Source organism: Rattus norvegicus, chromosome 4 (assembly GCF_021556685.1).
Source record: "Rattus norvegicus strain SHRSP/BbbUtx chromosome 4, alternate assembly SHRSP_T2T, whole genome shotgun sequence".
Taxonomy (NCBI): Eukaryota; Metazoa; Chordata; class Mammalia; order Rodentia; family Muridae; genus Rattus; species Rattus norvegicus.
In genome coordinates this window covers 147,540,664-147,662,559 of record NC_141537.1, presented here as the reverse complement: position 1 = coordinate 147,662,559, position 121,896 = coordinate 147,540,664, and the positions used below count along the sequence as shown (strand labels likewise).

The 121,896-nt window shown below is 47.5% G+C and overlaps 5 protein-coding genes and 1 long non-coding RNA gene across 49 annotated transcripts in view; 1 reads left to right on the top strand and 5 right to left on the bottom strand.

The window, feature by feature from the left end:
- The first annotated feature begins 3,416 nt into the window (after window positions 1-3,416).
- Window positions 3,417-13,779, top strand: Camk1 (calcium/calmodulin-dependent protein kinase I). Of its 8 annotated transcripts, none has more exons than XM_087655805.1 (13): window positions 3,417-3,492; window positions 4,642-4,847; window positions 5,451-5,565; window positions 7,192-7,323; window positions 8,299-8,373; window positions 8,450-8,588; window positions 9,588-9,714; window positions 9,808-9,883; window positions 10,748-10,860; window positions 11,379-11,457; window positions 11,547-11,634; window positions 13,275-13,392; window positions 13,498-13,774. In XM_087655805.1, the coding sequence occupies exons 2-13, from the start codon at window positions 4,787-4,789 to the stop codon at window positions 13,590-13,592; spliced, it is 1,218 nt and encodes a 405-aa protein (XP_087511931.1). In that variant the 5' UTR covers window positions 3,417-3,492; window positions 4,642-4,786; the 3' UTR covers window positions 13,593-13,774. The 8 variants fall into 8 exon arrangements, with proteins under 8 accessions (XP_087511931.1, XP_087511929.1, XP_087511930.1 ...); XM_087655803.1 differs by having other exon boundaries at window positions 13,471-13,774; XM_087655804.1 differs by having other exon boundaries at window positions 3,417-3,565.
- Ogg1 (8-oxoguanine DNA glycosylase) lies at window positions 13,712-20,247 on the bottom strand. Of its 4 annotated transcripts, none has more exons than XM_087659431.1 (7): window positions 19,861-20,247; window positions 19,206-19,475; window positions 18,385-18,564; window positions 15,960-16,141; window positions 14,684-14,834; window positions 14,215-14,264; window positions 13,712-14,040 (listed from the first exon to the last, which is right to left on the bottom strand). In XM_087659431.1, exons 2-7 carry the CDS (start codon window positions 19,459-19,461, stop codon window positions 13,951-13,953), a joined length of 909 nt encoding a protein of 302 aa, XP_087515557.1. In that variant the 5' UTR covers window positions 19,462-19,475; window positions 19,861-20,247; the 3' UTR covers window positions 13,712-13,950. The 4 variants fall into 4 exon arrangements, with proteins under 4 accessions (XP_087515557.1, XP_087515558.1, XP_087515559.1 ...); XM_087659432.1 differs by having other exon boundaries at window positions 19,206-19,287; NM_030870.1 differs by having other exon boundaries at window positions 13,771-14,040; window positions 19,206-19,453; window positions 19,861-20,030.
- Window positions 20,248-22,184: 1,937 nt separating this feature from the next.
- Brpf1 (bromodomain and PHD finger containing, 1) lies at window positions 22,185-38,665 on the bottom strand. 5 transcript variants are annotated; one of them, XM_087659186.1, is made up of 14 exons: window positions 38,256-38,665; window positions 35,776-36,381; window positions 31,453-32,412; window positions 30,257-30,419; window positions 29,760-29,891; window positions 29,254-29,400; window positions 28,271-28,580; window positions 27,634-27,954; window positions 27,045-27,329; window positions 26,418-26,565; window positions 25,199-25,335; window positions 24,978-25,096; window positions 24,426-24,580; window positions 22,185-23,048 (listed from the first exon to the last, which is right to left on the bottom strand). In XM_087659186.1, the coding sequence occupies exons 2-14, from the start codon at window positions 36,369-36,371 to the stop codon at window positions 22,865-22,867; spliced, it is 3,657 nt and encodes a 1,218-aa protein (XP_087515312.1). In that variant the 5' UTR covers window positions 36,372-36,381; window positions 38,256-38,665; the 3' UTR covers window positions 22,185-22,864.
- Window positions 38,666-40,637: 1,972 nt separating this feature from the next.
- Cpne9 (copine family member 9) lies at window positions 40,638-64,157 on the bottom strand. 9 transcript variants are annotated; one of them, NM_001024982.2, is made up of 21 exons: window positions 63,940-64,157; window positions 63,398-63,438; window positions 63,243-63,289; window positions 63,024-63,127; window positions 62,498-62,534; window positions 62,266-62,268; window positions 62,010-62,086; window positions 56,721-56,784; window positions 56,505-56,608; window positions 56,268-56,372; window positions 54,692-54,733; window positions 54,354-54,429; window positions 54,220-54,273; window positions 53,734-53,795; window positions 53,058-53,104; window positions 52,050-52,231; window positions 51,699-51,826; window positions 45,167-45,269; window positions 43,997-44,054; window positions 43,578-43,651; window positions 40,638-41,033 (listed from the first exon to the last, which is right to left on the bottom strand). In NM_001024982.2, the coding sequence occupies exons 1-21, from the start codon at window positions 64,005-64,007 to the stop codon at window positions 40,848-40,850; spliced, it is 1,662 nt and encodes a 553-aa protein (NP_001020153.1). In that variant the 5' UTR covers window positions 64,008-64,157; the 3' UTR covers window positions 40,638-40,847. The 9 variants fall into 9 exon arrangements, 7 of the variants coding, with proteins under 7 accessions (NP_001020153.1, NP_001427030.1, XP_087512971.1 ...); NM_001440101.1 differs by lacking the exon at window positions 62,266-62,268; XR_015685462.1 differs by having other exon boundaries at window positions 53,711-53,795; window positions 62,010-62,534; window positions 63,940-64,138.
- A 786-nt stretch (window positions 64,158-64,943) lies between these two features.
- On the bottom strand, window positions 64,944-107,946 carry Mtmr14 (myotubularin related protein 14). Of its 22 annotated transcripts, none has more exons than XR_015685577.1 (20): window positions 107,675-107,935; window positions 105,256-105,500; window positions 96,535-96,643; window positions 93,013-93,088; window positions 92,653-92,713; window positions 90,974-91,096; window positions 89,687-89,760; window positions 85,260-85,330; window positions 84,679-84,753; window positions 80,504-80,570; window positions 79,955-80,040; window positions 79,632-79,708; window positions 79,355-79,391; window positions 77,246-77,313; window positions 76,355-76,413; window positions 76,043-76,181; window positions 75,229-75,408; window positions 68,610-68,765; window positions 66,156-66,274; window positions 65,121-65,720 (listed from the first exon to the last, which is right to left on the bottom strand). XR_015685577.1 is itself a non-coding variant. In NM_001107880.1 (19 exons), exons 1-19 carry the CDS (start codon window positions 107,828-107,830, stop codon window positions 65,537-65,539), a joined length of 1,947 nt encoding a protein of 648 aa, NP_001101350.1. In that variant the 5' UTR covers window positions 107,831-107,946; the 3' UTR covers window positions 64,944-65,536. The 22 variants fall into 22 exon arrangements, 19 of the variants coding, with proteins under 19 accessions (NP_001101350.1, XP_087513702.1, XP_087513706.1 ...); XR_015685576.1 differs by having other exon boundaries at window positions 105,352-105,500; NM_001107880.1 differs by lacking the exon at window positions 66,156-66,274 and having other exon boundaries at window positions 64,944-65,720; window positions 105,352-105,500; window positions 107,675-107,946.
- Window positions 107,947-116,796: 8,850 nt separating this feature from the next.
- The window catches only part of LOC148006331 (uncharacterized), a 7,960-nt gene continuing 2,860 nt past the window's right edge, over window positions 116,797-121,896 (bottom strand). The window contains exon 2 of the long non-coding RNA XR_015686950.1: window positions 116,797-119,198. This is a non-coding gene — a long non-coding RNA (uncharacterized LOC148006331). The remainder of the gene's footprint in view (window positions 119,199-121,896) is intronic.

The following is a 121,896-nucleotide window of genomic DNA, read 5'->3' as shown; positions in this document are numbered from 1 at the left end:
TAGTATGTCCAAGGCCCTGGGCTCCAACTCCAGGAAAGGAGGGGGGGGGGAAGAAAAGGAAGAAATCAATTGAAAAAGAAAAGTAGAAGAACTGATCTATTTTCCCAGGTTTTAGAAAAAGGAAGAAAATATTATCATATCTTCCTTTTCTGCATGTATTTGGCTTTCCTTGACTGTTCACTGAAAGCAGTTGATTGAGGAATTATGCTTGTTCATGTGCATCCAAGCCACTGGAAGAATAGGTACCAACTCACCTGGTTACCTGTGGTCAACAGCTAAAGACTGAAGTGGCTTCTTTGTTTCTGCCTGCCCAGGACTTTTCCTTTGGCCCAGGTTCTCTTGTGTGTGTGTGGCTGGCTACCCATGGTGCTTTATTCCTCTGACAACATTCTGGAGGTCAAGGATAGCTATATCATTCAATTACTCAGAGAGACTCAGGGAGTCAAGAGTCCTCTGCCAGGTAGAGCATATTATTTTGCATTGGGAAAGAGGTCAACATGGGAAGAGAAATCAAGACAGGAGAGGAGAAGGTGGCTGCTTGAGCTTGGCCTCTCTGGTTCAGTCTCTGAGACCCTGGTTCTTAGAACTGTCCTTTGGTCTGTGCTAGCTGTGGCACATGAAGGTTCAAGGCGGTGACTGTAGCACTAAGAAGGCAGAAGCAGACAGTCAGGAGTTCTGGGGCATCCTCAGACTACAAACCAAGTTTGTACAGGAAATCCTGTCTCAACAGAAAATAAATATTGGGGCTAGAGACATGGCTCAGTGGTGAGAGCACTTGCTGCTCTTTCAGAGTTCTTAGACGCAGTCCCTAGCACCCACACAGAGGCTAGCAATCATCTGCAACTATAGTTCCAAGGTAATGTGATGCTGTCTTCTGGCCTCCAAGTACACTGCACACACCGGGTACACAGACATAGGCAAAGCACACTCATACACATAAAATTAAAATAAATCTATAAAAATAAGTAAAAAAAAATAAAGGTTAGAAAAAGTGAGGGCTGGCAAGATGGATCAAGAGTTAAAGGCACCTGCTATCAAACTTGACAGTCTTAATTTGACCTTTAATCCCTGGAACCCACATGGTAAAAGGAGAGAATCAACTCCTGAAGTTGTCCTCTGACCTGTGCATGTAGACACAGACACACAGACACATGCACAGAGGCACACACAGACAGACACACAGATACACACACACAGACACACAGATACACAGACACAGACACACACACCACACACACACACACACACACACACACCACACACCACACACACACACATACACACTGTCGTTCACTTTTTAAAAGTGAGAACACCTAAATGTCCCCAGAAAAGCTCTTAAGGCAGGCAAAGAGTAAGAACATAAAAGTTGTGCAAGTAGAGACTGGACGGGTGGCTCAGTGGTTAAGAGCACTTGCTGCTTCTGCAGAGGATTCAGGTTTGGTTTTCAGTGTTCACATGGTGGCTCATGATCATTGTAATTCCTGTTCCAGATGGTCAAACACACTCTTCTGGCTTCCAAGGGCTCCTGCGTGAGCATGGCTCACATATACACTGGCAGGGTCACACATAAATAAAAAAAGTAAATAAATCTTTAAAATAGCCGGACTGGTCTTCAGTGGGACACTTCGTCACCCAGTAGTGTTGCCATAGAGATAAACACAGAACTGTACTGACACAACTCCCTGGCTCAATAGTATGTTGGGTGGGCGTTGAGGAGAATAGAGGTGTGGTCCTAGGTCAGAAGTGGGTTAGGGGGTTGGAGAGATGGCTCATCAGTTAGGAGCACTGACTGTTCTTCCAGAGGTCCTGAGTTCAATTCCCAGCAACCACATGGTGACTCACAACCATCTGTAATGAGATCCGATGTCCTCTTCTGGTGTGTTTGAAGACAGCTACAGTGTATTCATATAAATAAAAAAAATAATAATCTTAAAAAAAAAGAAGTATGTTAGGAATCTGAGATACTGAGATTCGAGGGAAGAAAATGTCTCTTAATCTCTGACCCTGGTCAAATCAGGTCTTTCCTTTGAGCCCTGGTTTCTATTGAATCTTATTCTCATGTTTTACTTTGTTTTCTTGTATGTGTGACCTTGCAAGCCTATGGAAGCCAGAGGAAGATGTCAAATGTCTCCGTCTATAGCTCCCTGCTTTACTCCCTTGAGACAGTGTCCCTGTCTGAGCCTGGAGCTAGGCTGGTGGCATGCTCCCCCAAACAGTTCTGGGGGCCACAGGAGCACACACCCCCTATCCAGGTTTTTAATGTGGGTTCTTAGTATTTGAACTCAGGTCTTGTACGTGAGCGGCTTACCCTGAAGGAGAATTTCACCAGCTAGCTTAGGACATCTGACAACACAGCTACCTCTGCTTCTGACGTGCTGAGATTGGGTCAGCCTCCACACCAGCTTGTTTTAAACTAGTGTTCTAAGTGCTGCACACCCATCACCCAGAACCCTCAAGAGGATTCCAAGTTGGTCGTTAATAAGTCCCTATCTCAAGATATGAAGAAACTGAGGCTCAGAAAGGTAGAGCATGATAAGGGTGGTCAGGTGTCAAAACCCTTCTAGCACTCTCAGCTACCTTCTCAGGCCTGACCACTCCAGGACAAAGTATGGACAAACTGGGAGAAATAGAGGTTGAATTCCGGAAAGAGGCTGCCCTAGGTATGCCAGGTTGCCTCCTTTGCCTGGTTCCAGGGCAGACCTACCTCTTAATTCCTGCCAGTTGATTCTCCTCCTAGCCTGAGATCAATTTATTCCCAAAGAGCCTTGCATAAACCAAGCCGGGTCAGGTCCCTTGGCCCCAAGCCTACAGGCCCAGGAACAGATTTGCTCCACCCTCCCCACCCTGGCTCCCAGCCATGGGTCACATGGTACTTTGGTCCTCTTTGGCCTGCTTCCTCAAGGATCCAGATTTAACTCCACCTCCCTCCCCCTTCCCACCTCTCTTTCCTAGTCTTTTTGAGCAGCACCTGAAAGTGTGTGGGATAAAAGCCTTAGCTCTGTTTTGCTGGCGTGGGGCCTCAGTTTATCTGCCTATTAAATGGGCAGTTTTTCATTTCATCAGCCCCTTACTAGTCTCCTGAGCCTTGCATAGGTCCAGCTCCTTTTAACTGGAGGGTGAGGAAAGAAAGGGTAGGAGTCTAAGAACTTTAAGGGAGATCGTAGAACTGTTTTGAAAACAAATCCAGGTTCAAATTGGCCAGCCTCTGGCACTTCTTAAATGTTGGTTCAAAAATCGTCTGCTTCTAGCTAACTGTTGATTTCAAGACCATCTCTGGACCTCACTAGTCTCCTGCTGACGACCAAAGGGCAAGTAAGCATGTTTCAGGGTCTGCAATAGAACAACTGGGCCCCTTTCTTCAGTCAGAGTGCTCATCTCCAGTCCCCAGGTCCTCCGCCGCAGGCTCCTCCTCCATTGACATCAGAGCCGCAGGCGGGCCGAGGGAGCCGAGCCCCAGCCGAGCGCCAGCGACTGAATAGGCAAACTGACCAGGTACGGACGCGGCGGGAGCTCCGCACCAGCCACCTAGGCCCTCGCTGCCAGCCCCGTGGCGGGGCAGCCGCAGGTACAACTGAGGGCCGCCCCGCTCTATGCCGCGGGGAGCTCCGGCCACAGGATACTGAAGCCCAAGGGTGGGAGGGGCGCCTGACCCCTGGACGGAATAGGGCTGGGCCTTTCTTTACCACCTCCGTCCCAGGCCCTTTTAGAAGACCTCCATGGATATTGCCTGGGTATCAGGAAAGGGTGGGGAAGGGTCCGTGTGAGCGTGGTGTACGTCCAAGTGTCCAAGCGCTAGGCCTTACTGTGGAAGGGCGTGGGCATTTGGAAGTGTAGATGGGGGAGGGCACATGAGGGGTTCCCTGGAGCAGGAATGTGCTTCAGTTGTGTACAGGTATCTGGGAATTCATTTTTGTTGTTGCATATAGTGTTAAAGGATACACACACTGGTGTCCGGCTTGCAGGGTAGTAAGTCAGAGTTGGGGAGAGGTTTGCTCTTCCTCTGAGGATGTTTAGTTAGGCAGATTGCTCAAGCTTGGTTTGCTGTGTAGGGCACCGGGCTGAGGAGTTGGAGGGTGTAGACATGACTGAAATTGCCATGTCTGGTATGTGGGAACAGATGCCACCTTGTTCATGTGTGTGTGGAATCAGTACTGTAGTGTAGGGTCTGGGAGGGGTGTTTGGGATGAACAGGTAGGTGTGAGTGGTGTATATGAACATGTGTGTTGATGCCTGGGTATATGTGCACAGTCAGGTGTCATGGTGTGCAGTGTGCTGGGTCTAGCAGGAAGGTGTCTGGGCTCAGGATTCATGGAAGTGCTGATTGCTGATGTGGAGTGTCTGCTGCAGGGTGTGGAACTGTGAGGGTCATTAGTGCTGGTCTCCAGGTGGGTTTGACTATACCTGAATTTACCATTGCCTCCTTTATCAGAAAACTCAGGCCCGGTGGCTGGCCAATGCTCTGGGAACAAGGTCTCACTCAAGGAGTGGACTCTCAGTTCTGGTCAAGGTGCCTTCTCTCCTTCCTTCCCAAAGGAAACAGGAGGTTGCCTTCCCAGAGCTCCAGGGCATGAGGGGCTCTGTTCTGGCTTCAACCTCTAGTTGATTCTGGGATGCTGACTTTCTGAATGATCCCTCGTCTAGTTTTCTACTGGACCAACAGATGACAGCCTCTGTGCTTAGCAAGCTTAGCTGGGAGTCTTTTGGGCAACTCTGGACTCATCCATCCAACCTCAGTTTCTGAGATTTCTCACATGATACATGGGGAGAGAGCCCACCCTCTCGTAAGATGAGACAGAGCTCTCCAGGGGAAGGTCCAAGATGGTCCCCCACCAGGAGGGGACAGACAGGTGAGACCAGTTTTCAGGCTGCTGGGACACAGACAGGGAGTCAGGAAGGCTAGGTCTGGGGAGTTCCAGCTGTGGCTGATGTTGCCTTGGTAACAGTGAGAAGGAGCTATTTAAAAATGTGGCTGAGATATTGCTGGAAGCCCAGGCTGCCGGAAACCTGATTTCTGAGAGGCTAGGGCAGCAAGGAGGAGGAGGGAGAGGACACCCTAGCCCTTCCCTGAATGAGACTGAGGCATCACTGCTTCTGGGCACGGTGTTCCTCTAGGGTGCTATCTATGCTGCTTCTAGGGGCTCCTATGCTATCTTCCTTGAGGGGGTTTCCTTGGGTGTTAAGACTGAGAAAAAGACTGGTGCAAAATAGAGAATGAATTGAAGGAATGCATGAATACTAGAATTTTGTACCCAGGAATGATTTTTTCCCTGGGCATATGAAGTTGCAAACATGCTGAATGAACAAATGGCTGGGGAAGGCTGAACGCCTGTTGTCAATGGACAGATCCAGGAATGAATGAACTCATGCTGGCTGATGGTCATGGGACATGCTGTAGATTCTCAGAGGATTCGCTCTTAGAATCTCTCTCTCTCTCTCCATTTCCTTCCTAGGAGCCCTGGCTGTGGCTGGGGGGCAGTGGGCCATGCCAGGGGCAGTGGAAGGCCCCAGGTGGAAGCAGGCAGAAGACATTAGGGATATTTATGACTTCAGGGATGTTCTGGGCACGTGAGTCTCCGGGTGAGGTGGTGGTGGGGTGACAGAACTGGGAAGGGCTTCCCTCTTGAGCCTGATGGCTAGAGGGGCTGAGTCTGGGGTGATGCTTCCTCTGGTCAGTTGATGAACACTTACTTCCCTTTTCCCACAGACCAGGGCTTGTGGCTGCTTTGCCATGGTGCAGACTAGTCCAGCTTGTTGGTTTTGGCTAACTGTGGGTAGGATGGGGCATCTCTTGTACATTCATGGACTCCTTATGAAGGGAAGGAAGCGCAGGAGAATAGAAGAACCATTTATCTAGATTGCTGCCAAGAGCTGGGTATTCTGTCCTGGGTTTGGAAACTGAGGCTGTGCATGGTTGCTCTTGATGGTGGGAATCCAAATATAACTCAAACCTGGTCTCTTCCCTTTGTAAGTCTGTAGGCAGACAGACAGACACAAAATGACAGGCGGATGCGTATTATATTCTTATTGAGGTTGTAGAGGCCAGAGTAGTCTCCTCTGCCTGGGTAACTCTCCCTGAAGGACATGAGACCTGGGGGCTAAAAGATAAGATGGGTAGGCTTGTGCTTGTCAGAAAGAAGGAAGGTAGTGCCTTAGGTGGAACAGTGTATGTAAAGACTCAGGCTGCCGCAGAGAGGCAGTCTGCTAGAACTCACGGTTAGGGCTGGGGAGAAGTCCAAACAGGAAGGATGGAAAGGGGCAGAGAATTCGAGGCCCTGAGAAGAGGCTAAGATGGCAAGAGCCGGGGTTGAGGATTTAGCTCAGTGGTAGAGCTCTTGCCTAGCAAGCTCAAGGCCCTGGGTTTAGTCCTCAGCTCCAAAAAAAAAAAAAAAAAAAAAAGATGGCAAGAGCCATTTCACAGCACAAAAGAAGACACTTAAGACGGACCATCAGTGCCGGAGATGGCTCAGCAGTTAAGAGCATTGGCTGGCTGGTCCTGCAGAGAACTAGGTTCAGTTCTTAGCACTGATGGTGGTTCACAACCATCTGTAACTCCAGATCCAAGGTATCTGATGACCTTTTCTGACCTTTGTGGGCGCCAGGTATGTATGTGGTTCAGACATAAATGTAGGCAAAACACTCATACACATAAAGTAACAAAAGAAAAAGTAAAAAGGACTAGCCATAACGTGTGGGCAACTGGAGAGCCAAGAATGGCAACCACAGTAATGGTATGATTCTGTGAGGTTCTAAAGGGCATTACATTACCTACAACTCAAACTAATCAATCAACCACACACATAACCAAGTATTACAGGGGTAGTTCAGGCCCAGCTGGCTCGAATGTTATCAGTCTTATCAGGCTTCCTTTGGTGGCTTCAGTTTGGAGCAGGCTCTCCCCAAGTACTGACAAAGATGACTGCCACCCACTCCAGGTTTACATGCCACCAGCTTATTCACTCACTCACAGTGCCAGGAAATGGTCATTTAAGTCACCAGTTACTGAGGTACCGAGGCAGGGGGCAGACAGCCCTGATTGGCCATGTCTGGCTTATGTGACCACCACTGGAGCCAGGGGTGGGGGGTGGATGAGTACTGAAGGACCTAGGTGGTCATGGAGGCTACAGGGAAACGAGGAGAGGGTGAGAGAAGCTGGGGCCCTAGCTCCTCAACTTGCAAACCTCTGACTCACAGGGGTGCCTTCTCAGAAGTGATCCTGGCAGAGGACAAGAGGACTCAGAAACTGGTGGCCATCAAATGCATTGCCAAGAAGGCCCTGGAGGGCAAAGAAGGCAGCATGGAGAATGAGATCGCCGTCTTACACAAGTGTGTGGGCCCTGCACCAACCTGTCCTTACTCCTTTAGATTGCATTAGAAATCGTTTGAATTCTAGCCTCTCAGGGAAAGAACCTGACAGAGTGTGACTGGTATAGAGCTAACCTCCCAGATAAGACCAAGGTGCCAGAGCTTGTTTACAGAGGATGAGTCTGTTCATGGAGCCTCAAGGCTTAACACCCACATAGGTGGTCCCCTAAGATCCTGCCATACAGTAAAACAGACTATTTGCTAACCCCTGATTGAATTAGCAACCAACTGGCAGGAAACCGGCTCATGCTGCAAAACTTACAGCAAGCATTTGCTCCCAGTGCCTCCCATTTCCAAACTATCTGGATAGAGAGGAGATGGTCATTTCATTTCCCTAATTCAGCTGGGTGGGGCAATGAGACCAGCAAGGTTTCACAGAAAGCCTGTGGGAAAGCCATGTCTTCCTTATCCCTAAGATCAGTCACTTTGTTGAGTTCATTTGTTGAGTACTGACTTTTTTCAAGTGCTAAGCACCCTGCTTGTCATGTGATCTTCATATGACTTTTTTGAAAATATACTCTTTTCTAGATGAAGACATTCATACACAGAGAGGTTACATTCCATTCACCAAATACCTTAAGTAACTACCCTGTACCTGGTACTAGAACAGAGCCTAGTTAGATATTCCCTATACATGAGGACATGACCTCTGGTTCAGGGAGGTTAAAAGGGTAAACAAGGAAAACTTAGAAGCCACATTCCCATCAGAGCTGCAAAGTGAGAATACTAGTTCCCAAGTAGTATGTAGCAGAGGCAGCATTTATCTGGGTCCAGGTCTGTTCCATACCAGAGCCCAGTGCTTGCTTGCTAGTCTTTTACCTTCTAGCATCAGCTTTCCCCAGTGGGTTCCAGAACCTTGGTGTCCTGCCCTGGATGCAGGTGACAGGGAATGGGTGAGCCACCCTAAGCTGTGAACCACCTCATCTTTCCTTTTAGGATCAAGCACCCCAACATTGTAGCCCTGGATGACATCTATGAGAGTGGGGGCCACCTCTACCTCATCATGCAGCTGTGAGTGGCCTATCTGCCCACCCTTACTCTTCCTGCTGTCCTAGTCTCTCGGCCACTTTCCGGTCCTTTGCTGCAGGGTTTCAGGTGGAGAGCTGTTTGACCGAATTGTGGAGAAAGGATTCTACACAGAACGGGATGCCAGCCGCCTCATCTTCCAGGTGCTGGATGCTGTCAAGTACCTGCACGACCTGGGCATTGTGCACCGGGATCTCAAGGTGGGATCTGAGGGACCTGGTGAACTATGCACCAGGGGGAGAAGCTCTGCCTGTCCTGCTTTGTCTATCTCTGGTCACCTCCCAGCCCCTCATTGAAGCCTCAGCTTCTCATTTGCAAAATGAACTACTTGTGACCTGCTAACCAGCTCCTCTTATTGCACTTAGACAGGGACACAGGGTAGGCTGGGCTGGCATTCTACCCTAACAGCTTATGTGTCTTTTTTCTGATAATGAAACATCCTACTTACTCTGTAGAGGACAAATGGAACAGCAAAGCTCAGAGAAGCGGATAGGACTTACATTAAAAACATGTTGGTCCAAGCCAGCTCTGGTGCTGCACAGAGGCAGACGCAGAGGCAGGTAGACCTTTGAGTTCAAGGTCAACCTGGTTTACAGAGTGAATTCCAAGACAGCCAGAGCCACACAGAGACACCGCATCTCAAAAAAACCCCAAACAAACAAACAAAAAAAAAAACCCCAAACCAAACCAAACCCACCAACCCACCAACCAACCAACCAACCAACCAACCAAAAACCAACAACAAACTTTCAGTCCAGGCTGGAAGGGCTCTGGGATACAATAGACCTTGGTTTGCAGACTAGCGCCTTGCCATGCCCCAACTGGCTCTTGGGCTAATCACTGCCTCTAAAGGCATTGGTTTCCTCATTGATAAAGTGGGCTTATTAAGTCTGGACATGCTGCCTATGTGGCAGGGGTGAATCAGTCAAGTACTTATCCAAGAACCAGCACAGGAGGTATAAAAAAAATTTTTTTTTGGTAATACTGGGATTTCTGTAAGGTTTCTGAGTTCTATGAAAATTCTTCCTACAACCCCTTTGCTCTGTGTTTGCTCTATGTTCTAGAACTTACATCTAGCAGTAAATGCTAGTTAGCTTCTAATGGATTTAGTGAGATAGCCACTGTGGATTTTAGAGCATATAGTGCTGCTAGCCTCTGGTACCTCTGACTACCCCTTCTCCTCTTTTCTACCCTCCAAGCCAGAGAACCTGCTATACTACAGTCTGGATGAAGACTCCAAAATCATGATCTCTGACTTTGGCCTCTCCAAGATGGAGGACCCAGGCAGTGTGCTCTCCACAGCCTGTGGGACTCCAGGATATGTGGGTGAGGAGGGCCCTGGGTTGGGTCTAGGGATGAGGAAAGAGCCAGGAGCTGCAGGGTAGACTTCTGTCATCACCATGTCCCTTCTCTCCACAGCCCCTGAGGTCCTGGCCCAGAAGCCCTACAGCAAGGCCGTGGACTGCTGGTCCATAGGAGTCATTGCCTATATACTGTAAGTGGGGACATGGTCAAGGTAGCCTGTGGCTAGAGTTGTCTTCCCTGCTTTGCCCACTCCTTCTCTACATCTAAAATACTAACAGGCAAGAGTCTGGAGAGATGGCTTAGATGTTGAGAGCAACTGCTGCTTTTTCAGAGGTCCCAAGTTCAAATCCCAGTACCTACATGGTAGCTCACGACCATCTATCTGTAACTCTAGTTTCAGAGGACCTAATGCCTTCTTTTGGTCTGTGCGGGTACACATGTGCACACACATGGTACACAGATTTAAATACAGGCAAAATACCTATACACATAAAAACAAACAAAAAGTCTAATAGGCTTCAATTAGGAGATACCATGTTTCCAGCACTGTGGGAGCACTGAGGATTTAGCAGAAAACAAAACAACCCAAGGGCCTGCCCTTAAGAGCTGACATGTAGAAAGAATTGGTGAGTAAATCTATAAAAAGATCTCACCTGGTAAAAATTACTGTGAAGAAAAAAATCAAGCAGGAGTAGTCAAGGACTCAGATAGTCAAGGGCTCTTTGTGGTGGTAACATCTGAGTGGTTTTTGAGTGAGTAAACGATCCAATGTCAACACAAAGCTCCTGTGACAGCATGTTCAAAGGACAGAAGGCAGGCCAATACTGCCAGACGGAAGTGAGCAAGACAGAACTTCCTGTGGGTCCCGAGTGACTCTTGCACTGCCCCAAAATGCCATCTCCAAGCCAACAAGTATTCTTTCTTTTTTTCGGAGCTGGGGACCGAACCCAGGGCCTTGCGCTTGCTAGGCAAGCGCTCTACCACTGAGCTAAATCCCCAACCCCGCCAACAAGTATTCTTAAAGCTGACATTAGTTTGGTTTCTTTCTGCCTAGGCTCTGTGGCTACCCGCCGTTCTATGATGAAAATGATGCCAAACTTTTTGAACAGATTTTGAAGGCTGAGTATGAGTTTGACTCTCCTTATTGGGACGACATCTCTGACTCTGGTATTTGGATCTTTGACTTCATGTGGCCCCTGCCTCAGGGCCTTCTTCATCTGCTCCAGGAGTCTCCCCACTGTCTGCCTCTATCATATCTTAGTCCCAGACTAGAAGCAGATGTCTTATGTCTTACCTTAGGTTCCCTAATCTCAGAGCTTAGTCTTCAGTCTAAGTAGGCATTCAGTCTTCCAATACAGTTTACAAAAAAAATTTCCCTTGGAGCCTACTGACTCCCTGAGACCTAAGCAGTATAAATATTTCTATCTTCCATTTTGTGTCTCAGTCAGGGACCAGCTTGTGATGGCTGTACAGTGGTTTACACAGTAGTGTGAGCATACTGAGTGGTTTCTTCTGTAATGATGTTCTCAAAAAAGGAGGGAGCTAGAAAGCTGGGGTGTGTGGAGTAGGGTACAGGCAGACCAGGCTTCTTGTCATGCTTTGTCAGGTGAGATGTGAGGGAATGAGCACTGTCTTGGTGTCCACAGGCATGGTTATGTATCTTTGTTTTTCTCTTGGGGCTTCAGCCAAAGATTTCATACGTCATTTGATGGAGAAAGACCCAGAGAAGAGGTTCACCTGTGAGCAGGCCTTGCAGCACCCCTGGTGAGAGCTCCCACTGTGTTAGGGTGGGACCTGGGGGCCCCACACCTGCTCCATCCTCACAGGCAACTCTGCATATAATCCCATCCTAGGATTGCAGGAGACACAGCTCTGGATAAGAATATCCACCAGTCAGTGAGTGAGCAGATCAAGAAGAACTTTGCCAAGAGCAAGTGGAAGGTCAGCATACACCTTTAATCCTGCGTCTTCCCCAGACTCGACTTGCACAGTGCTCACTGCATACAGGACCTGCCCAGGGAGGTTTTCCAAAGAATCTCTCTTGTTCATTCAACAAAGGCTCCTTGACCCCTAAAGTCCAGAGGTGGTTCCTGAGCTGCATCTTCAGAGACATGATGTAGACCATGGGACCCAAGAAGGGTCAGAAAGGTGGCCACAGATCTATTAGTTGACTAGTAATTAGCCAGGTATAGAGAATATGCCTGAGGTAGAGGGAACAGGAGTACAGAGGCCAGGATAAGAGAATGTGGCCTGCTGGACTAGAGGGGCTGAAGGAACTATGGAAACTGAGTGTTTGAGAGGCCAGGCTGGAGAAGCTAGTAGAAGCTGCCGGGCCATTGAGGTCCTTGACTGCTGTAGTGGGACATCCACCTGCTGTAGAGGAAACTGAGGTCCAGAAAGAATATACAGTCCCCTCCAAAAGGACTAAATATAGGATCTTATCCTGAAGAAAGGGCTTTCTGGATGCAGTGAAGACAAGGAGGGAAGCTGAGAGGCCCAGCAGGATATGTCATAGATGCTAGGGCTTGACTCAGAAGCAGCAAGAGGAACATGGGAGTAGGTGAAAGCAGGAGGGAGACTCAGAAGAAACAAAGATGGGAGGCATACTGAGGTGTGAAATGTCAAAGGCTGTCCCAACCTTCCGGTTAGGGACAAAGTGGACAGAGATACAATAACCATGATTAAGGAACATGGGGCAGAAACAAGTCTCGAGGGGGTTATTGTAACTTGGACATGGTCATCTGGGTGAATATAAGACAATAGAAACAGGTAAACTATGTAACCTTTCTGCACCTCAGTTTCCTCTGAAATTAATGCTATTCCAGAACCTAGGGGAAAGTGAGGCAGGAGGCTCAGGAACTACATGAAACCTTGTCTCAAAACGGGTGGAATCTATAGCTTTGTTGGCAGAATGCTTGCCTAGCATGCATGAAACCCTGGGTCAGCTCACTAGCATCATACAAAACTGGGCATGGTGTGGTATATGTCTATAATTCCAAGACCCAGGAGATAAGAGGTACAACTGGAGGATAGCCAGGCTACATGAGAACCCATGTTAAAAGAAATTAATAATACTAATAGTGCTTGCCAGAGCCAGGTGTAGTGACACACACTTTTAATCCCAGCACTTGGGAGTCAGAGGCAGGCAGATCTTTGTGTGTTCCAGGAAGCCAGTGCTACCTAATGAGACCCTGTCACAAAGAAACAGTGCTTGCTGTCCCTGGTGTGTAGGGGACCATAAGATATATATGCTTGTAATCTCCGCACTCTGGAGGCTGAGGCACAAGACATAGTAAGACTAAAAAGAGAAACAACACAAAAGTGCTGACTCAGAGGATGTGAGGATTTAATGAATGAATGACCATGCACTGTGCTCAGAGCTATGTAGACACATAAATGTTGTTTACATGAATTATAGTTTTATGTTCCTTTGTATGCTTTTATACATGTGCTGCATGTATAACTAAATATAGTTTAGTAGCACCTGACTGAGTCTGGGGAGGACTTGGGGAGACTCCCTTTGCCGACCCTAAGCCCTTAATAAGGCCCCCTTTCAGCAGTCCCCTTCCCTCTTTCCACAGCAAGCTTTCAATGCTACCGCTGTGGTTCGGCACATGAGGAAGCTGCAGCTGGGCACCAGCCAGGAGGGACAGGGACAGACAGCTAGCCACGGAGAGCTGCTGACACCCACAGCTGGGGGTAAGAACCAGGGTCTTGTGGAAGGGCATAGGTGGTCTGTGAAGAAGCACAAGGCTGGAGCTGACGCCCGCTCTGCAGCTGCCCTTGCCCTTTCCTTCCACACAGGGCCAGCAGCTGGCTGCTGCTGTCGAGACTGCTGTGTGGAGCCAGGCTCAGAACTGCCCCCTGCACCACCCCCAAGCTCTAGGGCCATGGACTGAACATCAAGGAGTCAGGGTTTCGTCCGTGAGGGGTTGGAGGCAGCCTGCTTCCTCCTCACCCCAGAACTGGGGAGTTTCTGACCCCATACTTCTTCCCTCCCCTCTCACTCTTCACTGCATTTTCCATACAAATGTTTCTATTTTATTGTTCCTTCTTGTAATAAAGGGAAGATAAAACAAAACAGTTCCATTTTCTCAAATAGCTTCCTTGTCCCCTGTTGTAAAACCTGACTTTGATTTGGGATGTTTGCCTTGGAGGTAGGAATGTTAAGCCTTTCTGACTTGGGTGAGGACAAGGGAGAGAAATGGAGAACAAAGGGGAAAATATCAGTGACATCTTTTGTCCCCTGGGCCCTACCTAGCCTTCTGTCTTCTTAGATCCCTTTTTGCGCTTTGCTGGTGGCTCCCGAGACAGGTTTTGTTGACGAAGGTCAGCACTGAACAGCACCTATGGGAAGGGGCATATGGGGTCTATGGGGAGCAGGGCATACTGAGATCAGGGCTTGGCTCAATAGAGAATACTGGGGGGGGGGGGGTTGGTCATAATAACAGGTGGCTGAAGAGTCCAGGGGTCAGGCAGGGTGAGGGAAAGTCCTTTAGGGTCTGGGCTAGGTATACTTACTGCTTGGGCCCAGCCAGCATAAGGTCCCCACAGATTCCGGAAAAAGTTTCCTAAATTAGAAGTGAGAAGACTATATTAATTGACCCACGTGCCCTCCATGCACAAAGATGGGGATTGTGGGAGAGATGATTAGAACGAGAGATTCGGGCTGGAGAGATGTCTCGGTGGTTAAGGACACTGACTTCTCTTCCAGAGGTCCTGAGTTTAATTCTCAGCAACCACAGGGTGGCTTACAACTGTCTGTAATGGAATCTGATGCCCTCATAAAGAATAAACAAATCTTTTTTAAAAAAAAGAAGGGGTTGGAAATTTAGCTCAGTGGTAGAGTGCTTGCCTAGCAAGTGCAAGGCCCTGGGTTCGGTCCCCAGCTCCGAAAAAAAGAAAAAAAGAAAGAAAAAAAAAAAAAAAAAAAAGAGAGAGAGATATTCTCCAACTTCAGCCCAATGCCCCAGCATCACACTCTTCTTACCCAGTTCTTTGTTGGCCAGAGGGCTCGGGCCCTTAGTCTGCGATGTCTTAGGCTGCCAGCCGTAGTCACGATGGGCAATCTGCCACACATGGATGTCCACAGGCACAGCCTGGGGTTTGTCCAGGGCCATTAAGCAGATGCAGTCAGCCACCTTTGACAAAGAGAGAACTGTTGTGGAGGGATGGCAGGATTTAGCCAGCATCCAAATTTATGTTGCCTCCTTCCTCTAAGGTAGCACTATTCTGCATTCTCAGTCAGCACGCAGTAATTACCTATTATTTCTAAAAATAGCTCCAAGAAGAGTTGTTCCTGAGTGAGCTCTCACATAACCTGGGGAAAAGTATGACCATACTCTTTTCACAGATAAGGAAACTGGGGCTCTAAGTGTCTTGGACAAAACCATGAAGCAGAAACTAGGCAATGCCAAAATGTAATGCCAGTCCATTAAAAATTCTTAAAGGCAATGGGGCTGGAGAGCTGACTCTGCAGTTAAGAACACTGCCTGCTTTTCCAGAAGAGCTGGGTTCCTGTATGGTGACTTACAACCATCTGTAACACCAGAGTACGCATATGCAATGTAGAGACTAGAAGAGGGCATAAGATCCCCTAGAACTGGAGTTAGAGGTGGCTGTTGTAAGCCACCTAACAAGGGGGTGCTAGGAATCAAACTCAGGTCCCCTGGAAGAGCAGCAAGGGATCTTACCCTCTGTTCCATCTAAACAGCTCCTGAAAATTCATTTTAAGTCATAGAGGAGTATAAGATATAAAGATAAGTTATAAATTTATAAATTCTTTTTTTTTTCTTTTCTCTTTTTCGGACCTGGGGACCGAACCCAGGGCCTTGCGCTTGCTAGGCAAGCGCTCTACCACTGAGCTAAATCCCCAACCCCTAGTTATAAATTCTAATAGTCTGATAGATCTATTGACATCAACAAAACATTGTGTAAGCACATGTAATTTCAAGAAAAGAAAAGGAAATGTAAAATAGAAACACCTTTCCCTTTGTCTCCCTAAAGGTAACCAGTATTAACTTTCTGGCTCTCCCCTCTGGAAAGTTCTGCATACAAACATTAGTGCACACAATGCACTGACACAAAGACCCTTTCTAAAGACATATCCAAAGGGCAGCCTCTTATACTCTCTGCTTCTGTCTCTGATGAAACACTTTGTTCTTCCTGTGCTTGCTTCCCTCCAGAATCCACGTCTCCCCTGGATTCTCAGGTGTGCCTTGTTTCTACCTCTCCTACTTTCAGTGTGGGGTCTCTCTGGGCCTCACCTTGGTGCCCACTCCAGGCAGGGTGCAGAGGGCCTTGTGGGCCTCTTCATAAGAGGCCACTCGAAGCTGCTGCAGCCAAGCCGGCCCACCTTGCTCTTCTAGGATGGCTTTAGCACTGGCACATACATAGCGGGCACGGTACCCCAGGCCCAACTTCCTGAGGTGGGTCTCTACTTCTGGACCTGTGGGAATGGAGAGGGAACAGCAGATATCCTCAGTTAGTTCCTGTCCTCAAGCTAGTGTGTAGGATGCCCCACCCCAATGCTTTCCTAGGCACTTCTCTGTCCTCTCAGAGTCAGTGGACAGTTGGATGTGAAAGAAACTGTTAAGGCCTGAGTTCTGCCCCTATAAAACTTCTCTTAGCTGGGCTCTGAAGCGGGTACTAAAAACCCCTGCTCTGGGGGAAATCCTCATTTGAGCACTTTACCTTTATTCAAGAAGTGCTCACACCCCTGGCCTAAAAAAGCTGCAGAAGCCTGGGTGATGGCCCAGCATAAACCCGATTACTTTCATGTAAAAAGCCAGATGAAGAGGTTCACATCTGTAATGCCAGCATTAGTAAGGTGAGATGGGAGGCAGAGATAGAAGGATCGAAGCCCATAGGCCAGTTAGCTTGGATATGTAGCTCAGTGACAGAAACAAGAGACCAAAAAGTTGTTTCCTGATCTTCATATGTGTGCACTTGCACTCCCACACACTCACAAAATAAATGACAGCAGCCAAGGCATGTGTGTCACATGTACACACTGACTGGCAAAGTACATCATGCTTACTTTTCATAAGGATCCTTATGATGGCACTAATGTGTTATACATTTTACAGACAAACAAAGTAAGGGCACAGAAGGGGCTATGCAGGCTGGAGACAAGGCTCAGCAGTTAAGAAAACTTGCTGCCCTTACAGAAGACCAGGCTTCAGTTTGGCATCCACATGCTGCCTCATAGCCATCCATAACTCCAATTCTAGGGGATCTGACACCCTCTGCTGAGCTCTGTAGTACTAGGCATTTGCACATTATGCACATATATACATTCAGGCAAAGGAGTCATACATAGAAAACTTATTAAAAAGCAATTGAGGAAAACACCTGACATTGATCTCTGACTTCCACAAACACAGGTATGTGTGCACTTGAACAGATATATGCACATAATGCCCACATACTACCTACCTACTCACCCACTGTGGTGCTTTAAATATGCTTGGCCCAAGGAAGTGTGGCCTTGTTGGAGTAGATGTGGTCTTGCTGGAGGAAGTGTGTCACTTTGGGGTAGGCCTTGAGACCCTCCCTCTAGCTGGCTGCTTGAGAATGCTGAGTCTTCTCCTGACTGCCTTTGGATCAAGATATAGAACTCTTGGCTCCTTCTCCAGCACTGTGTCTGCCTGCCATGCTTCCTGCCATGATAACAGACTGAAAGTCTGAACCTGTAAGTCAGCCTTAATTAAATGTTTCCCTTCTAAGACTTGCTTTGGTCATGATGTCTCTTCTCAGCAATGGGAACCTAGACACCCATCAACTCTACCCTCCAACACAAAGAGAGGGCACGGTGGAGATAGGACTCTTCACAGGACAGCACCTGTCTTCTTAGACGCATTCCCTTTCAATGACTCTAGTATTCCCATTCTATTAACAAGTTAAGCCAAGCTTAGAGGTAAATGAATTCTTTGAAGACTTATGATTATTAAACTTAGAGCAGATATTCAAGACCTTTCTTAGTATCAAAAAACAGCCCCTGATTGAAAATGAACCAGAGCAGGCTCCTTGCTTTTTTTTTTTTTTTTTTGGTTCTTTTTTTCGGAGCTGGGGATCGAACCCAGGGCCTTGCGCTTCCTAGGCAAGCGCTCTACCAGAGCTAAATCCCCAACCCCGGCTCCTTGCTTTTTAGTCCCTAAGCACTTCACCTAGCTTGGTCCTCATATCTGCTAACCAATATACTTTCCTCACAGAGCAAGAGGACTCACTAAAGTGACAGCAGCTTAAAATTTCCACGTATTTCCTGTTCCAAACACTGCTGGACTCGAGATGTGTTTCCCTTTATTCTGTCCCCATGATTCTGACAGGATATGTACTGTTATTTCCCATTTCACAGATTCAAAACAGAAGCACGCACAAAAGTGTCAGAACCGGGACTCAGATCTAGGCAGTCTGTCTCAGATTATCTGCCTGTCAGTCTAAACTACTGACCACTGTGTATAGACGTTTCTCTAGTGAGGTACTGCATAGACTGGAAAACAGTCAACTAGTGAGGTGCTGATCGACTAGTGAGGTGTTTCAGGGGTCAAATCTGAGGATGAGTTGTATCCAGGACTGACCAGGCAGAGACAGTGTTTGACACAGTGGGAAGCTTTGAGATAGGAGCTCACAGCTTGGGTAGAACTGAACAGATCTTCCTGTCCAAATGCTGAAGGGGATGCACCTACTCACCAGCCAGGGCATGAAGGTTTGGGAAGCCATGATAAGTGACATCATCAAGCTGAACGAGTCGAGGTCCAAAGGCCTGGCACAGCCGTTCCACCATGCCAGTGATGCGAGCAATGTTGTTGTTGGAAGAACAGATGAAAGAGAAAAGGCATTCAGTGGGGTCTTGTCTCAGCAGCCTCACACCTAGAGAGCAGAAAGGCAGGGGCCTGGAGACACCTCAGGGAGACCCAGAATAATAAAAGGACTAAGGGATTGCTCGTGTAGAGAAACCACTAGACCTCTCCTGTCTCGTGGTATCTTGTGAGGTTTGGGTGACCATTCCATTCCACTGAGAACAAAAAAGCCATGATGCAAACACCACATGAACAGGGCTTGGTGTCCATGTTCTCTTTTCCAAAGAGCAAATGCGATTCAGGATATAATGACAGAATGAATGATGTCACCTGCTCCAGGACACAGTCAGGATTAGGCCCTATATCTTTATCACTTTTCCTGTGGTGGTGGTCGTCATCATCATCATCATATTAACAACTATGTGCTAAGTAGTAGTCTAAGCACTTTAAATAAGTAGGTTTTAATTATTTGCTATTCTCCTGTATGTGTGAGTGTGGGCATAAGTGAGCCATGGCTCATGAGTGGAGGTCAGAAGACAACTTCTAGTAGTTGGTTTTCTCCTTCCACTATGGATTATGGGCATTAAACTGTATGACAAGTGCTTTTATCTGATGAAACATCTTGGTGGCCCTGTATCTGCATTTTACAGAGGGCAAACGGAGTCAGAGATGTAACTTAACAAAAGCCACCATTTCTGCTCTTGTACTCACCTTGGAATTTCTGAGCCACACTTTGGAAGTGAGAGTCCACCGAAGCCCAGTGGCTATAGAGCTGAGTCAGGCTGACATCTAGCTGAAAGTACTTGTGTAAGGTTTCCAGCTCCTCTAGGGTAGGCCTGCCGACCTGGCCCTTGTCTCCTCGGTACACAGTGCAATAGAGCTGATCCTCGGTCTGAGTCAGTGTCCACACTTGATCTGCCAGCACTCCACTCCAGTGAGCAGGGCTTTGCTCCCTCCACCTGGGCATCCCAGCAGACAGCCCTAGCACCGTTACCCATTTTGCACTCTTTAAAGTCCCTCCTGTCTTACAAATGTAAACTTATTGTAAATAAAAATGGTATGTTTTCATTTTAAAAATAAAAAAAAGAAGTCGTACTGGGGATTGAACCTACAGCCCTGTGCGTGAAAAGGAAGCACTCTTATTACTGAGCTACATCCCTCGTTTTCCCACTGATCTTTATTACTGGTCCTCATAATCCTGCACTCATCACCTCTACTTCCTAAAGAAGGTTAACAAGCAAGCCACCGGTGCTTACACTACAAAATGTACTCTCACCCATCACTCCCAACATTCTTTGCATCCCTGGTTGGCAGCACTGAGGAGTTAGCATCCTAGGGAACAGTCCTCCCAAGCGCAGTCACTCACCGGAAGGACTGTCCAGAAGCTAAAACCAGGTCCAGACGCAGCTCAGAGCGTGGACACGGAATAGAGGCCCAGAGGGCCGGGCTGGAGGTTAGGGTGCGATGTCTCATGCTGCTAGACAGGCTGGAACTGAATAACATTTGGATAGCAGTCCCCAGCCCATTACGTCCAATCAGAATTCGACTTTCCCACGTCCTACGGCCTCACACACAAGTGACCATTCACACCCAGAACGTAGCACCTTGGGTCCTAGATTCTGGATCTGGTGTAATTTTAATTTGTGTCCCTGTTGAATTTGAGTCTCCCTTTCCTTTAGGAAAGCCTCCAGCTCGCTATAACAGACCTAAACTACCCATTCTGCTCTCCTGTGGAGTACGCCCCTCCTCTTCCTCCGGACGTCGCCCCGCCCCCAGAACCTCCCGGCGCGCGCCTCCTCCTGCGCGGCTGTCGAGGTTTGGAAAGGCGCGCCAGTGTGGCTCTTCCGGGTCCCAGCTTACTCTCACCGGAAGTAAATCCTAGCTCCCGCTTATTTGATCCTAGAAGTAGCCAATCCGAGAAGAAAGTGAGAGGCACCAATGAGAACTCCGGAGTGGCAGAGTGGGCGGGCCTATCTGAGGCGCCGGAGCGGTTAGACTGCTGGCCTCGCTGCTTGGCGATTGGCTGTCCGAGGCCCTGCTCTGCCATTTCAGGGCTTTTGGTGTGATCTCAGGGCCTGTGACTTCCCCCGGCTGGCCCGCTCTGGAGCCACATCCTTGCAGGGCGTAGTGGTACACACCGGTCGTCCCAGCACTCGGTAGGCAGAGGCGGGAGGCACGTTCGAGGAGGCATAATTAGGCTGGGCTACATGGCGAGACCCTATCTCAAGAAACAAACCAAAAGAATCTCCCTGCTCAATCCCTTTTCTCCACCAACCCTCTTCTGAGGCGGTATGATTTCCAGCGCTGTCCCCTCCACGTCCTGTCAAGAGGTCCCATCTCGGGCTTCCCAGGCTTCAGAGGCCAGTCTCAGATTTGCTTACGTCAGCCACAGCCTGCGGTGCAGCTACCCCCTTCAGTCTGGTCATGTTCCTTAAGTATACCCAATCTTTTGCCCACAGCCGTGTGGAATAGCCCTGTATATGGAGTTCACTGCCCCCCAAATGTCAGTGTGGCCCAAGGCAGCCTAACGGACCAAACACAATCAGCACCTTGTTCCAAAGATGACTATATCATTTATAATCCTTTCAAAGGCAAAATGAATGCTTAGGCTAAGAGACATGAATTTCAGACACTAGCCTGACACACTAGGACATTTTTCATCAAGCAGAGAAAATTTGGGGGTTGTATCTAAATTATTGGACTACAGATTCAAGGGCAAGGCCAGATGCTGATGTATTTTTATGTCTATGGCAAGGCACAGCACACCTGCTAGAGCACATTAACCATCGACATCAAACGAATTGGGTCTTTTGTCTCAGTTTCATTCTGCAGTATCTATAAGGTCTTGGGCACCCATGTTCCACTGTGATTACCTCATCTAAAGGCCTGTCACCTTACAAGTGCCTGGCATTTTAGAAAGCATTCCCTTCAACAAGTATTTAAAGTAGAAAAAATGCCAAGGTTGCATGTGTATTAACAGTCTTGTACAGCCCTATTTTGTTTTCAACTGAAGCATTTGAAGCATTTAAGCTATGGTCCTAACAAAGGACTTAAAGCATTTGAATCCATAAAAGAAAACTCTTCATCTGGTTTTAGTATGCCAGCTGAAGAGACACCTTTCCAGACAAATGCACCGGGGTTTAAGTCCTAGCTCTGCAACTTCTTAGTTGTAGGAACTTTGGCAAGTTAATTTTTCTAAACCTTAGCATCTGAGATAACCAACCTGTTATTAATACACCCCATAATTACTGTAAAGATTACACAACAGTGTATCTAAAGGTACTTAGTATGGGTCTGTCACTGTGGATAATCAGCCTATTATTAGCCCATCCATAGTTACTGCAGGGATTAGAAACAATTTATGTATTTTTAGGTATGTAGGGCAGCACCTGCTACTCGGTGCATGGGGCATGTGAATTCTTAGCTTTGCTACTGAAACTTTTCAAAGACAGGTTCTTGTCTCGTTATTCTGCCTCCTCTTTGAACTCAAGGCAATCCTCCTGTCTCAGCACCTCAGGTTCAAGGATTATAGGACGGTGCTACCATATCTAGCTATCTGATATGTCTTATGATTATATGCACAGTAGTCAGCAACCCCTTGGGCACAAAGTACACCCATCTATGAGACACAGAGCTCTCCTGAATCCCTCTGCCCTAGTCGAAGGCATGAAGAAAGAATTCTAAATAGACTTTATTTTCTAAGAATCAATATATTTTCTTCCTTTGAAATAAATACAAACCAGTTTGAAAGGTAGAGGGGGACTCTATGGGAAAAAGAAAGGAAGTAGAGACAAGCTCCATTCTTTTTTTTTTTTTTCTTTTTCTTTTTTTTAGTACCAAATGACTCTGGCGCGACCCGGAAACGCAGTTACAAATGAGAATAATTTAAATTCTCCAATAATTACAGTATTTACAACAGCAGGGGAGGGGTCACCTAGTGCCCCTCTTCCAGGCTAGACAGACATCAATCCCACTGCTAGGCTGGGAAGATGCTGATTTACCTTACCACCTGCAAGGGCCTCAGGCCTCTAGGCAGTTATGAATTCCCCTAGCATGAGCAGGTAAGGGTGGTATGGCCTGTTTTTTACAGTATTCGAATTGAGGCCCACCACCCTACCCTACAATGCCATGAGTTCTTGAACTCTTTAGACCTGTGAGACCTCTCCTCTCCTTGCACTGAGTGGCCATGGGCCCTTGGAGTGTTTTGTACAGTCCAGCTGCACTCAGGGCAGGAGGGACCTCCCCTACCCAACTTCCCCTGAGACTGGCCCCAAGACCAGGAATTAATCAGTGCAGAGGGCGGCATCACTCCAGGACAATGAGCAAAGGGAAGGAGAGCCATCACAGAGTACCACTGGCCTCTGACAGTATCAGTCGCTATCGCTGGTCTCGCTGCTCTGCTCACCCTGCACCTTGCTTCGGTGCTGCAGAGCCCTGTGGTAGGCAATTTGCACTGACTTTCGGATGTTGGACTTGCGACCCTCCAGCATCTTCTCTTTGTCTAGATCCTGGTTCACACCCAGAGGAACGAGTTTAGTCCGGGGCAGCCACTGCCTGTCAGACAAGTTAAAAAGATGAAATGAGGCATGATTTCAGGTAGAAAAGTACTAGCCCTTTTGCACTCCATGCATTTAGAAATGCCTTGCTCTCAAGGAACTGTGTAGTATATTGAGAAGAATAGCCCAGCAACAGTTATACAGGGGAATAACTGAATCAGGAGAAACTTGAGGCATTAACATTGATTCTACAAAGGATTTACTAGAAGACTCGCTTAGGAAATACTAAGTTACATTTAGTAGAAGTTAGCTAAAGGAGTTCTGCCTCCAATATAATTGGAAAGTAAGTAGTGGACTAACCAGGTGTGTTAGAAACTGTAGGACAGAAAATTTTGTACCAAAATGGCAGTCTAGGGTTTCTGAAAAAAATGTTTCTGCTAATGTTTGCTCACCAAGATTGATATCCAATTAATCTCGATTCCCAAAACAAAAGGAGGTAACACTGATTTAAAACCAGCCATCAGGTCCATCTGCATATCAAAGAACATGCTTCTAAGGTGGCAGTGCAAGTGACAGCTATCATTAAAGGCATCCTGGTCTGCCACCAAGTGAACTACTTATAAGGAAAAGCGTAATTCTATCAAGTGACCCAGACGACCCTAGGTAACAACTATTCAGACAAGAACAACACTGGTGTACTTAGAAAATTCTGGCAATTTCTTTGCTGTGTAAATCTCCCATATGCCCAAGTGGTCAGACTTGCAGTCTTCTATCTCTGTTTAAACTGTTTAAAGTGCAACCTGGCACCATGATCTGAAAGAGATTTAAGGATGACAGTGTACATGGGATTTCTTGTGTTTGAGGCTGGTTCCCTTTTTTGCCAGCACCAGTTGCATGCTATTATTAGAGACTTTTCCTTTTAAATTCTTAAGTGTGATGAGATCTCGCTGGGAAAGCATATTAATTCTACAGCATAACCGCAGGGCATCTTATGGGTGCAAATATCTTGTCCCACCTGCTTTAGGGAAACCACAGATGATCATCTGTAGGCAATTAACATGATTTTAACAGGAGGGATTTAAGGCTTAAATGTTTATGCTTGTTTTTCCTCATCTTGTTACTATAGAGGAAAAATGGAAAAAATAAGTCAGAAGCCATCTGAATGTGGGCAGAGAGCCACCCTAAATTTGTCAGTCACTGATGGTCCTTTGGTTTCTAGTTACAGCTGTTTGCCAGCTACTGCCTACTCAGTCCATCAGACGAAGGACCACACACCCATTCTTAGAGCTATTCTAAGTGCGCCCTCCCCACCCCCATGCACTCTGTAATAACCTAATCTGTTGCTGTGTCTCTTGGCAGTCTGCTGTCACATTACAGATGGCTGTATTTATATCTGTGGCTTTAAGGCACACCAAATGCACCCCTCTTTCCTTACCAGGTTCGTTTGTTGTCAAAGAAGAGAACGAGGTAGAGATGCTCTCGGGCTTCCTGTGTCATCTGTTCCCCAAGTTTCAGAACCTCCAGTGGTGGTACAGGGATGGGAACCCCATGGTGGAACATACCTTCTCGGGGCATCTTTGGATCAATGATCTGAGGGTGCAATACAAGCCCAGTTTCATTAGGTCACTTCTTCCCTGAGTAGCCCTATCTAAGAACTCAAAGAATGTTACAGGGGCTGCAGTGTTGACCTGCATGATTTCAGAACCTATGGTGCAAAAGGAGACAGGGAGAGGTGGGAAACTAACTGGGATCTCTTTAAGGTACTGAAATACATGTGTCTACCAGTCTGCCTACTAAGGAGCCCTGTATTCCACAGCTTGGCAGAGAGAAGGCAAGGCTACACTTTAAGAATACCAGTCCTACGCAAGGCCCTGGGTTCGGTCCCCAGCTCCGAAAAAAAGAACCAAAAAAAAAAAAAAAAAAAAAAAGAATACCAGTCCTAGGGCTGTAAAGAAAGGAGTGAGGACAAGAGAAACTGTAGGCCTACCAGAGCTGGGTATGATGGATAGCCTCGGCATTTGGCCCACACAAGGTCCAGAGCATCCAATGGGGAGTCTTCATCCTCTGACAGCCAGCCAGCTCCTCGACCCAGACTCTTTCTTACCACTTCACAGGAACGGGAGAGAGGGGACGGATCAGCAGCTGGGGGGCTGGCAAGGCTTTGAAACTGGGTCCCCAGCACCCCTGACTTTGGGTGAGGGTACTTACTGCTGTGGCCCACGCCGCGGCCAGTGCCCACGGAGTAGGCCTCATTCTCAGTGCCTGAGGTATCTTCACTGCTGTCCTCTGGGAATGTGCCCCGAGAGAAGGAGGGCTTGCCCCGGCCTTGCTTTGAGGGTGTTGTGCTGTGTAAAGACAATTGGAATGCAAATCACAGGGGGAAATGGGGATGGCATGGCAGGGTCCTCTCCTTGTTAAGTTCCCAAATCTAGACTTTTGAAAAGCTGAGACTATATGAAGTTGGCAATGTCCACCCTTAGAGGATAGGCTAAGAATCAGATTAATATAGAACTCTGTCACCACGCCTGCCTACAAACAAAACCAACCAGAGAACTGTCAGATGCTCTATTATTTTTTTTTTTTTTTACTGTTCTGACGCACTTGAAATTGATCCTAGGATCTCACAAACTAGAAAAGTGTTCCACCAAAAAGCTATATCCGCCGTCCTTGAGATGGCTGGTCTAGAGCTTGTTCTAGAGCCCAGGCTGACCTTTGGCTGCAGCAATCCTACTTCCATCTTCCAGGTGCTGGGATCATAGATATGATTTAGCACACCCAGCTGGTCCTCTGAACACCGAGACTGAGAATGTTATGTAGATTCAGATTCTTGCTTTTTAAATAAATTTAATCCTGTCCTTTGGAGTTTTGTTTTTGGGTGTCTTTTTTTAAGATTTTATTTTATCTGTATGAGCATTTTGCTTGCATGTATGTCTGTGTACCATGTACATACAGTGGCTATGGAAGACAACAAAGGGCATCAAATCCCCCTAGAACTAGAGTATACTGTGTGGGTACTGGAAATTGGACCAGGGTCCTCTGGAAGAGCAGCCCCATATTCAGATTTTTTTTTTTTTTTCCGGAGCTGAGAACCGAACCCAGGGCCTTGTGCTTGCTAGGCAAGCACTCTACCACTGAGCTAAATCCCCAACCCCCTGTATTCAGTTTTTAAAAACATCTTTGAGGCCAAAATCAAGTGTCTGATGGCAAATCCTAGCTACAAGGCAATGGTTTGCATTGCCCCAAGGCCTCAGCTTAACCTATGACGGTGTCTTTTGTTCTGTTAGGATGACTAACCCATTCCATTTATTTTACAGGGACACTTGGGTTTGAACTCCTTCCTTTGGAACGAATGGCTGCCATCCAACTTCCAGTGGGAAAAGCCTGTAAAGGCATTCTGCAGCCTGCCTCCCATCTGCAGGGCTAGTACCTGGTCCGGTCTGAGGCCGCACTGCTGCTGCTGCTGCTGCTGGACTCAGAGTCTGAGCTACTCCGGGGAAGGTTGCAGTCATTACGGTACACCAAGAAACTCTTCTTCACTGGCTGGTTCCCACTGCTGAAGCCATTGGCTGGTAAGTCTTGGAGGGAAGAGGAGGAGGGAAGGAACCAACTGGTCAGGAAGACATAGACCAGAGCCAGCATCGGGGGTTAAAATGGAATCAGAGTTCTCTTTCTGGACTGAAAATTTCCTTCAGCTTTGGCCAGCAGAGATAGCTCTGGGCATTTCTACCGTAGCTGGCCAAAGCTCTGCCCTGACCCTCACCTTCCCTTGGTCTAAAGACATAAAGGGCTTAAAGGGCAGGAAGTTCCCCAAGGCGGAAGAGAAGAGAAAAGGTAAAGTGATGGTGGAGAGGGGGCTTGGATATGAACCTGGCTGGGTCAGTATCTTTGGGCCTCAGTTTTTACAAATGAAAGGTGAGGGGATGGAATTAAAAGACTCCTCAGCTATCTATTATAGGGAAACAAAGGAGGGCTTGAAGTAAGCTGGGAAGAATGGCAGCTCTGCTCACTCTTAGAGGAGAGGGGGAGCTGGGGGCTGGGTGATGATGAGGCTCACCCATTGGGGGATCTTCTGTGGATTTATCACTGTCGCTGTCTGAGCTTGAACTGGGCCGGGGACTCCTACCCCGCTTGCGCTGACGTAGGGAGCCCATGATGGGGAGCTGAGGGGGCCCCACAGGACTGCCTCCATGGCTGGGGGTCATCTGGCTCTCCCGGTTTTTTGGGGGCCGGCCCGGCCTCTTGGGCGGTCCAGCTGTCTTCGGGTTCTTTTTGGAGAACAGAACTGAGGTTCTCCTGCCCACCTCATGTGCGGGGGTTGAGGACATGTTGGGACCCAGGCCTGGAGCAGAGAAAGAGAGGAGAGTTGGTGAGGGGCCTGACATGAGAAGGAAGGTAGATATCCAGGGTCACATGCTGGGAATACAGAATCATTATCTAAACTTAAGATGATTTTGGGGCTAGGGATTTAGAACAACTCATATCAACAGCCAGAGGTAGCTAAGAAGCCCCTGACTGGGTAATGAAGAATAAAGGACAGGTAGCCGTGCAGGAAGGACCTCTGCTTAGGGTCAGCAGGGCTGAGGACATGCTGCAGAGACAAAGTCTGACTTGCTTTGGGGTCCACCTTGCTATAGGGTTCAGACCTTTGCTTGTTTCCTGGCTGCTGCTCTCTTCTGCAGCACTGTCAGTCTGTCCATCCTTGTCACAGGCTGCTGGGTGGGGTGTCAGATTGCCCCGACCTGAGGGACCATGACGCTCAGGCCCATCCCGGCCAGTCTCCCGCTGATGAGCAAGCTTTCGCCGCAGTGCTGTCATCTCCTTCTTGATCATTTTTGCACGCCGGGAGCGGCCCACACTCTGCTTGCTGGCATTGACTTCGTCCAGCCGCTCCAGCAACAACTTCAGCTGTTCTTCTACTGGCAGGTGTTTCTGGTTCTCCAGCAGGACCAGACGCTCTTCCTCTACTGCCAGGGAGAGTTGGGGGGGAGAAAGGTCAAGCTCAGAGCAGCCCATTGGGCCCCTGGGCAGGCAAGAGGAAACCCACTCTTCCCATTGGCTTCTCCTAGGCACAGCTGTAAAACAGCATCACTAGTATGTAGAATGGTGGTCCAGCCATCCATTCACTCAGTCTGGCTCTTGGGAGAGCATTCCTGGGGATAGCCTGCTGCTGCTCAGCCCAGCTGTTTTCTGCCTATACTGCCTGCTCTGCTCCCAGGGACTTTAGGAAAACTGTCCATCTCTGGCATTGCCCTCAATACATGCGGATGACTTATCACCCACCATCTTCAGTGTGGTGTGAGACCTCATCTCCGGCCAAGTTGTGAGGGATATGCATGCCCGTCTCAAAGTCAATGCCCATTTTTTCTGCCTGGCGCCGGGCTTGACGGAGGACAGCACCACCCTGCTCACGGAGTCGCACTGCTGCCCTGTAGAAGATGGTGTCCTTGGCATTATACTTTAGGCAGTTGCTGACAATGAGGTTGAAGTCCTCCTCAAAATCATCAAAGTTCAAGTAGCGGTAAGCCTCCAAGTTCTGCTTCATGGTGAAAAAGTCCATGGGTTTTTTGATGTGGTCTAGGTAGTCAGGTACCTGGGAGAGCAAGGTAAATGTCTAAGTGGAGATCTATTCTCATTCTCCCAAACCCTACTCTTAACAGCACCCCTAAAATGCATCTAGCAACCACCTCCCACCATAGTTAAGAGGTAGGCATGTAGTACAAGGGGAAGTTCTAGTACTGACTTTCTCCTGGAAATGATGATGAAAATGTAGGCCAATATATTTCCTGGAACCATTGGCAGCTTTAACGAGAAAAAAGTCGTGAGAAGTCTCTAAAAATTGTACCACCTTGTATACTGTTCTTGGTTATCTAAGGTTCTTGGTAAGGCTGCTGCCTCAAATGTCTCATTTTATATCTTTCAGAGAGAAGAGTCAACCTAGGGCTTCAGAGTTGGCTCTTTAGATTATCAGTCTTCTGAAGTTTCTATTGTATGCTTGAACACCCTGAAAGTATCTTTCTGCCTTGCAACTGTTCATCTGGTAAACTCTGGGCAAGGAGTGCAGATGGCCTCCCATTCTGAGTTCTTGGGATGTGATAAGGACAGACTAGAGTTGAGGTGATACATGTAGCTCAGTTTATTCTGCCCCAGAGCCACCGAATCCTTTATACCTAGGTCCCAACCTAGTCCCAGGGGTCAGACCTGCAGCAGGGGTCCAACTGGGAGAGGAAGAAAAAGAAGTTGGAGTGAGGGGAAGGGATTCTTACTTCGTCCAATTCGGTTACCTCAGACAGAGGGACCGGCTCGCTGAAGATGTTGCCTGTGTCCTTCTCTTGGAGCTGTTCCAAGGTTTTTCGGAGGAGGATGAGGAAAGGGGTCAGCTGCATTTCCATGGCAATCTGCTGGATCTTGATCTGACACACAAAAAAGCTGGATCAGCCAGGTCCTGGCCAGTCCCTCAGCAGAGGTCAAAGGAGATGGTCCTTGCTGGCTCGGGAACATGCTTTTCTTATTCAGGCCCCATGAAAGAAAGCTGTCTTTATCTACTTTGGTCCCTGTTCCTTAATCTCCTGGCCTGAGCTGCCTGGGTCACAGAGGTTAGGATTCTGTGCAGTCTCTTGACATTTGGCTTCCCACAGGCCTAAAAGCACATAATTCAGGGACATATAATGCCAGTATGGGCCTTGGTGCTTTTTGGCCAGGGACACAACACTCTACCTTCTCCAGAGCTGTGTTCTGCTTTGAGAACCAGGGCTGGCCCAGGAGCACTCACCGTCTCCCTTTTCAGTTTCTCTCGCTTTCGGATCAACTCCACCAGTAGCCGAGCTCGCTCCAGGTCATGCCGGAGTCTCTGCCAGGACTTGAGCTGTTCTTTGAGAGCCCAGTTCTTATCTTCAGAATCTCTCTGTAGAGGTAAAAGGGTGTCAGAAGATGGTAAGAGAGCCAGAGCAGAGTCCAGGAGAGGAGTGCCCAGGAAACCTAGGCCAAGGAGGGAACCCAGTAATTTATCAATAGCACCACTATTCATGTGTTACCAGGGACTAGCACCTAAAATGCTTGGTATGTTTGTTGAATTAATGAACACACAGGAACAATGCCTTTCCACCAAGCTGATAGTACATAGATTTCATGTTGAGTCTGCACTGGGGTGGGGTGTTAATTTAATTTAGAAACCCTAAGCTCCTTGATGCTGGAGGCTACTGCTACATATTTTAGTCCTTGCCCTTTTGGTACTAGTTTCCACAGCCCACAGGGATTTGGACACGGTACCCCAACTTGATCACAGTTCCTCTGAGACTGAAGGTGTGTTTGCAGGCGCCGGAGTAGTGGGACCCCATTCCGTGATTGTCGTTTCAGAGTCCAGTAGCTATGTAGCCTCTGCATGAACTGGCTCTTCCTCTGGATGGTCAGGCGGTTGGTGATCTTACTGAGCCTGGAACCAGGGAACAAAATAAAAACTTGTTAGGTCCCGACTGCCAGTAAGAGCTCCTGAATTGGAATGAGTAAGGGGCTCTGATGCTCATCAAAAAGGTCTGGAAAATAAGGCATGGTGTCTCACACCATAATCCCAGAAATCGAGAGGTGGGGGGGGGGGGGGATCCAGAGGCTCAAGGTTACATTTGACTATATAGTTCAAGCCCAGCCTACAAGAGATTCTGTCTCAAAAAGAAAAGAGATCAGAACTCTGGGTTTAAGGCATAATTAACAGTGTCCTAAGTGGTACAACATAGCAGAGAGGAAACTAACTCTCAGCACTGAGCAGAACAGCATCAGTCTGCCTTTAAGTCTGCTTAGTCACGGCAGTGCAGGCCTGACTTGACTCTGATGTCTCAGACTGTGGAGAAGACAAAGTATCCCAACAGTTGTCGGCCTTTTTGCTAAGACCAAGTGAAGGTAAAGTACAAGTACAGCAAACACCCATGAAGTCAACTAGGCAACACAAGGCAGCTAAAATCAACTGACAACCACAGTCTAACTTGAACAGCACTCTACAGGGCACAGTCTGCAGCATGGGAAGATGGCCCTTAGGAACAGAGGACAGTTGGCACTTCTGATGCATAATCAAGTTGTACATGTTATGCACTGTTTTATTATTTGCTGTGCTGGAGACTGAACCTAGGTCCCTACACATGCTATGCACATCAGACCACTGAGTTCCTTCACAACTTTTTAAGCCTTCTCCTTCCCACTTTTCATTGATTCTCCCTTCATGAGAAGATCACCTTTCCTATGGCTGTTTCATCTTAACTGCACCAACAAAAAAGGCAGTTTAAATACATGCTCTGTCTGCCAGATAATGGCGGTTTCTGGCCCTAATGCAAAACTCAGATGCCTAACTTATGATCATCCCCTTTAAATTTACTTTCATGCAGCTCCTGATAAGAAGGCAAGCTGGCCATTCTACTCAGGCCCCAGTCCTTCTGAATGTTTCTCCCTCCCCTCCCTGCCCACTGTTGCCTGTGTACCTGTGTGGTGGGATGCAGGGCACGGACACCACAGGTGCTGCTGCCCTCTTTTCTGCCAAGATCTTTCGAGCTTTCTTCATCTTAATCCGGGACTTAGCCTTGGCCTTCTTGACCTTCTCTGAGCTCCAGCTCTTACCCTCATCTTCTTCTTCATCCTCTTCTTCCTCACCTTCACTGTGGGATAAAGCAGGCAGGCGACGAGCAGAACCTGGGGGTGTGTGGATGTCACAGTAGGCTGTCTTGCGGACACTAAAGGAGGTACCATTGGCACCTGTTTCACGCACAGGCTCCATCTTCATGTAAAGGCCAGCCTGTTGGGCACATGTCACATGGAAGGCTGTGTAGCAATTGGCCTTATGGCACTGGATGCAGGCTCCGGAGCCCCGCTGTTTACAAATGTAGCAGGTGAGCTTCCACCGAGCTGGTGGGATGTGCTCAATGCTATCGATAGGTTCTAGGAAGACTGTGTTGGCAAAGCAGACCTCAGGGATCCACAAGGCACACACCACGTGGGCCCAGCGGCCATCATCTGTCTGCTTGAAGGCACCGCCCTTATTGGGGCACAGAGCACAGTCCACTGCACGAGAAGGTGACTGCAGGCAACGGCGGCACAGCCACTGGCCTTCAGGGATATAGGGGACACCGTAGCACTCCTGGTGCACAGCCAAGTTGCACATGTCACAGAAGAGGATAACATTGCTGTTCTGGCACTCGCCATCATTGCAGATACAGCACACAGCATCTTCATCCACTAGTGCATTGGGGTCACCTTTATTGTGACTCTCAAAGTACGACTCCTTCTCCAACCGGTCCATTAAGTACTCAAAGATCTCTTGTGGAATGGGACTTACACCCTCAGTCTTCCGCCGCTCGTTCATGATATCCAGCCAGATGTAGTCCTCTTCATCCATATCATACTCCACCTCCTCATCCAGCTCCTCTGCAGACTTCTCGATGTACCTGCAGTGCACACAGGCAGCTTGGCATCACATGGCTGATATCTTTCTCCTTCAGACAAAGCACTGTTCTTGCCTCCAAGCACCCAGCCTCTGCCCACATATACATGTATCATTCGAGCCTTACCTTAACCCCACATTTATAGATACTAGCATCATGACTGTCTTGCAGAAAAGGAGACTTAAATGTGGGAGAAGCTAACTTCTTCACAAAGTGCCCAAGAGCCTGGTCATGAACATAGGCCCACGTCTGTAGTACTCATGTTGTGGCTAGCATATGATGCAGTCTTCCCTGAAGTAATAGAGGCTCAGCCAAACCCCTAAAGGGGGATCTGCTGGAGTAGGGAGGTCCCATTGTGAGGATATGGGGGGGGCGGGGATTGTACTGTCAGAGGAAGGAAAGCCCTTGGACTCACTGGCAAATGAATAGAGGCCTCTAGCAAAGATGACAAGTACCAAAGACACATGGATGTTCTCTCAGAAGGTGCTACGGTCTCTCAAATTCTATATACTATGTTCTCAGAACAGCCTTGAAAGATAATGGCTACAACTGACTGAGCATTCATCATGGACCAGGCACTAGGCCAAGGTACAGCTATTCTGGTAATAGCTAACAGATCAGTGTCCCTTATCATCTTTATGATCATTTATTTATCTACAGTGACAGAAGACTGAGGGTGTGATTTTAGATGAATTGAAGCTTTGAGAAAAATGTTAACAACCTATCACAGATAGGTCACATCACCAGGGAGTGACAGAGGGGCACTCAGTCGCTGCCCCTAGCCTTTTCCACAGCCACTCTGAATTCTCTGAGCCAGGAGGCCTAGAGCCTGCTCCAGGTGGCTATGACACAGCAGGCATCCACATTGCCCTGCTTTAAGCTAACTAGACTGTGGCATTGTCAACTACACAGTATAAGTCAAGAATAGGACTTTAGCTTTGAAGAAACTTGGTTTTAAATTTTGTCTCTGCCACTCTGCCACCTTCAGAACAGTACTGTTCTGCCCTGTACCAAAGATTAACTGATAATACAATGGCTATACTCAGTAAATGACACCTTTAAATGGCATTAGAAAAGTAAATGGCCAAGGAGCTGGAGTTATACTCACTTGGTAGAGTGCTTGCCTAGCACACACAAAGCCCTGGTTCAACCCTGGCACTCTGTAATACCAGGTGTGATGGCAAACCTGTAAATCCTAGCACTCAAGAAGTAGAGGCAGAAGAATCAAAAGTTCAAGGCTACTATCCTGTGAGTTGGAAGCCAGTCTACAATATATGAGACCTTGTACTTAGTGGGGCATGGGAGGCTAAACCAAGTGACATACACCATGTTCTAGCAGAACGTTAATTCCTCTCTCTACATGGAAAACAATCTCTGAGCAGGTCAGATGCAGAGAAACTCAGGCTATATTGCCTGGTCTCTGTATGACAGTAAACAACTTTAAGCTCTTAAGCCCCCTGGTTCCTTATCTATAGAGAAGTAATACTAATATGCCTGCCATAGCTGTTGTAAGCATGAAATGAGTTAATACAGGGAGACACTTAGAACAGTGTTTCACATGGAGCAAGTATTCAATAAATATCAATTTATTAGCTTTTGTATAGCCCTAACCCACCTTGTCTTGAATTATAGCTGTTTGTTCCTAACTCATTCTCTAGACACAGGTAGCGATCATATCTGATTCACTCACTGGACAGAAATAGGTCCTCAGTGTTGTTCAATTGAAAAGCATTTAGAGGGTGGCAGGGAGGAAAAACTAAAATGTGTATAGGAGGCAGCTTCTTTCCCCCTCTTCTCTGAGGAAAGCACAACTGTGCTCCCAGAATAAGATATAATCAGAGCTAGAGTAAAATAGCTGGACAGTTCAGTTCTAGGGCTTATACTAGTTCTCTTAAACATCAGGTCTTGCCTTCCTCTGCCATGACACATGAACTGTCATGTGATAGATATAACACACTCCCACAGGCTCCCAGATTACAGACTGTGGCACAGATTGGTAGGCTGTGTGTCATGTTCAATTCTTGACACACCAGCTGACACACCACCCTCTCCCTCCCCCTCAAGAAGTTGACTGGAATTTGAGCAAGAGAAAATTATGTTATTAGAGTTTTGACCTCAAACCTCAGGTTTTTACAAAAAACCTGACAGTCATTGTAACATCAAGTGGACTGCATATTTGGCAAAAGCCACTTTTCACATAAGAGCCTTTATAAATAAACACAAATGAACAAACTGTTCTCTTGGCTTTGGCTGCCAAGACTCTAAGGGGGTTTTACAATTGGTTTTGATAACATCCTGTGACTGAGATTTCTACATACAGTCTTACCACCCTACATCTTTTTTTCTCATGTTAAAGGAATTTGCTTTATTATGTCTGTGGCTTCAGGACCAGAAGACAAGTTCAGTAAGTAAAGCTGCTTGCTTCCAAACCTAATGTCCAATCCTTGGACCCGGGACGTGCATTGTAAAATTAAGAACTGAACCCCACAGATAGTTCTCCAGCCTCCACAGGTGCTGTAATGCATGTGCATATGAACAAATCAGTGTAAAAGAGATTTTTTAAAATTAGGATTGTTTGCAACTTCAAAAGGAGCTACTATGATTAGATCTTAGAATGTATGGAATAGAAAGTAAAAATATATATAAAAGAGCCCTGGAGAGATACTATGTCAATAATAAAACTCTGCTTACAAAGTTGTTAAAGGAGATGACAGAACAAAACAGTGGGAAATTACATAAGATTTATCATTTGTGTTTAAGGCCTTATGAAGCCAGTGTCTTCTGCCCTAGGGAGAGCACTGCACCTGCTCTGCAGATGGGGGTTCTAGAAGCAAGATGTCGAGTATAGGAAACATTGTAGCTTTGAGGCTTGGTGGACATGGGTCTCAACCTCAGTTCGGAGATTCCTAGCAAGTGACTTTTGACAAGCCTGGCAAAGGAGAACAATGACTGCTTTGAAAGAGTTCTAAAAATAAAGATGTGGCTTTAGCTAGGTGTACAACATTCAGAAGAGGGAGGTGGCTCTCTTGCCCATTTAAGGCCAGCCTGGGTTACATAGTGAATTCTAGGCCAATCATGAAAAACAGACAGACTGTCTCAAAAGCAGAAACCAACCAAAACACACACACACACACACACACACACACACACACACACACACACACACACACACACAATCCTTAAAGGAGCAGGAAGGGAGAGATGCCTATAAAGCCCTGAACACAGGACTTGGCATGTGTCAACAGGGCTAAGGGACAGCTCATACTGCCTTTGCAGACTTTCCTTTACCCTGCTATCTACTATCAGCCTGTCATCTCGCTTGGTTTTGACTGGTTTTCTAGAGGTAGGAGATGGTGGTGGTCTTACCGGTAGTAGGAAGTAGGCCGGGGCGGTGCATCAGGGGTATCTTGATCTAGCTCACGATACACCACCTCAGGCAGTTTGGGAGCAGCACTGGCAGGAGCGCTGTGATGGTGGTGGTTGGAGTCCTTTCGTTTTTCCTTATTCTTATGCTTGCCTGACTTAGGTGTAGCTGCAGGTGTCTCAGTGTTTTCCTTGTTGCTGCCATTCTCAGGGGCCTCCTCAGGGGCCTCCTCATCCTCCGACACCACATCCAAGTTGTCAAAGATGCTGATTCGGTGGACACGGCCATGAAGGTCCACTTCTACCATGCGCTGGGCCTGAGCATAGCTCATCACCTCTCGGCCAGGTGACTGTGAGACCTCAGAGGGGCTGGGTGACTGCTTGTTGGCTGGTCGTGACTGGCGCCCTTTCTTTTTGTGCTTGCGCAGCGGAGTCTGCTGTGGGGGTGGTGGGCTGTCGTGGTCATAGTGGTACAGGTGGTACTCGATACCACTGTAACTCTTGTAAACCTTGCGGCAAGTCTCCACAGGGCACTCATATGGTGGCTTAGTTGCCCGCAAGTTGTGGCAGAAGGTCTTCACATCAAAGTCCACCCCCATGCTGTCACATCTAGAATACACAGATCAATTAGCACAGGCCTGACAGTTTCCAGCTCCCACACTATACAGTGGACTCTCTTCAGTCTTCCTTCTCACAAGGTCTCCATGTCCTGGCCAGCATCTCTTTAGAGCATCTCTAGGTGCCAGCTTCTTTATAAAGGTCCTGGTCCGGGTGCTTGACCTATTGCTGCCTATGTCTCAATTCCTTTAGCTTAGTCTCACATAAAGTGACAAGAGTGATCTTTCTAAATAGCAATGATCATACCAATTATGTGACTAAAAGCCTCTAGCTGCTCTCCAGCTTCTTAGGGTAATATTCAGACCATCTAATATAACATTCAAGGAATTTCTTTTGCTCTCTGGCCCTAGTCTTCCTTTCTAGATTTTTTTTCAGTAGTTATGGTTGTCTACACACAGCAACATACAATTCCCTGCGTGTTATAATCTCTCAAGGTACAAAGGGCTCTCTATTAGGAATGCTGATTGGTAGGATCCTACAAATTCTTCAAAACCTAGTTCAAATGACACTTTTATTATGATTTCTTTCACTCTCATGGAAAAGCTGTTTCCATGGCATTCTATTCTCACCTCCAGTGTGACATTTTCTGGTTTTGTCTTCTCCCATTTTACTAAGATCTTCAGTAGATACCAGAACTACCTACTTCTAAATCCTCCGCTCCTAGTATGCAATGGACTCTCAAGCCTGGGCAAATAGTATGAAACCTGTTGAATGAATAGCTGAGTGAGAAGACCACCAGATTAGGAGCTGAAGAAAATGAGATTAAGAATTAAAAGTTGCCTATGTGTAAGCCTGAGTGAGTGGTCAATGACCGAGTCCTAGAGTCCAACAGAAACCAATGGACTTCGTAATCAGTGCATTGCTGAAGACTTTATGGGGATCCTCACCTTGGAACTGAGTGGGAAGACATAGGGAGAAACCATGTGAAAATGGTCATTTACACAGGGAAAACATCACAAGCTGCACTTGATTTCCTCATTTACAGATTCATGCAACATTAACTCAGGGACTACAGAGTGCCAGGCCCTAAGGGCACAAACATGAACAAAAATCTAGGCATTATGTTCCAAGGTTCTCAAGGGCTAACCCTCCCCCATCGCAGTGTTTCTGGGAGAGTAGAGACAGCAGATGGCACTAAACCCCAGGGAGCCCAGCTTAGCCTGGTACTGGCCTAATTTCTCTCAGGACTAGTTGCTTGGGACCACCAATGCAGGGCTTACCTAACCTCCCTGACAAACACTGACTCTCAGCCTTCTTTCTCCTGAGTCTTAACCACGAGAATGGGCAGCTCTCGTCCATCTATCGGCAACAACTCAAGCCAAGCTACACATTCAACTCCAACTCACTTCTATTTCCTACCTGCTGCTGTGCCTTTAAACACAAAACCAATTATAGGTGCAAACAAGCTCAACTCTTTCCAAGCCGGGTCCCTGGTGAACGCTGTCGTTCTGGCTTTGCTGCCCTGGTTCCCGAACTAGCACAGTGCCCCAAGGGACCTGGCGTCAGAGGTACTGAGCTCTGAAAGCCCTGGGGCCCTAGGGTATGGCGGAAGCATCTACTCCCGGGAACTCCAGGAGCTGAAGAAAGTATGAGGAAGGGGGTGGGACAAGGCCCGCGGGGCTAGAGCCCAGTCTCCCGGATGCTGCACCACTTTCCTTTTGTCAAAGTGTAACAAGTCAAACAAGGTTTCCCTTCAGCCACTGGCCCAGGCAGCTTCAAAGGGAACACTGTTGCCGCGGACGCTCCCCACGAACCAATGGCCTGTCAATTCTCCCCGCCCAAGGAGCTCAAGAGGAGCCTAGGGCGCCTCGCCAGGGCTGCCCCTTCTCCACTGGCACTACCTCCCGGACCCGGCCCGTACTCACCGGCCACCTCCAGTCCGGGCTCATTGCCGGGGGCGCCCGCCGGGGCTCCGACCCCGCGTGGGGAGGCCGGCGAGGAAAGACGGGCCGAGAAGGGGAAACCCGAACTCCGAGACGCGAAGGTGGCCGCCCCGGCTCCTGCCTCGCACGCTCTGGCCCGGCTCCCCCGGCTTCCCGCGCTGACCCCTGCCACTCCTGGTCCCGCCGGTGCCCCAGCGTCGCAATTCCGCAAGCACCCTCGCGTTTCCCGAGCTTTTGGATCTTCTGGCCTGGGAACCCGGTGCCGCCGGGACAATGGGGAGAGGGGGCTCCTGGAGGCGGCACAGGGACAGCGGCGGCGAGACCGTGGCGGCAAAGGCTGTGGCAGCGGCGGCGGCAGCAGCGACGGCGACGGCGTCCGCCAGGGTAAATTTGGTCCCGTGGCGCTGCATAGACGCACTTTCGCCACGGTTCCCCGCCGGTCTATTGAGGAGCTTGCGAGCAGCCTGTGGGTCTGGAAAAGATCTCTTGATACCTCACAGGGCACAGCGGGCGCTTCCATGTTCTAACGGGAGTTTCTGGAGACCGAAATCGCAGTATGGGAGAGCCGGGGTCCTCGGGCCGTTTGTGGCGAATCTGCGACTACGGACAGGCAGCGCGAGGCTGGGTGTGAGGAGCCCGCCCTTCTCCCCTCCCCCTCTGCCGCCTCCTGCTCCCTCCCTCCTGCTGGCGCGGCTGCTGCGGTAGGGACCTGGCCTTGGTCTCCGAGGAAGGCGACTGGGAGGGACGGGGCGGGAGCGCAGGGCGGGGCGGAGCTGGGGGCAGGGCCCAGAGCTATGGGGAGGCAAGGGAGCCGCAGGGGCCTGCAGTTATGGTCAGAGGCGGGGCAACGTGAGAAGAATAGCCCAGCGTGGGAGGGGCTTGTGTTTGGGAGGCGGAGCCGCCGGAAAGCGGCGCACTAATGCGACGACCACAGCCGGAAGAGTGGGCCTGAGGGTCCCAAGTAACAAAGGGCGGAGCTGTGGGTAAACCTGGAAGGTGGAGCTAAACTAGGGATGAAGATACAGCTGGGAAAGGGCACCACAGTGCAGCAGGGTAAGGGCGGGACTTAGGAAAATAAGGGGCGGGTTTCAGCTGAAATCTGAGACGGAAGGGAGACGAGGCGGAGGGAAGGCGTGGCCCTAGGTTCGGGGTACATCCCTACAAAACCGTGGAACTCAGATTGGCAGCGCTGGACTACTTTGTTACCGGTGGCTGATTGGAAGACGGTGTCAAAACACACAGCTCATTGAATATGACTGACACTTCAAGTGTGAACGTGGGAAAATTGCTGAATTCTTCTTTGGGTTCCTCATTTGTAAACCTGGAGCTTGAAAATTGTGTCATTTGGTGGGGATTTTAAAGAATTTGGATCATCATTGTCAAGCAGGGTTTGCAGTTTGTCATTGAAGAGTATGATAAAATCTTTCAAGATGCTATAGTCACTGAAAAACTTGTTTTGTTTTCACGCAGACTTGGTTTTCAGCACCCTAAAGTGCACGTTTTCCTAGGACAGTTTTCCCTGGAGAAATGCCAATAAAACCAGCACTCCAAGAAGTTGTTTCCCCGTTAAACAGTGAGGTCTGTCGTAAAATCGGTGATTTCTCTTAAAGAAATGGCTTATTGTAACTGAGTTCCCCGTTATTAAATGGAGATAATATATAGTCCTTCTGTCCCAGGGATATGGTAAAGATTAAGAGAGATGAGGTCTGTAAATTGTCTAACACAGTGTCTGTTGTGTAAGATTCGCATGCACAGAGAAAATATAGCTATTATACTCACCCAAAAAATTCAGAATAAGCCAATAATCTCAGCACTCAAGAGGACTGAGTTAGGATTGCCTGGACTACCTGTGAGTGCCAGGTCAGGATGAGTGACACAGCAAGACCCTATCTAAACAAAAAAACAAAATAAATGAATTGAAGAAGTTATACAGATTTGCTTTTTCCATTACTGAGACTGAAGAGAAGGCTTTGCACATACAAGGCCAGGGATCTATCACAACAGCCTTTTCTTTTTTATCAAAAAAAAAAAACTTTTTTAAAGTCCAGATAAATTGCCTACACTGGCCTTGAACTTGTGATTACAGGCTTTTACCACTAGTATCACACAGTTGTCTTAAAACTAGCGTTTTTGATGTGAAGAACTGCTTAGAAAATTTGATGAAAGCTATGAGTCTGTCCTGAGGAAAAAATGTACAAGTATGCATAATAATTTTTTAAAAGTATTTGGAATTTGATATAGAAGTGACTAGGTGAGTATAGTAGGATGGATGCTAATGTAACTGAAGTTATCCTTGCTCCTCCCTCTTGATGTGGCCCCAGGCTCTGCGTCCCCAGTCTCCCTCTCCAACACCCACGAGACAGATTGAGAAGATCAGCTTTATTATTGGCATAGGAAGGTAGGTGGTGATCATGCCAGGCCTTTTCGGAAGTTGGGGACAAAAAGCTTGTCAGCCAGCACTGATCAACCTAGCTGGCCCTCCTGGTGAGGTTCAGAACTCCAGGGGCCTTTAGCTTCCAGCAGTGGGTAAACAAGTAAGCAGACTGCTAACTAAGCATTGGATATGCAGAATCCTCAGGGCTGTTCTGGGGCTGAGGTTGGGTTGGGGTTAGCAGGGGGAGGAGGTCGAGGCTGGATGTCCCTGGTGCGCATGTAGGACAGCAGCTGCTCCGGAATCTCTGCTAGCACATCCTTGGCCAGTCGTGCCATGCTCAGCACCTGGTTCCCTGATCGGTCAACATAATCTCGGAATGGGACAAACTGGGACAAACAGGAAAGGAGGTGTGAGCTGTAGCCAAGGGAGTGGGTAGCACTCAGGTTTCATCTTTGATCCCTAACATCTCTTTCCAGGTAGTACTATTCTTCTCCCTTAATATTGAACTATTTCCTACTTTGATTTTTTTCTACCCACTTCCTACCTCTGTCCCCACTTTCTGTTCACCCTCAACTCATTCTAATTTGGCTTCTGCAGTCACTGAAATTTTCTTGCTAATGGCCCTGTAAGGCTAAATCAGTGCAGTGAGCAGTACTTTTCAGTCTTCATCTGGCTGAGAGTCTCTTTAGCTTCACTGAACTTGAATGTCATCCTTCTGAATACATCCCAATTCTTTGTGTGGGGTGCTGGACATTGAACACAGGATCTTGTACATGAAAGACAAGCTGTCTACCACTCAACCACATCCCAAGCCCAAATTGTACTCCTGACACCACACTCTTCTTTTTTCCTACTTTTCTAGAAGGTGATCTTCATGTCAACTCCATTCCCTCAGGTTTTCCTGTGCTCTTAACTGCCCACTCCACCCCCGTCTGTCTGCATATCCTTGGCTATCATGGAACTTATTATGTAGACCAGGCTGGCCTTCAGAGAGACCCATCTGCCTTTGCCTCTTGAGTGCTGGGAAGGAGAAAGTTGGACTTAGGAGAGAGAAACAGTTGGGATTGAAAAGGAGGAGCAGTTTGCCAGGGAAAGGAGGTTAGTAAAAGGGGAGGGTAAGTGAAAAGCAAGAAGAAAAGCTCCCTCCAGAGCCCCATGTTTACCTCTATCCTGTGCTTTTTATTTTACTGTTTTGTTTCAAGATCTGATGTGATTCTGTTGTGATCCTCCTGTTTCAGCCTCCTAACAGCTTGGGCTGTAGTTACTGTGCCTAACCCTGGCCCATAATCACATATTTAGTGGCTAAAACTATGTTTTCCTTCAGTTATCACAGATTCCCCCAAGCCCACCTTTACCAGTTGAATACCAGGTCTTCCTGACCTAGCTCTGTCCTCTAGCTTCCCCTTACCTAGTCAGTGGGACATTTCTCCCTAGAAAACTGGGACTCTTTCCTATCAGTGTATGAACAAGTCATCAAATCCTGTAACATGATCTTAAGTATCTTGTTTTGTTTTGTTATGCTTTTGAGATAATCTTGCTACATAGCCTAGACTGGCCCGAGACTCTCAGTCTTTCTGCCTTATTTTTTTCCAAATTGCAAGAATTACAGGAACACACACACACACGCACACACATATGAGCACACTCGGAACTTACATAGGTCCCACACTGGCCTTGAATTCACTGTATAGCAAATGATACTGAACTTTGGAAGAGTATTTATTGTTGTTGTTGTTGTTGTTGTTGTTGTTGTTGTTGTTCTATGTGTTCAGTGTGCATGTGTGAATGCAGGCATGAGTGTGCTGTGATGGAGGTCAGAGTGGGTTCTCTTCTACACGGGATCCCAGGAATCTAACTCCCGTCATCAGGTTTGTTCAGCAAAGTAGATTTAACAGGTCCCCAACCCTGGTCTTACTGATCTCACCTTGAACTTCTTATCGATTGGCTCCACCTCCTGAGTGCTGGGATTTCAGGCACATACTGGCTTACACAGTGCTGGAGATCAAACCCAGGATCTCATGCATACTAGATAAGTACTCTACCAACTGAACTGCCTCCCTGCCTTTAAAAGTCTTTGAATTGGCTACTTCTGAACATGACCGCTGTTTTGTGTTCACATACTCCAGTCATTTTTGCTGCTTGCTAATGGATACCAGACTTTTCCCTGGCCTTGCCACACAAGGAGCCAGAGAAATCCCTTTATAATATAGTTTGACCTGGGCATTGTGGCACACACTCCTAGCACTCAGGAGGCTGAAGCAGTAGGATTACCATGAATTCTAGACTAGCCAGGGCTACTAGTTCCCTAAATAGTAGGGTTCTGTCTAAAACAAAACAATAAATCCATGGAGGGATACATAATTGAGAATGCATTCTGACCGTCAGACCTCAGATATTCACCATGGCAGACAATTCTACCAGCCTAGTCTGAGCCTCTGGCAGGTCTTACACATTCCTTTTCTGCCTGTGAAGTTGATACCTTCCTCAGGTTTCAACTCAATGTCAACAGCACAGCCTCACAGACACCTCCCCTCACTACTATTGGCTGTTGACAGCAGCATTTGCTTGTTGGGCATCTGTAATACTGGCCATCTCCACTAGAGGGCAGAGACTTGATCCTCCTACATTGTACAACCTTCAGGACAGCTGCAACCCACATGATCCCTCAAAAGAACTGTTCAAAGCTTGTGTGGTGAGGCAGTACTGTAAATCCAGCACTCTGGAGGTTGAGGAAGGAGGGTCAGGAGTCCCAGGCCACTCTGTGCTACCTAACACTATTTTGTCTAACAAGTTTTGTTTTTTGTTTTTTTAAAAGGAAAATTGTTCTATGAATGGGAAAGGTTTAAGGGGAGAAAGACAGTGACTAGGAGTAAGGGGAGTGGCTCCTAGGAAGCCTTGTTTCTCTCTGCTTTCACTACTCCCAGGGCTACCTGAACGATGTCCCGCTCTGCATAGCGTCCCCGGGAGGACACACGCACATCATCACCATCCAGTTCTTCCATTGCTGCAGAAAAGACAAGCGGGCATCATTGGATGGGTCTCTCCAACTCCAGCTCATTCCGCCCCTTCCTCATTAGAGCCCTTCAGAGTCCTCACAAGGAGACCTGACTTGCATTCTACAGTGGTGTGAGATTGCTATTATTATCTCTATGCTTCCTTCCTGTATGTCCCATTCTCCTAGAAATGCAGGGGAAATATCGACACCATTACCAGAGTTATGGAGGGGAAACATGTTTGACTTCACCAAGGAGCCAGTCTGTTTTGTCTTTGAGGAGGGCCCAAGTGGCTAGATCCTTCCTGTCCCCTCCAGTTCCTAGTCCCAGTGATGGACACACCCCTTCCTACTCACCCTCAAACATGGCAGGTCCAACACCCACAATAATGATAGACATGGGCAGCGAGGACGCCTGTGGGGAGAGGAATGGCTTGAGTAAGCAGCTGTAACACACAGTGCCTGCGGCGTCTGTGTGGATCACATGCTCCTGTTAGCCAAGATAAGCTGCTGTGATTGGTTGTGGACTATCTCTGGATGCACAACAGGTGCCTTCTGGTGGAACATAAAGCCATTATCTTGTCCGTTTGAGACAAAAGTCTCACTCTAGCACAGGCTGACCTCGATATTTCTAGTATCATTTTAAAAAGGTTTTCCTGCCAGACATGTCAACATGCATCTGTCATACTAGTACTCATGAGGCTGAGGCAGGGAGATAACCACAAGTTCTAGACCAATGCTGGTTAAAGCATGTGTTCTAGGGCAGTCTGAGTACAGTGTAAGACTCCATCTGAAAAACAACAGCAACAAAACTATGGGAACCTTAATGACAGCAAAATACCCATACGAGGCACGGCACATCATTCACACACTTCCAGGACTCAGGAGGCAGAGGCAGGAGGATCAAAGGGAGTTCAAGAGTAGCCTGGTGTGGGGCTGGGGATTTAGCTCAGTGGTAGAGCGCTTACCTAGGAAGCGCAAGGCCCTGGGTTCGATCCCCAGCTCCGAAAAAAAAGAACCAAAAAAAAAAAAAAAAAAAAAAGAGTAGCCTGGTGTATATAGCTTTTCCCAGGCCAACAAACCAACAAACAAAAATAGCCAGTCCTGGTGGCTCATGCCTATAGACCCAGCACTTGGGAAGCTGAGGCAGAAAGATTGCCTCTGCTCAGGCCAGTCTGGGCCATATAGGGATCCAGTACACAGTCAGACCGTGTTACAAAACAAAACAAAACAAAATTAAAAGCAAATAAAAAATAACTCCCCCTCTCCTGACAAAGGACAGGCATGCTTCCTGCTGAATATAAAAGACCAGCTTTCCTAAGCTCGGGTTCCATAGTGGGCTCATCTGGCACCATGCTGGGACCTAGAGAATCAAAAGCCAGTGTTGTTTGTGTCCCAGCCAATAAGCATTTCTGAAACTGGCAGATGAGATTGTTAGGATACACATGGAACACGGAATAAACATCATAGCCCCCTCATTGCAAGGACAATGACCCCTCCCTGACAAGCCTTCCTCCTCAAACTCACACTGACGATGGCCTCTTTGGTCTGTGTCATGTCAGAGATGACGCCATCAGTGATAATGAGCAGAACGTAGTACTGGGAACCATCCGAGATTTTGGCTGCAGCCCTGCATGAAAGACCAAGTTCTGTATGCAGTGGCCAGCCAGAAAGTACATGGTCAGTTCAGCCCCTGCTTCTACAGCCACCATATAAGCAAGCAGTGGGCAAGACCTTGGGCTCCTGTATCCCACAGTCTTTGGCAGACCTGCTTGCTGCCCTTAGGTGCCATCTCTCCATTCTATATATAGTTTTTTTTTCTTTTCTTTTTTTTTTTTCCGGAGCTGGGGACCGAACCCAGGGCCTTGGGCTTGCTAGGCAAGCACTCTACCACTGAGCTAAATCCCCAACCCCTCTATATATAATTTTAAATAAGGTCTCTCATAACAGAAGTAGACAGTGACTAATCCTCCTGCCTGCTCCCACCTCCCGTGTGGGATCACAGCAATGATCTACCAAGTCCGTCTCCTCTCTTCATCCATCTCTAAATGCAGGAGTTTTCTCTCAGAAAAGGACTTCAGACATCCCTAGGTCTCCCCCATCTGCCAACTTCAGTTACACATCCTGAGTGGACTGGCAATGATTGATCTGTGTTGTCCAATACATTGTCCTTAGCCACATGCGAATGGATATAGAGATTTAAATCAACTAAGATTAAGTGATTAAAACATTCCATTCGCTAGTCACTCTAATTACCTTTTAAGGGTTCTCTCCCCATATGTGATGGTGAACACCATACTAGAGAGCATAGAGGCGGACACTTCTCTCATTGCAGGACATTTTGTTAGACAGTGCTGGCAGCTAAACTTGGTCTCTGAAGGCTGAGAAAGCATGGTGACAGTGTAGTTGCCTTGGCCTCTTGGTTGCTGGGATGTACAGCACCTAACCCAGCTTATCCTATTTTTAAAGTGAGGAAACTGAAGTTCACAAACACTAGGCAGCAGTCCCCAAGGGCAAAGAAACTGAGGTCCATCAGTGTCCGCCCTGGCCTGCTCCTGCACAGTCCTCCATGTGCCGCACCTGTTCCTGCTAGGTCTAGCCAGCCAGCATCTCTCAAACCTGTCACTCATGCCTCTGTGCTTTTAATGTGCAATCAGCACTGCCAGGCTTACTAGCCCTCTCCTAATGAAGGCCAACTCACCATGTAGACCAAGCTTAACAGCCCCTCTACTGTAGCCTGTGCCCTACCATTCAGTATGCAGCCCCATTCACTGAGATCCTCATACCCCGAGGGTTCCAAGGATGAATTGTCCTATGTGTGGATGAAGCCAGGGGATCCAGTACACACAATGCTCCTTCTTAACATAATTAGAGCAGACACAGACAGGATGGGCAAAGACTAGAAAGTTTGCATGTGTTTGTGAGATGAAACACTAGACTTCAAAGTCCCTCTCAGTCTGACTGCTTTCAGCCGTGTCCTCCATCTCCCCCTAACCCCCATCCCCAGGGAATGCAGTGTCTTACTTTTGCCACCAGGCAACTTGCTAGAAATTTCTGGGGAGCTTTGGCCTACAGAAGTGATGATTTATTTATATTTCTGTCTCCTGCACCAAGGCAGGAGCTCCGGAGGGCAAGGACTAAATTTGATTCATCTGTGAGTCCCCAGTGCCCCAGCAGAGAACTGAGCACACAGCAGCTGCCCTTTGAATAGTGATAATGATAATAATAGGAACAGTAATAACTACTGTTACAGCACTTACCAGGGGCAAGCACTCTTGTGAGTGCTTGACATATGCTAACGGGTCCTTGTAACAGCCCTGTAGTGTAAATATTCCTGGCATTCTCAATCTCATTTGACAGAGTTCTTAAGAGAATTGACCAAAGCCACAAAGCCAGCCTGTGACAATGTCTGACCAATGTACAGGGTCTAATAGCTCAATAGGTAGCTTGCCTAGCACACATAGACTGGGGGTTTGATCCCCAGCACCACAGACATTGAGTAGAGTGATGCACACCTGTAATCCCAACACTGGGAAGGTAGGGAAGCAAAGGCAGGGGGATGGGAAGGTCTACATTATCCTCGGCTACAATGCCGACCTGGAATACATGAGACGGCGTTGGGGGTGGTGGGTAGGGGTAGGATATGGCACTGATGTACTGCTAATTTACTCTACTCCAGAATCTACACTTCTGATAGAATTGTCTTAAACTGAATGTTTATTAAATAAATGAGTAAATAAATCAGTGTAGTTGCTCAGGATGTCTAAGAAGACTGCTTAATAACAATAACCAGGATTCTAGGATTAGAATGACAAAAGTTGTGATGCCACATGTTCCAGCTTTTCTTTTTCCTTTTTTTTTTTTTTTTGTTTGTTTTGAGAGATGGTCTCACTATGCTATCCTAGCTGTTCTGGAATTCACTATGTGGACCAGGCTGACTTCAAACTCAGAGATCTTCCTGCCTCTGCCTCCCGAGTGCTGGAATTAAAGACGTGGACCTCTGTGTCTGGCTCTTATTTAAAGCTTTCATTTCCTCATTCTTAACATTTTCTACAGCAATGTTGGTTTTATAATTAAAGTAACCATTATCCTCAGTATGCATCAGAGAGTAAACCATTCTTCAATAGGTAATGGAAAGTCTATGGACCTAAAAATCTCTCAGGAAGCCTTTAACATGTATTTTCATTGTATTTATTTGTTTTGGTTTGGGTTTTTGTTTGTTTTGTTTGTTTTTAGATGGGGTCTCCTGTATCCCAGGCTGTCCTTAAACTCATTCTGTAGCTTAGGATGAACCTGAGCTTCTGATCCTCCAGACTCTACTTCCCAAGGGCTAGGATTACAGACATGTGTCACCATGGGGTGCTGAGAACTGAACCCAGGGCTTTCTGCAGATGGGCAACCTCAACCCTCATCCGTTGTCTTTTCCTCCATTCTTTCACTCCCAGGCTTTTCGAGACCTTTTGTTTAGGTAGGCCTCTTTTATTTAGCAGGTAATGATTTATTTGTTTTGTTTTTCAGACAGGATGTCAATATGTAGCTCAGGTTGGCCTTGAATTTGAGATTATTCTGCCTCAGCTATAACTATAGGAATTGTAAGTATTATCTGTCTGCTTTTACTTTTTTAAATTCAATCAGAGAAACTTCCTTCTTTCTTCCCCCACCACCGTGTGTGTGTGTGTGTGTGTGTGTGTGTGTGTGTGTGTGTGTGTGTGTGTGTGTGTGCAGGTGCATATGCATTTGGATATGTGCATTCAGAGGTCAGAAGTTGATATCAGGTGTCTTACCCAATCATTCTTCACCTTATTCTTTGAAACAGGGTCTTTCTCTAAGCCTGGAGCAGACTGATTGGACTAGACTGGCCAGCAAGCCCCAGGAAATTACTTTCTTCCACCTCCCCAGATGTAGGGTTCCAGGTGTACACTGCTATGCCCAAATTTTTATGTGGGTCCTGGGGATATGAACTCGGGTCCTCTTGTTTGGGCAGCAAGTACTTTAGACTTGCATTGTCTCCTAGCCTACTCCTTTTCTTCCTTAAGTGTCAGTTCTTATCTCATTCCTTCGTTACATGCTTATGCTATCCTGTAGTTTTATTTTTATTTAAATACCCTTTGCTTTCTTATTAGTTGATATATAATCTGACCTTTCTCTGCTTATATTTATTCTAAAGTTTTAAATAATTTTAAATGTGGATTGATGTCTATATGCAGGTGAAGGCAGGCCCAAGACAAGGCAAGGCCTATGATTGGACAGTGAAAAAGAAAGGGGATTGGGCAGAGTTTTTGTAAGGCAGGAGAGATGAGAAGATAGAGGAAGAGCCAAGGTGGAGGCACAGAAGGACCACCAAGATCGGCCACAGGTAGCTATGAATATTTCATAAGGGATGGATTTTTACAAGACAATCTGTCTTATCTAGGTGGGAAGTTTATATCAATATCTGTTGGCTCTGAGTTTATTGTATGGACGTTTGTGGGGTGAGTTACTGATATAAATCTGATTGATAAATTACAAGCCTATAGAGTTTTGATTATTAGGGGTTACTGTGACTATAACCACAGGGGGTGAATGGCTGAATGGGGCTGTCTTGGTCGTGACCTGCACCATGGGAACTAGAAGGTGAGATTGCCACAGGGCCCAGAGAGTAGCCATTGGCAGCGTGGGATGGAAATTGGGAACTCAGTGAGTCAGGTGGAGATGGTTGGAGATGGTTAGAGAGCTCTGGACCAGAGAGTCTGCTGAGTCCAGCTAACTGAGATGAAAATACCCCGCAGATGCCTTGAGGCCCTATGGTGCTGGCAATAGCGTGGGTTGGGCTTCTTTCTTTCATTTATATTATTTACTACAACATTTAAATTTATCACCTCTGTGTACCTTCTATGGACTAGATACTATACTGTTACCTCTTGGATCAGTATCTATTTTTTTAACCTAACCTCACCATAACTCCAAATGTAAGCTAACGTTACATGGTATGGCGTTGCATGCCTGTCATGGCAGCACTTGGAAGGCTGTGGTAGGCAGATCGCCTAGCTGTATAAGGGACTAAGTCAGCCTTGGCTACATAGTGAGATCTGGTTTCAAAAACAGGCAAAAAGAAGGGAGGCTGGCCGTGGTGGCCAGCTCCTTAATCCCAGCATGCAGTGTAGGATGATGTCACAGGTGAGGCAGGTACAGGATAGATGGAGACCTGTCATTGGAGGAGAAGGAAGGATGGGCGGGAGAGAAGGTTGAAGGAAGAGGAAGAGACTAGGACAGAAAGGAGAGACAGGGGAGGAGAGGGTGAGAAGCCATGGCAGGTGATGTTAAGATTCTACTCTGTGTATTTACAGGTTATTAATGTTCTCAAGGGATGGATGGTACTGGGCTTTGTATGTTTAAGTGGGCAATTATATCTTACCAATTGGATCTAAGATTACTGTGTTGTGTGTTCTTTTATGTGAGGGTTTGAGTGTAGGAAAGTGTGCGGCTGGGCTGTGTTTCTGCCAAGATATCTAGCAGATATCTTGGGGCCCCAAGGTGCAGACCAAGCAGGGTAAAAGACACCAATACTCCTTTTTATTTTTATATTTTTACAACAACAATGCAGGAGGCAGAAAAAGGCAGATCTCTGTAAGTTGGAGGCTAGTCTGGTCTACAATTAAGACAGCCGGAGTTACACAGAGAAACCCTGTGTTGAAAAACAAAAACAAAAACAAACAAACAAACAAACAAACAAAAAACAAATGAAAGAATAGAAGCTTCTGTTGATGTCCAGTATCTAACCATTTCACAGGTTCTATTAAAGAGGCTAAGCTAGGGGTTGGGGATTTAGCTCAGTGGTAGAGCGCTTGCCTGGGAAACGCAAGGCCCTGGGTTCGGTCCCCAGCTCCGAAAAAAAGAACCAAAAAAAAAAAAAAAAAAGAGGCTAAGCTAAAGCGGGCTGTGGTAGCACATGCCTTTAATCCCAGCACTGGCAGGTAGATCTCTGAGTTTAAGGTCAGCCTGGTTTGTCTAGTAAATTCCAGGACAGCCAGGACCAAGTAGAGAGACCCTGTCTAAAAAACAAAAACCATAAAAACAACAACAATAATAACAAAGACGAGTCTGTGGTGGTTTGAATAAGAATGGCACCCATGGGCTCATATATTTGAATTCTAAATTATCAGGGAGTGGCACTATTTGAGAAGGATTTGGAGGTGTGGCCTTATTGGAAGAAGTATGTCATTGAGGGTGGGCTTTAAGGGTTCAAAAGCCCCCTCTTCTCCCTTCTGTCTCTGTCTATGGATCAGGATGTAGAATTCTCAGCTCCTCCACACCATTTCCTGTTGTGTACGCCATGTCCCCATCATGCTGCTAATGGGCTAACCCCTGAAACTGTAAGCAAACGCTTCCTCTTTTTTTTTTTTTTTTTTTTTTTTTTGAGATGGGGTTTCTTTATGTAGCCTTGGACTAGCTCTGTAGACCAGGCTGGCCTTGTGGCTTTGAACTCTCAGAGATCCTCCTGCTGCTGCCTCTCTGAGTGCTAGGATTAAAGGCATTCGCCTCCCCTGCCTGGCTAAATGCTTTCTTTTATAAGAGTTTCCTTGGTCAGGGTGTCTCTTCCCAGCAGCTAAGCTAACTGGCATGGTAGTGTCATACCCATGTAATATCAGCACTTAGGAAGTGGAGGCAGGAGAATCAGGAATTCAAGGACAGGTCTTGCCAACATAACAAGTTCCAGGCCGACCTGGCCGATATGAGATCCCTTTTCAGAAAAACAAAGAAAGAAAGAAATGATACAAAGCAAGTTGCTCACAAGCTTCCTATAATCCTGGTCCCTTCACTGTGTCCTTCAGACTCTTCCCTCTCTTAGGCAAAGTCAAGGCCATCAAGGCCATTCTGTGACCTGGAACGTGACTCCCAGGCAGCACTAAGGTTGTTTCTTGACACTCTCTAAACACAGGCAGGCAGAGTACCTTCTTGGTACCTGATCCTGGATAACATTGGACACTTCCCCTTCTCTCCAAGCCCAAATTCACTCAGAGTGGGCCTGCCTGTGGCTGGGTCCAATCATATGCCCCTTACCCTCACACCATTCCCTTACCTGGCCACCTGGTTGATGACAGGCGCAAAGTAAGTGGGCCCATAGAGCTGCACCGTGCGCAGACTTTGGAAGTAACTCTCCAGCACACCCTCAATGCCTGCACAGTTGGGGTCTTCATCATTATTGTTCTGAAAAAAAAAAAAAGGTTTCAGCTGAGCTAAACCCACACCGAGAACATCCAGGAGTGCTCTGATCCCAGTTCACTATCCCCTAACCCCTTCATGCTTCCCTCCAAACCACAGCACTCCGTGTCCTGGCACTGTCACACAGCTCTTCCTTGGCCCTTGCCCTTCACAAAGTAGTGACAGAAGTGATCCATCCACTGAGGGGTTCTGGCCTATTATACTGTACCAGGGGGAACTGGTGGGAGATCCGCCCCTCTGGGGGCAGCTTGGCCCCAAAACCATAGGCTGGGAAGAGCTTGTCACTGTCATAGTCCTGGATGATCTCTCCCACTGCCTTGAGGGCCATGGCATAGGCACTGAGCTGGTAGGGACTCATGTAGTGCAGCGAGGTAGGCTGCAGGGGGTTCCCTGTAGAGAGAAACAGGAGCTCCGAGCTCACACTCACCTGCTTGTCCTTGTATGCATCTACCCACCAATCCTTTTCCCCACCTCTACCCACGAACGCCATCATTCTGTGACTGCATCATCTATCTGTTCTAATGTATACCCGTCTCTAAGCTCTCCCTTGCTCCTCTATGTCTATTACACTGTACTACATGGTCACCTATTTACCACACATCCTCCCGCCCACCTGCCAGGCGGCAAATTCAGTTTTCAATCTGTTTAATCATTTTAGTCCATCGACTTCTGTATTCTCTGGTTCATCTATGTGTCCTGCTTACTTAGTTGTCTTCCTTTCTGTCTTTATACTAGTCTCCTTATTCAGCCATCCCTGTCCATTCCCTTCTCCTGCCTGAGTCTCCTAGCTCAACTTGAAACAGCTGTCTGCCTGTGCACTCACGCGCACACCTCATGCCCCTTAGTGCACTCACTCCCAGCCTGTCTCCTCATGATATATTCATTGATTTTTCTGTTGATTAATCATTTACCACCTATTAACTTATCCTTGTATATACCCACCCACCAGTCTATTTGTCCTCTCCTGATAACCCTGTCCCACCCATCCATTTCCTCTCTGGCCAATTGACCTATCTAACCATTCAACCTCCTCTGACTTGGTACCCGTCATGTCCTGCACCCTGTATCCACCTTTGCACCCAGTACTTTCCCTCCTTGGCTTTACACAAGTGTGGGCTTCTTGGGGAGTTATGTCTTATCCCAGGTAGGACTGTCGGCTAATGTCTAAAGGATCCCTTAGACTCTGCCCATTCCCATGCCCTCCCCCATGTCTCACCGTTGGAAGCCGTGAAGTCAATAGCTACCGTGAAGTTCAGCTGCGTCCTGGTGGAAGAGTAGGTGGGTTGATTAATGAGGGACTGAAACCTATGAAATCAGTATTTCCCAAACATGGACACATTGTGATCCAGACAGTCTGGGTAGAACCAACGACGTGCCAAGTGCTGCTGCTGCTGCCGGTCCACTTTGGAAGTAGAATTAAATGCCAGTCTCATGACTAGGGTATTGTGTGTAGCTTAATGTAACACTAGAGTCCTGAAATAGTAACTAAAATACGTTTACAAAAGAGAAAAGTGAAGTTCACAGTAGCTGAGTTCACTGCCTGGGTCTGTCTGCAGTCATTGACACAGGCACAGTGTCTCCTATGGTCAGCCTGGCAGCACTGCCCTCTTGTTTACCCAGGAGGCATTTCCTGTGTGTGAATGCATGGACACACGGGCGTTGAATGCACTGAAGTACACCCCCAGCTTCTAGGCCACTGCTCGAGACAACTGATCGGGCTTCTATCTTCCAAAGGGACTGGCAGCCCCAGGAATAGAACAAAGAACCTTCTGCACTTCACAGAACACACAATACATCATTTGCTATTGCCTGGCAGTTTATCTCCATGAGCTCACTGGGCCCTGACCATTCACAAGCAAGAAAACTTACTGCTGGCTTGGCCGATGACTCACCCTCCCTTGATGTAATCCACAAAAGTGAATTCTGAGTCCACAGAGAAGGAAAGGAGCGTCACCTGTGGTACACAAGAGGCAGCTCTGCCACTTTTGCAAGCACAGCTGAGGTAGCAGAGAGGGAACTTGGTAAACCTTTGGAGAGAACTGCATTATGGGATATGTGTATTTCTACTCCTGCCCAGCTTCCTCCACCCTGTTGCAGTCTCCAAAAAACACAGGTGCATCCTGGAACTTCCGAAAACATTTTTAAATTTGGAAATGTAACTTAGGGTATTTTTAAAATGTCTGTAAAAGTGTAACAGTTGGACATGTTCCTGGGTCAAAAAGAACAAAAAAAAAAAGTTCAGTGGTGTTGCCTTGTCCTCAGTGTTACTATCCCAAGTCACTTGTGCCCACTGCCTTGTTCTACCTCTAGTAGTTGTCATGTGTGTCATGGGACAGAGACAGAAAGATCTGGGAGGTCAGAGTCCAGGGAGTACTCACGGTCCCCGAGTTGGTATATTTCTTCTTCTTGCATTTCTTCCGAGGGTTAAGTACCTAGGCAGAGGATGATCACAGTGACAGTCACCAGCCACCTAGGACAGAGAGCCTGGCAAAATGGGAGGGCATGCCCTCACCTCATACACTGTGAACTGATTCTGGGCCTTGCTCAGCTCCCGGTAGCTGGTTGTGAACTCACCGATGAAGTCATGGCTGAAATGAGGCCATGGGTGGGTAAGCAGCAGCTGCTGGTACAGAGCCAGAACCAAATCCTAGAGCTTTTATTGCCTAAGCTTCTAACTTGGGCTACAAGGCAGTAGGGTTGTGGCTAGATGGGGAAGAAAAAGGTGGAAGACAGTGTACTAGAGAGCTATCTAAGCAGGCCGACTGTGTGTTTGCCATCATCCTTCTGTACCACATGGTCTAGGAACTGCTCCAGGGAGCACAGGAGAAAGAAGCACATCGGCTCATCTACCTTCCATCTCGGTCCCAGTCATATACGTCGATCTTCACTGTTCTGAAATGCACATGATAAAGCCAAACATGGGCTGTGTGTACATGCCAAACATGATAAATCCAAACATGGGCTGTGTGTACATGCCAAACCCAAGGGACGCCCCAGACACTTACCCATACTCCAGTCACCCATCCATCCATCTGTCCTTCCATCAGTTGCTCATTTTCAACCTCTACCCTTTCATTCACTTCACACACATACTAAACCACTCAATCCTGCACACGTGCGTGTACACACACACACACACACACACACTTGCCATTTGAATCTCACTTTATTCTAGACAATGTTCTTAGCACTTTCAGAATGTCTCATTTAATGCATTCTCTAGAAGTATTATTCTCTGTAAGTACTATTCTATTGTTCCTATTTTTGGATAAGAAAGTTGATATATACCCTTTCCCTTCTCTCCTCATCCCCTTGGGGATGATAATCTAAGCAACTTGGCTAGGATTTCATAGCTAGTAAGTGACAGCTGATATTTAAACCCAGATATCCTGTTTCCAAAGACCTTAGCCTATCCTCCCTTCCTTTATTTCTTCCTTTCTTTCTTTCTTTCTTTCTTTCTTTCTTTCTTTCTTTCTTTCTTTCTTTTGGAACTTCCTTTTCCCCTTTAACAGTTTTGCTAATTATCCCAGGGTGGCCTAAAACTCAAGATCCTTTTGCCTCAGCCTCCCAAGCCTTGGATTACAAACATGTCACATGCCTGGATCCAGAGACCGTATCCACTATCTCATACGTCTGGTAAGTTCAGTCCATCAAACTATGTGGCCATCCATTTTCTCATATATATGCCAAGTCAATCACCTATTCATCTTTCTCTTTACTCACCCATCAAGCTATACAGCCCATCACTCACCAACTGTAACACATTATGCAACTGTAATATATTATACAAGCACCCATCTGTTTGCTCATCTACTCAACTAAATCCCCAGCCATATTAACTTCTGTTCAGTCATTTGTATAACCATCCATTCAGGTGCCCTTCAGCCCTTCCAACCCACCACCCACATCTCTGTACCACCCCCTCAGTAGTTCCTTTGGTCAGCCCTCTACTTTACACACATCAGTCAATGGGCTCATCCACTAATCATCTATTTCCATCTAGGATTCATCTGTCTGGCCATCAGTTCACCTGTCACTCGCCATGTCTTGTTCTGTTCTACTTGATTTTTCATTCCCGTGTCTGCCTCTCTCAGGGTATGCATCAACTCTCACATACTCAGCCATCACGTCTCCATATCATCCATCTTCCTTCAGCCTGCTGACATACCCACCAGTCTTTCTATCCATCGCCTATGCTCTCACCTTCTCCTCCTCTCCCACCTCTCCCCACCTCCCACTCCCTTTATCTATCTGTCTATCCATTCACAGTTTATCTACCCATCCCACCATCTATGCTTGTGTCTGCTCACTCTCTGTTCACCTGCTCTTTGATAAACTATTTCCTCACTCTGGGGCTTAGGAACCTCGTCATGTTTTCAGAGGGAGCCTCGCTCCTGTCCTGATCCCCGATTCCCGTGAAGCAGACCTGTCATAGTCTCCATTGCACAGCGCCCGCACAGGGATGCTGAAGGGCTGCCATACTGGGTTCAGTGTGTTTTTTACAACCTCTGTCTTGTGGCAGATGGTGAACCTGGAGGGAGACAGGAAACTGGAGAATGCCTGGGAGTGGCACTGAGGCCACTACTTGTAGAGATTCCCAAGATTCTCCACTCATTAAACTTGGGCCACATTTCTAGCCTCAGCACTGTATGGGGTGACTCACGTGCCGTCTTCATTGCTCCTGTAGAACACAAGGAAAGGGTCTGACTTCCCAAAGAAGTCCTTTTTGTCCAGCTTGTTTGCACACAGCTGCATGGTGGCAATGTCCTAGGGATGGAGAGTGGGGCTGTTGGGACCCAAACTGGCTGCTTTCCAATGTGTCCAGTGAGGGAGTCTGGGAACGAAGGAGTTTGCATTCTGGCCTGTGGCCCACACTGACCCGGCAGTTGCTGAGCTCCTCGGCAGTCAGCAGTATGGTTCCACACTTCTTGCCTGGCACACCCCTACAAGCAGAAAAGGCCTCTTAGAGAGAGGAGGGAGGGTGAACAGCAGAGCCAGGGTGATCAGTCTGGGCTTTATGGGCCAGGGCATTCAGTTTGCCATTTGCTGACAATCCCCCAAGTGCACCCCACTTCTATTCTGAGTGAGAAAAGGTCTGCTTTGACTTGGTGGTATCTGAAGCCTGTAGGAAGGGGCTAGACTAGCCCAGGGGGCACCATGTAACAGCAGTGTGCAGAGGCAGGTAGACAGTGTATATTTCGTTGTTGCCCAGCTGCTTGACCCTGGCACTCCTTCCGCTCTGCTCTTACTTCTCCCCTTGAGGTGGGAATGCCTATGGTGTAAAGGGCCTGAACACGCGCCCCGAAGGCATGTGCTTCCTGAGCCTTGTACATGTGAAAGGTGCATCCTTCAAACAGCCTGGCTGTCTGCACTGTGCTACACTGGGAGGGGCCAGCTGGCAGACTCTGCCCTCAGGAGCTTCTAGAGGAGTGGCCTGGTAGAAGCTATAGACAAGTGCAGTGTGACAGACACTTCTGAATGAGAGAAATGTCTGTTTAGACCAAGAGGCAAAAGTGTGCTTCACCTTTTGGAGGAAAGGAAAGAAAGGGAGGGATGGACTCTCTCTCTCTCTCTCTCTCTCTCTCTCTCTCTCTCTCTCTCACACACACACACACACACACACACACACACACACACACACCCTTGTATGCACACACTCGCTCTCATGTACTGTGTGCATGGCAAAATGTTGAGGCCTGCCTGGACTGCCTAGTCAGACTCTGTCTCAACAAACAAAACATAGCTGGGTGTGAGGCCCACCATACCTGTAATTCCAGCTCATGTGAAGTTGAGGCAGGAGAATAGCTGTAAGCTTGATGCCAGCCTGGGATACACAGTGAGTTTAGGTTAGCCTAGGCTACATAGCAAGTCCATGCCTCAATTCCTGTGAGTTTGAGCTAGCCTGGTATACAGAGGCCATTCCAGGACAGCCAAAGCTACATAGACAAAATTCTGATTGAAAAAACAAAGAAACAAACCAAATTGCAAGCAGTGACAACCCCATCTCTACTCGCTCCACTCCCCAAACAGCAAAGGACTTATACAAAATGAAAAGGACAGAGGAAATGTTCTTCTCTCCTGCCCCCAGAAGGGACATTTTCCTGTGCTCAAAGGGTATAGCCAGAGACCCCCACCCTTGATTTGCCTTGAGTCTCTAAGATTAAGGGACTTTGTTGATAAAGGCCTGTCACTCATGAGCCTTAAAGGCATCCACAGTGTCCAGGGGGATTGAGTCCAGGAGCGGCAACATGGGTTAGAGGATAAAGACGCCTGCTGCCCGGACTGGCAACCTGAATTTGATTCCCAGGGCACACCTGGTGGAAGCAGGGACTCAGCTCCCACAAGTTAATCCTCTGACCTCTGGATGTGTGCTGTGACACCTGTGTGCACACCCCCTTACAACTACAAAAGGAAGAGTCCCAGGTTCAAGCCCCAGCTAACTTGCTATGTGACTTTGCCCGTCTTTAAAGTGAGGGGCTTACCTAGGCATGGCGGACACACCAGTACTCAGGCCAACAGGAGGATCATCTAGGTTTGAGGCCAACACAGTCTACAAAGTAGGTTTCAAGCCAGCCAGGACCACATAAAACCTTGTCTTATTAAAAATAATAATAATAATAAAATGGAGGTGTGGTGACCCACATCTGCAATCTTAGTGTTTGGGAGACTGAGGCAGGAGGATAGGAGATCAAGGCCAGTTACCTCCACATAGAGAGTTCAGGGTCAGCCTGGGCTACAGGAGAAGCAAACAAACAAATCAAAATAAAAAGAACTGTTTTAGTTGGGTGTGGTGGTGCACAACTGAGTTTAAGGCCAACCTAGTCTACAGAGGGAGAACCAGAACAGACAGAGCTCAGAGAAACCTAGTCTCAAACAACAATGAGAGGACAACGACAAAAACTGTTTTGTTTGTTTGTTTGTTTGGTTCCTTCAAATCCTGACCCTGAAGGCTTTTAACAAGAGAGTGTGGATATGGCTGGGGCCATTGCCCAGCAGTGAACCACCCAGCCTTGTGCTGGTTGTCTTACATTCTCTCCACATTCTCCATGCCCTCCTCAGCCAGGGAGAAAAGCAGTCTCTTTCTGAGCACCACTGACTTTAATATACTAACTTGCAGAGCTGCAGCCCTGTGTAAATCCAGCTCTGTGTAGCCCTTACTACACTTACACGGTAGAACACGGCCACACGATCTAGCTAACCAGTCTCCATTTCAGCACCAGGGCCTCGAACCTCAGGTCTTCAGCACCCCCCACTAACCCACTGAGCATCTAAGGCCTTTCTGTCTCCAGTTCTGCTCCACAGAAGACTCATTCCTCTCCCCTCAAAGCATCAGGGCCTCCTCCCATCCTCGCTCAGCTAGTGACCTGGTTTCCCACTTGCTGACAAAACCGAAGCAACCAGAAGAGATAGTCCACCCACCGCCATGCCACCCTGCCTGCCACCAGCATCTTCACCCACATGGCTGAGTCTTCCTACAGCTGCTATAAATGAACTATCACGTGCCTCTTTACCCCTCTGCCAGCTACTATCCTCTCTGTCTTGTCTGCACAAGGACATCACACCAGCTAAGCTTCTCCCTTCTTTTTCTTTGAGATTCTGTGTAGCTAACGATTGCCTAGAACTCACTACATAGCCTAGGATGGCTGAAACTCATGGTAGTGCTCCTGCTCTTGAGTGCTAGGATTATAGGCTTGGGCTACCTGAGCTTCGTGATTTCCCCTTCTATTTATCCCCCCACCCCCACCCCCTGGCATCTCAGTCTCTGTGGGCCCATTACAAATGTGATATACTTTCTCTCCTGTTAGAAAAGTATAAACTGACATGCAGATACAAAGATGTCACAAGGAAACCCATTATTCTGTATGCTCATTTAAAAACACAACTTAAAAATCATAACTCTATTCTTCTTTTCTCTTTAAAGGCTCATATGCTACAGCCTAGGCTGACCTTAAACTCCAAAGCTTACCTTACCCTTCCAAGTGCTGGGATTACAAGTCGAGCACCATTTCACACTTATTTCTGTGTGGATGCGGATGACTTGTGGAATCAGGCTTTCTCCCTTTGTCATCAGGCATGGTGGGGTGTGCTTTTATCCACTGAGCCATATCACTGACCTTTTCCTGACTCGGGGTCTGTGACAACATGTCTCCCCCTTTCCCTTTGCAGCAAAAACCCTGAGATTTCTCTGGCCCTTCCCTGTGTCCCTTTCCCACCCACTCCTAGACCTCTCCAGCCTTCCTTTCCTCTTGCCGGTAGAGATAATTTTAATTTCTCATTTTATCTGACCTGTAGCAGCATTTGATATGATTGGTCCCCCATACTCTGCTTCCTCCTTTTCCTTCTTTTTATGGTATTGGGATCAAACCAGGACCACATGTATCCTACGGATACAGTCTACCACTGAACTACACTACAGCACGTTTCTTTAAAAAAGAAAGAAAAAAAATAAATGACATTTGTTTTTCTTGCAATGTGAGGGTGGGAATTAAAACCATATTCCATGTTTTATACAGAAACTGCTATTATGAAGCTAGGCATGGTGGCACATGCTTAGAATCCCAGCACTTGGCAGGTGGAGAAAGGAGGTTTGGGAGTTCAAGGCCTGTCTTGGCTGCATATGGAATTCAAGAATAGCTTGTGACCATATCTCCAAAACAGAAAAAGCCACCAAACAAAGTAAGGCATGGCTGCTATGACTGATACAACGTGAATTTCATGTTGCAAGATTCTCTTGGCACCTGTGACACTCCTACACTCATGCGGCAGTGTATCCTCAGTAGAAAACTAAAAGGCAGTAACAACCGGAAACTGCTATGCATGCTTAACTTCCACCTAATCAAGATGATGTGGGGCGCCCCGTCACAAACCAGAGACTGTACAGAGGCAGTCTCATGGTCTGTTCATGTGTGTCTACTAGCTGTTGTATGTATTTGGTGTCTAATAGAACACATGCATTCATGCTGAATCTGCCCTTCAAGTTGGGATTCTGTCTGTCTGTCTGTCTGTCTGTCTCTGTTTCTTCCCCCCTTCCCTCCCTCTGGTTGACCTGCATATTACCTAGGTTGGCCACCCGAGTGCTGGGTTACAGGAGCGGGCCACCATGCATGAACTGCAGTATGCTTTTTAACAACAACCCAAATGATTTCCGTTCGTGGCACAGTTTCATTTTTCCTGCTGCTCAGGATAAAGGCCCTGGCCTCCTTTCCAGTTGTATTTAATAGTTTTTGGATCTCTTGGCTTCCCCTTCAGAATACATCCAGAATCTGACCAGCTCCCCCCTCAGTGCTTCCTCCCTAGATTACAATGCCAGCTTTCTTATTGGCCAGTTTTCTGATTGGCCAGCTTTTTGATAGGCTATCTGCTTCTGTCTTTGTCAACCTAGGATTTATTCTTTTTGTAGTTTCTTGAACTTGGGTTTATTCTTAACCCGGTGGTCTGCATAATCGGATTCTGGCACACATGCTCAGAGCCTTACCTAGACGCCATCTCAAGGGTGCAAGCCACTGGGAGCTCCCTAATCTGCTCTACCTTGCCCTCTCCTGGCTCCACCCCACTGGCTGGTTTAGGTTCAGTAAGGCAGTTTCCGCTGTGTTCACAAGGCTTACTCCTCGCCTTCTGGTACTGTGTTCCAGGGTTTCTAGTTTCCAGTTGACCAAATGATTGACTATGGTACCTCTCTCATGCCTGCTGTTTTACTTTGATTCCTCTCTCCATATATCATTTACTATTTCAACCATTTTTCACTGATGCCCACCTCCTTTCTCCAGCTAGCTGGGCCACATTTATAAACATTATAAACATGAAACAGTGGGTGACAGAGGTCCAGTACAGTGGTAGAACAGGTGATCTGGGGTTCCTCAACCAGGGCAAGGCACTGGAATGCGGCTAACACACCTCAGTAGTGGGCATAGCGGCAAGACCTGAGGATCTGACTTTATTTTAAGAAGCTTCCCAGGAGAGTGGGGCTTGGGAGAAGGCTTTAAAGATTGGACCAGCATTGGAAAAAGAACGAAGAGGAAACATGATTTGAGCAGAGATCTAGAGGAGTAAAGTGGGTAGGGAAAGAAAGCTCCCGTTGAAGCGATCTCTGCAGCCCCTACCAGTCTGACTGGGAGGGGCAACTCCGAGAGACCCCTCCCTCCCCTGGACCCTTTCCCATTCAGCTCACGTAAGAGGTCGCTCCACACGGCTGCCCTGGCCTCCAATCACCTCTCCCAGGGCCAGGAATGCTTGTCCCAGGAAATCCTGTGCCAAAACAGGGAGCCAGCGAGTCGGGGAGCGGCCCAGAGTACCAAGCCTACCCTGGTGACGCTGCTGCTTTTGACCAAGATAACTCCGAAATCTAAATGACAGCCCCACGTGTTTTCTGTTTCTTGAGGATCTCCCAACCAAATTCTTTACGGTGCAATCCACAGCATCCTCACCTTCTGCAGGTCCCGCGAGGTAGGCAGGGAAGGAAGAAAGGCAGTGAATAAAGCCAGAGCAGGGGGAGGAACTGGGGTGGGGGCTGGTAGACCAGAGGGACCAGGATCTAAGAAAGGCTGGTGGGTGCGCGCGCGGGAGAGCGGGTACATTGGGGAGGAGGTGTTCAGGGAAGTCCTTTGACAGGTTAGCCTCTATGTGCCCAAGCAACCTGCCAGCGGCTCGCTGGCTTACCGGTTTGGAGATATTGGCTTTAGAGTCGACGTTGTACCTGGGAAGAGAGTGGAACCAGTGTGGGGTGGGGCTGGGTGGGAGAAAGTCTGGAAGAGGTTAGGTTCAGTCTTGGTTAAGATTGTAGGTAGAGAGAGGGCCAATGGACACCAACTCAACTTGGGCGTGGTTTGGTAAGTGTGTGTCAGGGTCGAGAGGGTCATGCGTAGGGTGAAGCTAAAGAGGACGCTGGATGGGAATGGAGTCACATGGGATAGAGCCCGAGGCCAAGGTGGAGCTAAATTAGAAGGCAGGGTTGTGGGCAGGGCCTGGCTTGAGGAGGGAACTAGACGGATCCTGCGTAAGGAGGCGCCAACTTGGGCATGGGGGCGGGGCTAAGACCACAGTGAAGTCTTCGGAGGCCGACCTGGGCTTGGGGGAGGAGCCAGGTAGCAAGGTGAGGTGGGGGCGAGACCAGGCAGAATTCTGGGCTGATCCAAGTTGGGGGTGGGGGGGGGAGGGCAAGACAGGATAATAGGAGGAGCCTCACACATCGAAGCGGAGATTTTGCTTTTCCTCAAAGAAATAGTCGAGAACGAATTTGCGCACGAAGTCTGGGTTCAGTGTGTTGTCAATCACCTCGGTTCGTCCGAACTGGGCGGCAGGAAGGGGGTAGGGTGGGGGGGATGGAGCTTGAGCGTGAGGCGTGCAGTCGGGCTAGAGGTTCCCGGGAGCAGCCCTGAGCTGGGCTGGGGCTCGGGGGACTCACCTCCCGCCACTCCTGGCTGGCCCGGCTCTGCGTGTGAAGCACCACCACTGCGGGTGAGGGCAGGGGAGGGGAGCTCGTCAGGTCGGCCCGCACCCCTCACCGCCCCACCCTCTCCTACACCCCGGGTTCCTCCTCCAGGCCCTGGAGCTGCTTACTGGGGTCCGACTTGGAGAATGTATCCAGGTCTAGCAGATTCCTAGAGAAAAGCAACAAACAGACTGAAGGCTAGCTCATTCTGGCGCTCACCACCTTGACACAGTCCTGAACTGACTGGTCACCTGGAGGAGACGTGGGGTGCAAATTGTATTCCCTACCTATTACTATCCCCAGTTACTGTTGGGGTCCACGCTGTCAGCATTCGGGACAACATCAGAAATCTCTGCCAATTGGCTCTATATGTGCCCTCACTGTCTCCAAGGGTCCAGGACCGCAGCTCGCCCCACAACTTTGGTCCCTTATGGCCCAGCTCTTTAGGGATTCCCGCAGCCCACCTTTTGAGCCAGTAGGCTTGGGTGGGGCTGCCCAGGGAGACCCCTCTTTCATCTTTCCAGTAACTCCAGCCTTCAGCCTCAGTTCTCTGTTGCCCACTTCTGGTCATCCCCTCTGTGGTCTAGCCCCCCTGCCCACACCGAACCCGCAGCCGCGGTAGGCTGGGGAATTGCCAGTACTTAAACCCTCCCCAGCGCGGCCCGCTCACCGGCACGACACAGTAATTTCAATCTTGGTGGCCGGGACGCTACGCTCTGAAGCTCCGCCGAGAGACATGGCTGGTCCAATGGCCAAAGCCGTGTAGGGGCTGCGAGACCCCGGGTGCCGAAGCTAGGGGCAGTGGCCCATGTGCGGAGGCAGCGGCGCTCTCTCCAGCCTTGTGTGCGCTCCGCTGCTCGCGCCCTGACAGTGGCCACCAGCAGCAGCGGCTCCAGATGGCAGCACAGCCCCGCCCGGCCCTGCAGGCGGCCCCCGCCCCATTGGAGCAGCCTGGAGCTAGTAGGGGAAACTCACCCTTATCCCAACTCTACCTAAACATCCTCTGGAAACACTAGAGTGATGGAAACCTCAGAACTATCCATGGTTCTGAAACATTTGGGCTGTCAGTTGGGAGTTGGTAGCCCCTGATTCTGAGCAGCTCTCATCTTTCCCACTCCCGACTTATTTTGGTCCCTGAATATGAAGTTACATTTCCCCCTTAATATTTGTGTGGCCTTGAACAAGTAACTCAATATTAATGGTAATGGCCCTAGTGGCAGCTACTGGCGTACTTTAAGATGGCTTAGTGACCTCCAGGTATTCACATTGATGGCCTGTCAGATCAGGGCTCTGGGGGACAGTTCATTGGCACAGTACCTGTCTACTATATGCAAAGGTCTAGGTCCCAGTACAGGGTGTGAGAGGAAGATCAGTGAATGAAGAACTCTATAAATTGATGCCTTCGAATCCTGACATTCATCAAGCAGCTCCCTCCCCTGTGCTGTGTCCATGGCCCAGAAGCCTGGCCCTCTATTGGCTCAGGTCTTCTATCCCAGAGCACTGCTGCTTCAGGGCCTGCTAAAGAGGAAAGTCCATACTCTGAGCCTATATAGAGACCCAGAACCTGCACAGAACAGGCAGCCGGGGTCAAGCTCACTCAGGCTGTTGACCCCACTCCCATGCCACCCTTTATGGCTTATATTGACTGATGAGGGCTGAGGATTTGGCTCGGTGGTAGAGCATTTATCTGCTCAGACACAAGGCCTGGGTTTCTTTCCCCAGCAGAGAAAGACCAGATAAACCCTCCATTGCTTCCATCCTCAAAGCTTAACCCTTCATCCGGCACAAGGACAGGCAGTAAGGTTCCGAGTAGCCCTAGGACAGTCACAACCAGAAACGCCAGAGAGAAGCTGTTCAAAAAACTTGATTTTATTTTGTGATTAGTGTGAAATTGCCTCATTTTCAGTGCAGGTGACTCTCCTTCCCAGGAAACAAAAAGTGCAGACTGGGGTCTTTTCTGACATTATAGCCTTCACGAGGCCCTGGGAACCCCCTGTACCCTCCAACACAGTTCTGAGAGTTGACAGTAATCCAAAGACCAGGCAGGGTTGGTGGGAGGCAGTGACAAGAGTGGTCACCAGTCAGGAGGTTGGGAGGTAGAAAGTCCCATCCTCAGGCCTGCTCAGGTTTGGGGTTGTCATGTGTGCAACAGTGAGGGGATGGATGTGACATTTCCCCTGCTCCACAATGCCCCTTTTGCCAGGCATGGCTTGATTCCACCGAGGGCTCAGCTGAGATGGGCAGGAAACAACCATGGGCTGTCAGCTTCACAAGGCACTGGTGCTTGTGCCCCGGAGCCCAACACCACGGGCAAATTGTTCTAGCAGGCCCCCAATGGCACCAGAGGGACTGGGGGCTGCAGCTCGAAGTCTCACTGTACTGCTGTATGCAGCCAAGAAGGCAGACCGCACCTCCTGCAGCCGTGTCTCCCTGTCACTCAGAGCTGTAAGTCTGTAGAGGAGAGAGAGAGATGAATAGATTACCATAGGACAGGATCCAACAACGCCACTCCAAATGGCCTATCCTTGAATTTCCAACTGCATAAAGTCAGCATCTAGCCTGCAGTCCAGACTCCAAATACATAGATGGGCTCACTGCCCTGCCACACATGATCGGGCACTGACTCTCCCTTCTTTCTGCTGGATGAACAACCATTCTGTGGACGGGGAAGGTGGAGCTAAGCAGTGGTGTATTTATTTGCTCCAACATCTGCTGGCTCCCACTCCCCCTAAGAACAAGCGAGACACAAGCTTGTGCCTGCCAGAAAGGAAGCACTTCCCCACCCCCAAGATATGGCAACAGGTCTCAGCTGCTAGCAGCTACAGATTTCTTGTGGCTAGAACTGAACAGCCCTCCCCTCCCAGAGGAGATTCAGCCATTGAAAACCTGGCTGCTCTGGAGGCCAAGTTCTCCCCGTGGAAACGGCTGGGAAGGCATCGCTCTGATTCTTCTCCCTTCCCCAGCAGGACACTGATCATGGCACTGAGAAAGCCTCCCTCCATCATCTGCAATTATAGGTCAAACAGGAAATAAGCACACATGCCTCATGCTTATCCATGTGCAAATTCCACAAAGGGTTGTCTGAGGCCCTAGAGGGTCTGTAACAGAAGAGGCTTGAGGGTATCATCCTCTGGACTCAAGGTCAGGTGTGTGCAGACATTCTGCTAGACGGTTTGCTAGATGACTGGCTGGAGAGCCACAGACCCAGAGGAGTCTCCACAGCCTTCCACAGACTAACTCATCCCAGCTTTCTGTCCTCCGAAGCCATCCTTGGAGAATCCTCTCCAAGACTCTGGAGAGGCAACAGCAGTGCCCCCTTAACAAGCCCAGGTCCTGGGGAAACAGATGGAAGTGTGGGAATAGAGGGCAGTCCTGAAACCAAGAGGAGGAGGAGAGACAAGTGCCCAGGGGAATAGGCTGGTGGGAGTTGTCTGAGAGGCAAAGAGAAGCAGCATGCTCTGGGCAAAGCAAAGTCAAACTGATCCTACAGCAGTACAAGGAAAAGGAGGCGATGCCTACCCCTGCAACCCCGAGGTTTCTGCTGGCACTGTGGGGAGACATGTGTCCTTGAACCTTTCTAATGAGGCTTTTCTCAGGCTGGAGGCCATGTGCGTGTCTCAGCTTCTCTTAGGCTTCAGTGGAGAAAAGGACGTCTCTCTATCCATATAATACAAGGGATAGCAGCCAAGGGCCTACCTGCATATTCACATGGCCTCTTACCTTCAGGAAGCAGAAAGGTCAAAAACCAATCTGTTTAGTGACAAGAAATGGAACCAAGACAGGGCACTGATGTATGCAGGACAGAAGCAGGCAGTGGGGCTGGGATAGCAAATTTTTCCAGAGCTGCTTAACAGGCTTGGGAAAGTCAAAGCTAAGAGTCCAAGACATAGACTGGGAACAGAGCAGCTAGGATTTATAGTGAGTGTTGTCCTAATGAAGTTCAATGTCGTCTTCACAAGGAATGGAAAGAGACTCCAATTCATAATCTGTTCTTTTGAGAAGTTGCCAGATCTGGGGCGCTGGCTAAGAACTCAGAGACCACCTCAGAACTGGTTTGTATGACTGGATGATGTGGGCTGCCTCTGCATGCTTCTGAGGCGACCCACGCTGTCCCGAGAGGATTCTTCCACCACTCTGGCAGAATACTTCTTAAAAAAGATCGAAGGACTTTGTCTTCCAAAAATGGAATGGGGCTGTGGCTTGCGCTTGCTTGGTAGCGTGCCTGCTTAGCATGGATGAAGCTGAGCTCCATCTTCAGGACCACATAAATCAGGCTTGGGGGCCCTGCACGTAATCTGGTGATGACAAGTTCAAGGTGACCTCTGGCTACTACTATACCAATCCAACCTAGGCTAGAGATTCTGTCTCAAAAACAAATCCTCAAATCAAAAACCTAAGATCTAGCTTTGTGTCTTGGGGCCTGCCTGCCAGGGCAGCTGGGCCAGGCAATGGATACAGAAGTCCTATGGTGACCTCCTGGTTATATGACCAGGACCCTGGGAGTATTCAGGTATCCCAGTGTCTGTCAAGCCCCTGTGTGACTTCAAGAGGACCTGCATCTTTCCCAATTTCCAGAGTAACTTGCCTCCAATCCAACAGCCAGGGGTTGAATGTTGTGAACCGGATTCCAGTAGTGGTTGGGTGAGTCCCTATCCTTTCCAGCCATCCCGACATGGTTTGAGGTGAGAAGGAAGGCTTACAGAAGGGCCTGTTATTATGTACATCTGAGGAGCAGGCTTTATTCCTGGGCCACTGGAGGTTCTTTCCTGCCTGACATCTACAAGTCACAGACGCTGGCAAGGTGACATGTAACTTTCCCAGAGGAAGAGGCTTATGATCCAGCAGTGCCAGCCAATCCTTATTTTTGTCCTTAAGCAAAAGTGGAAGAGTTGGGGTAGAAAGGAACTCTTGGTTCTGCTTGCATTGCAGACCCAGGATAACTCAGTGCCACTCTGCTCTGGCCTCTAACATACACCTACTTTCCTACCCCACTGTTCTGATTTCAAAGGATTCTTATGTCAGGCAAAGCCTCACACATAAATAGAATCCTCTAAAGTTACAGTCCAGCTAGCTTCCCCTCAGGGTACACCTGACACATCTGTGGATGGGCTTTTGGATGCTGAGAAGAGTGAACATGAAGCCTAAGGCACTTCCTGAGCAGCCACAGGAGTCTTTCACTCCCTGGGGATCCACAGGCTTCAGACAAATGGGGGAGGGGCAAAGACCCCAAGCTGTTCCCTCAGGTCAGCCTCACCCTCACTGCTGACCAGCACTCCTGATTGCTCTCCAGCTTTTGACAGGGGCAGGGGAGTATCCTGCCTTCTCAAGCAAGACACTTACAGACAACTGTTAGGGAGCTCATCCTGGAAGCTGAAAGGGAGAGAGGAGTCTGTGTGCAGGACAGGCCGTTCCTGAATACTGCCACAGCCCGATACCATCTGCCAGCTGCCAAAGTCTGTGGAGAGAGAGGATCCGGGCAGGGGATGGTCCACTGATCTGGGGCAGAGAGGAGAGAGAGGGGAGATGATGTAGTCAGTCATATGCCTGACAGGGTGCTCTGGGGAAGAGTGGGCAACAAAATGGCCCTGTGCCACGGCTGTGAGGTTCTGATAGAGCAGCTGAAAGCCAACTACTTTCTTCAAATGAGCAAACAAAACTGGGTAAGGAGTGACTGAGACAGAAGACTGAGGTGTGCTAGGCTGTGAGGAGTGCTTTGTACAGATACAGAAGCCAAAGACCAAGAGCAAAGCAGGGCAACAAGAGGTTCCCCAGACCCAAAGCCTGTAGCAGATGTGCCTTTCCCAGAGCTTGCTGCCGTAAAGAAGCACCTCAACAGTAGCTGTCACGAAGATTAGGCTGGCACTGGGCCCAAGGGCAGTCACCCACTCTGTGACATGCATCTGTGCTGTGTGGAACCCAGGCCCACTGAGAGCTTATCAGAAGGGAGGACAAGCTTTTTGGAGCACTGTGGAGGGTAGGGTGGTGACCTAGATGGAAGAGTGAACAGACGGAGTCCTGAGGTCCCCCTTCTTCTGCAGCTCCTTCCAGGAGCCAGAGTTTGTATTCAAGAGCACCACAGAGCAAATTCACAGCTATGCCCGGAGGGGAGGGATGAATCAAATCAGGCTGCAAATTGACAGCTCCATCAGGCCTCTTCTGACAAGAGGGGGGTTTGGAGTTGGGGAGGGAGCTGTGCTGCTACCTCCCCACTCAGGCTACGCTTTCTCCTCTGTCCTGGACAGCAGCTGACCTGTGGGTGTCTGGGAAGCTGCAAGTCAGTCTCTGGCATCAAGCCCAGAACTCACTACATAGCCCAGGCTGGCCTCAAATTTGAGCAGTCCTCCTGTCTTAGCCTCCCAAGTGCTAAGACTGACCTTTTATTTTTTTAACTCAAGAATAGCAAATACAGCTCCCACAAGGATCCAGAAACAGGGCTGGAGTATGAACAGTGGTGGCCCAGGAAGCAGGGGTGGGGGCAAAATACTTTACCTTAGTTAGCTTCTGGCATCAGTGGATCCTGAGGTGACAACACTTCCCCTTCCCTCACCACATTATTTTAGCCAATCTTTTTTTTTTTTAATTTTACATGCATTCGTGTTTGACTGCATGTATGTCTGTGTGAGAGTATCAGATCCCCTGGACCTGGAGTTATAGACAGTTGTGAGCTGTCATGTAAGTGTTGGGAATTGAACCCAGGTGCTCTGGAAGATCAGCCTGTTCTTTTAATCACTGAGCCATTTCTCCAGCCTCTGATTGGCCAATCTACTGTCAAGCATCCATGACCTAAGTACAGTTCTGGTGATCTGTTTGAAAGATGCCTACAACAAAACTATGCAGTCCAAGTTGTCTCTGAATTCGTAGCAATCCTCCTGCCTCAGCCTCCCTCCACACCAAGAACGGAGTTTCATTTTTATACCACATTTATATATATGTCTATGTAATCCATGCATGGCACAGTGGATATCAGGACACAACTTGCAGAAATTGCTTCTCTCCCTCCACACGTGGAAACCTGGGGATCAAACTTAGGTCATCAGGCTGGGCGCACCATCTCATAGGCTTTATGAGGTTTTTGTAAACTCAGGTTTGACAACATACAGGTTTGTCCTAAACTAGAAGCACCTTGAGAGAAGGGAAAACAAATGGCTTTCTACATTAAAAGCTGCTATGAACTGGAATGCCTTCAACACAGGCCTTGCCACATTCATCACTGTGGTGACCCTTGGCCAAGTGTGATGTCTTTAGAGATGAAAACAGAACATGGTCTGTCTAGTACTTGACAGAAAGGTGCATGAAGCCAGGCTTTCCAGTTTCTAGATAAACCTCAGACCTGCAATCACAGCCAGCCTCCACAGAGAAGCCTGCCCTGGGTGTTCTGGCTGTGCTGGGCCTTTGGCCAGCGCAAACTTCCAGCTGAGGGGCACAGCTTGGCTCCTCGGTCTCCACAGCCTATCTGATGGGTAGACTTTTCCCATCTTTAGCAACTTATGGGGAAACAGCTCTGAGACTCAAAGACGATTAGAGAGTGAGGAGTGGAACACCTGAGCAGAGGAAGCTGGGAAGACGAGACAAGACATTCCTGGACAAGAAATGCAATGAAGTTTCTCAAGGCCCAAACCTGGAAGCCCGCCCAGGGAATGTGTAACTACTGCCTAGTTCCCCTTAAGCACTATGGTCCCCTGGGGTAGTCAATTCCTTTTGATTTCCAGAGGCAGTACCAGGTAAGAGCACAGCAAGAGGGTATCCCTCTTACAGGACAGAAAACACCTTTCAGTGAGCAGCCACTCTTGAGAGACAATGAAAAATTTCAAAAATGAACACGAGAAATTCCTACCTGAGATAAAAGTTAAAGACTAGGTTATGTAAAATAACCATTCGGCTCTTGCATTTGAAGACACTTAACACTTGGATTACAGCAGACTAAACAGACAGAGACAAAAGGTAAGTGTCCTTCTGGAGGGACCTGTGTCTCATACAAGGAGGGGAAGAAGAGCTGTAGCAAGCTCAGTATTTGGGTCACCCTCACCAGCTTTAGTTAAGGCTCCAGCTCTGGGCTCCTCCACAAGTGTCAACAAAGCCTGCAAAAACAGAAGTCTGAATTTTCACCTCCTGCTCAAGCACCAGAAAGAGCATGGCCAAGCGCCCCTTAGACCCGGGCTGTGGGGCTTTGTCCTAGACCAGGGTTGGGACCTCAGCCTCTGCACAGGTGTTGCTCCTTGGCAACACCTTATAGTCCAGGCCCAGTCTCCCTACCTCCTGGCAGACACCTAGCTAAGGGCAGTTACACCAGGGAGCTTTGAGCATCTGTACTGAAACACAAAAATACAGATACAAAGAGTTACTGGCTGAATCCAGGCAAGCATAAGTCTGAGTGAGGCACCGGGCCTGGCCTTTTACCAGCTGTCCAGTGCCCTGACATGGCTGGCAGATGATTGATAAGAACAGTTCCTTAAAAAAAAAGCTACAGTTTCGGAACATTTGTGGAAAGAACAATCATCTATCATGGCAGGTATGAGAGGCCTGACTTCATTACTCCCATTTTATCCTGATTTACAGGGCTCCGGGTTACTGTTCCTGTTTAAGAATGGGGTGAGAAAACTGAGCTCTGAGGGAACTGATTTTTTCCCCCCAAGTTGCACAGCTGGGAAGGCTAAAGCTGTGACTGAAATCAGGTTTGGCCCATGCGGATTCTAGCCAATTTTCCTTAAAAACAAAACCAAATGAAGACAGGGGCTCACCTTGTAGCTCTGGCTAGCCTGGAACTCACTATGTAGACGAGGCTGACTTCAGACAAGTCTACTGCTTCAGCTTCCTTAGTGCTAGGATTAAAGGCATGAGCCACCACTGCTGGCTGATTTTCCTTCTTAATATGAGTAAGGCTAGCTCACGAAGAGGTCTTTTAAGTGTGACTGAAGAGAAGGCCTTTACGAGAGCCTTCTGTGTGAGAAAAGAAAGCAAGGGGAGTCTCAGGAGCTGCCAGCAGCCACTGTGGCAAGATGGAGACAGCTGGCCAGAGGAGCAACGAGAAGGAAACACAGAGGACTATACCCAGGTAAGAGTATACCTGAAGTACCTTTTCTACTTGCCTTTTCTGTTCCCCTTACTGCTTTTTGAAAGCATCTCAACTAATCATGCTGTCATAGAATGTCTAAAGGTAGCTTCCTGTCTGAAGAATCTGATTACAGATTAGAAAAAGGAAAGGCATTCACCAGGTGGCCAATGACCTGAAGGGAATAGCGGAGCCGGGGCCTAGCCTTTGAGGAGCCTATGTGTTACCGGATCCAGACTCGTCCTCTTGACACCAATCATAAAGGCAACCTGGGATGCATCTCAAGGATGGCCCCATGGCCTCTGCCCAAGAACCTGGGAGGGGACTCTTACTAAACTGGCCTTTCACTTTTTATATTTGAGCATGTCGGCCCCACAAGGCCTCCTACATTCCTAAGGGCTCATGGAGAAGTCTTGGGGCTCAGTCTTCTCCCCAGGGTCTCAAGCTGGGACTGCCTTAGATATGTCAGTACCCATGTTAGGTCTGCAGGACCGCAAGTGTGTGGTGCAGAGAGCAGGCAGTCTTCTCTGCTGTGTAACAGCCTGGGACAGAGCTCACTGCTTTACAATGAGCAGGTGGCAGTGCCTGGGGAAGCAGCTAACTGGGCAGCAGAGGTTAGGTCCTGTGTAGCTATTTAGCTATTCAGCCAGGCTGTTGGTGTCTCTCAGCCAAGCTCATCTGCTCTTCAGGCAGCCTGGCAGCAAGCTGGGCTCAGTGGTGCCACCATCTTCTTGGTCATGGACAGCACTGTGCCAGAACCCCCACCTCACTCATAAAGAGACATGAGAGCAAAGACTGAGGCCATGCCAAGGTGGAGCAGGGTGACTTCCTAGTGTAGGCTGTATAATCAGAGCCCTGTGGCTAATTATACAATGGCAGTGAAAAGCCAAAAGTTGATTCCCAATGAGAAATGTGGACTGAAGCCTGGTGTGTATGAATCAACACTGTACAGAACTCCCCTCCCCACTTCTTGAGCAGAGCCTCCCGTTCCTCTCATGGGGTCCCACCTTAAGTTTAGAGAAATGTGAAGCACACACGAGACCTAGCACACATTAGCAGTGACTTGGCAGTCAGATGGCTTTCTTAAAGGGGTGTTTTCCACACAGAAGTGCCTGTAGCACTCAAGGCCTGATTGGCTACTGTTACCTAAGAGGCAGAATAGCTAATGACAGGATCCCTCAGGCACTTTGAGATAAAAGAGACTAAATTAATTTTAATGTTAATGGAAATACATAATTAGAATGCTCCAAATCAGAATAGTGTAGTCTTTTAAACCGCTGGCAGCAGATGTCCGATTCAGAATTGCTTTGCCTGGCTAGCTGGCCTGGCTCTGGGCAGATGCTGCTCACAACACCTGCCCGACACTGCCTGCCCAGTTCCCATTTAAGTCCACATTATCCTTGGCCTGGCCTTCAAGTATAGGGCTTTGAGGTTGGAGGTGGATCCCCCGTACTCCTCAGCCTCCCAGAGAGAGTTCCTTTGTAGACATTCTGGACCAGCTGATAAAGTCACTCACTCAAAGGTTTAAAAAACAATCCAGGTTTGAAAGAAGTGATGACAGTGGGTGAGGAAGCAGAAGGAGTACTGACAGGTCAACATGAGTTGTCTATAGTGGGGTGAGGCCTAGATGGCAAGCAGAACCTTCTGGTTTCCTGCCCAGTTACTCAGTGGTGCTACATAGGCAGAAAAGGAGGCAGGGACCATAAGCAAGAGTCTTATAGTGCCACCACAACCCAGAGTAGCCCTAAAGACAGCCAAGTGCAGATGAGGGTCACAGCATAGGCACACATGCTAGCCCCACGTGTAGGATGTAAGCAGGCACAGGCAATGTGGGGTGTCTGCTTGGCCCTAGCTCTATTTAGTCAGAGCCACCAAGGCTCCAATGGGCTATACTCTTGGCTTAACAAATGCATCAGGGAGGATCTGCAAATGGCACTGAGATGAAGGGCTCACCTGTAGGTGGGGCACATGGGCCACCTCTGGCCAGAGCAGCTGACATCATGCTTGCCCACCATTCACTGCTCTGCCTCCTGTCTCCTATTGTCCAGTGAGTGAAGGAGGGTACCAGAAGTTTTAACCTTTTAACAGGCCTGCTACCAAGAACACCGAGTCAAAAACCTACCAGGACATTATATGGCAAAGCTGGGATCAAGTCTAAGTGGGATTCCAGAGCTCATGTCCACTTTGCTAATCCTCTAGTGACCTCTTGGCCCTGTAGTGTTTTGTTCTGTTCAGAAGGGCTATGAATTCTCTAGGATTTAGACAGGAGGGCAATCAACACTCATTCTTTGGAATATGAAAGGGAAAAAGTAGGACCACCAGCTGGGAAATGCTTTCCCCGAAGTGCCAGACCATGCCCACCCCCATTCACTGGCCCTGCTGCACACTCAGTTTTAACTTTACCCAGGAGGCAGCATGCTGGCCTCCTCATGGCACACCTGTCCTGGATCAGTTGATGCTTTTTCAATATATACTGAGCTGCTGTGGTTTTCCACAGCCATACATCTGGTTGAGCCTTCTCTGTTGTAGCTTCTCCACCAGGGTGGACATAGGATGCGAGATATAATGAACCCAGAGTGTTCCGACCCATCTTGAGTAACAATGGGCAGTCCAGAGGTCTGGCTCTTCCAAAGATGACACATGGTGGCAGTCCTGACCATCATGTTTGTGTACCCATGTATTGCACAGCATTCCAGGAAACGATTACAAATGTTTTTAAAAACCAGTGAAGTCTCTGTGCCCCAACAGCAACGAATCCCTCAAAAGAGTGAGCCTGCTAAGCACACACGTCCTTCAGCTACCCCCATCAACCAGCTAACTTAAATGTGAGACAGCCCACTTCCAACCTTGATGATGGAGGAAGGCCAGCCGCATCTTGCAGCAGGCTCCTAACCCCTTGAGGTTCCTCACCTGGGTTTGGGGACCTCAAGAGGACTGCTGCCCATCCTGAAAAAGTTGTCAGAATGGTTTGAGGATGAAGAGCTAGAAGACTTGGCTTCAGTGAACCCATGGTGTGAAGGTAGGCGGTCGTCAGAGGGCTGTGGCCGGCTCCAGAGCATACTCTGTGGGGAGGATGAGTGACTCTTCCTCCTGTGGCAGAAGAGCAAGGCTGTCACTACTAGACCCCCAGAGTCACTCTGTATATGGGGAAAATGTCAGAAATACTTGGACCTCTCCCAGGCTCAAGGCAACAAGGGCTGGGACTTTAACTGAGAGGCTAAGACAGTCCAATGCATTGGCCCATTAGCCTCAGGTCATTCAAGAACATTGTTCTTAGTGGCACACTAACTGCTCCACTCTCTCACTCACAAGTGCTACACAGACTCTGCCATGTGTCTAAGGAGGCCCCAGATCTTGCCACATTCTCATGGGAGGATCCTCAAAGGAGGTCCCTTACCATTACATACCCAGCTTTTACGATGGCTCCCCACATGTCCTGGCACAATGGACCACATTGGACAAGTGTTCTTCCCTCCCCCATTTCATTGCTGCTCCTTGGTCCCATTGGGATCACCAGCCCTTTAGCTTTTGGGCTACCATGCAGTGCACCTCACCAACCAGATGGCTGGGCTCTGAGGCCCAGTACTGACAGCAGGGGATGAAGCTATGCTCTCAAGCCTTCTGTCAGAGCCCTGTTTGTTCCTGGGGCTACAGCCTGGCCCCCTAGGGCTGGCGGCCTTGGGCTACAGCTGTGAGTTTGCTCTATCTCAGTCTGGCCCCTCACCAAGCTGCCTGAGTTGGTGCTCCTGCCGGGACAAGTTCCACAGCCTCATAGCTGAAGCTGCCCACAGCTCCTGGTGAGTGCTCCAAGACCAGGGAGAAGTCGCTGCCTAGGCTGGTTGTGCTGCCTCGATCTCTGTGTCCTGAAAACAGCAGAAAGTTAGCATGCTACCTTCCCCACAACCAGTCCACTACCCATCTCCCGGCTTTCCACACTATGTGGCTACACAAATAAGCTTCTAGCATAGTCCCCCATGTGATCTATGCTCAGATGGCTATGGTGAAGAAGTGAAGCCTGTTAGGGGACAGGACTCACTCAACATGCAGATATCTTCCACAGTGAAGCCTGCATCCCGAGTTGGCAAACTCTTCCTCCTAGAATGACAACCCCAAGCAGGAAATTTCAGCTGTAGCTGGAGTTTTTGCTCTTCTCTCCACTGACTTTGCCCAGCCTGAACAACAGTTCCAAATCCTGGCACCTCAGAGATGGGCCCTACCAACAAGAGTCTGCCAAGTAGCAGGCCTACTTCCAGGCTCTACTAGTCTGCTGGTCACATTGCCAGACTCGAGTCAACGCAGCCTGCTTTTCCTTACCATCTTGGCCATTTGGGACACAATTGTGGCCCAACAAATGGCAAATTTAGGTAAAGAAGACAAGTCAACTTGCAGGATCCAAGTTCTCATTGAGTTCTAGAGCAACTTCCAGACATACGAGACTGTTCTCCAGGCTGGAAGCAGATTTCTGCTGCGCTGTGCAGATGACCAGGCTGGTTTTGAACCCAAGATCTGCCTGCCAAATTCTGGGACTAAAGATGTGCACCATGATTGTCCAGCTGAACATGATTCAGTTTCTATGGGGTCATATTCTGAGTTTTTTCTTTTAATGGTACTGAAGCTTGAACCCAGGGCCTGGAGCATGGTGGGCAGACACTGCTACTGAGCGACATTTCCACCCACAGATGGGCTACTATAGGGCTCAAGGGGGATGAGTATCAGCTCAAGCTCATGAGGAGTGGCGAGGCCTCCTTCCCACAGGCTTGTTTCTTTTTCTACAGCACCACCAGCTCCTCCCCATGAGAGACTACTCAGTCCCTCTTCACTCAGGACCTCAGCATGGACACTTGGCTCTAGTGGTCAGGGCTAGGACACATGGCAATACCCCACTGTGGAGGAGTGCCCCTGAGTGCCTCTGCCTCCCTCCACTTACCTCTGGGTCTTCAGGCAGAACTCTTCGGAGGTGATATGCTTCAAAAAATTGAAGCAAAAGAAGAAAATCTGAAGGAGTGAGGAAAGGCAGAGCACAGTGAGAAGCTAGCCTTCCCCAGCGGGAAGACAGAGACAGCAACATGCAGAAGAGTGCTGCTGCTGCTCTGGTCAACACCTCTTTTGGGGAATGACTTTCGTTGGGGACTCTGTTTATGACTGATGTGGGTCATACAGAGGGCTCAGCAGGGCTGGGCAGGTGCCCATAGGCTGGGGTAGGGAAAATGTAATTTGCTTCTTTTCTGGGAACACAGAGGTCCAATGTAGAGTCTTCAAACCTTCAACACACATATTCTCAACTTTTACAATGAAAATAACAGCAGTTCCCACTTCCATCTAAGATCCCAGGGAGAGCTTCTGACAGGCAAGGGCAGCTGGGAGGGATTAATGGATAAGGTAGGACAGAAGAGGAAGGCATTCCATGGGGAGGGTGCACCAGATACTGAGTCAGAACTGGGGTAGGGCAGCCATGGTTGAGCTGAGCCTGCTATGCTCTGGAACTGTAAGGCCTAGGTCTTCACTGTGAAGTGGGTACGGACAGGAGACAGACTCTTGCAGCAAACCCATCAGCAAATCCCAGCCAGTACCCTAGTCCAGTGGCCTCTAGAAACATACCAGAGACTTTTATTTAGCCTGCACAATATACCAGGCTATATACCACCCAGGGATCCCATAATGTACAACCAACCCATGAGACTCAGGGAAACACCCATACATTCCCACAGGGCCCTGTAAGACCCCCCCCCCAAAAAAAAAGGCAGAGGGTTGCTCAGATCTGGTGCTCAGATCTGGTCAGTAGGAAAGGCTGCATTACATAAAATGACAGAGGTGTTTCATCAGACTCTTGAGCCTTTTAATGTGCTAATGTATCCTGGGAATCTCAAAGATAGAAGACAGGGTAAAGAGGCCCTTACCAGCGGTTTTTAGCTTGCTATATTACAGAGGTTGTCTGTAGTCTGGAGGGAAAAGCCACGGCCCTCCATTCCTAGAGACCCGTATGCATACACTGAGAGACTTGAAGGGTGGGACTCAGAGCCCAGTCAGTCAGCCTCATTTTTGCCCTTATTCTCTGAAGGGAGCATCTGGCTTGCTCTGGGGGAGGAGGGAGATGCGAGTAGAGGACAGAATGTCCTAAAGCACCAGCAAAATCTCCAAAGAAGCTACAGAGAGGCCTTCCGCCCAGATTTCAATGCCAAAGGCTCTGCCTCTGGCAGAGTTCATGAGGCCTCTGAGGAGCAAGCTTATGAGCTCTGCAGACACATAAGTGCTCAGAGAGATTTGGAAGGGAGATGAGCAGCTGGGCACAAGCAACAAAAGAAAGCTGGAGATAAGACGCCCAGGAGGGAAGCAAACTTGGGAGTGGAAGGGAGAGAAGGAAGGATGCTTCTGGACATTGGGGGTGGGCGGAGACAGCCAACACTGTCCGATAGGCATCTGTATCTCTCAGTGAGACACCAGGAGACTCAAGGTGAAACATGCTGTTCAAGGTCACCTAGGCGGTAAGCAGGACCAGGAGACACTCAAGCCAAACTTCAGATCTGATGCTGGGGGAACTACAAACAGGCAAAGATGTGGAAAGGGCAGACAGGATAGAGGAGGCAAGGCAGAGGAATCTGATCACTCTGAGACGGAGAGACGAGGAGGACCTGGAAGAGCCTGCAGATGAGAAGCAGGCAGAAGCCTGGGTGTACAGACCACCTTGGAAAAGGGAAGGGACTCCAAGTGTAGCAGGATTGAAGACAGAAGCACTCCATGTTTCAGCTCTGAGCATGGAGTTATGGAAACCAACTTCTACACTGGTTCCCCAGCCAAGTACAGAAAGAAAATTAGCCTAAAATGATCATAGTAGCTGTGGCCAGAACTTTCTCTGTGGTAAAAGGGAGCCTGAGGTCCACACAGGGGGCTCTGCGCTCTAGCTTTTTTCCCACCACATGGCCTGAGGGAAGAGCATGGTAAGCTCATCCAAGTATCCTGGGTTGAGAAACTGCCTTCTCAACCAGAATGAATGTCCTTCTATGTTAAGGTGTGGTACATGTCTATGAGGGGTACTTACCTCCTCTCCTTTGCTGAGCCGATCTACCAACATGTGTCTGAAAAAGAGCAGCGAGAAGGTCAAAGCACAACACTGAGCTGAGGGAGACGTGACCCACAGACAGACCAAGTCTTTGGCACCGGTGCATCACATGAATCCTGCCAATACCTTTGATCCTTTCCAAAGGGAGCCAACTTGTTTTTTACCCCTAGCTATTTTCTTATCTCTGTTCCTCATAAGAAAAGCTAATACACCATGTACACACAACCTCAAAGGCCGGTGTTCCTTGAAGACTTACCCAAAGAGGAACCAGTCATAGGCCACAGTCAGGTAGAGGATCTCAGCAGGCTTCAGGGATGTGTGAATTAGCCCATCCTAGGAGAGATAAAGAGCAGCAAGGTCAGAAAGCTGCCTTCCTAGTACAGGCCAGGGGCAAGCCACACCATAGACATGCCCACCCTTACCCTACCCCACCCCCAATCAAGAACAGGTTTAAACATGACACTTGCTGAATGTACCCTCACACCAAAGTCTCTCTGTCTTGGAGACAATTAAGACACCAAAGGGTAGAACCTAACAGGGTCTCTGTATGCTCCCTGACCCCAGCTCACTCATACTCACAGCCCACAAGGAAAGGCGTAGAAGAGAGATGAAGAGGGGGGTCCGATCCCAGCCTGAGATACAGTGTACCAGCAGCCCGTGGTCATCTGTGGTGGAACAGGAACACCAAGTGAGAACCAGACAGAGTTCTCCTGAAAACCCTGTCTGAGAAAGGCCTGCAGCCTGGTGCAAATGAGGCCTCCAGGCCAGCTCAGTGTCCTCCTTCCCCCGGGGACCTGTCCAGAATTATTCCCTAATCTCATCCTGGAGCATCTGGAGCATCTAGACAGTGGGAACATCTGCCTTGGTTTCTAGCATCTCTTTAGTGTGCACATTAAGAATGCATAGGCCAAGGTCAGAGAACAAATGGTGGAAATTTTTTCTCTTCCACCTGGGCAGAGTCTATATACCCAATTCACTGAGTTTGTGCAGCAAGTGTTTTCAAGCTCTCAGCATCCTCTGGGTAGGAATCCAGCCCAGAAAGTCTCTTTGGTTTGGGAGATTCACTGAGAGGTGATCCCACCTTCCCAGTCAGCACTTTGCAGGCTTGGGATGCTGGGAGAGACTCACCGTCTCTGTTCATGATGAAAAGCAGCAGTTTCAGGTAGTTCTGTGTTTGTTGCACCAGGTCCCAACTCTGTTGGGCAAAACAGGAAAGGGATCGAGTAATAAATATGACCAGGAATGGACATTATAAATACTACCTCACACCATCACCCCCAAATAGCAAACCACAAAAAAAAACCCCAAAAAACAAAAAAACCCAAACCACTGTCTGTGCATAGTGACATGTGCCTGTGACCTCAGCACTCACTTAGGAGGTCATGAGTTTGGCTACAAAGTATGGAAAGTACCAAAACAAACAGGAAGGCCAGCTAGGGTGTGGTCAGTGGTAGAGCATATGCTTTGCATTTAAGAAATGCTGGGTTCTGTCCTAGTACCGAAAATCTAACTAAAATGCTGCCAGGTGTGATGGTATGCCCTTGTACTCCCAGCGTTTAGGAGGCCCAGGAAGGAGGATCAGTAAAATTCAAGACCACCCTCAGCTACGCCAGCCTGGGTATGAGACCCTACTTCAAACTAACAAATGGTGCCAAGCATGACATGTTGGGCGGCAATTCTATAAAGCTCTCAATCTTAAGCTCCAGGCCTCCAACCCCAGATACCTTGAGACTCATTCCTCAGTTCCAGAAGTTCTCCTTGCACCCATCTCCCCACGCCCTCCCTCACTCAGTGCTTTGAGAGTGAGGAAGGAAAGTCTTCAGCAGGTGCTCTCAAGCAACCATAAGCCAAGTGCTTCTCAGTCCAGGGGCCCCAGGGTGGATACTGCTTCAAACGGTCAGTCACGTTAAGGGTCATTCCTTCATCCGCACCACACGATGGAAACCAACACAAATATAAACCTTCTCAATCACCCTTACACTGAGGACTTGCCCTAACTGCTGTTCACTGCATGCTATTCTTTTGTCACCAGTGTTTAGCATGTGTGTAAGACACACCCCTGGGGTTGGAGAGCACTGGTTACGAGCACTAGCTGCTCTTACAGAGGATCAGGGTTCAATTTCCTGCACCCTGATCTGTAACTGCAGTTCTGAGGTGGCTCAAGGGAATCTCATATGTTCCGGCCTCCTTGCACACTTGTGGCATTGCACACAAGTGGTGCAGAGACATGCATGCAGGCAATTAGCCATATGCATTAAACAACAATGTAATGTTGTAATGCTATATTACATGAAGTGCTCCTGCCCTGGCTTGTAAGTGAAGGTCAAAGGAGCACTTTTGGGGTCGGTCCTTTCCTTCCACACCTCTGCATGGGTTCAGGGGATCAAATTCAGGTTGTCAGGCATGGCAACCACCATCTTTACCCACTGGGCCATCTGTCTGCAGCCTTTGCCTTTTTTAGCGATTGTCTTATTAGCCTAGGTTAGTCTCAAACTCATGTTCTTTTGGCTTCTGCCTCCTTAGTGGTGGGATTATACATATGTACTACCACGCCCAGCACTACACTCACTGTCTTTTGATGAATAAATAATGTACACAGTATATTTTTTTAAATAAGAGGTTCACTGGGTAGGAGTCAGGCAATACGCACAGGCTGCCAAGAATCTGTTTAAGCTGAATGAGAGGGCAGACCAGGCACTATGGAGCAGCCCACTCTCAATCTAAATTCCATGGAGGGGTCTGACCCAGTTCTGCAGAGCCGTTTTCCCTTGCTAGGGACAGCCTCTGCTCTCTTAGGACACAACTGCCTATCAGCGGTCGGGGCTGTGCAGAGAGGGTGGTGCATACCAGTGAGAGAGCACCTCCCTCAGGGGGAAGGGAACACGGCACCTGTAATTGCAATGGTTTTCCCAGGAATTTAAAGCAGACTCATTTACCTGACCCTCCCACGCCCCCAGAGAGTTCTGACCCACTTTCAGCAGCTCCAGAGACCTGCTGCAGCATTGTGCTAATAAAGCTATTACCAGCATGAGGGTCTCTTTACGCATCTGGCTCAACATGTAAGACACACTATTGCCAAGAGATTTCCTCTGAGCTGGGATTCTACAGAGTGAGGATAGCAGCCATAGACCAGGAAGCCTCGGGTTAGGCTTGCTGTGAAGATAGCAGCAGCAAGGGGAGGGCAGGAACCAAGGTGGAGGGCTCTGCAGAGTGACAAGCAGTGCAGATCTAAAGGAGACCTGGAAGACACAGCATGTCCCCAGGGCAGGGCCCAGGTATCTGAGGGGAGGCCTGTACTGGGGAGGCCGGCCCAAAGCCACACAAGGTGAGCTGAGGGTGAGTGTGGTACCACCCGACTCTAAGATTTACAGGAGACGAACAATAGTTAAGATCACTCTGAGGTATAGCACTAGAGAATCTGGGACCCTAAAGCTAACTAACATGCACAGAGGACAGGGTGCACTCCTGGCTGAAGATGACATGAGGAGACTCAGTGAGACCAACTGGCTTGACTGCTTCGTTCCATCCTGCCTCCATCATGTTCCTGAGTCATATCAGTGCCCATTCTCTGAAAACAGCTAGCCAGCGGCCTGCTTCTCACGAACATGAAGGCCCTCCAGCATGCCTGCTCAGAGAACACTTGCACTCAGGGAATCCTAATGAAGCCTAGGATAGGGCTGCTAAGTCTCACTCCTGGGGAAAGGGAACGTCTGCTCAAGGCCAGAAGAGCCCAACTGCAGCACCTCCCACTACTCAGCAGAGTCCTTTCTTACACCCTTCCCAGAGGAGACTGCCTTATCGGGTCTAGCACACACAGCCCCTTCTGTCACCCAAGGTGAGTAGGTCATCAAATCTAACTGGCACCTGCATAAGGAAAACAACTGGCTCCAGAGAGAACACAGGGGCAGCTTAGGGGAGAGGCTCTGCACACAACAAACTGAGGAGCTTGCAGGCTCTCCTGGTCATTTCATCTGTGAAGCCATAGCCCAGGCTGCAGGACTCCATAAGATACTCCAGATGCCAATGAATAGGACCAGATGTCTTTTCCTCTCTAATGGTCCTCTTACAGAAACACTTGTGCAGGAGGACACTGACATTTCCCTCCTGCATGTACTACTCAGTTGCCTGAGCATCTAAGCTGTGATAAGATAAACTCATGCTGGAGAGTTGGCATGGTGGGTAAAGGCACTTGTCACCAAGCTTGATGGCCTGAGTTCAAGTGAGACAGGGTCTTCTAAGTTGCTCAGCTGGTCTCAAACTTGCAATGATTCTCCTGAGTAAGTGATGACAGGCATGTGCTCCAATGCCTACCTTTCTGTGTGGGGACGTGAGGAGGAGATACACAAGCTGTGGGCCCTCATGGAACTCACAGAGCAGATCATTAGACCTGTGACTAGAGCTCAGTGGAAAATTCCAGGATAGACACACCCAGGGGGTTAATGGGAAGGTAGATCCAGGCATCCAATCATCAGGGATGGGAAGAGGAGGCAAATCAGGAAAATCTTCCTGAAGTGGACACAGAGCCAAATCCTGAAGGGCAAGGTGTCAGACAGACAGGAGGAAGCTGAGAAGAGGGCAGCCAGGCAACAGAATAGGACTTGGGAAAGGTGGCAGAAGAGCTACTTGTCCTGTCTGAGGCAAGTGGCAAGCAGCAAGGGAGACTCCCAGCAGCTGTCAGCTTGTGACAGTTAAACAGTGTAGAGAGCCAGCTCCATCTTTAAGGTTTCTGCAGTCAAATGAGGTCATGCAGCTCTGCACTTCTAACAGAACACATTAAAGGGAAAATGAAGAGTGGCTGAGCCCAGATGTGGAAAGACAGACTTGGAGAGGTCCTCAGAAGAGATCCCTCTGGTGGCCGAAGATCATCGCTTTACCTTCAGAAGACTAACTCCCTGGTCAAAAGCAAGCAAGGAGTGTTCTGTGTGACGGTGTACACCTTTAAGATCTTTGAATTCAGGGGTTGGGGATTTAGCTCAGTGGTAGAGCGCTTGCCTAGCAAGCCCAAGGCCCTGGGTTCGGTCCCCAGCTCCAAAAAAGAAAAAAAAAAGATCTTTGAATTCAAGGCTGGCCTGATGGTTTACACAAAGAGTTCCAGGTCAACTAGGGCTAAACAGTGAGACCTGATCTGGAAAGAAAAAAAAAGCATTTGCAAAGAGACAATTCAATAGACAAAGAGTTCCTCTTTGTCTGGGCTGGGGGATGTCAGAGCACCACAGCATTTGCACAAGGGTCTCAAAGGCCAGGAAACAGAGCCCCTTGGTCACACCATCTCCTTTCTACTGCCTGCATGACCAGGCCCTCACCTGATACTGGCTCCAGTCAATATTCAGAGATTGAGTCAGGAAGTCGGGGATGTTCAATGGGGCATCGACGTAGTCCTAAGGACAAAATGACACTGAGATGTAATTGAGCAGATACACTTGTGGCAACAACAGGTCCTAGTCTGAAGCTGGAACAGCCCTCCATAGTGCTTGGGGTACTCTGGAATAGCTTAAAAATGGCTGAAGGAGGGGTTGGGAATTTAGCTCAGTGGTAGAGCGCTTGCCTAGCAAGCGCAAGGTCCCCAGCTCCGGAAAAAAAAAAAATGGCTGAAGGAAGTTTATCTGTCAGAAACTGAAGTGTTTGAAGCTGCAAGAGAGGTTCCCTGTGCACAATCTGCTACCTGAAAAAACAATGCTGCTTCCAGGCAGCCATGAAAACTAGGGGGAGGAAACGGTGTGCTGTGAGACATTTACACAATGCTGCTTCCTATGTAAGCAGCAGAGGAAGATACAGACTAATTCAGGCAATAACAAAGAGAAGGGAAGTATTCTCCCTGGGAGGATGACTAGCTCTTTGTGGTCTCCTGTTACAAAGAAACATAGTTGAATATAGTCACTCATACCTGCTTCCAGTTAAATATGAGCCCTTCTGCCATGTAATCCCGATCTTTATATTCCTTGAAGAATTCACAGCCTGGAAAAGAAGAAAAGTTACAGCATTTCCTGTTCTGGTCAAAGAAGCTCTGGAGACAGCCCTAGATACAAAGAACTCACACCCAGCCTTCTAAACTGGTGGCCTTGAGCAGCTGAGGCTGACTGGAAGAGTGAGATCGACAGCCAGAGCAAGCTTTTGGCATCACTTTATTTCTAGCTATACAAGGTCCCAGTTGTTCCCAACACTGTGTTCCCTGGTTACTAGTGATGCTTCTCTCACTGCAGGTCCCTTTTTATCCTACAAGCCCAGTCATAGTGGGAGTCCACTGTCTTGCAGACACTGAGACATCATCTTTGAAGATGTGTGCAGCAGTCTTTCAGAGAGAACTGCACATCCTTGTTCCAGAGATATGGACTGCACCTGCAAGCTAACAAGTGCTCAGTTGACATTACCATCACAAATGTAAAGGTACTTTCTCCATTATTCAAACTCCCAAGAAACTCTACCAGGAGAGGCCTTGTCAACACAGGGAGAAACTGGGCAGGGAAGAGGCTTTGGAAGCAAGCCCAACTTCAAAGTTCAGTTTTACCTACACCCGTGACTGGGATTAAGTTAGCGAATGTCATAGAGCCCCACGTTTCCTACTTGTAGGATGGCTGCTTTAGGCTGAAATGCAGTAATACATGTAAGACAGTATAGTCACTTGCACAGCTGCTCAGGTACCTGTGACATTCAAATGACAACACATAACTGACATCACATCAATCTTGTGCCAACTTCTTGGCTTAGTCAACTAGCTTTTGGTTTTACAGAGACAGGGTCTATTGTAGCCCAGGCTAACCTGGAACTGGCTAGGCAGACTATGCTGGCCTTGAACTCACTGAGATCCATACCAGCGTCTGCCTACTGAGTGCACCAGCATTCCAGACTTTGTCAATTCTTGCTCGGCAAGCAGCACCCAGCCGCTTTGGTTAGAGATGAGGCTTGCCCCTGGCCTTTGTCAGCCTGCCTTTGTCAGATGAACACACCCACTTTGCTAGTAGATGCCCCTGTGGCATCAAGTCCCAGGGTAGGGAAGGCACCCGAGGAACAACGTAGAGTGACTTTTGAGTTCCTCAGCTAATGCTTGTGCTGACCCCAGCAGGCACGTGGCTGTGGCGACACAAAGTCCAGAGAGATTCTAGAAGGTAGCAACTTCTTAATTCTGTGAGCAGCCAGAAGCTGAGTTCCCAGGGACTTCCCACAGCTTGCCTCAGGGCATAAAGCGCCTTCTGAGGACAGGAAGTGGGGGTCCTAGCCCATGTGCTCAACTTGGCTTTCATTTCACATACTAATGCCCAAGGCTTGAAACAGACTAAGAAGTTAGAAGATAATCTTCAGCCTATTTTAGGGTACCTTACCAGGAGAAAGAGCAGCTGTAACTATCAGAGGCTTTGAGGCTTATGAGCCTGGGCTAAGAGAAGACCCCAATTATCTCTAAGGGCACTGTGAAATTCTCTGCTTTTCTCAACCCTGCCTGCTAGAGCAACCCCACAAGACCCAAGCTGAGTCACAACTAAGCCCATGATGTACACACTGTGATGTACACACTGTTTTTGTGAGGAACAGACAGGCACGGTACCAGGCAATTCCAGATCACATTATTACAGTAAGCTCCTGCACCCACTAGTGAGGGAACAAGCAGGGACAGCAACACTCCATTCCAAAGGAAACGAGTTAGTCATGTGCGGTAGAGTTTGGCCCCATCTATTCTGCTGCTGTGAAGGAAGAGCTGGGGGCACTGCCCATTTCCAATATAAGCTATCCTCAGTCCCCTGTGAGCCCTGAAGTACTTATAGAACTCAAGTGACAGTCCCTAAAGGCCAAAGGTATCATGACCTTCAATAATAGCAATTTCACTTCGTAAGTGACGCAGGCATGAAGAGGAAGTCAAGAACACAAGCGTGTTAACTAAAAGTGCTTCTTCTGTCCCTTTACTCTTTACAGCTGTGTCTGGCTCGTTTTCATTTTGGCTTGTCCTCTGTATCCTCCTCCACTCAACATAACATCACCAGACGAACGAAGCACATAAGTTTGATGGAAATTCAGGTCAGCAGAGGGCATCGGATCCCATTACAGATGGTTGTGAGCCACCATGTGGTTGCTGGGATTTGAACTCAGGACCTCTGGAAGAGCAGTCAGTGCTCTTAACCACTGAGCCATCTCTCCAGCCCCCAGATCATTTTTTTTCATGCCGTCATTTCTGCTCAGTTTTAGTAAGTACTTTTCCCTCTACATAACTGGGAATTATCAACTAGATAATTGTGTATCCTGCTCCTTACCTCATGTTGAGACAATCTCACTATGTAGTCCTGGACGTCCTGGACTGCACTACACAGATTAGACTTGACTTTACAGTGACTATCTCTGTCTCCCAAGTACTGGGATTATAGCTGTTTGTACCATGTGTTCCAACTCACTGTATTGAGCATTATTCTCTATGACTATGGAATATTTTGCTCTATCAATGGAAGTACCGTCATTTACTTTTTAAAAAACTTTTTCCCCATTAACTTATTCACTTATAGCCAATGGGAGCCCCTCCTCTCCTCCCAGTCCCCCTTTCTACTGAGCCCCCTCCTACACCCCATTTACTTCATTCTTATTCTTTTTTTTTTAAAAGATTTATTTTTTATTTATTATATATAAGTACACTGTAGCTGTCTTCAGATACACCAGAAGGGGCATCAGATCTCTTTACAGATGGTTGTGAGTCACCATGTAGTTGCTGGGAATTGAACTCATGACCTCTGGAAGAGCAGTCGGGTGCTCTTAACCGCTGAGCCATCTCTCCAGCCCCTTAATTCTTATTCTTAATGAACCTATGCCTCTCATTTTGCTATTACAGACAGACATCACACTAAGTATCTTCAGCCCTAAGCCAGATGGACTGTGATTCAATGACAGGTTATTAGGGAAATAAAGTGTGTTAACATTTGAGGAATCTGTAGTTGAGTTGGCAAACTACAACCGAAGACACCCTGCACAATAGCTATTGGAAGGAAGCACTGGGGCTGACACTACTTTTCCTAGCCAAGCCCTTTTTGGAACTCAGATATAAACAAGGATGTCTGTCTCTCAGGGGGCACATTTATCACAGAGTAGCTGAGGCTGTGGTTTCCTAGTAGCCTCTCCCACAGAGCCACTGATGGCTCTAGCACAGAATGCCAAGGGCATCAAGGGAAGATTGGATGTTTCTGAACAAGAACCTTTGCCTCAGTGTGCAGCCGGCATTGTCAGGCCCAGTGGTATCTTCATAACCTACATCAACCCAAAGTTGCTCTTGGGCAAGAGAAGGTTTCACGAGCCTTTCTTCCCACAAACTCCTCATAAGAACCATAACTTACAGAGCCTAATAGGGCTGGGTCTCTCCCTTTATTCTAAAACGGGTGTCATTATCCCACGGTATAAAGGAGGGAAGTGATTCTCACAAAGGTTGAGGGGCTTATTACAGCAAGGCCAAGGTTATACCCAGCCTACAGGGCACCAAACACATTGTGGCAGAAAAGTGTGTCTGAGACAGACACTGTGAGGACTGTCAAGGGTGGGTCTGAGGCCATCTCCTGTTTGAGGAGAACAAACAAGGAACTAGCTGGACCTTACACAGCTCTGTGAGAGGCTATTGCAGCCTGCTACTGGCTACATGTTTCTAAGGCTAGGATGGAAAGCCCGAGTCCAGACTGAGGGACGTGTCAGTGCTGAGAAACAGAGAGGTTTTGAGGTGAAGGTATTCTTGCTCTAATCCATGAAGCCTGGTACTCATGTTGAGTGAGCAGGGACAGTGGGGGACCAGTGACACACAGCTCCAGTTTCCAGTGTGAGAACACAACCTGGCCACAAAGAGATGCAAAGTGGTGTTGTAGACACCAGAATGCCCTGCAATCTAGGGAGGTTACTGTATAACTCATGACAGAGCACTGGTTTTCTGTCTGGGGTGACAGCTCTGGACACACATGAGAAGGCACGAACATGGCCAGAGCAGCATGAATGATGGCTGGCAGAGCAGACATGTCCCTTCCTCATGCGTGCAAAGGTCATGTGGCTATGCAAGGTTTAGTCTTCATGAGAAACCCCGGAGTTAAACTTTTCCAAGTACCAACTGCTACTTGAAGGGACCTGAAGCTCAGAGGACAAGTAATGGTTTTCAAGGTTGTGGCTCATGAGTGCCAAGATCAGATCCCTTCTCTGACTACCATCACTCCCTAGATTAGAAAATAAAAGACTCTGCAGGGTCCTTGTCTGACCCTCAATCATGACTTCTATGATCTGGGGCCCAGATATCCATGCTGCCTGATACAGCTCCTCCCAGAGCGTTCCCAGGAGGCATGTGCAGCAAGTTTGTCCCTGGTTTCCTACCTGGATATGGAATAGAAAGGAGAGTGAAGTTTGCATAGCGCTGGGCTTTGTCCACCTTCTCAGAGGAGGTTACACTGCAAGACAGGAACATGTGTTATGGTATCCCAACACACACACACACACACACACACACACACACACACACACACACACACACACACACTCTCTCTCTCTCTCTCTCTCTCTCACTCACTCACTCACTCACTCACATACTTCTAAATGAGTGTTAAGATTTTTTTTTTTGGAGCTGGGGACCGAACCCAGGGCCTTGCACTTGCTACAAGCGCTCTACCACTGAGCTAAATCCCCAACCCCAAGATTTCTTAAAATGAACTTTTTGCTAAAAAGCTGTCTGTGAGACTTAGGATTGATACCCTCAGCAGCAAACAATTATGAGTTCTTCCCTGTCCCCATGTGAACAACTCAAATACTCGGTCTTTTTTCACTCTAACAAAACAGCAGGCCTCAACCAGTACCCAAGGGTGGGAGGATAACCTTCCATATCATCAGCTCCATGGAGGCATGAGGCACATCCACTCTTGGTCCTGAGGGTGGGACAGAGCCGGACAGTAGGAAGGACTTCTCTACCTCCAAAGGCCACTCCTAAACACGGGAACATGTAACTGAGAGCATTGCACAACTGTCGTCCCCGGATTCGGGAGGCTGAGCAGGGAGGATCCTCACAAATTCAGGGCTAGTGTGGGCTACATAGTGAGTTCAAGGCTGTATTTCAAGACGTATCTCAAAAAAACCAAACAAAAAACCAAAACAAAGTAAAAGTAAAACAAAAAGAAAAATAAAAAACAAAAACTCCCACAGGAAAAAAAGAGGGGTGGGGCTCCAAGGATAGCTCAGTTGGTCAAGTACTTGCTATACCAGTATGAGGACTTGAGTTCAGATCCCTAGCACCTATGTGAAAAACTGGCAGTGGCTGCAAACACTGCAATCACTGTGATGTGACAGCAGAGATAGGAGATCTCCTGATTTCTAGCCAACTGCTTAGCTGAGCTGGTGAGCTCCAGGTTTACTGAAAGACTGAGTCTTCAAAGCTCAGGTAGAGAGCGTCGGGGAGGACACCTGATGCCAGTCTTTGGCTTCCATGTTCACATCACATGTGTATGGAGGACATCAGGACCTACTGCACAAGGCTGTTTCAAAATGCAGTGACGCTGCACAGACGCTGCACACACAAGCCCACCGAGGCCAGGGTGGCCATGCACTGTGGCCAGCCCTGCACATTGTGAACACAAAGCCTGAGTCTGCTCCTTGCCAGTGCCCTGTACTCACTTCATGCCAAACTTCACCTTCTTGTTCTCCACCATCAGGTCACAGATGTACTTGACTGACAGGTACTGAAGCAGCTTGATATCATAGCCTCTCACCTTATCGAAAAGGTGCGTGTCACCACTTCTGAAATAAATAGCCAGAGAAAGAGGTTGAGACCAGGTTGACTCAGAGAAGCATGGGGTAGGGAGCTATTTTAGGAAGTATGGAGGAAAACCTGTGTTCGATTCTTCAGAAGTCAGGGGTTAGGGGGGAGGGAAGGTGACTTTCCAAGAGATTATCCCTATCTTGGGACACGTTTCAAAGAAGAGCAATTTGCAGCCAGAGTGGGAAAGAGCTTTCTGCACTGCTTGACATTAAGCCAGAAGACTCAAGATAATCTCCAGTTCTAAAAGGCATCGAGCTGGTGGCTGAGACTCTTTAAACTTCAATTAGAGTTCATCTCCACCTCCCTCTTTTCCTTCCGTTTAGGACCATTTCAGTCCCATGCCTTACAGATAGAACAGACTGAGAATCTTCAACCGACACAGACTATTTAAGGGTGATTTGACCAACTGATTCAAGCCCGAGAAGGAAGAAGAGGAAGAGGAGGAGGAGAAGAAGTAGAAGAAAACATTCAAAATCTCAGGCTATTTTCTGTTCAGCCATGCAGATATGACAGCCGTAAAAGGGTTAACAGTCACTGCAATGTATTTTTAATGCCTGCCGCTTGGTCACTGCTGGCAGTCAGTTGCCTCACTAGAACTGTGTGCTGTGGATGACCTGGCCAAGGCAGACGTCACCTGACCTTGGGGGAGGCCAAAAACATTCTTGAGCACAAGCCAGAGCTACTACTTTCAAAGCTGATGGCAGAAGCCAGGCACAGCAAAGTACTGAGCCGCAGTGTGAGCAGTGGATCATACGAGGGTGCACTGTGCACCTTCAGACACACGGGACAGACGCCACCTCAAGACTCCGTGTGGCACCAACCACACGAATGAGGTCTGTAGTCTTGCTCATTAAAAACTATCTCAAAGTGGCAGAGTGTGGACCAGCCCATCTTTTCCCTTAAAGGAGATGCATGTCTCAAGTCCTAGAACTTGGGAAATGTGACAGGACCAGGACCTTGTCTACATAGGAAGTTCAGAGCCAGGCTGGAGACCTTCTCTCAAAAAGCCAAAAAAATAGAGTCAACCATTTTGGTTTTATGAGACTATCTCAAATGCTGTTTCCCCTGCACCCAACACACATACACACACACACCAAGGAGGAAAAAAAAGGAGGGTACATGTGAGTCAGAATTCAATTGAGGGACATAGTCGTTACACGAGGACTTTACCCCAACCCTGTAATTCAGAGCCAGGCGTGCTGAGTGACACCTGGCAGGTTCATACTTGGCAGACTAGCTGCATTCTGCCATTGTGTAGGGCTCTAAACAAAGAGACATCTAGGGCCGACCTTAGACCAGCAGCACAGAAACCCTAAAGTCATCATGTGCTGTGATCTTGGGTGAAGACTGCTCAGGTTAATGAGGCTGCTGGGTGGACTTCAAAAGTGCTATTTTGGGGATATGGAGTTGAAATGGGGGAGCAAAGAGCCAATGCGTTTATCCAGACCAGAGATGAACACCCATTGCCAGAGAGCATGGCTGTCAGCAACCAGCCCCGAACCCGAGCTCCTACCCACGGTGACCCCGCACTGACCGGAGAACAAAGTCCTCTTCTGTGACATCTTCTGTATTTGCCCAGGTATCATCTGCTCCCCCTGCCAGAGAAACCAGTCTGTCAGCACTGAAGCTGGTGGCATCCTTTGCCAGGCCAAGGGAGCCAACCTGCACCTTCCCCAGGTTTAGCCCTCGTGTCTCCATGAGGGCCACATGCCCAACTGTGTGGCAGTCTGCTTTGTCTGTCTTGGGAGTGAACTCCTAGTTTCCGCTCTGGCGTGCTCTGGTGTCTACCCTGCTTTATCATACCATCTCCTCACACCACTGTGGCCGAGGCAGGACTAGACCCTCTGACCAGGTTTTCCATTCTTACACCCACAAAAGGCTGTTCAATATTCACCTGAGAAAAAATAGTTGTATCCAGAGCGTCCATACAGCTCTCCCCATCCAGCCAGTGTGGCCGACCTGCAAATATGCTGGAGACAAACGGCAATTTCAGGGTCAGAGGACTTTGGAAGCATGCAGAGCTTAAGAAAGGCTGGTGCTTCTTAGCAGCAAAGACCACCACAGTCAGGCTAAATCTGCTTAGAACTTATCCCCTCAGACTCTACCAAAGGGTTCTCTCCCCTCGATTCAAGGCACCAGTGCTACGTCAGTGATGAGGAGTAAGACTTGGAACATGTCCATATATCAGGTACTGGGCCAGGTACTGTCAGGTGACACCACCTTCTCACTGAAGTCACAAGGCCCTAAGGCAAGCATGGCAGGCAGTAGGGATGACAACTATTTTCACAAATGAAGAAAGGAAAACAGTCATAGCGTGTGGGGCAGGTTGGGAACTGGTCTAAGCTCACAGAATTTCAAGGGCCTGTTACCTATTATTTGAAGCTTTTTTAGCATAGAGGGCAACTTTTATACTGAGAGAAGCAATTAAAAGAGAAATACCTGGGATCTTAATTTTTAAAAGGAAATTACTGAAGCAGTCGTGAGAATCTGTGGCTGTAATTTCAGTAAGATCAGAGGCAGGAGCATCAGAAGTTCAGTGCCACAGTTACATAGTGGGTTTGAGGGAGGCCAGTTGGGGCTTCATGAGACTATCATAAACACACATAAACACAAACACACACATACATACTCACACTCTCCCTCCCTCTCTCTCCCTCCCTCCCCCCTCCCAGGTCTCTGAGCGCAAAGTCAATCTGAACCACATAACAAGTTAGGACAAAAACAAAAAACCAAACCAAGACAAATAAAACCCATAATTATCAAGGCGAATAGTGGCTATTATTACTTGGCTGCCTTTTTTCCTTTTTCCTTTAAACAGAGGCTGGAGGAATGGAAGCCAAGACCCTGTACATGCCAGGACAGTGCTCTGCAACTAAAGTAAATCCCCACCTTCTTCCTGACTCTTTACTCTCTCCTTATCATGGCAGGGATCACTCTGAGAGCTGAATTCGACAAGCTAAGCAACGCTATCTTTAGACTGTGTGTGTGTCTGCATGATGTGTATGTTTGTGGGACAGTGTAGACTGAGACGGGTTGCTTCGTTCTCCCTGCCCACCTTTATGTGAGCTCTGAAGATCAGACTCAGGCCTCCAGGCTTATACAGTGCTACCTTTCCTTACCCAGTAAGCCACTTGCTGACTTAGAAACTTTCATTGCACTAAAACGAATTGAAGATGTAAGGTGTCAGACCAGCTGAAGTTCATTTTTGAATTGGTCCCAAAACCTGCAGTTTAAAGTGGGTTTCTGGGCTGGAGAGATGGCTCAGCAGTTAAGAGCACTCTCTGCTCTTCCAGAGGTCCTGAGTTCAATCCCAAGCAACCACATAGTGGCTCACAAACCTCTAAAATGGGATCTGGTGCCCTCTTCTGGCACGCAGGTATACATGCAGATAGAGCACTCATGCATAAAATAAATAAATCTTAAAATAAAGTGGGTTTCTGAAAGATTAACAGAATACTATCTATGTAGGGTCATCACCCTACAAGGAAACAGAAGTAAAGTTGGCCCTACATGAAGTGGGTGCAGGAGGGAACCACTAGGTCTACTGTCTAGCTTTTGCTGGGGGTGAGAGCAGGCAAAACATAAGTAGCTGGGTATCACCTGGAACTGGCTGGGGGTTCTCAGAGATGTGGCCTGTTTGCACATCTGCTCTCCTGTGCTTGCTCCAAATACCTCTTAGTCCCCAGGACCCTGCCAGGGACACTACTGCTCCAGGGCAGCTTCTTCCCGAAGAGCATACTCGAATATGCAGATCCCTGCTGCGGTCTGTCCAGAAGCCCATGGAGAAGGGCGAGAGCTGAGCTTCCTGCTGGCCTAGGCAGAATGCACTACGGTGGGGTGCGGGGAGGGCTACCTAACCTTTTCTGGGTCTAAAAGCATCCACAAATCAGCTGAAATTGTCAACTATTGTGTGTGGCAGCACAACCTTGAAAGCTTTGGGAATCTCCTCCACATTTGCAATTGGATCCTGGAGATGGTGGTTAAGGCCAATCTGAGCTACAAAGTGAGATCCTGTCTCAAAGCAAAATAAGTCGGTAAAGTACTTGTGCAAGTATGAGAATGTTTTGGGTCCCCCAGCACCTTCATAAAAAGCCGGGTGTGGCTGTGCACGTCTATATACAATCCTAGCGCTACGAGGTCAAACAGCATATGGCTAGAGCTGACTGGCCAGAGCAGCACAGAGCACTCTAGTCCACATAGAGTCTCAGACAAGGAAGGGGAAAGGGATTGAGAAATGACACCCAACATTGGCCCCTAGCTTTTAAGCACTTATGTGCACACATGGGCCATGTATGTGCACACATTAAATAAATGGCAAGCTTGTGGCTCAGGCCTGTAGCCGTCCCAGTACCTAGGCTTGAGAGGCCTTGCTTCAGAGACCTGACGAGTAAAGGAAACTTGCTCCGATTTCACAATCCATTGATAGAGTAGGTCTGAATACTGTCCTATCTGTTAAAGAGTTTCAACCTGCAACATTCCTAAGGCACGAGGCTTAAAATGACCTGGAGTGGAAGTGAACTCTGATGGAAGCTGAAGGAATAGCCCAGGACTCGTGAGTGAGGCAGAGGAGGAGTGCTATGAGTTTAAGGGCAGCTGGGCTACTGAGCAAAACCCTGTTCTTCAAAAATAAATAACCAGGAGTAGCTTTGTATTCCCAAATGATAAAGTTCCACTCAAGCCTTTGCTTTAGCTCAGAGCTGAAATTATGTCACTGTCCCCCACACTGATGCATTTACAAGTCCACACCAGAGGTCAGAACAAAAGCATTTCTCATTCCTCTGTATAAGACACAAGGCTGCCCCCGAACCTCTTGATCCTTCTGCCTCTACCTCTCAAGTAGTGGAATTCCAAGTGTGCACTACCATGCCGGACTCAAATCCAAGCTTTCTTGCTGTGTAAACTCGGTCAAGTTATTTAACCACTCTGAACCAAAAAATAATAAGACAAGTAAAACGAGATCACATTAGGGAGCTACCCTAACAGCCCTACTGAACACATGAACTGCGAAGGGTTGGGACTTTTGTCTGCTTTACAGGAATGACATCTCAAAGTCCTGAGACAAAGTACACATTCAATAAGTACATGGCTAATCACATGACTGAAAGAAGGGACAAACAGCAGAATACTACCTGATTTAATCTACTCTGCTGCAGAATAAGCTGAGGTCATACATGATAGGCAGTAGAAGCCAGGATCTGACCTACAATCTGGCTCTACAGCATGGGCAGGGAGGCCCTGGTGTTACACCCTTCCCTGTCTGAAATCTCCCTTCAGTCAGAAATGGTCCATTTCTCTGTTTCCCACACCGTGAGATGTCTATCAACCAACTGCCCTGCCTTATGCTGGGAGAGAACAAATTTTGCATGACGGTGACCAGAACAGGGGACAGCAAATGGTGCTGTTGAGTGGGCCTTACCTTGCCTTTAAACAGGATCACTGGGCAGACAAACCGGCCTCTGCACCTGGCCATCTTGCTTCGGTGAATGAGGTCTTGCAGCTTGTTCACCTGCACCGTGCTCTGAAACCTAGTACAGACAGAAGGATGAGGTCAGCCAGGCAGTAACACACGTGTGTCTGTTCACAAAGATGCAAAGGAGGCTTATGCATGCGTAAGATTGCCTAGAATTCTGTTTTTGCGTCAAGATCTCACTATGTAGTGGAGGCAGGCCTTGAATTTAGGTGTAACCCAGGCTAGCCTTAAACTCTATAGCCTAAGATAGCCTTGAATTTGTAGCAAACCTCTTAGTTCAGCTTCCCAAGTGCTAAGATCACAGACACGCTCCACCATGCCCAGTTTTACTCACTGAAAATTTAGCAAATGCCATTATTCCTAAATTTCAGATTACTGACATATCGAGTTTTTCAGGAAGAGAAAAAGAACTGTTAACTCTAAGTATTAAAATCCCAAGTTACCCTGATTTCAGAGCCTTTCCAATGGGGGTGGGGGGAGAAAGCCAAATCAAATTAGCTGGGTGTGGTGGTACACATTTGTAATCTCAACCCATGCAAAAGACTGAGACAGGAGGATTACTATAAACTCAAAGCCAGCCTGGGTGACATAGTGAGTTCAGGCCAGCCTGAGTCAACATAAAATTTTGTCTCAAAACAAGGGTCACATAGAAAATCCCCAATCAAACACAAACAAATGAAAAAATCCAAAAGGAAATGAGCGTCAGCAAGCTACACCAGCACCAAACAACACTTCCCTAAAAAACAAACAGCACTGGAGTGCGTGTGGTGCGTGATCAAGAGGATCACTAGCAAGCCTCACTCACAGGCATCCCAGCGAGGGAGGGCCAGGCTTAGTGAGACACCCTGCCTCTAAAGATGTGGTGGTACAGAACTGCAAGGCCTCTGCCTGCGCAGACACAGGTAAGCATTCACATCATACTCCACACATGGAGAAACGAGGGGCAGGGAAGTCATTGCCGTACAGCGAGCCCTCAGAAGGCAGGCAAGTGTTCTCCTTAAGGGACTGAGCTTTGAGCCAGCCTTACGGAAAGCTCAGTGCCCCTTCCGCATCCTGACCCTTGGAATGATCCTGTTACCACACAGCTCCTCAGGGCACATGCACCTTACACTGTTTCTGGAAAGCTAGGTCAGGAACACTCAGGGATCTGTGGCCCCTTTGTAAGTGAAGCTGGAGAGTAATGCAGATACTAAAAGTGCAGTCTTAGGCTGGTTGTATACACCTGTTCTCCGCATTCAGGAAGCAAGGGCAGGAGGATGGCTAAAAGTTCACAGCCAGGTTGCTCTACATATTGAGTGTCAGGTTACAAAAGAAGCCAGGTGGGATGACACACACCTTTAGTCCCAGCCCTCAGAAAACAGAGACAGGAGGGTCTCTTGAGTTAAAAGCAAGCCTGGCCAACAGAGCAAGTCCCAAGACAGCCAGAGTCACACAGAGACACAGAGCTGTGAGTACACGAATGCAACAGTTCTAGTGATTTTTTAAAATTCGACTTCAATTTTAGATGCTTCCACTTGACTGTAATTACACTCTCAAGCCATGGTTTAGAGACAGGAGCCTTTATATATTATCTTTCAAACTGAGCTGTGGAAGAGCTGGGCATAGTGACTGCTTCCAGAGGTCCTGAGTTCAAATCCCAGCAACCACATGGTAGCTCACAACCATCTGTAATGGGATCCGATGCCCTCTTCTGGTGTGTCTGAAGACAGCTACACCAGAATAAAATAAAATAAATAAATAAATACGTACATAAATATCTTAGGTGTTAAACGTATGTTTAAAAAATAAGTCAGGGGTTGGGGATTTAGCCCAGTGATAGAGCGCTTGCCTAGCAAGTGCAAGGCCCTAGGTTCCGTCCCTAGCTCTGAAGAAAAAAAAAAAAAGTCAGGAGAGTTGGGAAGAGAACTCCTATGAAGCCCCTTTCTTAGTAGCTTTTCTCACACCCATTTTTGCTCTGTAAAACCGCAAAAGAACCAAAGAGGTTTAAGAGGACAACCCCCTCCACCATGGCGTATTTTTCCAGGAGGTCAGATTTAAGATATAATCTTTGTTAATGGAATGCTGTTTCTTTGTAGGAGGAGGAAAATGACAAAGCTTTATGGGACCAGGGTGCATGTATCAAATCCTACAGACAGGTTGGCTCACCAGCAAATCCTGTAGCCGAGAAGCTGGATGCTGTTGCTCTCCCTGTCTTAGTTTCTCTATAACATATATAGACACTTAGTCCAAAACCAGTGCAACACTGAACTCTAGAACTGTGAAGCAGAGTGTATAGCACAGCTCCCAGTACCCAGCTTCCCAACTACCTGCTCACCATTCCCTTCTTTCAGCCTTGTCAGCACTGTCTGTCCACTGGCCTCTCAGCTAGTTCACAGCAGCTCCCTCTGAACCCAATCCCAGAACATGGGAAGCAAAGGCAGAAAAGTCAGGAGTTCTAGCCTTAACTGCACCATGTTTACAGCTACCTTGGGCTATATAAGACCCTATCCCAAAAACAAAAGGGGGGGCTGGTTAGTGATTACGAGCACTCCCTGCACAACTTTGATAGCCTAACTTTGGATTCTAGAACCTGTATCAAGCTGGGCATCATCTCACGTGCCCCTGTAATCCCAGAATTGCTGGGGGCAGGGCAGGACTCATGAGGTTTACTGGCCGCCAGCCTAGCTGGAAAGAGCTCTCATTCAGGGAGAAAGAGCTCTCATTCTCCAAAGGAATAAGGCGGAGCGTGCTAGGTGAATATGCAGTGTTCTCTGGCCTTCATGCCTGGGCACAGGTATGTGCACGACCCCCAATTTGCACCTATACCACACACATATACTATATTCACACTTTTTTTAGGTTATAGAAACAGAACTGGACATGGTAATGCATACTTGTAATCCTAGGACTTAAGAGGTGGACACAGGGGGCTGGGGATTTAGCTCAGTGGTAGAGCGCTTACCTAGGAAGCGCAAGGCCCTGGGTTCTGTCCCCAGCTCCGAAAAAAAGAACCAAAAAAAAAAAAAAAAAAAAAAAAAAAAGAGGTGGACACAGGAAGGTCAGTAATTCAAGGTCATCTTGACTCTATATACAATTCAAGGCCAGGTTGGACCATGTGTTATCCTGTCTCAAAAACCAAAAGGAAAACAAAAATCTTGCATCAGATTCTCCTAAGTTGCATTCAGCAAGTCCTCCTAAAAGTTAGCACAGAAGGCTGAAGCAGGAGTTCCAGGTCAGCTGGTGCTACACCGTATGAGACCCCCACCACACACCAACAGAGACAGGACCAGCACAGGTTACTCTCTGAACTGACTTTGTTTTGCTGCTATTGAGACAGTGCCTCACTATGTCCTCCAGACTGTCCTCAGGTTCAAAATCCTGCCTCAGCCTCCCACAGACTGGGATTATGCCTGGATTCTGAGTTCTTTTACTGTAAGAACATTCATTTTCTATTACACTAGGATCTTGGCTTCTCTGCCTGGCCATGACTCAAAGAACCAGTTCCGTTTCTGCTTCCTCACTAGTTCCTGTTTTTAATCTGTCACTTGCCAGTGAATTGTCTGGCCTATGGCTGACCACACCTGAATGAACACTATATGCTTATACATCTGTATCTACAACCCAGTAGTGAGATTTATTTCCTTTGTTATTTATTTGCTACTGGGGACTGAACCCAGGGCTTGTCCCTGAGGTAGATCTCTAGCCCTTCTTTCGGTATTAATTGAATTATTTAATTGGTTTTTAGTCTTCATGATCATCACTTGCTCACAAAACTATTTTTAAGCTTTTTTCCAACGTCTTAGTGAGGATACAGTGGCCCACACTATTCTCTGAGCTTCATCATGCCATCCAAGGACGATAAGAAGATAGATGCTGGAAAGTCGACCAATAAGGAAGACTCAGTAAATAAATCTGGTGGCAAGGCCAAAAAAAAAAAAAAAAAAAAGGCGGTCCAAAGGCAAAGTTCAGGAGAAGCTGAACAATCTACTCCTGTTTGCCAATGCTGCTGCAACAAACTGTAAGGAACTGCTCAACCATGAGCTTATTACTCCAGCTGCGGTCTCCAAGAGACTGAAGACTCATGGTTCAGGGTTCTGAACGCCCTTCAGGAGGTCCTTAGCAATAGATTTATCAAGCTGGTTTCAGAGCACAGAGCCTGAGTAACTGACACCAGAAACGCAGAGCGGAGACTCCCCTGTTGCTGGTGAAGATACATGAACAGGTCCAATCAGCTGTCCACTTGGGAAAGTAAAATTCTATTTAATCAAGTGAAAAAAAAAAAACCCTATTTTTAAAGCATGGTTGGGTAATAAATGACCACAATCTTACTACTCTGGAGGCTGAGGCAGGAGGAGTGGGTGTGTGCATTAGGAATGTTGAACAGGTTTAGGAAAGCTTACCAGAACTGATGAGGCAACAGGACTTTCTGTTTCTGTTGGTGGTGGTGTTTTCTTTGTTTGTTTGCTTGATTTGTTTTTAATTGTTGGGTGTTTGTTTCTTTGGTTTTTCACAACAAGGTCTCTCTGTGTAGCCCTGGCTGTCCTGGAACTCGGTAGACCACGTTGGCCTCAAACTCAAGAGATCCACCTGCCTCTACCTCTCAAGTGTTGGGATTAAAGGCATGTACTGCCACTGCCGCCTCTGCCGCCGCCGCTACTGCTGCCGCCAGCACCACCCACCTACCAGGCGTGCTTATTTTTTTTTTAAAGCCTTTTAAAAAGATTCTATTTGTATTGGGAGGAAGGGAGGAGGAGGAATGAACACGGAGGCATACATCATGGTGCATGGTGGTCAAAGGACAACTGAGGACCTAATGCCTTGTTTGTAAGCACGGATCTCTCATTTTTGCCACCATGCTACATGATCGAGCTTCTGGTGAATCCTGTCTTCACTCCATCTTGTCACTGGAGCTCTGGGGTTACAGATGTTGAGTGCTCACCCCCACCTCACTTCTTACCAAGGGTTCAGGTGGTCAGGACTGCTGTTTACCTGCTCAGACATCTCACTGTTCCCCTGCTCAGACATCTCACCAGCTCTGAATTTTTTTTTTTTTTTTTTTTTTGTGGTGGTGCGGGGACCATTTCACACTCTGGCCCAGGCTGGCCTGGAACTCACAACAAGCCTGTCTCAGTCTCCGGGGTGAGTTACTAACCCGCCAATACTTTCCCCTTGCTCAGGCTCTTTGAAGGCTGCCAGTGCTTAGTTACACCCACCAGGACTTCACCACTGGGACTTCACCTGGGAGATTCTTGGGGTCCACCACACAGAGGCAGCTCAGCAAACATTCAGAGCAAACCCTCTGGCCCTCCTCAACAGAATAGGGGAGGTTTCTTAACAAGACCAGGCCACTTTCTGAATTGAGTTACATCCTGTTTAACTCAGTCTAAATCACGTCTCACGAACACTTAGGCATGCAGTCATATTTCTTCCTATCCAACTATACCCAAATTCTCTTCCTTTCAACAAATACTCATTGTCAACTAATGTCACTTCAGTATAATATAATGACCACGCAAGAAGTGAAAACTTGGGGTTGGGGATTTAGCTCAGTGGTAGAGTGCTTGCCTAGGAAGCGCAAGGCCCTGGGTTCGGTCCCCAACTCCAAAAAAAAAGAACCAAAAAAAAAAAAAAAAGTGAAAACTTACTACTAACTCTAAAGCAGGGCATGCAGACACCTCCCTGAGATTCTAGCTATGTTAAGGCAAGAGGAGTCTGAGTGTAAGGTCAGCCTAAAAAACTCAGCCAAGACCCCCTCTCAAAAAGAAAAAGGGAGAGCCTAGTGGTGGTGGTTCATGCCTTTAATCTCAGCACTCGGGAGGCAGAGGCAGGAAGATCTATTAATTTGAGGCCAACCTTGTCTACAGAGAGAGTTCTAGGACAGCCAGGGCTGTACAGAAAAACGCTGTCTGGGAAAAAAGAAAAGAAAAAAGGAAGCGGGGGAGGGGGAGAGAATATGCACTGCTCTTCACGAGGACGTAAATTCTGCTCCTAACATACATAAGGTAGCATTGTGTTCTTTTCCTGGAGAGTGAGACCCTCATGGGCAAGGTAACAGTAAAGAAAAGGCAGACAAGTGGACAGGGGAATCATTCTGCTTACTGGCTCTTTGGTAAAGGGAAATTGCCTCTCTGGGCTTCAACTTTTTTCTCTGCAGAATACAGGTGATACTATATTTTTCATAGGTGACATGCAGGGAAGTTTGTGAAGTCCTAACTCATGACAATCGGAGAGCAATCAATTAATCACTCCTCTTCCCCCTCAACACAGGGTCTCATAGTCCAGGCTTGTATCAGACTTACCTTGTAGCTAAGAATGATGTAGTCAGTTCTCTCCTGGGATGGCAAGCACGTACCTCAATGGCCAGTTTACAGAGTGCTAAGGACTTAACCCAGGAGCTTCATGTATGCTAAAAACAAGTACTCTAGCAATGAGCTATTATCAACCCCTAGAAATTCTTCTCTTTAATGCTAGAATGAATAAGCACTAAACATGTTTCTTTCAGGACAAGCAACCAACTATAACTGAGAGCATATTAGAGAGTCCTGAATCTTGGCCCCACCTCTGAGGTAGTGAATCAGATTCTGTAGTAACAAGATCCCTTGGTGGTTCACTCACATGAATGCTATCAGAGGGCAGAGGTTAAGTGCCACACAGCACTCATGAGAATTAAAAAGGGGGTATGGGGTTTGGTAAGACATGGTGGACACTTCTAACTACCTCTTGGGTTATGTAAGCAGAAGGTTCATGAGTTCAAGGCCAGCCTTAGTAACATGGATGACAATATTGGTAGCAAGCGACAGAGAGAGAGCAAGTGAGAGATGGCTACAGCCTGACTGACTGACTGTAGCTACAAGACTATAAAAGGCTAAGTTTCCCTACCATTGGAAGGGAAGTTAGAGAACAACTAAGGAAGGTGCTGTAATGAAGCAAAGCCCTTCAGCCCTAGAAATGCCTAAGATGTGATCGCATTCTGGGATCTTCACAGAAAGTAATCTACTAATTTTTTTCAAGAGATGGGCACTCTTCTAGATATCCCTTCACACATAAGAAATAAAGGCTTCAGTCTTAAACGCCTCCGACCACGCTGTTCATCTACTTATAAACATCTCTCTCCAAATCTGGCTATAGAATATAAGGCATCTAAGGAGGTCTGAGAATGCAGAATGTGGAAACTGCTTTGGAAGGTCCAAGAGGGGATCCTGGAGTCTATCGTCTTCTGTTGTGCACACGTGTTACTGATGAAACGCACTACACCCATTGCACATTCCACAAGTCCACGCTTCTTGGCAAATCAATTCTACACTGAGTTGAGCGTGGTGGTTCACATCTGTAATCTCAGCACACAGGAAGCTGAGGTGAGTTGATAAAGCCAGTCAGAACTACAACGTGAAACCTTGTCTCAAAGCAAACAAAAAAAAAACCAAAAACAAACCAAATATGAGGAAGCAAGGAAAGGGAAAGGAAGAAAAGTGTGAAGGGAAGGAGGAGAAAGAAGTAAATAGCAGGGCAAAGAAAGGAAAGAAAAAGTCTATTCAAAAGTCGTCCCTGAGAACTTTGGGGAAACACTGATGCACAGGCTCTCTTATCAGGAAGCCATGATTCCCCACCGGGGATCAACCATCCTCTAGGTCTGCCTACAGCAGCACTTCTCAACTCTTTCCACACACATGAATTACTTAGGCATCTTATGCTGAGCTTTTGATCCATGGCTCTAAAGCCCAGGAGCCCACGCTTCCCCCAATGTCTTGGGAGACAATGGCTTTGCTTTGGGCTTACCTACTGGAGCTTACCCACTACCCTCACTTACAGGACGAAGATTATATAGCAGCTCCTGGAACATCCTAAAGACTGACAGAAAGCAAGGACCTTAAGGGAAGAACTAGGAACAAACACGGGGCCTCAGTTTTGTGAATTATTCATGCCAAAGAACCACAACCTTTACTACCTGATGAGATATTCCTGTATCATGCGTTTCAAGTCTGCCCTGCTGTGAACTGTTACTCTATGTGGAGCACTAAAGCCTGGGTCACACGTCAGTGTACATGGTAGCTCTTATTTTTAATTCTTACAACAAACACATCAGGCTTGCATTCCACAATTTATCATCAGGAACTACACAAGCCACTTTTCTAGAATTTTAATTAGTCCTTGCCAACCTTAATTATGAGGAGGCCAGGAACTACCAAAGAAAAATTAAAGACAAAGAATGAGTGAATAACTTGCCTAGCTTTAGTTACAGAGTCAGAAAATGGACAAGCAGTGTGACTAGGTTCTGAAGAGATACACATGGGAAACATTCCTAAGCCTGGCTTGAAAGCTGGGCATGGTGGCTCAGCCCGTAACTCAGCACACAGGCAGCAGAGGCAGGAGCAGCAGAAGTTAAAGATCATTCTCTGGTCACACAGTGAGCACATGGTCAACTCAGGCTACAGGATACCCTACCTCAATAAAATGCAGTCTATCTTGATATGTCATCATTCCTTCTAAGTACACCTACTAAAGACAAATAAGATGGCACTGAAGTTGTTCCGAGAGCGGAAGTATGTCTGTTGACTTAGGTCAACAAAGTCAGACAGACAGCCGGAAGAGCTCCAGGGCTGGGACTCCCCACTTCTCATCTTAAGTTGTACCACTTGGCCAATCAAAGTCAACCCTTAAGTAAATAAAGATGCCAGGAACTAGCCCCACCTGGGGAAAGTGAGCATGCCCTGCCCAGGTTCCGGACCCTGGGGATGAGCCTCTGAGTTCTACCGGACATGCACACTACAGTCACAGGATGCTCACGTGTCTTTCTCTTTCTCAGAACTCTCATACTCCAGGAATACGATGTGGCGGGGGTAGTGGCCGCAGATATCACCATTCACATTTGGAATCACGCTGAAACAGTAGTCACGGCCAAATAGCTCCAGACATCTCTTCTCAATGAGTTCAACCTGCATAGAGAAGGAGACTTGAGCCTGAAAAGAATTCTTGGGTTCTGAGGTCGTGAACCATTAAGTGGCCCATGATACAAAGAGGCCACTGGAAGTAAGTGACATTATCATTCAAGGCTGGGAGGAGACATGATGCTGGGCCACAGGCTCGTCCATGTTGACTCACATGTGGTAAACTTCAGACGGTACCTAAACCCAACATCCACACCACACGTAAGACTGTGTGTAGTCAGTGTGGAGACATTCTACCATCCATGGGATGAAAGACTGTTTGTAGATGTGGTGGTACATACATGTACCCCAGCTGAAGGCAGAAACAGTAGGGTTAAGAATTCACAGCCAGGATGGGCTACATAGTAAGACCTTGTCCCAAAAACCAAAGCAACAGTAACTCTTGCTCTAGGTTACCACTGTAGCATTAACACATCATGTTCCTTTAACACCAGATGACTTTTTCTGTTCTACAGCCCCAGACTAGTATATGAAGCTCCAGTCAGCTGGCAGGATGGCTCACAACTACAATCCTAGTACGTGGGATGTTAAAGCAAGAGGATGAGGAGTTCTAAGCCAGTCTGGAGATAGATATATATCAAGATCATGTCTCAACAATTCCTACAAAAAGAAGCTCTAGTCAGCAAAATCAGTAAAAGCTGCAGACAGCTGTCTCTTTACATACCATCTGCTTATAAAACTGAAGGCAAGGCTCCCTCTAAAATTAATCCTGTTGTTCACAGTTCAGTGAAAAGCCCACTGGAAGAAAAGCTTATACCCTGTACCACATGAAGGACTTGCAGGGATCATGAAGCCTGGAGCAGTATTAAGACTGGTTGTGGTGAAAGCAAGGTTTAACTTGTAAAACTCTAATCTTCACAGACATTAAGAGGGAAGTGAGATCCATCAAAATCACATACACCTCCCATAACCACTCAAGAGATTCCCCTTGAAGTCAAGCATGGTAGCTCACAGGTGTATGTAGTACTTGGGAGGCTAAGGCAGGAGGATTATTAGTTACAACCCATCCTGGGATAATGACTGTGAGGCCAAGCCAGAGCCACAGACAAAAGACCATGCTTCAAAACACAAGATTGGTGATGTATCTCAGCTGGTAGAATGCTTGCCTGGCATGCATAAAAACCTGTGTTCAGTCTCCAGTACCGTATAAACCAAGCATGAAGGTAAACACCTGTAACCCCATCCCCTAGAAGTGGAGACAGGAGGATCAGAAGTGTATGACTGGCCTTGTTTGGATAAGTTAACAAATTTCTGCCTCCCCAGAAATTGTGATTAAAGAGAATCTAAGACCAGAAATCTTTGTGTTTAACAAGAGCTCCAAATGATGCTAAGTATAATCTGAAAGGTACTTGGTCATCTGGTGAGATAACACAACATCATTACTGATCTGTCTTAGGTTACCTCAGAGATTAATAGAAGATGCTCCCCTACAGCATGTCCCAGCCCCTAGGTAACCTCTGGGGCAATGCCAGTTTCATAGCCCAGTATAGGTAAAGCTGTCACACTGGGAAGAGAAAAGGGTAGGGTCTTCCAGTGCTGGGGTGAGTATGCTTCAACCACACCAGAAGCTTTCTTCTCAGGCCTGGTGATTAGGGCAGAGGGAAATTCCCAGGGTGGGGGGACAATGACAGGGACTTCTTTCTGATAAAAAGGAACAGAAAGGAGTGTGGGTTGTCTTATTGCTCTACAGGAAAGGAAAGGGAAGGGACTAAGTCATGCTGGCACCTTATATGGAGGTGACACACTCCGCTGTTCTCTGGGCTCCATAATGCCATATTACTCCAGGCACCTATTCTGATCTTGAGGGGTTTGCCTTTTTTTTTTTTTTTTAACCTATTGGTAACACCTCCTAGGCTTACGAAGAGTAGTAGTCTTCTCTAGTTCCTATTGTCTAACCTTTGCACCTGGCCCACAACTCCGACCCTTGACCTCCAAACCCCTTGTCTAAAACACCCCCCCCCCAAGCCCACAAAGAGCCTGGGTCCTCCTCTTTGATGTTAAGCTGGATCCTTACTCTCCAAGTCCACATCCTGGATAAGGTTCCTCTCCTGTGCCTTTACAAGGAGGTCTCCTTCCAGCTCTCCTCCCATCCCTAATCACAGTCTTCCCTCAGTAACTCAGGCCAGGGACCAGTTCCAGGTCGTTGCACCTCTGGGGCTCACCTTAGAGCCGCTCTTCCCGCCGCTGTCCTTGGCACGGTACTGAGTCCGGGAGAACTCCTCCAGCAGCTCCCAGAGCCCCGGCTCCTGAGGCGGCGGGCTGCCTGAAGAGGCAGTGGAACCCGCCGAGGCGGCGGCGGCGGCCCGAGCACCCGCCATGCACAGCCTCAAGTCCCCTCAGGGCGCCTTCACCCAACCCATGGCACCTGAAGCTCGGACTCGGGCTCTAAAACCTCCTGAACCGACTCAGCCGCCGCCTTCTTCTTCCACTTCCGGCCCCGCCCCACCTCTCCGGATGTTTACTCCTGCCGCGGCCAATCAGAGACTGGAGTTCGTGCCCGGCCCACAGGTTCCCGGCCCACCCCTGACGCGGAGGGATCCAAATGGCCTCACGGCGGGGGCCGCGCTCCGCCCAAGGGGTTTCCCCCGGGGAAGCCGGGCTAAACCACTACGGCTGCGGGAGGGGGAACGGCAGGAACCATTGGAGCGAGGAGAGGAAGGAACCGCCAGAGGCCTGAGTTAGTGCTCACAACCAGAAGAGCTGCAAGAATTAAAACTGCGTTTCAAACAGCACTTTTCTTCCGCTGCTGTTATGGACGTCCCTGCCAGTATAGCGTGGCCCATCATCCTATTTATTGAGGAAGGTGTTTGAAAAAATGCCTTCTTTTTAAAAAAAATTTTAAAAGGATTTTCTAACAGGTGCCAGTAGGCAAACGCTGGAGGATGAAGCATGAGAATCAGGCTTTTGAGACTAGCCTAGACCACACCTTAAATTTTTTTTTTAAATGTTTACAAAAATGTAGATAATAGAGTAATGTTCTTTCATTTTTCTATTAGCTGCTTTCATCATTAATCAACACATGCTGATCTCCTGCTCAATGCTTCCCTGTCTAGGGAATTATATTTTATTTGTGTATTGGGCTGTTGTTTGTTTTGTTTGTTGTGGGAAATTATTTGTGATATAGCCAAGGCTAGCCTTGAACTCCTGACTCACCTGCCTCCACTTTTCCTGTGTGGAGAATCTCAAATGTCAGTACAACCCCCCTAGAAGGGTTAGTTTCAGAAGATAATGTGTGCTGTCTGCCTCCAAGTATCACTGTTGGGAGAGAAGGGGTCAAGGCCTCTCAATATTGTATATCTGAGGTAGAATTGCCCACATGGCCATCAGTCAGACAGTCGGTTAAGCTATAACTTACGTTCTAAGAAAACACTCAAAACAAAACTAATGCTATTGAGACATAGTAAGTTAGCATTGTTTCTTAATTAAAATATTCATTTTCTTAGATTTGCAAAGAAATCTAAGTGACACAAACCACAACCCCCACTGATTGTCAGTCACTCCTCATGTTCAATTAGGTGATCTTTGTCCTGAGTTCTAATACTGTAAATTAGTTTTCCCTTTTGAGCAGGATGGTCAAATAGAATCGAAATATGCATTTTTAATATTGTTTAGTCATGTCCTCTAAACTGTGATGATTATTCTTTCTTACAAACTTGGGAAAGGGATCTTCAATTGAGTAATGGCCTCCACCAGACTGGCCTCTGGGCATGTCCGTGGGGCATTTTCTTGATTGCTAATTGATGGAGAGGGAGGTGTCAACTTTGGAGAGGTGGCCTGGGTTGTGGATGAAAGCTGGCTGAGCAAGCCACAGGGAACAAGCTGGTAAGCAGTGTTTATTTCTCCACGGCCTCTCCTTCAGTTCCTGCCTGCAGGTTCCTGCTTGAGTTCCTGTCTTGCCTGATGGTCCTCGATCATGGGTTGTGACATGACAGTGTGAGCCCGGTAAACATCTTCTCAGGTTGTTTTGTTTTTTACCATAGCGACAAAAGTAGAACATACATAATGTCTTGACGACTTTCCTAGCCAGTCACAATGGACTTTCCTACACCTGTGATTGCAGCCTTCAGAAAGCTGAGGCAAAAGATAAAGGACCAGCTACACTACTAATGTAAGACTCACTCTCAAAAAATCTGTTGCTATCAGTTATTTTGTAGATATTTTTGGTAAATACACAGCCGTGTGTGTGTGTGTGTGTGTGTGTGTGTGTGTGTGTGTGTAATGCTATCTTACTAGCCCTACTAACTGGGCTTTTATAAAAAAAGCAACCATCTTCCCTCCCACCCTTCTTCCATTCCACAGGGTCTTATGTAGCCCAGGATGGCCCCAAGGTCCCTGTGAAGCTGAGGATCACACGTCTCTGCCTCTACCTCTTGAGTAGATACAACGTGTACTAACATGCCTAGTTTAGCAGTGCTGGAGACCTTTGCAACTCAAACCTAAGGCTTGAATAAGATAGGCAAACATTCTACCATCTGAGCTCCACATAGCTCCTCTTTTAATTTTGGTAACAGAATCTCACTATATTACCAAGACTGGCAATAGACTCTGGAGCTCCAAGAATCTTCCTGCCTCAGTCTCTAGGTAAGAATAGAATCTGGCCAAAAGTCAAGCTTATCAGGTTGAAATATAGAATACATACTTATGAATACACACCCACTTTAGTTGTGACTGTTGACAAAGTATAAAATCCTCATTCGGAGATGCTGAGCATTTATGTCACCCCAGAAAGCACCCTAATCCTCTGCCGGTTGGCCTCACTCAGCTCCACCTCCAGAAGGCCACTGATTCGCTTTCTGTCACTAGACATTCCTATAAATGGAATCAGACAACGTGTCCTCTCCTGCATCTGGCTTCTTGGGCAGAGTTAATTTTGGTTTTAATTTGCATATCCCTGATTAATGAAGCTGATCACCTTTTCCATATTTATTGCTGATTTGAATATTCTCTCTTGGGTGCTTGTAAACATCTTTTGCCCACTTTTCTTTCCTCCTCCCCTCCCCTCCCCTCTTCATTTTGCTTTCTTTGGGGATCATGGGCATAGACTCGCTATGCATCCCCAGGTTGGCCTGGAATTCACTGTGTAGTCCTGGACAGGAAATGCCTCTCTCTCCAGCATTCAGGAGGTTGAGGCAAGAGCTCGAGACGTAAGGCCTGCCTGGGATACCCAGTGAGTTCCAGGCTAGCATTCAGGTGCCATCATGTCTAATTCCCCACTATTTTCTTTCTTTTTTTTTTTCTTTTTTTTTGGAGCTGGGGACCGAACCCAGGGCCTTCCGCTTGCTAGGCAAGCGCTCTACCACTGAGCTAAATCCCCAACCCCGCTCCCCACTATTTTCAAAACTTGACTTAAAAGTATTTTTGAAATGGGGTTTCATGTATATGAAACTTGATAATCTTGAACTCCTGGTCTTCTGGCCTCTGCTTCCTGAGAGCTGGGATTGCATGCTCTGTTCTGCAATGCTGGGAGGGAGCCGAGAACATCCTGCAAGCTTGCAAGCTAAGCAAAGACTACACCAACTGAGCTACATCTCAGTCCCTGAAGGTTTGCGCTTAGTGTAAATTAGAAGTAAAGGAATTCTCTTTTTCTTTTCAATATCTCTGTCTGTCTGTCTGTCTGTCTATTTATCTATCAGTCTGTCTTTTGACAAGGTGTACTACTATTCCTGTGCCCATGACATTTCCTAATCTCTATGTATCTCAACTGCTGCAAATTGTAAAAAATCTGTCCCAGACCCGGTTCTTTTTATAGCTAGATCTGAGCAGCTCAACAAGCCCTTTTATTTTAGAGGTGCCTTAATATGAAAGGTTTTACTTTAACATGTTTTGAAGAATACCTAATAGATTCAAAGAAACTTACTGAAAAAGCATCCCCTTTGTTGTAAGTCAGGGGTGGCCTGTTTTTAAAATGATCACATGTGGACATCAATGTCTTTGAAAAGTGCATCATCTTACATATAGTTCCAACCCTTGAGAGACTGAAGCAGTAGGATTGCCCTCAGTTTGACTCCAGCCTGGGCTACAGAAGGGGACTCTCTTAAAACAAAACTAAATTCAAATAAGTATTTGCTTTCTGGCCTCAGCCTCTGGTATCAGGCACCATATTGATACCCAGCAAGAGCTAGCCTAACATTCACAAACTCCTTTTAAAGGATGGATGATAGCAGCTGACAAAGATGCTGTACCTGGAAGCACAGACAAGAATATTATGGCCTTCGAGCCTGGAGCACCTTGCAGTCTTAGCTACATTAACGAATGGTTAATCTCAGGTGGTTCTACTGGTACCCACCCAATGAGAGTGGCCAGCACCTCTGAGCCTCCATACTGCATCTGCTACTCTGCCCTGAAGCCATTCTAAGATTGACAGGTCCTGCCCAAAGGGTTGGAGAACCAGTGACCTTCAGGCTTACAAAAGGGAGAAACTACAGACATCTATTGAGGGGGTGCTGTATCCCTAGGGCTGACAAGAAAGCTAAGGCTGTTTAGAAGTACATCTGACATGGATACCAAAGTTTGAGAGGATCTTTTTTTTTTTGATTAATAAACCTGTGTCCAGGAAAACGTTATTGATTTCTGTTGTTGTTTTTGAAACATGGTCTTACTCTGTATAGTTCAGGTTGGTCTTAGTCTTGATTCTGCTGCCTTAGCTTCTCAAGACCTGGGATTACAGGTGAGCCAACGATGATTTTTTTCCTCTAAAAAAAATGTTTTAGCACAAAGCTTAAACAAAAAGTAACAATAAAACCCAGGGATGAGTGTGATGGTGTGCACCTGTGATACAGGTGTAATACAGGTGGTGTAATACAGGTGTGCACCTGTGATCCCATCACTCAAGACACTGAGGAAGAAGGATTGAGAGTTTCAGGCTAGTTTTAGCTACATAGCAAATTAGTATATGGAAAGATAAAATATCCAAACTGTTCAAACTTGCATTCAAGGAATCTCCCAAATCTCGAACTCCATTTCCAAAAATTCTCCTTTTCTTTCAGTTTTGGGTGCTTTTGTTTGTTTTGAGACAGAGTTTCCTGTACTTCAGGTTAGACTCAACTCCCGAAGTAGCCGACAATAGGCAACCTTGAACTTCTGTCCCTCCCACCGTTACCTCCTGAGTGCTGGAGGTCCAGGCCTGCACTATGGGGATTTTAGGAGGGGATAAAGCCCAGGGTTCTGTGAATGCAAGGCAGAAACCTGCCGAACGAACTACATTCATAACCTCTTTTTGTTCTCTCCCTCCCTTCCTGTGTGTATGTGACTTCTGTGATCTCACTTTGCCATTTCTCTATTCTTTTTTTTTTTTTTCTTTTTTTTTTTTTTTTTTTTTTTTCGGAGCTGGGGACCGAACCCAGGGCCTTGCACTTCCTAGGCAAGCGCTCTACCACTGAGCTAAATCCCCAACCCCATTTCTCTATTCTTTGTAGAGTCCATAAAGCAAATATTTTCTCTAAAGGGGCAGTACATGGGCTAGTGCCCTAGGCCAGGATTTCACAAATGTAAGGCATCCATTGGCTGTCATTGAGATGTTGATCTCAAGACTCAGTTGCCCTTAGTCGGATTCAGTCCTTTCAATGCTTGCCACTGTTAGCTCACTGTGGCTAATATAAGAGTCAAAAAAAAAAAAAAAACAAACCCAAAACAGATCCATTTTTTTTCCATTAATTTAGTTATGTGTGTGCCCTGGTGTATGTGGAAGACAGAGGACAACTTTATTGAAATTGATTTTCTCCTTCCACTATGTGGGTCCTTGGGTCAACCTCAGGACAGCAGGCTTGGTGGCAAGCTGTCCTAGAACTCACTATGTAAACCAGGCTGGCCTCAAACTCACAGAGCTCTTCCTACCTCTGCCTCCCCAGTGCTAAGATTAAAGGCATGGGTCACCACGTGGGCTTAAAAAGAATGTACTTTTTTTAAAAGTCAAAATGGTTGCAGACTGGTTAACATAATTAGAGATTTTACTGACAGAGGTAAACTGCTACACAGACATCATCTGGAGAACTGAGTTCACCAGAAGGAGCAGAGGAAACCAGACAGAATCTGAGACTGTCTTACAAGGTTTGAGAAGTATTTTCAGTTTGCCTCTTGACATAATCATTCCAATGGACTTTTAAAATTTACAACCACCATGCTGCAAACACCCTGGCCAGCAGATCTGCATGGGGCAAGGGGAAAGAAGTTCAGTTAACATGATTCGGTAGCTGGTGCTGGCTCAAGCTTCTAGAGTCTGACACCAGGCTGTTAATTTAGGCCTACTTAAGTAGCATAATTTAGGAGAAAACTTCCTGGTGATAATTAACTCGATCTTGTGTGTACAACAGAGTTTAAGACTTAACTACATTGAAACTCTTTGTAAAAGTCCATGTGACCTCTTCCGTAAAGATGGGTTCTATTGACCCAGAAACAATGCTCAGATAAGGGTCTAGGGAGAATGACTGAGGTAAACACAAAAGTCTGTGGGAGTCAGGTGTGGCCTGGCCCTGCAGATGGCACAGAGATCCTGAGGCTGTTAACCACATGCATTTCCGGCCTCCTGGGAAGAAAACAGGTTATATGTGTCTTTTGAAGAGACAACCCTCGGTATTTAACATTCCTAGTTTCCCTAGCACTTAATCTGCAAGCACAAGGATCCAGTGCTCTCTGTACCAGGTGTGGGTCAGATTTAGAATACTAGATTTGCCTCAGTCTCCTCCAACTGCCTCCAAGGTGCCAAGCATTTGAAGTAGCCACTTCTCGTTATAGGACTCCAAGATCAAGTCCAAGGTGGGATCACTGCTTCCATGTGGCTGAGCCTGCATTTTCCAAGTTGCCAGTCTATTCTCCACCTGCATCAAACTGTCTCTGCAGTTATCTGACCCTTGTTTATGTTATCTTGTGTGTTTATCGGCTTTTTTTCTCAAGTTATTTTATTTCCAGTGACGTGTCTGTGTATGTGTGTATGTACACATGAGTGTACTGTGCGGGGAGGCCAGCAGAGGGCGCTGGACCCCCCAGAGCTGAGTTACAGGTGGTTGTGCAGCCATGACATGGGTGCTGGGAACCAAACTTAGGTCCTCTGCAAGAGCAGTAAATGCTCTTAACTGCTGAGCCATCATCATAGCTGCCATCAATACATCTTACTCCTTGAGAGGTCACAAAATCGTGACATTCTAATCATGTTTGTATATTTATTAGCAGGATTTAACTTTAAAGGCAACACTGGGCAGGGGTAGGAGGAGGCAGTGAGATGGGTCAGTGGTAAAAGTGCTTGCTGGGAGAGCTGGGCTATCAACTACTTAATCCCTGAAACCCAAGCAAAGGTGGATGGAGAGGAGAGAACCATCTCCACAGAATTGTTCTCTTACCTCCACACATGAATCGGAGTACATGTATACATGCACACACACACACACACACACACACACACACACACACACACACACACTCACCATTGAAAACCCAACTTCTTCTTTTTTTTTTTTTTAAAGATTTATTTATCTTTTATTTATGTAAGTACACTGTCGCTGTCTTCAGACGCACCAGAAGAGGGCATCAGTTCCCATTACAGATGGTTGTGAGCCACCATGTGGTTGCTGGGAATTGAACTCAGGACCTCTGGAAGAGCAGTCAGTGCCCTTAACCGCTGAGCCATCTCTCCAGCCCCGAAAACCCAACTTCTTATCAACTATTCGATCATTCTGAAATATGTAGGATAATTAAAACAAGATAAAAACTTGACATCTCCCCCTTTATTTACCTGGGTTTTTGTTTGTTTTTGCAGTATGGTTGCCCAGTCTTATTGTATCTTGTTAGGCCACGTTCAGAGGATATCCTTGGGAGGTCTGCTCTTTGGGTTTTGTTTGTTTGTTTGTTTTTAAGGTAAACAGAAGAAGAGTTGTTCTGAGGAAGAAGGCAGGGGAAGAGGGACTAGGAGGAGTGGAGGGGAACCTGTAGTAGGGATGTAATGTGTAAGAGAAGAAGAGTTAAACAATAAATAAATAGGAGCTGGAGGGATGGCTCAGTGGTTAAGAACACGGACTGCTCTTCCAGAGGTCCTGAGTTCATATCCCAGCAACCACATGGTGGCTCACAACCATCTATAATGAGATCAGATGCCCTCTTCTGGTGTGTCTGGAGACAGCTACAGTATACACACACACACGTATATGAATGTCTTTTAAAAAATAGATGAACAGGGTTTGGGGATTTAGCTCAGTGGTAGAGTCCTTGCCTAGCAAGCGCAAGGCCCTGAGTTCGGTCCCCAGCTCCGAAAAAAAGAAAAAAGAAAAAAAAAGAGACTTGTCTTATTTAATGGTCGATGTGGGATGGCCTAGCCCACTGTGGGGAGCCCTTTAATAATGTTATATGGAAAGCTGCTACTCTAGGAGAAATATATAGTTTAAATGGAGTTACCCTATAATGGGGGATAATGCCTCCCCCTGATGCCATTGGCTATCAAATAAAATGCCCAGTGCTAAGTATGGGTTTTGAGTTATTTGTCAGTCCCATTGACCCCCTGTAAATTGTGTTTAAATGTAATTTAATAACTTTAATAGTTATTAACATGACCCAGCCAGTCCCCCATTAATCGAGGCAGAGTCCTAAGGATTTTTTAAAAGGTCAGCTTTAGTACAATTACTGAGCAAATTACCCCTAATCTATTTTCTATATGTGAAACTGTTAATTCCTCAGGTGTGCTCCCCAATACTTGCTGTTTAAGTCTCTGCCTTTGTTATTTCTGCCCCACCAGTCTATCTTCAGGGGGCATTTTACTCATGTGCTCCTGGACCATCATGAAGACCTCCTGCTCTGTTTCTTTCTCTTTCTCCCTCCTCTTTCTTCCTCCTCTTTCTCATTCTCTTCTTTCTTCTCATGATCTCTACCTAGGGACCCCAGCCTGAAGCTCTGCCTACCTCTATTCTCCCCAGTAAATGGCTGTAGCCACTTTTATTCACCTAATAGCTTTAAATTGGGAAGCAATGTTTACATAACAAAGGCAGATGTAAGAGAGAACTTGTTCCTCTGGAAGGAACCAGATCTTGGGGTTCCAAATTTAGCATTTGTATACACAGTACCAGACCAACCCCCAACGTTATAGGCTATTGCCATTGCTTTCCAGAATTTGCTGGTGTGACCCTATTGTTTAAGACACACCCTACATCTGAGTCACAAGACATGGTGGAACCTGTCAAGTCCCACCTGGAAGCTCATTTCTGACTAGCTTTCATAGTTGTGGTGGTTTGAATACAAAATGGCCCCATAGGCTCATAGGTGTCGCACCCACCTCTTCCGGCAAGGAAGACGCAACACGGTTGGATTCTTCTCAACAGCCTTTACTGCAGGAGACCTTCTTTGTTGATACAGGGAGGCAGCGGCAGCCAGCCCTAAGTGTTACAGCTCCAAGTGTTACAGCTCCAAGTGTTACAGCTTTAAGTGTTACCGCTCAGCTTATATACACAACAGTATGCTAATCTTCTTTCAGGGATTGGTGGGGCACGAGTCACCCCACTGCCATCCCAGCTACTTGTCCTCCAGAGATTGGCGAGGCATGAACTCCCATTTAGCATAGTACCGCCCCAGCCAGACTGACGTCAGGTGCAAAACTCCACGCATGCTCAGTACTGTTGTTAGGAGGGCGCCAGATTCACCTCATTATCATACAGCTGTCGCACCGCTCCCTACATCTCCCCCTTTTTTGTTTAATAAAATGACTGGTCTAGATCTGGGTGTCACGTCAATCTTGTCATTGCTCCTGTCTTAGGTCGTTCCTGACGATGACTCGGCCTTACCCGTCGTTGGGTCACCCTATCGCCACCGGGCCCGTGTCTTAGGTTGGTCCGAGCTCGAGGAAAGTTGCCTGTCTCTGGATACAATGACCCCACATGACTGTGACAAAAATGATCTAGGGCGAACTCTTAATCTTTCAAAGAGGCCAGCCATACATTGGGAGAAGCACCATTGTCAATGGCAGTCATAGCCTGGTAAACAACCGCTTTGTGTCTGGCATGTTCTCTTTTTAAACGGCCAATAAGCCAGAGACATACTCCGCATCCCAGGAGGACAATAGCTCCCCAGGCAAACATGCCCGCCCACTCCTTAAAAAAGGAGAAAGCATTGGTAATCCATGAGGTAAAGTCTTCATTTGTGATGGGGTCCAGCCTAGTGCTGTTGAGGACAGCAATCTGCATCAGCAATTGTCTGGATAGTTGCTCTGCTTTCATGGACCAGTTTCCTTTCAGATAATTTGAGATTTCTTTGCTCTGTTGAGAATGCTGAGAAAAGTTGGCTTGCAAAGGAGTAATGCATAAACCTCTTAGGGAGGAAACGCAAGACAGCTGTGTCATATGATATAGTGCTTCAATTTGTTCTTGAACTAAATCTATCCTTTGATTGGCTAATAGAAGGCCAGATGCCAAATGAGTATTAAATTCTTCTTGTATCTCTAGCGCCATTGCAGTTCTTTCTACAATCTGATTGACAGTCTCAGCCGTCTGTATTTGATTGGTCATAGCAATTGCAGCTGTGGTAGCTGCGGCAGCAGACAGCACGATGGCTGAAATTATGGCTGCCGTAATTCCAAAATCTCTTTTGGTTCTCAGCAAATTGAGAATAGGAAAACTATCTGGGTTTGCCTCCACTGGGATTGGCACAAAGGAGGGAATCTTAACCATCACTGCGGTGTCATTGTTGCCATCCCAGCATTCAGCTAAATAGCAGACTACATCAGAGCTATTACAATTTAAAACACCATTGCTGACATTAGTGCTTATCAGAAAGAAAAAGGGTGATCTAACACATACTGAAGTACTAGTGGCAGTATTATGTTCCAAGAGGTTATTATATTGAATATTGGTCAACCTGGTATCATTTTTTCTGGTAGCCGAAACATTATACAGCGTGAAGTTCTCACCCATCAACCTAGCAAAGGGGGTCAGGGATGTATATGCCCCTTGCTCATTGGACAGCACCCATTGAAACCAAGGCCAGAGATTATGCTTGCCAGTCTTATTCTCCCCCCAGTCATACTGTACATGGCCAAGAGGAGGGGAAAATTCAAATCCCAGTAGGAATTGTTTTGTTCTATGGAATGGACTCTGACATGGGGTAAAATTAGGTGGAAACTCTTGATGCGGGGGGCAAGCGGGTAAGACTCTACGACGGGTAGAGCTATTCTGTGCATAGTTACCTTGCCCTGGGCGTGATGGAACACTACAATTATGCATCACAATTAGTGTTGTAATGTTCAGATCAGCAGAACTATCGACTGACATGTCCTCGCTGGGTGAAGAGACTCCCTGGGCAATTTGACTCAAAGCAGCCAGGATGATCCCGGTGTTCATTGTGCTGTCACTTATAGGATTCAACCAATTAGCTAACATGGCTCTACGTAACCAAATACAGGGCAGGGAAGAGTCTTTAATGGTAAAACATAAGGTATGCAACAGAGAAACGTTAGTGGCGGCATACCGTTGGGGCATTTCTCCAGTTGGCACTATACAAGGAACATCACGCAAACAGGAGGTAGAGAAAAAGGTTGGTAAAACAGTAGAATTGCTATGGACTGGCATGGGTACTGGCCAGGATCTGGCAATAGCCCACAGGGTGATCGAATTAACCTGTATTATCATTCCCAGTAGCAATAGTAGGGTTCGTAGTCTCATCTTCAGAAGGCAATTTTCGAGTCAAGCGCTCAGGTACCCAAATTGGATTTTCTTGATTCTGCGGAAAAACACAAACAGCTCCCCTAGATCTCGAGATCACGGGATCTGGGCCACACCATTTATCAGTTAAGATATCCTTCCACTTTACTTCTGCATTAGTTATAGGTGTAGTAGCAGCATGGCGATCCGCAGCACAGCGGCCATGCGCATCCAAAACTAAGAAATTTAGAGTAAAAAGAGCTAAAGAAAGTTGTTCTTTTGGTGTTCGGCTGCTGGCAATTCCCTCTTTTTGTTTTTTTATCAGCTCTTTTAAGGTACGATGTACTCTTTCCACAATTCCTTGACCTTGGGGATTGTATGGCAATCCTGTAGTATGTTTGACCTGCATTGTCTGGAAAATGCCTGAAAGGACTTTGCAATGTAGGCAGGCCCATTGTCCGTCTTGAGACTATCAGGCTTTCCCCAGGCTGCCCATGCCTCTAAGCAATGGCTAATGGCATTACGAGCCTTTTCACCAGTCATCAGAGTAGCATGTATAATACCAGAACATGTATCAACAGAAACATGAGCATATTTTAAATTTCCAAATTGAGATATGTGTGTGACATCCATCTGCCAAAGTTTTAGCGGGATCAGACCACGAGGGTTAATCCCTACATGAGGAGGGTGGTGAAATTGAACACAATTCTGGCAACTTAACACCACATCACGAGCTGCAGCTCTAGAGATTTTAAATTTTTGTTGAAGAGTAAAGGCAGGTACATGAAACTTTTGATGAAATTCTCTAGCGAGATCAACCGGAGCAGCATGAAAAATAAACTCTCTACGAGTACTAGCATCCACCAGGGCATTATTACTGGTCATGGGACCAGGCAAATTAGTATGGGCTCGAATATGTTGTATGAAAAATTTATTTTTTCTGGCCCAAATCAAATTTTGTAATTCTAAAAGAATTTGACATACAGTACTAGTCGACCGAATTGGCCCTGCAATTTCAAGTGAGCGTACCGCATTAACCACATAAGCAGAGTCAGAAATTAAATTAAAAGAATCATGAAATCTTTTGAAAACTTCCAATACAATTTTACATTCTGTAATTTGGGGGGTACCTGGACTATATTGAATTAATACTGGTTCTTGAGAATCAACCATATAGGCACCTACACCGGTTTTGGAGCCATCTGTATAAATATCTAATGCTCCAGACAAAGGCTCTGAGGCAGTGATCTTAGGAAAGATCACTGGATGTTCAGTAAAAAATTGTAGCAACGGATCCTTAGGATAATGATTGTCAAACTCTCCATCAAAACTACAGCGCAATATGGCCCAATCATCTATCAATGCACACAATGTTTCTACCTGAGCAGTTGTATATGGTATAATAATTTTCTTTGGTGAAATACCAAAATGCTGAATGCAAGATTTAACACCTAACACAGCAAGCTGTGCAACAGCAGAAGGGTAATATTCAAGGGTTTTATTAGGAGAAATATGGGGATAAATCCAAAGAAGTGGACCTTGTTGCCATAATACTCCTGTAGGTTGACGAAAAGTTCTCAGTATACACAAAAGCAGATCTTCCTCTTCCTTATACCTTTTTAGTATTGCCTTTTCTAGTCTTTCTTCTACTTTCCTCAAGGATAATCGTGCTTCCTTGGTTAAAACACGGGGTGAAGTAAGCTGAGAATCCCCTTTCAGGATCTCATAAAGTGGTTGTAAATCTACATTGGGCATTTTTATATAGGGTCGAATCCAATTTATGCTTCCTAGTAATTTTTGAAAGTCATTTAATGTTTTTAAATGGTCTTTTCGTAATTCAATTTTTTGAGGAGAAATACTATGAGGAGTGATTTTTGTTCCTAAGTATTCTCCCATTTGGCCCATTTGGACTTTTTCAGGTGCTATGCACAATTGGTTGCTTTCAAGCGCCTTAACCACTTTCGCATAAGCTACTTCCAGGGTGCCATGATCTTTAGCAGAAAGCAAGATATCATCCATGAAATGAATCATTCTTAATTTTGGGAATTGGTCACGTACAGGCCGTAGGGCCTGTCCTACATAAAGTTGACACATAGTAGGACTATTTGCCATACCTTGAGGTAAGACCACCCACTGATAGCGCTTATCAGGTTCCTCATTATTCATAGATGGCAAAGTAAATGCAAATCGCACGCTATCTTGTGGAGCAAGAGGGATAGAAAAACAGCAATCTTTAATATCAATAATAATAATAGGCCATTCAGCAGGAATGCTGGAGAGTAATGGTTATACCTTTCTGTATGGGACCCATTATTTGCATTTGAGAATTAATAGCTCTTAGATCATGTAATAACCGCCATTTTCCTGACTTTTTCTTAATAACAAATATGGGCGTATTCCAAGGTGATCTGGATGGTTGAATATGTCCTAATTGTAATTGTTCGAATACTAATTCGGCAGCAGCAATTAATTTTTCAGAGGATAGAGGCCATTGAGGAACCCATAAAGGCTCCTCCGTTTTCCATGTAATGGGTATTCCCCCCTCAACGGCCCCTAGGAAAAACCCAGACCCGTCCTGTCATGTTTTTGTTTTGACAGTACTGGGTCAACTCGTCCTTGTAAGTTCTTTCCCAGACCCTTTCTAGGCACGTAACCCATTTTTGCCATCATATCCTGGACTTGTGGGGAGTAATCATTTGTTAGTCTCATGTCCAGCTCTACCAAAACATCTCTGCCCCACAGCGTTACTGGAATGTCTATAACATAAGGAGTGATCT

Excerpts from the sequence above, each read along its gene's own strand:
- Camk1 (XM_087655803.1), top strand. The coding sequence starts at position 4,787 with ATGAGACAGAGCTCTCCAGGGGAAGGTCCAAGATGGTCCCCCACCAGG. Across the intron at positions 8,374-8,449 it reads CTCTACCTCATCATGCAGCT|GGTTTCAGGTGGAGAGCTGT; the intron begins GTGAGTGGCCTA and ends CCTTTGCTGCAG. Across the intron at positions 11,635-13,274 it reads TTGCCAAGAGCAAGTGGAAG|CAAGCTTTCAATGCTACCGC; the intron begins GTCAGCATACAC and ends CTCTTTCCACAG.
- Ogg1 (NM_030870.1), bottom strand. The coding sequence starts at position 19,997 with ATGTTATTCAGTTCCAGCCTGTCTAGCAGCATGAGACATCGCACCCTA. Across the intron at positions 14,835-15,959 it reads TGCCTGGAGTGGGCACCAAG|GTGGCTGACTGCATCTGCTT; the intron begins GTGAGGCCCAGA and ends TCTTTGTCAAAG. Across the intron at positions 14,265-14,683 it reads TCTGGCCAACAAAGAACTGG|GAAACTTTTTCCGGAATCTG; the intron begins GTAAGAAGAGTG and ends CTTCTAATTTAG.
- Brpf1 (XM_087659184.1), bottom strand. The coding sequence starts at position 36,371 with ATGGGGGTGGACTTTGATGTGAAGACCTTCTGCCACAACTTGCGGGCA. Across the intron at positions 29,892-30,256 it reads GGAACTGTGATCAAGTTGGG|AGAGATTCTGAAGATAAGAA; the intron begins GTACCGTGTCCA and ends TTACCTCTACAG. Across the intron at positions 27,955-28,270 it reads CTCACACCACACTGAAGATG|TAGAGGAAGAGCGTCTGGTC; the intron begins GTGGGTGATAAG and ends TCTCCCTGGCAG.
- Cpne9 (XM_087656845.1), bottom strand. The coding sequence starts at position 64,007 with ATGTCTCTCGGCGGAGCTTCAGAGCGTAGCGTCCCGGCCACCAAGATT. Across the intron at positions 56,609-56,720 it reads AGGAGCTCAGCAACTGCCGG|GACATTGCCACCATGCAGCT; the intron begins GTCAGTGTGGGC and ends CTCCATCCCTAG. Across the intron at positions 45,270-51,698 it reads GTCATCAACCAGGTGGCCAG|GGCTGCAGCCAAAATCTCGG; the intron begins GTAAGGGAATGG and ends TCTTTCATGCAG.
- Mtmr14 (NM_001107880.1), bottom strand. The coding sequence starts at position 107,830 with ATGGCGGGTGCTCGGGCCGCCGCCGCCGCCTCGGCGGGTTCCACTGCC. Across the intron at positions 75,409-76,042 it reads GCACCAACTCAGGCAGCTTG|GAGGAAGAGTCACTCATCCT; the intron begins GTGAGGGGCCAG and ends CTTCTGCCACAG. Across the intron at positions 65,721-68,609 it reads GAGCTCCCTAACAGTTGTCT|ACTTACAGCTCTGAGTGACA; the intron begins GTAAGTGTCTTG and ends TCTCCTCTACAG.